Consider the following 144,179-nt stretch of genomic DNA (forward strand, 5'->3'; position numbering starts at 1 on the left):
CCTTAATCCAATAGAGAAAAGACATAGAGCTATAGACACAGAAAGGGAAAACATCCTGTGACAGTAGAGGCAGTGATTGGAGTGATCTAGCTGCAAGCCACGGAATGCTGAGCACTGGAGGCTGTTACCCGAAGCTAGGAAATGGGCAAGGATTAACCCCTATAGTTTTCAGAAGGAGGATAGCCCTGCTATCCTCTTAGGACTTCGAACCTTCAAAACTGTGAGATAATAATTTTCTGTTGGTTAAGCCATCAGTTTGCGGTACTTTGCTATGGCAGCTCTAGGAAATTTATACATGTATTATAAACAAAATGGCACAACAGAAATGAATCATTTCCAGATTAAGAATGGCTGTTGGAAGGCATGGCACTTGTGCTGAACTTTAGTAGGATGATTTTTATATACATAGATGGCAGGAAGGGAAAAGGCTTTAAGTTAGGGTTTTTGCGACTATCCAAATTCTAGCCTGAAGCCTAACCCTCCCAAGCATCCTCTCTGGAAAACAATCGGAATTTGATCCACCGTAATGCCTTTAACCTACTGTCAATGTCGCCACTCACATGACTTTGAAGACACAAAATCTGGAAGGACAAAATGTTTCATACAACCTTTATTATTTCTAACACTGGTGTGCTGTGGTTAAATATTATTTGCTTTCACTACCTTTATATCACACTATAAAAGGGGGAAATCCCCTTCATGAAGATGTTAGTGAGCAGCAGCTAATTAAAATCTCAGTCTAACCGGAAGAGACCTGAGACTGGAAATGCAGCTTGGAATTATTTGTAATGCTTCTGACTTTGTATTATGATGTCTTCACAGTGATGTTTTTAGGCTGTTATGACTACAGGCATTATTTAGCAAGATTCTCCAGTTGTAAATAAACTCGAAATTTCAGTAGTCGTTTGGGGGGCAGGGAGAGGGTTGTTGCTCCCCTTCTGGGTTTCAAATAAAACTGACAGACACTGTGCTCCCTTCGGCAGCACATACACAAACTGACAGACATCACATGGCTTCCATCCTAAATCACGGACATCTACCATTTCCATCTTTGAAAAATGATAGCCTCCTGGGTGTCCCCGGGGCGCCTCCTCCGCCTGGGGAGGAATGCTCAGAAAGGGGTTTCTTCTGTCAGTTCCGCCTGAAACACGGAGCAAATTACTGCAAAGAATAGGGGTTCTTAACCTGAGATGCACATTCGGAATCACCGGAGGAGCTTATTAACAATATACATTCCTTGCCCGCACGTTGGATGGGGCACGGTCTGGCCCTGTTTGAAAACGGGCCCCAACTGGTCAGAGGCCGAAGGACCCCAGGAGAACAAGTTCTGTACGGAGAGGCCAAGGCCCACGAATCAGAAAAGGAGTCATTTCCAGCAGCCTCCCGACGTGAGACGCTATCCGCAAAAGCCCTTCCTCTCCCTGTCAGCCATCGAGGAAGTGTCTTTCGTCTCGTAGACCACTCAGTACTCGGTTCCTCCTCTCCTCCCCCATTCTGCCACGCCCCAAGAGCAGTTCCCAACGGAAGCCCCGCCCCCACGCCCGGGCCCCGCCCCCGGAGGCGCGGCGCGGGCTGCGGCGGGCGGAGGCGGGGAGGGCGTGGGCGTGGGGGGAGGGTGGGGGGCGGTGGGATGCAGGGCCGGGGCGGGACCTGGCCCGACGCGGCGAGGGGAGGAGTCGTGAGGGGGACTCCCGTCTTCTCTTCCGCGGGCTCCGTCTCGGAGGCGGGGCACCTGGGCAAGGAGCGGCCCCGAGCGCCGGAGTCGCTGCCGCCGCCGCCGCCGCCGCCGCCGCCGCCGCCGGGCGCCTGGCGCTCCCCTCTTCAGTGGGGCGCTGGGTGCAGCAGCCGCCAGCGGAACATGGCGCCGTGGACATTCTGGCGCTGCTGCCAGCGCAGCGTGGGTTGGGTGCCGGTGCTCTTCATCACCTTCGTGGTCGTCTGGTCCTACTACGCGTACGTGGTGGAGCTGTGCGTGTGTGAGTACCAGGAGGGGGCCGGGGCCGGGCGGAAGGCCGGGCCTCTGCGCCCCGCCGGCCTGCGTCTGCCTTTGCCGGGCCGCGGGGGTCCGGCACAGGCCCGGGGGGAAGCAGGCCGCCGCGCTCGTGGCTTTGTCACGGTCGTGCGGTGCGGTGCGGCGCGGCGCGGCGCGGCCCGGCCCGGCCTTCGGGCGTACGCTACACCCGGCGCAGAGCCGCGCTGCTCGGGCCGAGGTCCCAGCAGAGCAAGGCGGTATAGCGTGCTGGGGTCTGCGGCCCCCGCGGGCATCTCGTTCTTTGAGGTGGATTGCTTTGAGACGGGTTGTCCTCGAACGGAGGAGACGAGCCTCCTAGAAGTTGTGTGTGTGTGTGTGTGCGTGTTGCATTCTTTGCTTTGTTAATGTGTTAAAGAAATCTGTTCCTCCTAGATTGCCTCAACAGCGTGAGCAGAAAAGCGTGTTACCTGAAGAGCCGGCTGGTGGGTGGGGGAAGGCAGGTGGTCTTTTCGTTGTCGCGTGCTGACGGCCTGTTAGCCATAGAAGACAGATGAGCACCCGCTTCTGATGTTTGGTGGCACTGACCCATTTTCAAGTTCATTTCTTTCAAGTCTGAATCCAGTAACTTATACAAAATGTCATGTTAACACCGAAAGAATGAGTGAGATGACCTATAGGCCGATTCTCTTTTTATCGTGGCTATTTATTATGGAGGTTTATATTTCTTTCATCCTCTGATTTTAAGGTTTTGTTTTGTTTTCGTGACTGCCAATTCAGTTTCTCACCAGGTTCCCTGGAGTAAGAAAGGAGTAACACCACAGTACACTTCAAAGAGTTAAGATACAGATTTGAATACATAACCGTTGAGATTGAAGGAAATTGGTTGTCCTCAAAACATTGTTTGAGGGCTCCTGCTTTGTTTGTGATAGTGATTGGTTGCTCTGCCTTAAGTTAATTGTTCATAGGCTTTGAGTGTGCAGCTATTTTAGGGTTATTCTAGCCTTCCACTTCTGTGTAGATCTTCCTGTCCGTTGAGAACCAAATGGTAAGTGGTGTTTGTAAAAGCAGTCCCTTGGTATCCCAGAATGATTTAGTTTTCATCTCCAGACCACTGTTCTCTAAAGGACGCTTGTTATATACACTTAAAAAATAAAAGAGCCACCAGAGGTATATGGATACTGATAATATGAAATGAAAAGTAGTTTGCCGCCCACTCCACTTGCAAGTGGCAGAATCTGGACTACTTCAGTTGTGGGTAGCTCTGGATTTGTACAACTGTCAAAGACTTGGTTAAAACAGTTCTGCACATGAAAGAGAATGCTTTGGCTCAGAACGTTTGAGGAGAGGTTTTCAAATGAAAATAATCACCTTCAAGAAAATTATATTGTACCTATAGGATATTTAATTTTAAGGAAAACTATCCCAGCAAATAGGCCCAGAATAAATTAGTTGTGGAATACATTTCCACATAATAGTGGAGTTAATCTGTTGAATGTTATTGAATAATGTTTGAATCAATGAAAATTGACTAGATTTAAGTATTTCTTGAAGTTGCTTCCAAAAAATGATAGTGATCATAGGATTCTCATCATTTCATGATGGTACTTGATTTTATTTACTCTGAAGTGGGTATTTATTACAAAAGTTGTCTCAGTCTTATTTAATTCTTATTTAATTTGGAAGACTGTTCCTACTCTATCTTAATTACACAGTGGTTTTGAAATAAAGCTTCTGAAGAAACACTAAAAATGTGTGTTCATGTTGAAATTGCACAGCCTAACCTATAGAAGGTTTTTGTAAAAAAAAAAATCAAAAGGTGAGGTTAAACCTAAGGGAAATGAATATGAATATGGAAGTGCTGTGTGCTAGTGGGGATGGAGGGGACATTTTATTCATTCTTTTCTTTAATCCTCATATCTCGGAACATAGGTATCTTCTACAGATGTAGGAAATGAGACTCTGAGCAAATAGGTCCTTGTTAGATCACACAATTATTGAGTGGCTATTGTACTGTTACCCACATCTTTACACTATACATGTAACTTTTAGTGAGTCACTGGAACTGTAATTGTTTGTTCCATGATTGGAGGTGGGTAATAGGTGGGGTTAAGTGGTTCCCCTTTTTGGAGATCATGACTTCAGTTAGGCATTAGGCCCATCCTTTAGAGATCATACCCCAGAATTTCATTAAATTAAAACATTCTGCAACAATTAAGGCCCAATGCTTGACAGAATTTTAAAATATTTAGTAGTAAAAGGTCTTAGATAGGGCCTTCACTTAATACTTCTAAGTTATCTGAGGTTAACTAGGGAAAATTGGGAAGTCTGCAGTATTACTGGACTCTATGAATCAGCATAAAGGCTCATTCACTTTCTTTTCTTCTCTTTTTTTTTTTTTAAAAGGTTTTATTTATTTATTTGACAGAGATCACAAGTAGTCAGAGAGGCAGGCAAAGAGGGGGAAGCAGGCTCCCCGCTGAGCAGAGAGCTCAATGTGGGGCTCAGATCCCAGGACCCTGGGATCATGACCCGAGCCAAAGGCAGAGGCTTTAACCCACTGAGCCACCCAGGCACCCCAAGGCTCATTCACTTTCATAATAAAAGTATCCTTTAAGCTGCTTTTATATGTTTATCTTTTCATAACACAGATTTTGATTTTCTCCCGAGATTGCTATTGAAACATACAAATTTATGGGTGGATTGACCAACTTTTACACTTTGGTCAAGATGGTTATTTTGGAGGAAAGTGCTAAATTCAGGGTTTTGTTTTTGTTTTTGTTTAAGACTTTATTTAGGGGCGCCTGGGTGGCTCAGTGGGTTAAGCCTCTGCCATCAGCCCAAGTTATGATCCCAGGGTCCTGGGATCGAGCCCCACATCAGGCTCTCTGCTCAGCCGGGAGCCTGCTTCCCCGTCTCTCTCTGCCTGCTTCTCTGCCTGCTTGTGATTTCTCTCTGTCGGATAAATAAATAAAATCTTAATATATATAAAAAAAATAAAGACTTTATTTATATATTTGACAGAAGGAGATCACAAGCAGGCAGAGAAGCAGGCAGAGAAAGAGGAGAAAGCAGGCTCCTTGCTGAGCAGAGAGCCCGATGCGGGGCTCAATCCCGGGATCCTGGGATCATGACCTGAACTGAAGGCAGAGGCTTTAACCTACTGAGCCACCCAGGCGCCCCTCAGGTTTTCATCAGGACATCTTCTTCAGGTTATTTAGAGTTGTCAATAGTAGATGTGTACCTCTTATTTGACGTGTAGAGGATCTTAGAGATGATCTAATCCATTTATTTTACTTCTGAGAAAACTGTTGTGTGAAGGAGTTATGTGGTTTGCCTATGGATGGATATGCCTCATCTCTTCAGAGAGACATATGTAGAGTGGAAGTATGACCACTGAGGCCATATAGCTAATATTTCTGTGTCTCCTTCATAATTTCTTCAAATTTAGAATGAGACAGCATAAATAGCTTAAATATCAGCATTGAGCACAGTGTCTTGCCAGAGTTGCTTCCAGTGTTTTTTATTGATTTCAAAACAACCAGCTTTTGATTTCATTGATTTTTCTTTTCTTTTCTTTTTTTTTAAGATTTTAAGATTTTATTTATTTGACAGAGACAGCTGGAGAGTGAACACAAGCAGGGGGAGTGGAAGAGGGAGATGCAGGCTTTCTGCTGAGCCGGGAGCCCAATATGGGGCTGGTATTACAGCTGGAGCCTAAGGCAGATGCTTAACAACTGAGCCACCCAGGTGTCCCTCATTGATTTTTCTCTATTATTTTGTTTTCCTTTTTACTGATTTCTTGTCTGATAATTATTGTTTCTTTCCTTTTTTTTTTTTTTAAAGATTTTATTTATTTATTTGAGAGAGAGACAGTGAGAGAGAGCATGAGCGAGGAGAAGGTCAGAGAGCGAAGCAGACTCCCCATGGAGCCGGGAGCCTGATGTGGGACTCGATCCCGGGACTCCGGGATAATGACCCGAGCCGAAGGCAGTCGTCCAACCAACTGAGCCACCCAGGCGTCCCTCTTTCCTTCTTTTACTTTGGGTTTAATTTACTCTTTTTCTAGTTTCTTAATGTGGAAACTGAAGTCACAGATTTGAGTCCTTTCTTGTGTTTAGTCCTACAAATTTACTCGTAAATACAGCTTTATTCACATCCCATCAGTATTTACATGTTTTTTAGTTTCATTCAATTAAAATTATTTTCTAAATTCATTTTGGATTTCGTCTTTGACCCGTGGGTTATTTTAGTAGTATGCTAATTTGCAGTTATCAGAGGATTTTCCAGATACCATTTTGGTACTGATTTTGAATTTAATTCTATGTGGTCAGATAATGTTGCATGACTTGAGTCCTTTAAATGAGTAAATTTTTTGTTAAAGATTTTATTTGACAGAGACACGGCAAGGGAGGGAACACAAGTAGGGAGAGGAGGAGAGGGAGAAGCAGACCTGCCAAACATGGAGCCCAATCATGATCTGAGCCAAAGGCAGACACTTAACAACTGAGCCACCCAGGCACCCCTAAATTTTAAATGAGTACATTTGAAAGGACTTGTTTGATGGCCTGAAATGTGGTCTGTAGTAGAAGCATTTCATGTGTATTTGAGAAAAATGTATTCTGTTTTGAATATATTTCACAGCGATGTATTTTGCTATTTGTTGTTGGGTAGAATTTCTGTTATGTCATAATGTGCCATAGATGTCAAGGCAAGTTGGATGACAGTGTTGTTCAAGATTCCTATGTTCTTGATGATTTTCTTTTCTTTTTTAGGATTTTATTTATTTATTTATTTATTTGGGAGAGCATGAGCAGAGGGTGGAGTGGCAGGGGGGAAGGGCAGAGAGAGAGGGAGAAGCAGTTTCCCCCAGAGCAGGGAGCCTGATGCTGGGCTCAGTCCCAGGACCCCGGGATCATGACCTGAGTCAAAGGCAGATGCTTAACTAACTTGAGCCACCCAGGCACCTTGCTGATTTTCTGTTTGTTCTATCGATCAGTTTTTGGGAGAGGTATGATTATAATTATGGAGTTGTGTCTTTCTCTTTGTAGTTCTGTCAGTTTTGCTTCATGCATTTTGTAGCTCTGCAATTAAGTACTTACAGTGTTTAGGATTATAGTGTTCTCGGTGAATTGACCCTTTGTTATTATGAAATGACTTTCTTATCCCTGGTGATATTATTTGCTTTGAAATCTAGTTTGGCAGATATTAACATGTCCACTAATCTTCCTTTTGATTACTGTTAGCATGGAAGGTCTTTCTCTGTCCTTTTATTTTAACTTGTTTATATCTTTATATTTAAAATGCATTTCTTGGGGCACCTGGGTAGCTCAATCAATTAAGCATCCAAATGTTCGTCTCAGCTCAGGTCTTGATCTCAGGGTTGTGAGTTCAGCCCTATATTAAGCTCAAGCTGGGCATGGAACCTACTTTAAAAACAAAAGCAAAAAACAACATAAAAATTATAAAATATTAATAACTCTGTACTTAATAAAGAAATTCAGTTGGTAATTCAAAAAACTTTTTTTGTTGTTGTTGTTGTTGAGGACAACAGCAGGCCCTGGTATCTTCACAGACAGATTTTTCAACATTTAATAGAAAAAACTCATAAGCAGCCTATAGTTAGGTCTTGCTTTTTAAATTCAATCTGAAAAATCTGTGGCTTTTTTTTTCCTTTTTTTGTTTTGTTTATTGAGTTATAATTGACATATAACATATTAGTTTCAAGTGTACAACACAGTAATTTAATTCATAAATATACTTGGCATAATTAAATAAAATAATCACCACATAAGTCTGGTTAACATCCATTAACCACACATAGTTTCATGATTTTTTTCCTTGTGTTGAAAACTTTGAAGATTTACTCTCAGCAACTTTCAAATATACAACTGTATTATCAATTATAGCATAATCTCTTTTAATTGAAGTGTTTGACCATTTATATTTAATGTAATAATTGATAAAGTTAGGTTTTATGATTGTTTTCTCACCTTTATTGGCTTATTAGTTGTAACTCTGTTATTTTAGTGATTTACTTTAGAGTTTATAGATTACATCTTTAATCTATCATAATCTATCTTCAAGTGATACACTACTTCGCATATAGTACCTTATAAAAGCACTTTTCCAATTCTTCCCTCCAAGTCATATATGCTGATTATTATACAATTTATATATATATATTTTTTTTTTTTTAAAGATTTTTTTATTTATTTGTTAGAGAGAGAGAGAGATACAGAGCGCAAGCACACACAGACAGAGTGGCAGGCTAGAGGCAGAGGGAGAAGCAGGCTCCCTGCCGAGCAAGGAGCCCGATGTGGGACTCGATCCCAGGACGCTGGGATCATGACCTGAGCCGAAAGCAGCCGCTTAACCAACTGAGCCACCCAGGCGTCCCCAATTTTTATATTATAAAGCTCACTTTATTGCTATTTGTTTAAACCGTTTGTTATCTTTTTAAAAGATTTAAATAATATGAAGACAAATCTTATATATTTACTTATGTTGTTACCATTTCTGGTACTTTTCTTATTTTGTAGATCCAGATTTCCTTCTCATGTCATTTCCCTCTGCCTGAGGGCTTTCTTTAACATTTATTACAAGGCATGTCAGTTGGTGATAAATTATTTCAGCTTTTGTATGTTTATAAGCATTTTTATATTATCTTTTAAAAAAAACTTTATAATGTATAATTCACATATCATAAAATTCACTCATTTGAGATACACAGTGCAGTAGTTTCCAGTGAACTTAGAAAGTTGTGCTGTTACAATACTATTCATTTTTAGAACATTTCAGTCACCTTTATCAGATCCCTCATGCCTAATAACGATTAATTCGTATTCCCGGCTCCAGGCAATGTCTAATCTGTGTTCTGTATCTGTATGCCTTTCTTGGACATCTCATGTACATGGAGTCATACAGTAAATGGTCTTTCGTGTTTGGTGTCTTTTACATGTTTTTGAGGTTTCTCTGTTTTGTAGCATGCTTTGGTATTTCTCCCCTTATTCTCTACTTCACATCTATTTTGTATTTTTATGTTTATAAAATATATTTATAGCTTTACTTAAGAATCTTATTTCTAGGGGCTCTTGGGTGGCTAGTTATTAGGCTTCTGCCTTCAGCTCAGTTCATGATCCCAGGGTCCTGGGATCCAGCCCCGCATTGGGCTCCCAGCTCAGCAGGAAGCCTGCCTCTCCCTCTCCCACTTGTATTCCCTCTCTCGCTGTCTCTCTCTGTCAAATAAATAAATAAAATCTTTTTAAAAAATCTATTATTTTTAGTAAGCCTCCACAAACCATTTGTGCACTGAATTAGAATGTAAATAATAATTATGTACTATTTTGTTATATCACATTTAAGTGTTTGAAAAATCCTGCTTCTAAGATTTCAGTATCTTTGGGTCTTGCTCATCTTTGCATCTACTAGAGAGTCTAATTCCTAAAAGCATTCAATTAATAGGTGTTGAATTGAATAGAATCATACAGTCATAAACTCACTTGTGAGTTTGAATATGTTAGAACAAACATCCACAATAACAGTATTGAATTATGATTACCAGACATATATTTCAATAGTCTTCAGGGTTAAAGACTAGATGATCTTGCTTATTGGTTATGGAGTCTTTGTTTTGGATGATGAAACAATGATTCTTTGAAATTGTACTGATACTATTTAGAAAAAAAAAAAAAAATCTGGTTCCCTATATCTCATCCCCAGTGGTTGACATAATTATAGGAAAAATTAAGATGTGAGTTAGGATATTGTTTAAAAACCTTCTTATTTTGTTATTTCCTATCTGCTTTCAGATGCTGGAGTATAGTAATTTTCTATATAACTTGCCTTTGAAAGCTGTAGTGCCCTATAAACCCTTTAATTGCATTCTATAATTATCCCAGCCTTCTTTCCTTTTTTTTTTCCCTAAAGGACAGATATTTTTTCTTTTGACTGCCGGTGAATTAACCTGTTCTTATATTATTTTCTTTTGATACCAGAAAGCAAACTGATCTGAGAGAGCTCTATAAATAAATACCCAAAAATCCAACCCAAGTGAACAAAAAGAGCTTTTATATTTTCTTCCATATAAACTGAACCCTCTTTGGGTCTTCACTATTTCTTATAATACAAAAATATATGAAGGAAAAGGGGCTGGACAAGTTAGAAACCATGGCAGACTATTTGGAAGAAGACCATTTTGTCCTAGTGATACAAATAAAGGTTTCCTTTTCCCCTGGCCTCTTCTATTTTGTGGTGAAGATATAGCAAGCTAAACTCCAGATTAAGCCTCTATTTGATATCTCTACTTGGATTTAATAGGCATCTCAGACTTACCATGTCCAAAACAAAAACTCCTGAATTATTTTTCTCTTTGCTCACTCCCCCCCACTACCTCCTACTCCAACTCAGTAAATGAGTTTCATCCTCCTAGTTTCTTGGTTGAAAAATCTTCCCATTACCAATTAATCAAGAAATCCTGGCATTAAATCCAGCTGCTCACCACCACCACAGTAACTATATTCACTCAAGCCACTATAATCTCTGTCTTGTGGCGCAGACTGAGAAACGTTAACCACAATAGTTTGTACTTCCTCCCATCAAGACAGGAAGTCTTTTTGCCCACCCAGTGAATCTGAGTTGGCCTTGTACTTCCTTTGATCAATAGAATAGAATTGCTTTGATCAATAGAATAGATGGGTGAGATCTGGAGCCTAGGCCTTAAGATATAGCATGGAGCTTTGGCCTTAACTCTTGAAACCAGTTGCTATGTAAGGGAGTCCAGATAGACATACGGAGAGAGACACCCAGTAAGACAAGCTAAGTGCCAAAGCCCCTTATATGTGAATGAGGCCATCTTAGAGTCTCCTGCCCCAGTTGTGCTGCCATTTGACTATAGTTAGTAGAAAAACAGTCCAGCTTATCGTAGTCTGAACTGCTGACCCAGACAGTTACAGGTAATAATACTTGGTGGTTGTTTAAAGTCATTGAGTTCTGGGTGGTTATCACATTATATCATTGTAGTACTATAGTCTTATATTTTGTTTCTCCTTCCCCACTCCACCCCCATCCTCACCCTGTACCCTTTCCCTAGAGCAGCCAGAATAGTTCCCTTTAAAATCAGTACCAGATTGGTCATTCCTCTTCTGAAAACCTCGGCTGGCTTCCTGTCTTCTTCAGTGGAACACCTACAGTGCTTACCATGGCCTCCTCCCCTCATTACTTCTCCGACATAATTTCCTCTCCAATCTTCCTTTGTTTCTACAGTTGTCACAATGGCCTCTTGGCTATATTTTAATACTTGTTGATTGATCTTCATAAATTATTTAATCTCTCTTAACTTGTTCCCATGCTATAAAATGAAATAATACCTGTCTTACAAAATAAAGTTTTTAGCAGAGTAGGCTTTCAAATATTACTGGAGATGGGAAGAAGATTTAAATGGCCACTAGCATATTTTTTCTTGTCTTCTTTTTTTGGTAGGAGTTTTCTTTGTTTGTTTCTTTATTTTTAATTCCTAGTTTGTTTTTAAACCTTCCCTTCCTGTCTTTAGTGAATGAAAGCATATTCTCATGCAGTCTTTTTTTTTTTAAGTATATTCTTAATTGGCTGTATTTGGAGATCATATTGCAAAAGCATGTGCCTATTCTGCATGAGCTGCTGGTTGTGTTCAGATTATGTGTGTGGGAGAGTATGTTGTTTGAGGGAGGGAGGGCTTCACATGATGTGGGATTTTAAGAAGATTAACACCTGACACTATTCTTATATGCATATAAGCTACACAGATTTAGGTATTGCTGAAATATGCAGCACATCATCTTAAGCAGATGGGCACCTACACTTAACTGAAATAGTAGGTCACAAATAATGGTGATTATAGTCTTATGGAGAATAGATTTCTCTAAAATAGAGATCCATATTCCTTGATGCTAAAGATTGTTTAAAATTGTTTTTATTTTTGCTTTTTATTTTTTAAAAGATTTTATTTGTTTGAGAGAGAGAGTGTGAGTAGGGGTGTGGGGAAGCCGGGTTGGGCAGAAGGAGAGGGAGAAGCAGACTCCCCGCTGTGCAGGGAGCCCCATATGGGGCTTGAGCCCAGGACCCTGAGACTATGACTCGACTAAAGGCAGATGACTAACCAACTGAGCCACCCAAGCAGCCCTAAAATTGTTTTTAAAACATTTCTGTTTTCTGCGTTTTCTCACTCTTTCCCATGCTTCATTATACTTATTAATGTGGACTTAGGCCCACCCAATTAAAATCATAGGAGGAGTAATTTTTTATTAACCTACTAATTGAACAACATGTAAAAATAAATATGAGCTTATTAATTGTGAAGTCTTCAGGGAAGCTTTTGAAACATTATTGTTTAAATTACATGAAAAGGATATCATCAGCACCTGATGGAAATAATAACACCAAAATGTTATTGCATATGTTGATTGGATACGTCACTAGTGTGAATTTATACTGTTTTTTTTCTTCTTCCTGTGTGGTTCTTATTTTTCTGTGGATAACTCGTATACTTTTTGCAAGTATTTAAAAAGGAGAAGTGGGGGTCATGGCTATGACAAATACCATGTGCACAAAAGCGGTAGCTTCCTAACAGTATATTGTGTCCTGAAAATGCAGCAAGAATCTTTTAAAATCCAAGACAAGATTATTACTCCTCTCTACAGCACCCTCCAGTGGCTTTCCTCTTTGCTCATAATGAAATCCATAGTTCTTTCTGCAATCTCTAAAGCCCTAAATATACTCTGATCTGCCACTAATTTTGATTCATCTCTTCCTTTGCCAACTGTGCTACAGCCCAACAGGCCACCTTGCTTTTCCTCTATCAGGCCATGCATGGTCCCACTCAAGGACCTGGTTACCTCTCAGATTCCACATGGCTAGTTCTCTCCACCTAGGTTTCTTTTAAAATACTCAACTGTCAGAGAGGCTTTTCCAGCTATGCCATGTAAATAAAATAAGTACTTCCTCTTTCACTTTTCTCCCTACCCTGCTTTGTGCTTACAATGTTCTGGGTGCTGTATTTGACACTAGGAATACAAAGATGTATAAATGTGCATGGTCAAATGCATTTAGACTTCATATAATAGTCCCTATTTTTAGTATTATAGTGTTCATTTGCATAGTACCTTTTATTTTTAAATTCTAGTGTAATCAACATATAGTGTTTTATTAGTTTCAGGTGTACAGTATAGTGATTCAACAGTTCCATGTATTACATCATCAAGATAAGTGTACTCTTAATCCCCTTTGCTGATTTCACCCATCCACCCCACCCACCTCACCTCTGGTAACTTGTCCGTTTGTTCTATGTAGTTAAGAGCCAGTTTTTCAGTTTGTCTCCCTGCCCCGCTTTGTTCATTTGTTTTGTTTCTTAAATTCCACATATGAGTAAAACCATATGGTATTTGTCTTTCTCTGGCTGGCATATTTCACTTAGCACTATAATTTGTAGATCCATTCTTGTTGTTGCAAATGGCGAGATTTCATTCTTCTTTTTGCCTGAATAATATTCTGTTGTAAATATATATCACATCTTCTTTATCTGTTCATCTGTTTACACTTGGGCTACTTCTTTACTTTGGCTATTGTAAATAATGCTGCAATAAACAAGAGTGCATATATCCCTTCAAATTAGTGTTCTCATGTTTTTTGAGTGAATACCCAGCAGTGTGATTCCTGGATCATAGAGTTCTATTTTTAATTTTTTGAGGAATCTCCATACTGTCTTCCCTGAGGGCTGCACCAGTTTGCATCCTCACCAACACTTGTTGTTTCTTGAGTTTTTTGTTTTAGCCACTCTGAAGGTGCAAGGTGATATCCATTGTGGTTTTGATTTGCATTTCCCTGATGATGAATGATGTTAAGCATATTTTTGTGTGTCTGTTGGTCTGTTCATGTCTTCTTCCCATTTTTAACTGCACTATGTGTCTTTTTGGTGTCGAGTTATAGAAGTTCTTTATATATTTTGGATACTAACTTGTTATTGGATATATCATGCATGAACATCTCCCATTCAGTAGATTGTCTTTTAGTTTTATTGGTTGTTTCCTTGCTGTGCAGAAGCTTTTTATTTTGATGAAGTCCTATTAGTTAATAGTTTATTTTTGCTTTTGTTTCCCTTGTCTCAGGAGACCTATCTAGTAAGAAGTTGCTATGGCCAATGTCAAAGAGGTTTACTGCCTGTGCTCTCTTCTAGGATTTTTATGGTTTCAGGTCTCAGCATTTATGTATTTAATTCAGTTCGAATTTATTTCTGTTTATGATGAAATAAAGTGGTCCAGTTTCATTCTTTTGCATGTGGCTGTCTAGTTTTTCCAATATCATTTGCTGGATGGATTATTTCCCATTGGATATTCTTCTCTGCTTTGTTAAAGATTAATTGGCCATATAATAATGAGTTTATTTCTGGACCCTGTATTTTTTTCCCATTTCAATGTGTCTATTTTTAGGCCAGTACTATACTGTTTTGATCACTACAGCTTTGTAATGTAACTTGAAGTCTGGAATTGTGATACCTCCAGTTTTGTTTTTCTTTTTCAAGATTATTTTGGCTATTTGAGATCTTTTGTAGTTCCTTCCATACAAATTTTAGGATTGTTTGTTCTAGCTCTGTGAAAAATGCCCTTGATACTTTGATAGGGGTTGCTTTAAATGCGTAGATTGCTTTGGGTAATATAGACTTTTTTTTTTAAAGATTTTTTATTTATTTTTTGACAGAGGGAGACACCGCGAGAGAGGGAACACAAACAGAGGGAGTGGGAGAGGGAGAAGCAGGCTTTCTGATGAGCAGGAAGCCTGACAGGGAGCAGGGAGTCTGATGTGGAGCTCGATCCCGGGACCTGGGATCATGACCTGAGCTGAAAGCAGACACTTAATGACTGAGCCACCCAGGAGTCCCTGATATAGACATCTTAACAATATTTGTTCTTTTGACCCATGAACATGGAATGTCTTTCCATTTCTCTTTGTGTCATCTTCCATTTCTTTCTTCAGTGTTTAATAGTTTTCAGAGTACAAGTCTTTAGTTAAGTGTATTCCTAAATATTTAACGCATATTACAAGTTTTAAGAAGCCCTACTGTAACTAAGTATCTAAATCTGCTTAACCTAGTACTTTTCTAAACTTTTTTTTTTGCCATGATATTCTATTTTTCATGAAATACCTATTTAAATCCTTTTAGATTTAGACAGTTGTTGATCTTTGGGAACAAAGCTCCCAGTAGTGGTGTTGGGGAGGAATGGGGAGCAGATCAGTTCTGAAGGGACTGTGCCTCTGAAAAAAGTGATGTTACCAGTAGATATGAGGGGTAATAGCTGATTTCGTCTACTAACCTTTTGTTATTTAATTCATCATTATTTCTATAAATAGAAGAAAAATCATTATTTCTATAGATGACAAAAAGGTACTTGAAAAATCCCAACATCTATTCCTAATTTTAAAAGTCTTAATAAAATAGGAATAAGTGATTTTTGAACAAAATTGCACACACACAAAATTCCTGATCAGTTTCCACTAAAACCAGAAACAAAAGATGCTTATTACCATGGCCATTGCTGTGTAACATTTGTACTGTATTAACAAAATCAATTACGATATTCAATCAAGAGAAAATAATTAGAAGCCTAGGAAGGAAAGGGGAGGAGGAAAGCCATTTCTATGTATAAATTATGTGATAGTATATCTTGAAAGCCAAGAGGATCAATAATAAACAGAATACCTAAACAAAAAGGATTGAGTAAAATTAACAGACAAAAACCAGGATACAAAATTAGCAAACAAAAACCAGTACTTTCTATATATACATAATAAAATGTTTGAAAACATGGTGGAAGAAAAGTCTCTGTTTCCAGTAACATCAAAAAGATAAAAATACTTAAAAATAAACTTAAGAAATATGCTAGATCTGTAAGAGGAAAACATTCTTGAAAAACACAAATGTAGACTTGAACAAGTAGAAAGACCTTGCACATTTCATGTTCATGGATAGAATAACTCAACATTACAAAGATTTCTCTTCTCCCCAAGTATAAAGTATAAATGAGTTCTATTCCCAATAAGTTTTCTTTTTTCTAGCACTAGAATTTGATGCTAAAAGTCATAGGGAAAAATAAACAGGAAAGAATCAGGAAACCTCTGAAAAAGAAGAGTCAGAAAGGAGGCAAACGTTATCCTACCACATTTTAAACCACAAAACCTGTGTAATTAAAACTGTTGGGGGCTTATGAGAACTGTCTACTTTCTGTTTAGTTTTGCTCCAAACCTAAAACTTCTCTGAAAAATAAAGTCTGTTACAAAAACAATAGTATGTTATGGTGTGTGGACAGACATATGGCCAATGGAACAGAACATAATGTCCAGAATTAGTAATTTTAGAAATTTAAAACTTAGTAGAAGTAGCATCTCAAATCATAGAGGAACAGATGGAAAAACTGAATAGATATTTGGTGAGAGATAAAATCAGGTCCATACCTCATATGATATTCTAAAAATAAACTACAAATTGATAAAATCTTATTTTTTCTTCTTTTCTTTTTTTTTTTTAAACTTTTAAAATAATTTCAGGGGCAACTGGGTGACTCAGTGGGTTAAGCCTCCACCTTTGGTTCAGGTCATGATCTCCGAGTCCTGGGATGGAGCCCGCATCAGGCTCTCTGCTCAGCAGGGAGCCTGCTTCTCCCTCTCCCTCTGCTGCTCTGCCTGCTTGTGCTCTCTGCGGGGAGCCTGCTTCTCCCTCTCATTCTGCCTGCTTTTCTGCCTACTTGTGACCTCTCTGTCAGATAAATAAATAAAATCTTTAAAAAATGAAATTAAATAATTTCAGACTTTTGAAAAATAATATGTAGACTTTTCATATATCCTTCACCCTGATTCCCTAATATTATTTGTATACATTCTTTGTCGTTCATTCTCTCTCTGAAACAGTTTGAGAATAAATTGCAGATATAATGTCCCTTTACCAGTAAATACCTCCGTGGTATTTCCCAAGAACAAGAATGTCTGTCAGTTTAAGCTTCTGTAAAAGAATACCACAGAGCAGGTAGCTTATAAACAATAGATACTTATTTCTCACAGTCCTGGAATCTGGGAAGTCCCACATTAGGGCACCAGCAGATTTGTTGTCTGGTAAGGGCCCGCTTCCTGGTTCTTAGATGGCCATCTTTTCACTGTAACATCATGTGGCAGAAGGGACTGGGGATCTCTCTGAGGTCTCATAAAAGGGTACTAATCCAATTTATGAAGGCTTCACCTTCATGATCTCATCAGCTCCCAAAGGCCCCATCTTCAATACCATCACATTGGGCATTAGGATTTAACATAAGAATTTTGGAAGGGGACACAAACATTCAGTCTATAACAAAGAACATTTTCTTATATGATCAAAGTACAGTTATCACAATCAAGAAATTAGCATTGGTAAAATACTACTCTAATCTGTAAGCCTTATTCAGACTTTACCAGTTGCCCCACTAATCCCTTCTGCTCCACAGTCCAGCCTGTGATCACACACTGCAGTTAGTTATCATGCCTCTTTAGTGTCCTTTAATCCGAAAGAGTTCTTCATTGTTGCCTTCTCTCTTGTGACCCTAACAATTTTGAAGAGTACAGGCTTCTTATGTAAAATGTCTCTCACATTAGGTTTGTCTGATGTTTCCTCGTGATTAGATTCAAAGTATACATTTTTAGCAAAAATACCACAAAAGTAATGCTCCATCATTGAATGTACCATTTCTAGGACTGTTAACTTCAGTCACCACTTCAGGTGGTATCCACCAAGTTTCTCCATTCTGCAAAGGTATGATTTTTTCTTTGTAATTATTAGGTATTGTGATAGACTCAGATGTATCACACAGATCCTTCATGGAAGGACTTGCTGCTCAATTGTGGCAAGTACAGTCAGTGGACAGCTTTTAGCTGTTAGCTCTTTCAACATGACTAACTTTCCCCCAAGGTCACACCCTTCCTGTGCCAGCCCGCATTCAGTGCCTGAGTGAGAAGGGGCCTGGCTGCTTTAGAGCTCTCTGCAAGTTGGCCAAGATTTTGATAAGCCTGCACTGCAATTAGATTTCCCTTTAGTACATAGCTCATACCCCAAACTCTCTCAGCATCTGATTCCAGAGAACCCAACCTGAGACAAGTGTCTTTGTGGGGAAATACTTTGAGACTCCGTAAATCTGTTCCTGATTACTTGAACTTACTCTTTTTAGCATCTATTGAGGATTCTTGCTTGAAACAGTTATTATTGTTTGGGTTGTCACATAGTAATTTTTCTAATTCTATGATTTTGTCTGCATTTTATAGTTAGAATTCCACTGTAAGGAAGAGCTTTCCCTCTTCAGTCATTTACATCTGCATGCTGTTGTGGATTCTATTTTTTATGGATTATGATCTACCATTTATTGCTCAAATTGTCCCAGATTTGGCCAGTAGGAGCCCCTTCAGTTTGGTTTCTGTATCCTTTTGACATGTTCCTATCATGTATTCCTTCCTTACTTTCTGGTACCACCAGATTTTTCAGGCTTATCTGATACTTTTCCCACGCTGCAATCTGCAATTTCAAAATGGACCACATATGCATGTAAAAAACAAAATCATTAAAATACTACAAAGAAACATGTGTGGATGATCTTATAACCAGGGAGTGAGGAAAGCCCAACAGAAAAAATGGAAAAGTGACATAAACAATTCACAAAAACAACAAGTAAGAATATCTCATAAAACACATGAAAAGATGCTTACTCTCCTGTAGAACATGCAAAGTAAAATTACCCCAAATTTGGAATTACATTCCAAACAAAATGTTTGGAAGCACTTTATTGGATAGACGATGGAGAAACAGGCAGTCTGATGCATTGCTGTAGGAGTATAAAATGGTACAACTTCTATAACAGGGATTTGGGAAAACCAGGCAAATTAACTTTTGGTCCAGTAATTTCACATTAGGAATCTACACTGAGAATAAACTTCCACAAATAAACAACACATGTATAAGGTTATTCATTGCCACATTGTTTATAGCAGTAGAGATTGGAGATGACCCAAATGTCTATCAATAGAGGCCTGATTATATAACCGGAACACCCACACAATGGAGTACTGTGCAGTGCTTTAAAACAGTGATTGTCTCTATGTACTAATGTGCAGTAATGTCTAAGGTGTGGTGAGAAAAACAAAGTGTGGAATAGGTATATAAAGGAAGAAATTAGAAATATTTTATTTAATACATTTATTTACTTTGCAGAAAGAATTAGGATAAAGCAAACTAATAAAAATGATTACCTTGGGTGAGAAGGTAAGAAAGGAAAGCTAGGCCTTTCGAGTACCTTTTTATATAGTTTTGACTTTTAAACCATTTATACTTTTTATATATTCAAAAAATATATAAAACAGAAGGAAAAGCAAATGTAAAATTTGGAATCATGAAACAAATGAACTTAATTTTATGTGAAGTTGGTACTATATATAGAGGAAAGAATTATTTCAAGTGACTTTTGAATATTGTACTCCTTAGTGGGATACAGTTTAAAGCCAAAACAAAACAAAATTTTAAAACTGCAAAGAAAACTTAAATTGGTACGCAGTGTTTAAACTATTTTAGGTATACTTTAGGATAACTAAATAAGTAAATTAATTAGGAACTAAGATTTTCATTGTATGTAAATGCAAAAAGATACAAATATAATGCCTAAGAAAGAAAAACTTTATAATGTTCTATTTTAATTTGAAGCATCAATGTGAATATAAATAGGTATACAATACTACTACTGTCATCCCGAAGGCCTTAAAAGCACTGAAACTCCAGTAGCTATGAGCACCCCTGGTATTCAGTGGTTGGTTTCTAAATATCATTAAGAGGAAGCAGATGCAGGGCATCTGTTTGCCTCAGCCCAGAGAACACATGACTCTTGATATTGGAGTCATGAGTTCAAGCCCCACACTGGAGGTAGAGCCTACTTTAAAAAAAAAAAGGGGGGGGGGCGCCTGGGTGGCTCAGCGGGTTAAAGCCTCTGCCTTCGGCCCAGGTCATGATCCCAGGGTCCTGGGGTCAAGCCCCGCATCGGGCTCTCTGCTCAGTGCAGAGCCTGCTTCTCTCTCTCTCTCTGCCTGCCTCTCTGCCTACTTGTGTTCTCTGTCAAATAAATAAATAAAATCTTAAAAAAAAAAAAAAAAAAAAACCAGTGCCCCTTGGAGAAATGGCTAATTTCAGGTCTGGAGGTGGGGAAAAATATAAAGTGAGCCTGGGATATCTTGTGCTAGACAGCAGGGAAGTGCTCCAAGACTTAATGGAGTTGATTCAGGAGGATACAAGAGTCAGTTGAAAGAGCAATGACCAAAGATGAGACATTAGGGTGCCTGGTGGCTCAGTCATTTAAGCATCTGCCTTCGGCTCAGGTCATGATCCCAGGGCCCTGGGATCGAGTCCTACATTGGGTTCCCTGTTCAGCAGCGAGTCTGCTTCTCCCTCTGACCCTCCCCGCCTCATGCTCACTCGCTCTCTGTAATAAATAAATAAAATCTTTATTAAAAAAAAGAATGAGTGTAGTTGATAATGCACATTAGATAAATAAAAATCCATAAGTTTCCCTACTGATATTCAAAAACAAACATTTAAATTTATTTGCTATGAGTGGAGTTGAATGTTATACCAGTATCCCATTCTGGAAATGGGTAATTAGATGGAAATAATTAAGTTTTTGTGCTGCCTTTTTAGGAAGCAGTTGAGAGCTCTTTACAGAAGAATGCCAGCTTGAAAATGTAGAAATAAATAATAGAGGGTTTTTCATGGTGATTTTCAAATTATACAAAATAATTGATTCAGGAGGATTATTGGTGGATGCTAAAACTGTTGGGTGAAAAGTTTTTGGGGAAGAAGATATTCACATACTGCTGACATTTTACCCCACAAAAAACTTTGATTTTTTTTTTTTTTATGATTGTTAAAGTGGAAAATGTACTTTTACGAAGGAGAGACCTGGTGGTCACCACCTTAAGTGATTGAAATAAACCTAAATAATGTATCTCCCCATATGCTGAACAGTGCCCAGAATACTTTATACCTGTTTATACGTGAGTATTCTTATCCATTCTCACCCTCTAATTACATTCAAGCCTTTAGACTTGGAGTGGAATAATAGGAAAAGGAGTTTGGGGTAGGGGTCAGAGGATGAAGTCAAGGACACCAAAAAGAAACAAGACATCTGGCCTGTTCTTTTTAAAAAGGAACGGTCCTGTGAGATTCTAAGGAGATGGTAATGGTGCATTATTTTTGAGTCTCCCCAAATCACTGCATAAAAACATTCAACAACTTGAGTATCTACAACAAAACTAGTTTGCTAGAGAATGGGAATGAGTTTTAGACAACCAGAGTGACTGCAGAGATGTCAACTTAACTCTGATATGAACATTAAATATGTATGTTCTTGTAGACCTTAGACCTATGAGTAATAGTAATAAGGAAGAGAGGCTATAGTTGGTAATGGATATATGATCTAACAAAGTAGCTATAGTATAGCTGTTACAAAATAGACAACAATGTAAAAAATTACTTAAATAATCATATTTTCAGTAATCATATTGGTCTCATTATTGAGGCTGTTGCATAGGCAAGATGGGATAAAGAAAGTGAATAAAATCTGTTACATTATACATACCCATTATTGAAGCAGTAAAAACAAAAAGAAAAAAAATGAATATGATGTTCTAATTCTTCATCCTTTCTGTCCTTGAGAATAGGATTCTCAGTGGTAAGAAAAACAAAAATACAAACAAACCAAAAAAACCATACAATTAAAAGATGAATGATAAAAACTTTGCAAATTTAAATTTGAATTAATAGTATGAACTCATAAGATGTTTTATCTTTTAAAAAAAAAGTATGTGTTATGCACATACATAGATAGTAAAGGGATTAAAACTATTAACAGATAAATAATTTATGTAGAAAATTCCAGAGAATACACAAAAATACAACTAAAAACTAATAAGTGAATTTATTAACAAGTTCACAGGATACAAGATCAGTAAAACTCAGTTATATTTCTAATAAGAATTAGAAACTGAAATTTTTTAAACACAAAAATCATCAGAAACAACTACTTTAGGAATAAATCTAACAAAATACATACACGGTTTTGTGTATTGATGAGATAAAATCTGAAATGAAGAGATACACTGTGTTTATGGAATGGAAGACTGATTATTGTAAAGATGTCAGTTCTTTCTGAATTGATCTAGGGAGTCAACACAATCCCAGATAAAATCCCAGCAGGCATTTTTTTTTTTTTAAAGGAAATCAGTAAGATAAGCTTAGAATTTAAATGGAAATATAAAAGACCTAAAACAGCCAATACACTTTGAAAAGGAGCAAATTGGAGGACTCACGCTCTCTGATTTCAAGATTTGCTAAGAACTACATGTAATCAAATCCTGTAGTATTGGGATAAGAATAGACATAAACATCAATAGGACAGAAAAGAGTTCAGAAATAAACCCTTGCACATATTAGTTTAATTTTTGTCAAAAGTTCCAAGGCAATTCAGTAGAGAAAGGAGTTTCAGCTAACAATATTGGAACTATTGGCCATCTATATACAATAAAAGTAATCTCAACCCTTTATACCATATTTTCAAAAATCAGCTTTTAAAATAGATCACATACCTAAATGTAAAACCTCTAAAACTTCTAAAAGGAAACCTGAGCAATTCTTTGTGTCTTTTGGTTGGCAGAGATTTCCCAAAAAGGACACAAAATGTGAACCATAAAAGAAAAAATTGATAAATTGGACCTCATTAAAATTAAATTTTCTCTTCCTCAAAACTCAGTGCTAAATAAATGAAAAAACAAAATATGGACTAGAAGGAAGTAGTTGCAGAATATATTTGTTAAAGGACCATATCTAGAGTATATAAAGAGCCCACAATTCAATAATAAGGAAATAATGATTAAAAAGTAGCCAACAATTTCAACACACAACTTCACAAAGAAGAGGTGTGGGGATGGCCAATAAGCATGTGAAACAATACTCAACATCATTGGTCATTAAGAAAACATAAAATCACAATGAGATATCACTATATTTTTTAGAATAGCTAAAAATTTAAAGATCGACAGTTCCAAGTGTTGATAAAGATGTGAAGCAACCTGTAACTCATACATTTTTGGTGGGAATGTAAAACAATACAACAACTTGTGAAAAAAGTTTGGCTGTTTCTGATTAAGTTAAACATAAATCCAGCAATGTTATATCTATATATTTACCCCAATAATGAAAATATATGTCCACCCAACAGCTTGTGCAGGACTGTATATAATAGGCAAAAAACGAAAGCAAATGCCTTATCAGTTGGTGGATAGCTAAATACGTTGTGGTACCTCCATACGGTAGAATACTATTCAGCAGTAAGAGAACAATTTGTTAATTAGAATTTCCAGTTCCAGGACAAGTGAATACATACTCTTCCTATTTTTTCTGGTAAGTACAACTAAAACCTTTGGATATTATGCATAAAGCAAGCATAAGACAATTTTGACACATGGAGAGAGAAAGGCAGATCATCTGGGGACCTTGGTACCTGAGAAATGGTAATGGTGGTGAATTCCCTGGGTTTTCTTTTTTGCCTCATATACCTATCCTGCATGCTAGAGAAGCTGGCAACCTGGAAGTACCAAAGAGCACAGATGAAAAGCCCCAAGAAAGGCTGGTTTTCTTTAGTCAATCAGGAAAGAAGCAACTTATAGCAAGACCAAACTAGACAGTGACTGCCCTACTTCAGCCAGAAACATTGGGAAAATGGCACTCTGTCCTCACTTTCTCCAGCAGAGGCTGAGTATGAGCTTAGACTTGCCCCTTGCTCAGCTGTAACAAGGCACTACTCTTGTATCTCCCCACTTTCCTACTGGGGTGGTGTCAGAGAAGGTGAAGGCCTAGGCAGTGGGTAGACTTCCATTACCCCCCCCCCCCAGGCAATGATAATGCATCCTTCCCCATGTGGTATCAGCGAAGGCCTTGTGCAGAGCTCTTGTGTAGATCTTGCTCAGTTCTTAAGTCTGTCTCTGGAATTTTATCTTTTTAGGTGGCTTTATAAATAAAACTTCAGTTACAATTTCTATATAGTGATTGCATGTTTACTGGAAAGCTATTGATTTCAGTACACCACTACCACCTCTTATTTATAATAGTTTTTCAGTTGGTTTTCTTTGACTATAAAGGCATATAGTCTTATAATTTGCAAATAGTGATATATTTGCTTCTTTTCCATTTTTATACCACTAATGTATTTCTCAGAATTGTGTACCTTGTATAGTGTTTCCCAATCATTTTACAGCATGGCAATATTGAAAATTATATTTTTAATGTATATTAGCATAAATGGGAAATGCTTTGTGAGGCCAGAGGGGACCTGCCTGCTGACCTGAAATAGATTGAGAAGAAGTCCTATGCCTCTCTAAAACAATGCTTTTTTAAAAAAAAATCATGAACTTGCTTATTTTATTTCTTAACCATTAGTGGGACTACTTTCTGAGTGTTTCTCATTAAATTTTGCTGGTTTGGGGATTAAAGTAGATATATTTTATTTTATTAAGGAAGCGTCTGGGTACTCCTCTGTTTTATCAACAGATTTTAGTCAAAAACGGTTATCGAATTAACAAACATTTCTGAAGCATTGCTACTGTATGCCAGGCTTTAGAACTAAAACAATGAATAAGGTGAGAGACACTATAGGAAAGAACACAAGTCCAGGTAGATTTGAGCTCAGATATCTGTCTACACTGCATGTACTAGTTCTGTGACCTTAGGCAAGTCATTTAATTATTTTGAGCCTTAGCTTACTTATCTGTCAAATAGAGCTAATAATAACTGTTAGAGTTATTATTCTTTTAAAAAAAATTTTTTTAAAGATATCTATCTATTTATTTATTTATTTATTTGACAGAGAGATCACAAGGAGGCAGAGAGAGAGGGGAAGCAGGCTCCCCACTGAGCAGAGAGCCTGATGTGGGGCTCGATCCCAGGACCCTGAGATCATGACCTGAGCTGAAGGCAGAGGCTTAACCCACTGAGCCACCCAGGCATCCCTAAGTTGTTGTTATTCTAAGACAGGATTCCACACTTTTGTAGTCCAGTAGGGTGAGACAGACATATTACCAAGTAATTGCACCAAAAAAAAAAAAAAAAAGAGGTGGCATAGTAGAGATGGAAGAATGAACAGTGGCGATATAAATGAGTACTTTGCTTAAAGAGGGACTCAGGACAGTTTTACAGAGGTGACTATTTAAACTGGGCCTTGGAGGATGAGTAGGGGAGGCATAGCACCTATAAAACTGCTTGTTGCATTAAGGATGCAACAGGATAATTGAACGACAGGTATAGGCAAATGACAGATTGGAGAGGTAGACAGATTGTAGATCATAGAGGGACTATAGTTGCTGCCCTGAAGATTTTGAACTTTATTCTGTAAGTGACTGGGAGGTGTTGAAGTGTATTTAGCCATCGGATTTGCTATAATGAGGTGTATTAAGCTTATATAGTTGAAAGTCTCTTTAAAGACCCTTAATCTCACAAAATAAACTGAGGGTTGCTGGGGGGTGGAGGGGTAGGGAGAAGGTGGTGGGGTTATGGACATTGGGGAGGGTATGTGCTATGGTGAGTGCTGTGAAATGTGTAAGCCTGATGATTCACAGACCTGTACCCCTGGGGTAAATAATACACTATATGTTAATAAAAATAATTTTAAAAAAAAGAAAGTCTCTTTAAGCTATTACGTTTGAGGAGAGCCTGAAATAAGGCAGTGAGACAAATTGAGAGTAGATGACAGATTTGAAGAGCATAGGTAGAATTAATAGGATCTAGAGGCCGTTAGGACTATCTGGAGAGAAAGGATAAATAGCAATTCCCAGGGTCTTGGGCTAGGAATAAAAAACACTCTAAAAATTACATGGATAAGTTCTGTACTTTTTTCTATAGAAAAACACAAGTTGTCTTGAGTGTAAGATCTTACAAAGTTTGGTGAGATACATCACAGACTGATGACATGAGCACCATAGATGAAAGTCCTATTCATTCTGTAGGGCAATAAGGAAAGAGCTAAAGGAAACCTAACTATAACCATATTGATAGACTTAAAATTAACAAGGGTCTGAAAAAATTTTAATGTGATTGCAGTGTTGATAAAAATTTTATGTTTGGCATTTTAGTGTTTTTAGGGTTTTTTAAGTGCAGTCCTGGATTTGCATTAGTGTTTACATTTTATAACTAAATTTTATTTTTCTGAAAGTGATATTAAGAAGAGTAGTCAATCTGAAATAAAATGTATGTACAAAATGTTCTAAAGTATATTATTTATTCACTATTTTTCTTCTATTCTAGTTACCCTCTCTGGAAATGGAGAAAATGGTAAGACACTTTAAGTCTCAATTTAAGTAGAATACTTATGAAATCCTAATTGTGATCCACATGCTTTTTATTTAGTGATGACTATATGTGTTTTTGTTTTCAGAAAGAAAATATGTTTTTAAAGTTAATTAAAAAGAGGTCTAGTATTGTATTTATTCCTATTCAATATATTTTCATTTGTGTTATTTATATCAATTAAAATAGCTGTTATTTTGTAAGGCATCTAGCACCCAAACTTCTCTAATATATTTATGTACATATGTATGCCTTGTATATTCTTCAGAATGCTTGATAGTAGTGATTCAAATATTTTTAATACCAGTTCTAGCTAGGATTGAGGAGCAGATTTTGTTTCATGATGCCTAAATTTTATCAATGGTTCTCTTCTTTATATATTTGTTAAAAATAGTACATTACTACTCACAGATATTTAACAAAATAACCAGACTGTAAATTTGTAAACTGTATTACTAGTTCATTTTGAAAGGGAATCCTACTTTTTATAAGGACTAGGTAATGAGATAATGCCTAGAGGGAAAAATTCATTGCTCAGAATTTCACCAAGCTAAAAGAAAGTATTAAGTCTGTTGAGATTAAATTTCAAAAATGAAATTTGACTTGAGATATGAAAATCCAGGGGATTTCTAAAACAGTTGAATGGTTAGAAATCATTAATTAATATTTATTCTTATTGGAAATAATTAGGCATTAAGTATGTAAATCTCAAGTTGCCTTTGAATCTGATTTCTCAATTCTAGCCAGGGTTGAGGAGGAATAAATATAGACTCATTCTTGGTAGGATTGATTTTCTCCCTTTAAATCAAAACTGTTTTCTGTATGTGAAAATACATATACAGAAAGCAGAGAATTTCTGAAGTACTTATGAAGGAACATCTAACTTTTCTCATTATTTCTTAGAGCTGTTTTCCCCATGTCTTTCAAAGAGTCTTTTGACGAAGTTGTTTGCTTTTTTGTTTGTTTTTTTAAATTCATTTACAGGTGATTTTTTAATCAGATTTTTTGATTTGTAGATTCAGATTTTTTTTTTTTGCTTTGATTTAATTTGTTTCATTAACTAAGCTTTTATCACTTCTTTTTTTGTTGTTCATAGTATTTTTATTTTGTAATCTATGTTGCACTTTTAGCTATATCCACTTTATTACTTCCTTTTTTTAAGATTTATTCACTTATTTTAGAGAGAGAGAGAGAATGCATGAGTGGGAGAGGGAGAGGAAGAACCTCAAGTAGATTCTGTGCTCAGCACAGAACCTGACACAGGCTTGATCCCAGGACTCTGAGATAACAACCCATGCTGAAACCAAGAGTCGTCCTCCCAGCTGACTGTGCCAGGCAGGCACCCCTTTATGTATTATTTCTAACCAGTGGTTTATAGCATATATATGTGATCAGAAGTTTTCTTATTAACATTATTTCAAATTCATGTAAAAGCAGTATTTCCTGTTATTCTTTACATTATAATTTGATATTTTCCATTGGTTAAGTACTTACTACATTCCAGGCATGATGCTAAGAGATTTATCAGTTTTTTTTAACTGAGGATTAAGATTTTTTTAAAGCAGACAACCATTTTGTTTTTGGACCTATGGAGAGCAGAAATACTCTAAAAATATTTTAAATGTCTTAAAAAATATTTTTTAAGTATATTGTTTAATATGCTGACCTTAGTTGTAAATAACTAAATGATTAAGAAGTTTAAAGTACCTCAAGGTTACCATTTATCTTGAAGCTCTACAATAGACTACAGATGAGGATTGACAAACTTGATTGAATATGGGGGCCAGGCAAAAATTTTAAAAAGTGAAGTGAACTAGGTGAAAATAGTATTGCAAACTCGGTAAATGACCTCAGTGTTCATATAACGGTAGGAGACTGAGCTCCAGTATACTTTTCCAAAAGAAGATCAAATGAAGGAATGATTTTGAATCCATTAAGTAGACCATGAGGTTCACCCTGGAGGGAATGGAGACAGTAGAGAATGCAGATTTTGAGAAGCCAAAATTTTCAGTGAGGATGATAATCAGCTTTAGTGGACATGAAAAGAAAGCAAATTTGAAGATAGAAGGAAGTTTTGGTAAGGATTTTGTCTTGGTATCAGATATTTGCTCTGAAATAAGATGTGACGACTAAGATGATGAGTTAAATGGAGGAAAAGATACTTCTAGGTATGACATAATGAAAAGAACCTTCGGTTTTTATCAAGCAGATATGGGTTTGAATCCTGATTTTATCATTTACTAAGTGACATTGGGCAGGATATTAAATTCTCTGCACCTCAGTTTTCACATTTGTAAACTAAAAGAATACCTTACAGGACTACAGTGAGGGTTAGAAATAAGGTCCACATCATTATATACCTTCTAATAGGCCTTCAGTAGGTGGAAGTAGTGATTTGATTAGCTGTGGTCAAATATGGTACCAGGAAGTCCCAGTGTTTTATAGTGTATTCATCAGTCATGAGTTATACCCATGGAGTTATTTCCCAGGAATATCACAGCCAAGGTGGAGTAGAAAACTATGAACAACACATTTATACTGGCCATTGAGATGGACTGGAGGGAGGAAGACCAGTTGCCTTTGCAGTGATCAAACGAGTTAAGCAACAGTTTATGAGCTGTTACACTGGCAGTGAAAATAATGAGAGAGGAACTAGAATTTGAGGAGCTTTGTGTTGATTAGCTGTGCAGTGTGAAGAGTTACTGGGCCCTGGCTTCCTGTGGGACTTGCAGTTCTGTTCTCTTAGACCATATGACCCCCAGTGTAATTGTAAAAGAAAAGGCTGGGTCCAACAAGTTGATTTTTTTAATCATTATTTTATTTAAAAAGAACATTTTTAAAAACCAAAAGTGAAAGGAGAAATAGCCTCAGATGAAAGGAAGGATAATACTTTGAATTGAATACATCTTAGCTTTATAAAAACTTCACTACCTTGTTCTTAGTGTCTCTCATTTCACTGTGGACCAGTGAAAACTTTTATGATTCCTTAAACTTGGGAAACATGGTAATACGGAACATGCAAAAAGAACCAGATTTTGAGAGGAAAGGTTCTTGGGTAGTTTTGAGAGGAAAGGTTCTTGGATATTAATAATAATAGTGGTCAGTATTGAGGTGCCTGACTGGCTCAGTCAATAGAGCGTGTGATTCTTGATCTCAGCGTTGTGAGTTTGAACCCCAGTTGGGTGTAGAGATTACTTTTTTAAAATGGCCAGTATTTTTAAGGATTAATTATGTGCCAGGCACTATTTTAAATGTTTTGCGTGTATTAGGTCATCAATATTAAGCAACTAACTTTAATAAAACAAATTAAGTACTTTATTTGAAGTCTGAGCATATTGAGGGGCAGTATAGTATAAAGAGGTAATGAATTCTAAAAGTAATGGAGAAGGGTTATGCGCAAGAAGTAATATTTGATCTGAGCTTAAAAAATGAGTAGAATTTCAAACTTTGAAGCTTGTGTCTGCTTTGTTTTCTTCAGTGGATTTGTATGTGCCTCTTTCCAAAGAAAAAATTTAAGCACCTGGTAGATAGTTCTTTCTTCCTATAGAAACCAGTCCTGCTTCTTTCCAAAAAAAAAAAAAAAAAAAACTATAGAACACAACAAAAAGCTCTAAGTTATATCAGTAATGAGTTAATATTTGGAGTTAAAGATGTTAAAATGTTTACACTAATCCACTTGTGAAACAGTTATTGCAGAAATTTTAAATGGCTAAAAATTTTTCATTAGCCTATGTTGAAAGGAAATGAAATCTAGCATAATGTTTCTGGTTAATCCAGGAACTAAGTTTTTTAGATTACTCATTATTCACAGTGGTGGGAACATCCTTTATTACTTTCAGTTTGTAGTTCCTTGAATTTAATGTTCATGGTGATGGAATCTGTCTTAAATAAATTTTTTTGGTGTTGGAAAAGGTATGGAAGCCTCGTGAATTTGCATGTCATCCTTGTGCAGGGGCCATGCTAATCTTCTCTGTATCGTTCCAGTTTTAGTATATATGCTGCTGAAGTGAGCACTGTCTTAAATAATTTTTAAGTCATTTAAAAACTGGTAGGAAGAGCTTGAAATTTAGTGAGTGAAGGAGGTGTTTCAACTTGAATGTTCAGCAGTTCAATAATATCAAATTCAGATTATAGTCTTTACTTATAAACCAGGCTGATAACCCTTAAATACAGGAACTCAGTGTTTCTTCATATCTGTAATGGTAGGTCATTCAGATAAAGGAGTTTATAAATTTGATGTCTTCGGTAGGTTTTAATTAAGGTATTTATTGGATTAAGCCTCCTGACCCTAAATATTGTGTTTTAATGTAATGCTTTTTCCTGTTTTCACCAGGATTCAATGAAATGTTATTTGTTTTTATTTACCAGGAAAGGCCGTTGTTTACCTTGTGGCTTTCCATCTGTTCTTTGTTATGTTTGTATGGTCCTATTGGATGACAATTTTCACATCTCCCGCTTCCCCTTCCAAAGAGGTAAATTTAATGTTGGTAAATTACCAAATGCTGTAGCTAATTATGGAATTATTTGCCCTGTGTTACCTTTGTTAAAACTTTACTACATAATGCATTTGTTCTGTTTCTGTTTATGAACTTGCTTGGTGACTCCACATTGTGAATGTGAGTCATCAGCCTGGTCTCAGATACAACCCACTGACTTAGCACACTAAAAGACCGATCATACTTTACTTAGTACTGGTATTTTTCTGCCATGCTATTTAGTTTTAAAGACATCCTTTTTTTACTGGACTAAAAAATCTTAAGGGACAAAATTGAGTTAGAAAAGTAGAGTGTATATTTGGACACCTTAACATATTTTCTCAGGCCTAAAGAAATATGCTGCAACTAGAGAAAGTTTTAATTGTGGGAAAGAAATTGTCGAGGCTATTGTTTGTTATACTTTAATATGACTAGTGTTTCTTCTAATTTGAGGTTCCATTGGGAAAATAATGTGAATATTTATGTAGAGTAAGTTTTAAGACCAGGATGTGTCTCTTGCCTTCACATAACTAATGAAATCTGGTATAATTAGATGGCTAAGAATGTACCCTCTGGTTGTAGGATTATCTGAGTTTAATTTTCTGCTCCAACATATTACTTAATGTCTCTGAGCTTCCATTTTCTTATTGGAAAATGGAGCTAACAATAGTGCCTGTTTCTGTAAGATGTTTGTGAGGATTAAGTGATATTCATTCACATAAAGCTTTTAACACAGTACCTGCCACATGGTTGGCAATCAAATATTAGATGATGATAATTATTTCTACTCATACAAAATTCATCAAAATTTGTTAAAAATTATAGACCATATGTTTAAAATAATATCAACTTCCATTTAACTTTTTATGAAATATATATACAGAGAAGTATATGTAAGTGTATACCTGATGGATTTTTGCAAACCTAACACCCTTGAGCAACCACCACCAAGTTGAAGAAACAGAACATTACCAGCATCTTATAAGCCTCCTCATGCTCCCTTTCAGCCACACAAACCCACTCTCCTGCCTCCTAATAGCATCAGTTTGTTTTGCCTGTTTTTGCCTTTACATAAATGGAATCATATACTCTGTGTGTTTGTGTCTCTAGCTTCTTTCATTAACATTCTGTTTGCATGTTCATCCATGTTGTTGCATGTACTTGTGGAGCACTCATTCTCTTTATTGTTTGGTATTCAGTTGTAGTAAATACTAGTTTATTTAACTGTTCTGCTGTTGATGGGCAGGGGCATTTGGGTGGCTTCTAGTGTAAGGCTGTTACAAAGAGGGCTGCTATAAACATTCTATTGCATATACCTATGTATATACTTACATATATACATCTGTACATAAATGTGTATATATATGTATAATAATTATATGTGTGTATACATATACATATGTATATATATATGCACACATATAATTATATATACAGCTACATATACATATATATGTATATAGTAGGTACCTCCGATTGGAATGCTGGATCATATTTTGTGTGTACATTCAGCATTAAGTAGAAAATGCCAAACAGTCTTTTGCCCATTTTTTTTCTATTGGGTGCTTTTGTTTTAAGGGGTAGTGAAATTATCAATCCGACTTCATGTTTCTTAAAATATATTCATCAGACATTTGGTAATAATTAGTCAACTCTTAAAGTTATGTTACAAACTGCCTTCCCTATCTTTTTTTATTTTTAAGATTGATTTATGTTTAGAGAGAGAGCACATGCATGGTAGCAGGAGAGGGCAGAGGGAGAAGGAGAGAAGCAGACTCCTTGCCAAACGCTGAGCCCAGTACAGGGCTCAATCTTATGACCATGAGATCATGACCTGAGCTGAAACCAAGAGTTGGTCGCCTAACTGACTGAGCCACCCAGGCGCCCCTCAAACTGCCATCTATGTCTTAAGCTCCAAGTTGAAAAGGAACTAATTTTATTTAATTACTTACAACTAGTGATGGCTATTGAAAACATAGCATGAATGGAAGTAAATACTTCTTGTTATGGGAAATAAAAAATAGAAAAAGAGGGGTGCCTTGGTGGCTCAGTCATAAGAGAATACAATTCTTGATCTTGGGGTCATGGATTTGAGCCCCATGTTGGGTGTAGAGATTACTTAAATAAATAAACTTTTAAAAAGTATAATAAAAACAATTGGTTAATACTTCTGAGAAGCAGTATAGTATAGAGGTGAAGAACTCAGACTCTGGCATAAGACTGCCCAGTTCAACTCCTGCCTCTGGTACTTACTAGCCATGTGGCCTTGGAGACTTGCCTTAGATGTCTGTACCTCAGCTCTCTGCTGTAGAATGAGGATGATAGTAATACATACCTTACAGGATTGTTGGAAGTATTGACTAAGTTAATATATATGGTTAAAAAATAATAATATATGTGGTTAGTAATATTTATAATAATGATATACACTTAATAATATATGTAAAGTGCCCAGAAGAATACATTGCACTTAGGAAGTGCCATTTAAATGTTATTTATTTATTTTGGTTGTTGTTTGTCATATTGCATCCATTCAGCATTCAGCTGAGGGCTTAAGCCTTTACATCCACTTCATCCTTCATGCTCCTCTCTTCCTAGAAGTTCAGCTGATTACCCAGGCCTGTGTCCAGTGGCCCTGCTATGGCATGCTCTTGCCTTCCCCATCATAGAACCTACCATATAGTTTCTTAATTGCCTCTTGACTTGTATGCACCATCTTATTGTCAGTTTTTTGTGGGCAGGGATCATTTTTATGGTATCCTGCACTACATCCCTCTCCCCACTATTTAGCACATAGTGGCTGTTCACTATTGAATGAGTTAATTATCAAATCGTCAAGGGACAGCTAAGTTAAGCTGCACTGACAAGAAAGAGCAGGATTTTATGGTTCTCTTTCTAAATAACCTTCCAGTGCTGAGATAGCTCCTTGTAGTAATTACAAAGCTGTGAAGTAGCTCCTAAAGTAACCGTAATAAAAGGACTCTGTGAGCTGAGAGGTTAGAGCAACACTTGGGAATCAGACCCAGGGAAACTGGTTGAGTCTGAATAGCAAAAACTCTACATTTTTAAGGAAGTTAAGTTATAAATATGGGTATATTTTTTATCTTTTACCAGCAAGTGCTTGGCACCTGCTGTTTGACAGACTGTGCTAGGCTCTGGGAATAAAAAGAACAAAAAAGAATGATCCTAAACATTTTAAAAGGAGAGACAGATGGTAGACAAGTAAACAAACAAAGTAATTATAAATTGTGATAAGTTTAGGTACTTTTAGAATAAATGAATATGATGATGTAGTAAAGTATAACAGTAAAAACTATTAGGGGAAAAAACTACTTTGGTAGTATGGTCAAAGACATCTCTGAGGAAGTGGCATTATTAAACCAAGACTTTTAAAAGTATCTCTTTCACTAAAGTATTAGCTTTTTGAAGGAAGCATCTTTGTTGTTTATTGCTGTATCCCCATTGCCTAGATTCCAACCTTGTATGTAAGAGGCAGATTGCTAAATCTGTGAATGAGTGAATGGTGAGAGGTAAGCAGTCTGTGAAGAGCTGGCAGGCATCTTCCATCACTGTCACTTATCACTATCAAAAAGAAATTATGGCCCCATCACTTCTCTGGTAATCCTTCAGAGGTTGCCAGTCAGCTCTAAGATAAAGGTCATGCTCACAAGACCCTTCATGAACTAAAATCTTAACTAACTTCATCTCCACTGCTTCTTCCTGGAACTTGATAGTCAAGTAATATTTTGCACTGACTATACCATTATATTCACATCTTTGTGCTTTCTGTATGCTACTTCCTTTACCAAGATTCTCTTTCCCTCCTTGTTTTCCTGGAAGATTCCTGTTTACCTCTCAAAGCCCAGCGTAGGTACCACTTTCTCCAAGAGACTTTCATTGATAGTCCCTATACCCTCATAAGGGAGCTTTTATCATACCTGGTAACACATTGTACTATTATTTGTAAGTTGTATTTCTTTATTGACATAGCTAGCATTCCTACTGGACTATAAGAAATGTGCTTTTGAAGGCAGGACTGTATTGATTCTTCTATGGATTCCTATTACCCAGAGCAGTGCCAAGTTCTTAATTGGTAGCTAATATATATTTGAATTGAACCATCTGAACACTGAATTTAAGATGATGGCATTTCATAGTTTGAATTCTGTTTTGTAGTTTTTAATGAAAACTAGATGTGTAGTAATAATTTCCTAAGTCTAATCCATTTTAAATTTTGTTCCATTCCTCATCTAAAATTCTGGTGGCTCTTAAGATTATCATTTTAAGTTTTTCATAATTTATAACATTAGTCCTTAAGGAAAAGTAATGATATGGAGGCTGGGATACTACCACAGGCTAGAAATAGGACAGCCCTATGTGAAATCTGTTCAGATTTTACAAGGAAACTGTAAAATTTGATTGAAACATCTCCTATCCATATATGTACTTATCATCATACCAAATGATTCTTATACTCTACTGTGAATGCTTCAGGGACACTTCATGTCAGGGAAGAACTTCTAATTCAAACAAGTTAAAGTTACACTTCTCTTAAAAGAGAATAGGCCATTTTGCTAAGTAGGGAAGTATTTCAGTCCTTGGAAGTATTCACGAGAGAGTGGATCTCAGAAACTTTGTATGAAGGTTCCTACCTCCCTGGGAAGTTATGTAAGTGTGTCTAAGATCTCAACTTAAGATTATGGGAAACTTTTCTGACCTCTTTCTGTTCTGTTTGCCTGTGTTACTTCTCATGCCTTAGAAGTAATTTGGGGGTTTCTTATGCCATCAAGATTTGATTGTGGGAAACAGACAAGGTAACCTAAATAGACTCTTCTACATCCTAAATTGTGGTGTTTGGTCAGGTTAGAGTAACAGTCTGTAAAAAGCCAGAACAGTTATTTTACATTAGCAATATGGAGGGAGGCATACTAGAGTAAAACTCAAACACTTGCATTTTAATATCAGCTCTGCCAATATCAGCTCTCTGTGCAATCTTAGAAAATTCTCTGAGCCTCTTGGTATGACAGTTTCCCCAGTCCAGAGCTCTTCCTACTATGCCAAACTGTTGCCTTGTTTGGCATAGGATAGGTTGCACTGATAAACTAATACTGTTATTACTGATGATGAGGCATCAAGAGTATGGAAAGCTTTGGTAGGGAGTTAGCAGGCAGGACGAAATACTTGAATATATAAACTCCATTCATGACTCTTTAGGCCTTTTCAAGCAAAACCTTGCTTTTAATTGAAAAAAATTGAGAAACAGTACAGTTAAAATATAGGACATGATCAAGAAAAATCTCAAGCCATTTTTAGTTTAAAAGGAAATTCTGTGAAGTAAAGACTAAAAGAGACTGAAAGCTTCTGTTTACATGAAATTAGAGACATAAAACTGAGGCCCCTTGAGATGCTAGGATGATGACAAGAGGAGCAACTATAAACAAGTTCTTTATAAGGAAAATGCTATTTAAGAAATGAACTGGAGGCTGGCCACAGTATGGGAATAAAAACTTAAGAAATGGAAACAAGAAATAACTCCATGAAGAAATTACTCTTTGAGAAAAGGAGACTCTGCTTGCCTTGACAATACTTTATAATTTTACAGGAAGTACTCCTATTGGTTAGCTTTTTAAAAGCTAAAACAAAGTAGTAAAAGCTCATTGATATATTTGAGTAGAACATAGCTGGATCCTGTGCCTATGGTTTAATGTCTTACTCAAACCAAGTGACTCTTGGACATCCTTCCAAAAATTAAAAATTTCTCGACTCTAATTTTCAAACATCAAAATTTTTACTAATAGAAAATATATGTATTAAGCCCTTTTTGGTTGGGGGGGTATTTAATTTTTCTGTAAAATACAAAGATGCAAAATTTTCTAGTTCATATTTTTTCCCATCATTAATATAGAGGGCAAATATTTTTCAATCTATCAAAAAAAGGTATGAAGTTTTTAAATATACTCAGTTTCACTTCTTTAATTTGAAAATAAGTTTTGCCTTCATAGAAGAAAATGTTTTAGTATTTTTTCTGTTCAGGATGAAACTGTGTTTTTCTAAACATGATAGTTTATGAGATTGAAAAGAATTAATAGTTTTCTCCTTTTATAGTTCTACTTGTCTAATTCTGAAAAGGAACGTTATGAAAAGGAATTCAGCCAAGAAAGACAACAAGAAATTTTGAGAAGAGCAGCAAGGGATTTACCTATCTACACCACATCAGCTTCAAGGAGTAAGAAAAATCAGTCTTAAGCTTTCCTTTCCAAGGAATTTTTTAAATATGGTTAATTCTTCCAAGATACATCTGCATGATTTGACAGTTAAATGGATATTGTGATTGCTACAGATAACATCTGCAAGAACAAGATTTTCCTGTGTTCTGTATCTTCTGTGGTATTTCAGATATACACACACATGTACATTTATTGATACAGATTTTTTTTAAGAGGCTCACTGTGAGCCTGTTTTCTCTGCATTTTTTTCCCAATTGAACCTCATCATTAAAAATGTCACTTGTTATTCTTAGCAAACCATCGTTTAGAAATTCTCGTCTGAATTTGAATATTGTGTGTCATCACAGAGTCATTTTTAAAAAAACAAGAATGTGCTAACTTAGAATGGAGAGGAGTAAAAGAGACAAGGGAGAAGAATCCTGTCAAGTTTTAAGACCAATACTCAGAGAGCCAAAATTTGAACTCAGGTTAATCTGGTTCCAAAGATGTGGTATTTCCACTCTCCCACTGCCTACGTGGACATAGGTGACTGCTGCAGCACTTCCCTTTTCTTAGGGAGACAGTCTTACAATAGGAATGAATTTATGAGTGGCCACTGTAGTCACTTAAGTATAGGAAATTGTTTTAAGTTATATACTATGTATCTCATAAATTTTGTTCAAATATGGGATAATATAATAGCTAATAATTATTCTGTTCTGAATGTTTTACACATACTCATTTATTTATTTGTCAGAGAGAGAGCACAAGCAGGCAGAGGGAAAGGCAGCAGGGAGCCTGATGTGGGATTTGATCCCTGGACCCTGGGATCATGACCTGAGCCAAAGGCAGAAACTTAACTCACTAAGCCACCTAGGTGTTCCACACATACTCATTTAAACTTCATAACAACCCTGTGAAGTAAATGCTACTGTCTTCATTTTACAGTTCAGGAAACTGAGACACAGAGAGGTTATAACTTGTTCGAAGTCATATGTGGAAAAATGGATTTAAATCTAGTTGCTCTGGTTCTAGAACCCAGTATGCTGCTGAACTCCAAGGGGAAATAAGAGGAGTTTTACATTTACGTGCAAGTTGTAGCTAAGGAATGTGACTACGTTTGTACAAGATTTGAGGAGGGTATTCAACTAACTTTTATATTTTCACGCACTTAATACTATTCTTTTTTGCATGACTAATACATTGGTGTACATAACAAAAACATGAATTTCAAGCCCGACCCTAGCTTTTCCATTACTAGTGTAGGGAGAGTCACTAACTTTCTAAGTTCTTGTTTCCTTATTTTGTTGGTTTTTGGGGGGGCTTTTTTTGAGAGAGTGTAAGTGGTAGAGGGCAGAGGGAGAGCAAGAGAGAGAATCTTTTTTTTTTTTTTTTTTAAGATTTTATTTATTTATTCATGAAAGAGAGAGAGGCAGAGGGAGAAGCAGTCTCCCCACTGAGCAGGGAACCCAATGTGATACTCGATCCCAAGACTCCGGGATCATGACCTGAGCCAAAGGCAGACACTTAACCATCTGAACCAACCAGGCACCCACAAGAGAGAGAATCTTAAGCAGTCTCCATGCCTGGCATGGAACCCAATATGGGCTTAATCTCACAACCCTGAGATCATGATCTGAGCCAAAATCAAGAGTCAGATGCCTAACTGACTGAGGCTCCTTTGTTTCCTTATTTTGAAATGAAGATAATATCTGCATCTTTGGGTTAGTAGAAATATTTAATTAAATGAGATGTATGCATTTAGTGTAGATCTTGGTATATAATAATAAATTATCAGTAAATGATGGCTAATATAAAATAATTCTTTTTTATATTCAACAATGAAAAGTCTGAATTATAATAATTATTTCTACTTACAGTTATTTAGATTAGGTGTTCTTAACCCAAAGTCCAAGACTTCAGAGAATTTATGAATTTGGAGATAATATGCAAAGTTGTGGGTACATATAGTTTTTAAAGTACCCCATTCATACCAAGATAATCTGATTTTCAGAGCAGTATTTGTGCCCCAAAGAGTTAATAGCCACTGATGTAAAATCTTTACTCTTAAGGCTTTATTATTTTTCATTAATTATAATGGCTTTCCTCTAATCTGAATAATACCCTTCATCTATTCAGTATTATACCAGAATTATGCTAAACACTTTACTGGTGATTATTTAATCCTCAGAAGAACTCTGAGGGAGGTGCTACATTTGTCTTCATTTGAGAGATGAAGAAATGAGGCACAAATTAAGTGTCCGAAGTCCCCAAATGATAAGATCTGAGATTTATAGCTTGCCTTCCTTTTTTTAAAAAAAATTTTCATTATTTATTTATTTATTTAAAATATAGTGTTACTAACCATAGTCCATGCTGTACATGGCATTCCTAGAACGTCTTTTTGGGGGTTTGTTTGTTTTTTTAAGATTTTATTTGTTTATTGAGAGGGAGGGAGAGGGAGAAGCAGGCTTCCTGCTAAGCAAGGAGGCTTATGGGGGCCGGATCCCAAGACCCTGAGATCATAACCCAAGCTAAAGGCATATGCTTAACCAACTGAGCCACACAGGTACCCTCTATAGCTTACCTTCTGACTATAGGCAAAGTCCCTGCTCTTGAGCACCATTTTATACTGCATTTCTATTGCTTAGAATTCCAAACTTTGGGAGTTTTATCTTTTTTCTTATTATAGAAATAATATCCATTCATTCTTCTAAAAAAATTTACAGAAATACATATTATATAAAGTAGACCTTTCACGGACCAGAGACAAATGAAAATGATGGAGCTGTCTTCACAGGGAGGAATTGGGGGCTAGGAAACAGGGATGGGGAGGCTTTTCACCTGGTTCCTTTTTGGGCTTTTTTGAACCATATGAACTAATTACTATCTATTCAGGAAACAAAATGAGTCTTTCTAGACCTTCTCCCTCCATGGTGTGGATCCAACTGATACCTCTTTCGAGCTTTGTCCCACAGTTTCCTTGCATCAGTTCTGTGCTAAAACACTCTTATCTTTCCCCATCTTTTTTATTGTCTTTTTCTCTATCTACGACAATTATTTTTTCCTCTCTAAATCCAGTTTAAAGTTTTAATTCGGGCGCCTGGGTGGCTCAGTGGGTTAAGCCGCTGCCTTCGGCTCAGGTCATGATCTCAGGGTCCTGGGATCGAGTCCCGCATCGGGTTCTCTGCTCCGCGGGGAGCCTGCTTCCTCCTCTCTCTCTCTCTGCCTGCCTTTCTACCTACTTGTGATCTCTCTGTGTCAAATGAATAAATAAAATCTTTAAAAAAAAAAAATAATAAAGTTTTAATTCAGTGTCTGCTTCTTGAGCAAGAAATGATTTTTATTTTTTTAAAGATTTTATTATTTATTTGACAGAGAGAAAGACAGCGAGAGTAAGAACACAAGCAGCAGGAGTGGGAGAGGGAAAGCAGTCTTACCACTGAGCAGGGAGCCAATGTGGGGCTCAGTCCCTGAACCCTGGGATCATGACCAGAGCTGAAGGCAGATACTTAATGGCTTGAGCCACCCAGGCGACCCTGATTTTTTTTTTTTTAAGATTTATTTATTTTAAGGAGAGAGAACAAGCGTTCATGTGTGCGCAAGGGTGGGGGTGGGGGTGGGCAAGGTGCAGAGGGACAGGAAGACAAGCAGATGTGCCACTGAGCAGGGAGCCCAACATGGGACTCCATCCCAGGATCCTGAGCTCATGACCTGAGCCCAAATCAAGAGTCAGTCACTAAGTGACTGAGCCACCCAGGTGCCCCAAGAAGTGATTTTTTTTTAAAGTCTGCTCTGAACTTCTCTAATTCTTACCTTGTAGGTCACAAATCACTGCCTCATAGTTATTTCTGTTTATCTCCCCTCCTCAACCTTATTCTAAGACTCTGGCAGTCAGGAATTTTTCCCATGGCCTCTAACAAAGTGTCTCATTAAATAGGCCCTCGGTAGGTGTTTGTTGGATGAATCTCTTCCTGGGTTTTCTCCATAATTGCTGTTTATGCGCTTTTTGCGTGTCATTCTCAAGCAAAGGCAGTGCTAATCTTATCTGTCTTGTGCTAATTTTAGTATAAGTGCTGTCAAAGCAGGCACTGTTTATGCACTTTTAAGTCTCCCTAGTTTTCTCTCCTTTACTGGTTTTCCCCATCATAGTCTGAATTTATATTTTATCGGAAATAATAATTACTATTATTATCCTAGTAACACCTGCTTTATTGAGAATCTGATATGTTTTAGGAGTTTTATATTTAATCTGCACAATAGCCCTTCACACTTGGTATTATATGCACTTACCAAAGAGAAAATTGAGGCTCATGGAAAGTAAGTTACTGCCCCAAGGTCACAAGCTAGTAAGTGGGAGAGCTAGCATCCAACCTAACTGGTGACAGAGTCCCTGCTGATTTCAGGACCATGTTGTGCCACCGAACCTTTACAGACTGGCTTTTCCAAAGCATATCAGTTTCTTCTTGGTATCTGTGTTCTTCTCCTTTCTTTTTCGTTTCTTTTCTTTCCTTGTTTTTGTTTTTTGTTTTTGTTTTTGTTTTTAAGATCTATTTATTTATTTGAGAGGGAAAGTGCAGGGCTCAGGGGGAGAGGGAAAGAGAGACCCAGCACGGGGCTCCATCCCAAAATCCTGAGGTCACCATCTTAGTTGAAGTCAAAATCGATGGCTGCACCACCCAGACACCGCTGGTCCTTTCTTATATTTACGTAAAGATTACTGACCTTTTTCTTCTCTTCTCCCCCAGTTTTCTCCTATAACGCTTGCTTCTCCACTTAATAATTCACAACCAGTTCCTTCCCTTCATTCTCAGGTATACATCAAAGTATATATCTCTTAAAAACAGCAGTTTGGTTCAGACTTTGTTCTAACCGCCATTATATTTTCTCTTCCCATTGAGTTAGATCCTCTTATAAGCCTTCTGCACCCAAGTCCTCTTTTTCCTTCCCAGCTAAGTACCAGGCAACTGGCTTCTATTCTCCCTACCCAAAGTTCAGTGGCTCTTGTCATTCTGGCTTCTTGAAAAGCTTTCTTTGTTGTGCTTTACTATTCTAGTTCTATTTCTGCATCCTTGAATGATTATTCTTTCTACTAAATTTTTTTTAATTTTTCTTTTTCTTTTTTTTTCAAGTTTTTTTAAACTATTTTTTTAAAAAGATTTTATTTATTTGTTTGACAGAGAGAGATACTGTAAGACAGGCAACACAAGCAGGGGGAGGGGGGAGAGGGAAAAACAAGCATCCTGCCAAGCAGGGAGCTCAATGTGGGACCTGATCCCAGGACGCTGGGATCATGACCTGAGCTGAAGGCAGATGCCTAACGACTGAGCCACCCATGCGCCCCTTTTTTAAAGACTTTTTAATTTATTTGACAGAGAGTGTTAAAGCTAGAGAAAGTAAACAAGTAGGGGGTGTGGGATCTCCAAAAGAATGTAAGTTCCACAAAGGCAGTGATTTAAGCCTAGTACAGTATCTGGCACAAAATAGGTGCTCATGTTTTGAATGAATGAACATATAAATTGGGCAGCAATAACATATGTTAGAATTGAGTGGGGAAAAGTTCAGGGTTTTTATTTTTTGTTTTGTTTTTAAAGATAGATTTATTTATTTATTTATTTGACAGACAGAGATCACAAATAGGCAGAGGTGGGGGGGTGGTGAAGCAGGCTCCCTGCTGAGCAGAGATCCCTATGCAGGGCTTGATCTCAGGACCCTGGGATCATGACCTGAGCCAAAGGCAGAGGCTTTAACCCACTGAGCCACCAGGTACTTCTTGGGGTTTGTGGTTTGAAACCCCTTGGGGGTTGTGTCAGTTTTGCTATTTGAGATAAGGATGGGAGATAAAAGGTTATGTTTTTGTTTTTCTTGAAAAAGCTATTCTATAATGTTAAAAACAAAATCCCACAGGGTGCCTTGAAACGTTTAGACACTTCATTTTTATATTTTATTATAGACACTGTATTATAGTAGGAAAAAGAACTTGAATTAGGACTCCATAACTCTGAGTTGTGCTACCTAACTGGTTTTTGACCTTGTTGAAGTCACTAACTTGCTATAGATTCTCTTTTTTCATCTGAAAACTGCTGGGCACTATTCTGTTTCTGAGGTTCCCTTCTACCTCTTGACATTCTGATTTCAGAAGCTTTCTAATACACTTTGGTATTATTTTAAAATTATTAGTTGTAAATTTCACAGAATTATTTGTAAAAGAAATGAAAACAAATTTTACAGTCAAATTAACTAAGCTTGCACATCCTTCAACAATTTCCTTTTAATTCTTAAATGTAGCCATCAGATACTGTGAAAGATGTCAGTTGATTAAACCTGACCGGGCACATCACTGCTCAGCATGTGACGTGTAAGTATTACTTGTTTGTTTCTATTTAACCCTAGCACCAGAAGTTGATGACAGGAGAATGGAAGGGGAAGGATTATTTTATATGCTTTATACTTAGCAAGAACATTGTATCCTTTCCCTTTATTTGCTATGTTTGCTTGGCTAACAAAAATATTTATATAAGCTAGAATATACCTTGAAGTAATCTTGGTTAAGAGTTACTATACTGGTCGATAGAATATACTTCTTACACTTACATTTAATTTAATATTGATAAGCAAATAAGTAATAACCCCCTTGAGGGAGATAACTTTATTTCTTAGATCAAAAAGACTGTCATGGAAAAAAAAGACGATCATGACACTTTTCTCATTTTTTTTTAAAGATTTTATTTATTTGACAGAGAGAGATCACAAGTAGGCAGAGAGGCAGGCAGAGAAAGGGGGAAGCAGGCTTCCCTCTGAGCAGAGAGCCCGATGCAGGGCCCAATTCCAGGACCCTGAGATCGTGACCCAAGCTGAAGGCAGGGGCTTAACCCACTGAGCCACCCAGGCACCCCACTTTTCTCATTTTTATTGTTAATATTAAAACCTAATAATCCACAAAAATACTGTTTTCAGTTACTGTCTGTGACATTGTTCCCAGAAAATTCTCTCTCTCTCTTTCTTTTTTTTTTTTTTTTTTTTTTTGTGCCCTTATCAGAGGGTAGTGTGTTGAAAGAAAGATTAATAGTTTGGGAATCTCTACTGGTCCTTGAACTTTAGTTGGACAGGCTGTTTAACATTCTGGGTATTAGTTTATTCATTTCTTATATTTCAGCAGTCACTTCTTATCTGCCTGGGGATCTATTCTAAGACCCCCAGTGGATGCCCAAAACTGGATAATACCAAACCCTACATATACTATACATACATAACTATGATACAGTTTAATTTATAAATTAGGCATAGTAAGAGATTAACAATAATAGCTAATAATAAAATAGAACAATTATAGCAATATATTGTAATAAAAGTTATGTGAATGTGGTCTTTCTCTCAAAATGCCTTCTGCTATACTCATCCTTATTGTGATGAGATGAAGGGAGGTAAATGACGTAGGCGCTGTGACACAGCATTAGGCCACCATTTACCTTCTGAAGTATGTCCGAAGGAGAATCATCTGCTGCTGGACTACGGGTGACTGTGGGTAGCTGAAACCAGGGGAAGCAACTATGGATAAGGGAAACTGCTGTATTTGAAATGTTCTGTGGTCTAACTTCATACAAATCTATTTATCAGGGAGGGGGGAGAGAGCGAGCGCAGGCAGAGGCAGAGGGAGAAGCAGGTTCCCTGCTGAGCAAGGAGCCCGATGTGGGACTCGATCCCAGGATGCTGGGATCATGACCTGAGCGGAAGGCAGCTGCTTAACCAACTGAGCCACCCAGGCGTCCCTTACTTCATACAAATCTAGATTACATGTATTGGTGAACAGGTAAATTTGGAAGGCTTTTTTTTATTATAAAAGTACAGTACTCCTTATCCAGGGAATGCAATTTTGTAAATTATGTGGAAAAAATAACCATCTATAAGCCTATCATTAATAATATTTTAACATATTTGCTCCTAAAGTTTTATTTTTATGTGTTACATATTTTTAACGTTATGTGTTTTATGTTTATGTGTTTTGTGTGGTTAGAATAGCATAGGGATTTATGTATTTCATTTTACCTTCCTCAGCTAATTTGGAAGCTGGACCTATCTAGTTTACCTAGTGCTGTGCATACTACATCATATTAAAATCTCATTTGGCGTGGTTCAAGGCATTTGGCTATGCTCAGCTGAATTGCCAGTATTAAAAATCATCTAACTATAAAAGGCCTTCTGGAAATACCAGAACTTTTCTCTAACCTACTGGGTTAGCTTTTCTTTACTTTTTTTAGAGAAGGAGGCAGGGAGAGAGAGAGGCAGAAGGGAAGGGAGAGAGACCATCTTAAGCAGGCTCCACACCCAGGATGGAGCCCAAAGTGCAGCACAGTCTTACAACCCTGAAATCGTCACCTGAACTGAAATCAAGAGTCAGATGCTTAACCCACTGAGCCACCCAGGCACCTCTGGGTTGGTTTTTCTAAGATATTATTTGTAAAGGTAAAAATTTAAGCCAAAGAAAGAGAAAATTATCAGAAACTAGAATTAGGGGAATTTTTGTGCAAGGATTTTCTTATGTTTATTTGTTTTTTAGATGTGTTCTTAAGATGGATCATCACTGTCCTTGGTATGTATAAAAAAAGAGGAAATTACATTGGGGGTGGAGAGGTGGGAAGGGGAGAATTGAGAGTAATTTATCTCAGCATTCCCAAATTTTGAGGGTCAGTTTAATCACTCGATTACTCAAGATTGATCTGGTACTATTTATATGTATATTTATATATGTACATGTTTATATTAAATGTATTCCTTTAAATATATACTCTGATGTTATTAATCCAAGTAAGTGTATATTAAGAATTAACATTAAAATTCCAAATTCCCTCATGAATTTATTAAAAACACACATCCACAATTAAGATACTGCTCCCTACTTCCCATATGACCCATTTCTAAGTAATAATATTTTTTATCTGCCATATGTATTATTGTTTTTATTTATTATAGTTTAAAAATAACATTAAAACTCACTGTCTTAACCATTTCTAAGTGGACAGTTCAGTAGTATTAAATATGTTCATATTGTATAACAATCTTCAGAAATTTTTCATCTTGCAAAATAAATTTCTATACCCATCACAGCCTCCCCAGCCCTTGGCAAACATCATTTTGTTTTCTGTTTCTGATAGTTTGTGATTTATCTTATTTTTACAGTGTAATTTTCTTTTTCTTCTAGGGTGAATAACTGTGTGGGATTTTCTAATTACAAATTCTTCCTGCTGTTTTTATTGTATTCCTTGTTATATTGCCTTTTTGTGGCTACAACAGTTTTACAGTACTTTATAAAATTTTGGACGGTAAGTCTTTTTTCTGTCTTAAAACATATATGTAAAACTTTTTAAGATGATATATTCATAAAGAAGTCATTCATTCTTTATTATAAGTAGATGTACTTTATTTCAGGTAGAATTTATGATGGATCAGAAAGCAAATGGGATTACAATTTACCTTCATATATTTATTTGTAAATAAATGGATATTAATAGGATATAGTAAACTTCTTTTAGTGAGTCAAACTATTTTCAGCAATATTCTAACAATAGACCTATCAATTTTAAGGAAGTAATTGCTTTTACTTGAGTTGAAGAGACTTACTGCAGTTTTACAATAGTAACAGTGAAATTGCAAATAGCTCAAATAACCACTAATCCGGTTCCTGCCTCTATAGATGGTAATCCTTTTTCTGTCATAAGTTGTGTTTTTTTCCACATTTTTAATTTATATCTTATAACCCTGTTTTCTTTGATTTTTATCAAATCAAAGTTTTATATTTTTAAAGCAGTGTTTTTACAGTTTCTTATTTTTAAAGATGTTATTTATTTATTCATTGTAGAGAGAGTGTGTGCATTGCATGCACTTGAACAGGGTGGGGGTTGGAGGGGGAGGAAAGGGAGAAGCAGACTCTGTGCTGAGCACCAGCCCTACAGAAGGCTCAACCTCATGACCCTGGGACCCTAAGGTCTGACCCCAGCCAAATTCAAGAGGAAGATGCTCAACCAACTGAGCCACCCAGGCACCCCTAAAGTACTGCTTTTAAATAAATAATCAGAAAATCAGAAATCAATGGGGCACCTGGGTGGCTCAGTTGGTTAAGTGTCTGCCTTTGGCTCAGGTCATGATCCCAAGGTCCTGGGATCATGCCCTATATCTGGCTCCCACCTCAGTGGGGAGCCTTCCTCTCCTCCTTCCTATGCTCCTCCCCCCGGTGTGCTCTCTCTCGCTCTGCACTCCCTCAAATTAATAAATAAAATCTTTTAAAAATGAAAAATATAAAACCAGTACTTTTCATTTATGGTTTCTGGCTTAAGTCTATTCACTGTATATTTACACAATATTCATCCAAGTTTTCCTTGGGCATTTTAGTTGTTTTTGTTTTCACATTTAAATCTTTGATTTTGAAGAAGGCATTACTGTGGTCAGAAAGTACTTTGTATTTACTCTTCCTAACAATCCTGTTAAGAAGTTTTAAAATGTAGGTTTTATAATTGAGCTGTTCAGGTGTGGTAAAGCCTGCAGATCGTGAAGTGATTACTATTGAAAAGATAGTTTGTTGCTCACAGTTTCTGAGGGAAGGGTCATACCACGCTATGAAGGACCACACAGGGAAGCACCAGACAGGGTAACCAGATTTAGGTTAGCCAGTTTGCATAGTATCTGTGGTCCCTGGGCATAATGGTTGTCCCTGTTTTCTGTATGTATCGTTGGAGTGGTTAGGGCAAGGAAATTTTGCCTCCTGGAGTGTAATAGTCAGATAGAGGAGGTGATATGGAATATGAACTCTGGATTGGTTAGTTTTTGTATGAGAGGTTTATTCCTTGCTATCACTTAAGGACTGGATAGCTGTGGAAAAGTTGGTCTCTCTCCAGTCAGCACGGCCTCAGATGCCAGAGCATCAAGAACACAGAAGATAAGGGGGACCTGGGTGGCTCAGTTAAGCATCCAAGTTTTGATTTTGGCTCAGGTCATGATCTCAACGTTGTGAGATGTTGGACTCTGCACTGGGCATGGAGTCTCCTTAAGATTCTCTCTCTCCCTTTCCCTGTGCCTCTTCCTGCCTACCCCCACTCACTAACTCACTCACTCTCTCTGTCAAAAATAAAAATTAAAAAAGAATACAAAAAATAAGAAAATATAGTTAATGCAGAAAGAGCTGTTACTACCCCAATTTCCAAAGTTGAAAACTGAGGTTAGAGAAGTTAGGAAACTAGCCAGAATTTGAACATAAATATCTCTATTTCAACATCCAACTACTTTTCACTGTAAGTTGCTATTCATAGTCATACTTGGGAATTACATAATTAAAGCTTAAGTCATCAAGCACAATTATTTTTCTGAGAAATATTTAATACTTTTTAAGGACTTTCACTAACACATTGTTGAGTTTTTAAACTTGGGTATTTAAAACCCAGGGTATGCTAGTACTTACAGTGCCTTTGTGTATATTAGAAGAGAGTACCCAGTTCTATGTGGTCTTAGCCCAGTGAATTTTGGGTTCTGCTCTTCCCCTAATTGTAAGTATCTTTGTTCAGTTTACAACCTACTTAATCCTACTCAGTGACCCTATTTAAATGAAGAGGATTCAGTGCCAGATGAATAAAGTCTAAACTATAGAATTTCACATTTCTTTACCAGAAACTTCAGCAGTGTTTGCATATAATGATTTATTAATTAAAGAATAAATATTTTGGGGGTGACTGCGTAGCTCAGTTGATTAAGCATCTAACTCTTGATTTCAACTCAGGTCGTGATCCTCAGGGTCATCACATTGAGCCCTGATTTGGGTTCCACACTGAGAATTTCCAGAACCTTCCTGGGATTCTCTCTCCCATTCTTTCTGCCCTTCCCCCACTCATGTGCATGCTCTTTCTGTCTCTAAAAAAAGAATAAATATTTTTAAAACTTTTTTCAGATTTATCATAATAAGGAAAGACTAGTAAACTTAAATCTTTTTCTTTAGTTAACAAATATGTATTTAGTACCTACTGTGTGCCAGGCAGTGTTCAAGGCACTTTGGATATATCAGTGAACAAAACAGAGTTCTGTTTTTATAGAACTTACTTTTGAGAAGAGGATGGAATATACGCATAATAAATAAGCAAATCCTATTGTGTATTAGGAAGTAAACACTGAAAAATAGTAAAAGTAGAGCGGGGTAAGGGATGTGGCAAGTGTGTAGGGGTGAGTATGACAGGGGCAGATAGAAGTGCTAAAGAGAGTGATAAGAATAGACCTGCCTCAGTAAGACGATCAGATTTGAGCATAGGCATGAAGGAAGTTAATGGACACATGGGAGCACCTAGATAAATAAAGCAAATATTAACAGACCTAAAGGGAGAAATTGAGAGCAATACAATAATAGTAGGGACTTTAATACCCCACTTTCATCAATGGATAAATCATCCAGACAGAAAATCAATAAGGTAGTTGGTATTAAAATGACAATTAGGCCAAGTGGTCTTACTAAACATATAGAATACTCCATCCAAAGAAACAGAAAACACATTTAAAACTAGAAATCAGTTACAAAAAAAGAAAACTAGAAAACTCACAAATAAGAATGATCTAAAGCAACCTAACTTCACATCTCAAGGAACTAGAAGAAGAACATACAAGCCAAAGTTAGTACAAGGAGGGAAATAACATACCAGAATGGTGGGTGCCTCGGGGGCTCAGCTGGTTGAGTCTTTGGCTCAGGTCATGATGCTGGAGTCCCAGGATCAAGCCCTGGGCTCTTTCTCAGCAGGGAAGACTGCTTCTTCCTTTGACCCTCCTCCTCCTCATGCTTTCTCTCTTGTTCTCTCTCTCTCAAATAGATAAATAAAATCTTTCAAAAAGAAAAACAAATCAGAATGGAAATAGGTAGACACTAAAGAGACAATAGAAAAGATCATTGAAAGAGCTGGTTTTCTTAAAAAGATAAACAAAACAGTCAAACCTTTACCTAGACTCACAAGAAAGAAAGAGAACTCAAAATCAGAAATGGAAGAGAAAACATATCTAATGCCACAGAAATACAAAGGATCATAAGAGACTACTATGAACAATGATACACCAGCAAAATGGACAACTTAGCAGAAATGGATACTTTCCTAGAAAATACAACCAAGACTGAATCATGATGAAGTAGAAAATCTGAAGAGATTAATTGCTAGTAAGGAGATTAAATCAGTAATCAGTAGCTTCCCAATAAACAAAAGTCCAGGACCAGATGGTTTGGTAGTGAATTCTACCAAGCATACATACATACATTTATTTATTTATTTATTTATAAATAAAGATTTTTAATTATTTATTTGACAGAGGGAGACACAGCAAGAGAGGGAACACAAGCAGGGGGAGTGGGAGAGGGAGAAGCAAGCTTCCCACAGAGCAGGGAGCCCAATTCAGGGCTCCATCCCAGGACCCTGGGGTCATGACCTGAACTGAAAGCAGATGCTTAATGACTGAGCCAGGTGCCCCTCTACCAAACATTTAAAGAACTAATGCTAGTCCTCAAAATCTTCCAAAAAAATAGAAGAGGGAATACTTCCAAATTCATTTTATGAGGCCAGTATTACCCTGATACTAAAAATGGACAGGGCACTATAAGAAAATAAAATTATAGGCTTTATATACTTGTTGGCCAAAGATGTAAAAATATTTAAAACAATATTAGCAAGCTGAATTCAGCAATTCATTGAAAGAATCATACACTGTGATCATGTGGGATTTATTCCAGGGATGCAGATATGGTTCTGCATCTTTAAATCAGTCAGCATGACATACCACATTAACAAAATGAAGGAAGAAATATGATCATCTCAATAGATACAGAAAAGCATTAGATAAAATTCAACATCTATTTTTGGTAAAAATTCTTTTTTTTTTTTTTTTTAAAGATTTTTATTTATTTATTTGACAGAGAGAAATTACAAGTACACTGAGAGGCAGGCAGAGAGAGAGAGAAGGAAGCAGGCTACCTGCTGAGCAGAGAGCCTGATGCGGGACTCGATCCCAGGACCCTGAGATCATGACCTGAGCCGAAGGCAGCGGCTTAACCCACTGAGCCACCCAGGCGCCCCATTTGGTAAAAATTCTTAACAAAGTAGGTATGGAGGAAATATATCTCAACACAGTAAAGACCTTATGTGACAATCCCACAGCTAACATCATATTCAGTGATGAAAGGCTTAAGGCTTTCCCCCTAAGATTAAGAAAAAGACCAGGATTCCCACTCTTGCTATTTATTCAACACAATATGTATTGGAAGTTCTAGCCAAAGCAATTAGACCAGAAAAAGAAAAAATTCAAGTAGGAAAAAAGTAAAGCTGTCTCTATTTGTATAATATATAATATTATATTTAGAATACCCTGAAGTCTCCACCAAAAACTGTTAGAACCAAGAAACCAATTAAGAGTAGTTGCAGAGTTCAAAATCAATTGCATTTCTATACAGTAGTAACAGACTATAAGAAGAGAAATTAAGAAATTAAGAAAGATAGGTGAGAGACCTGTACACTGAGAACTATGAGAGACTAATGAAAGCAATTAAAGGCACAAATTAATGGAAAGTTAATCTGTGCTCATGGACTGGAAGAATTAACATTGTTAAATGTGAAGAATTAATATTGTTAAAATGTCCCTATGACCAAAAGTCATTTACAGAATCAGTGTAATCCCTAACAAAGTTTTTCACAGAAAAACTTGGACATTTTTCAACACAGACATTTTTCACAGAAATAGAACAAACAGTTCTAAAATTTGTGTGGAACCACAAAAAACCCCAAATAGCCAAGGCAGTCTTGAAAAAGAAGAACAAAGCTGGAAGTATCACACTTCCTGATTACAAACCGTATTACAAAGCTGTAGTAATCAGTATTGGCATGAAAACAGACACATAGACCAATGGAACAAAAGAGATAGGCCAGAAATAAACCGATGAATCTTTGGTCAGTTCATTTACAACAAAGGAGCCAAGAGTATACCGTGGGTAAGGGTAGTCTCTGTAATAAATAATGTTGGGAAAAATGGATAGCCACGTGCAAAAGAATGAAACTGGATCTCTATCTGACATCATAACAAGAATCAATTACAAATGGATTAAACACTTAAACATTAGCCCTGAAACCATAAATGTAGATTTTAAAAACATTAGCAGTAAGCTCCTTCACATTGGTCCTGATGATGATTTTTTTTTTTAAGATTTTATTTATTTATTTGATGGAGAGAGATCACAAGTACGCAGAGAGAGAGAGGGAGAAGCAGGCTCCCCACCGAGCAGAGAGCCCGATGCGGGGCTTGATCCCAGGACTCTGAGACCATGACCTGAGCCGAAGGCAGAGGCTTAACCCACTGAGCCACCCAGGCGCCCCCTGATGATGATTTTTTAGATTTAACACCAAAAACAAAATAACAAAAGCAAAAGTAAACAAGTGGGACTACATCAGTCTAAGAAGTTTCTATACAGCAAAGGAAACAATAAGCAAAACAAAAGGCAGCATACTGAATGGGAGAAGATACTTGCAAGTCATGTTTCTGATAAGAGCTTAATAGACAAAATATATAAAGAACTCCTACAACTCAGTAGCCCCCATCCCAAAAAAAGAAATTAAAAAATTGGGCAGAGGCTCTGAACAGACAGTTTTCCAAAGACATGGATGGCCAGCAGGTATACCAAAAACTGCTCAGTGTCTAATCAGGGAAATGCAGATCAAAACCACAATGAGATACCAACTCATACCTCTTAGAATGGCTGTTATCAAAAGATAAGTAGTAGTTTTGGCGAGGATGTGGAGAAAAAGGAACCCATGTACTGTTGGTGGGAATGTAGATTGTTTTAACCACTATGGAAACAGTATGAAGATTCCTCCAAAAATTAGAGCTACCATATGATCCAAGCAATTCTACTTCTGGATATTTATCCAAAGGAAATGAAATCACTAACTTGAAAAGATACGTGCATGCCCCATGTGCATTGCAACTTATTTATAATAGCCAAGACATGAAAAAAACCTAAGTGTCCCATCAGTGGATGAATGGGTGAAGAAAAGTGTGTGTGTGTGTGTGTGTGTATGTGTGTGTGTGTGTGTACATACGTACGTGTACGTGTACACAATAGACTATTACTTGGCCATAAATACTTAGGAAATCCTGCCATTTGTGATCACATGGATGGGCCTGGAAGACATTGCACTAAGTGAAACAAGTCAGAAAGACAGCTGTTTTTGTCACTTATGCAGAATCTAAAAAAAATTTTTTTTGGACTCCTAGATAACAGATTGGTGATTGTTGGGAATGGGTAAAGTGGATGAAGGTGCTCAAAATAACATGAATAAGTTTGGGGTGTATAATGCACAATATGGTGACTATAGTTAGGTATATTTGAAAGTTGTTAAGATAGTACATCTTAAAAGATCTCATCACTAGAAAAAAATTTTTATAATTGTGGTATGGGTGTTAACTAGAGTTATTATGACTTTTGCAATTGTACATATTGTTACTTTTGCAGTGTGTACATATATTGAGTCATGTTTTACACCTGAAACTAATAGAATGTTATATGTTCAGTTGTATCTCAATTTTTTAAAAAGAGTGTGGTCAGGGTAGATTTCCAAAGGTAAGATTTGAGCAGAGACTTAAAGGGAATTAGTGGACATTTGAGAGAACATTTTTGAAGAAACATCTGGAGTTTGGAGCAAAGGCCCCAAAGTAGGAGTGTCCCCTCCATGTTTGTTTAACAGCAAGGTGGCTAGCTAGTGTGGCTGGAGTAGAATGAGCAAGAATGGAATTAATGAGAAGTCCAGGCAGTGGGCCTTGGAGAGTGTTGGAGGACTGTGTCTTTTGTGCCTCAGTGAAACAGGAGCAGAGAAGTAACATCGTCTTAATTGTAATGGATCACTCTGATTACAGAGCTGAAACTAGACTGCAGGTCGAGTGACACCTCTTAGAAGGCTTTTGCAGTCATAGTGAGTGAAGGTGATAAGACGTTTTCAGAGTTTTTAGAAAGTGCTAATCAGAAGTTTTTAAATAAAAGCTATTTGCTAAAAAAATTAATTTTCTTTCCTACATTTAAATCTCTTTTAAAAACAGAGGGAAAGTGTACCTCGAATGTGCTTGAGGAGCTAAATATTCTTTATTTTTTGTTTTGTTTGTTTGTTTTAGGAGCTAAATATTCTTGTCTGTTTTCACTTTTGTGTTTTTGGAAAAAATGTTGTCAATGACCTTTAGAAAACAACATCTCAGTGTTCCTTCAAAACAAAAGATTTATAAAACTAGTGTTCAGGATAATTTTGTATAAAATTTGGTTTCTTAATACATTATCTCTATTTGTACAAGCTTTGCCGCAGGAAATCTACAGAGAGTTGTCCAAAGGTAAAATAATATTATTGCCATGCCATTCTTGTGACAATTTGTAGTAAATATGTATAATATTCATTTACTTCACAAGATGGGAAGTTAAAAGAATTGCTTGGTATGTTTCAAAGGCACTGTGGTTACTCTGGGAAAGAAGAGTAAAAAATATATGTCAGAATAATCTAATGCTAAAAACCTTCATTTTATCCTGTAAACTATGTTTAAATCAAGCCAGGACCACCTCATGTTGTAGTAGAATCTGTAATTTTCCCATGTGGTTTTATTTTAAGAGCTAACACTTAAAGGCTTCCTCTTTCTCCTATTAATAGATACTAAGATTTTGCTTCTGTTAAAATGAATGTAGCCATAAGAAAAGGGGTAACAACAAAGCTGTTTTCATTCACTAATACCTTGTGGTAAATGTATTTACCCAAACTGCTAATTACCCAAAAAAAAAAAAAAAGTGTAGGAATTGAGTGAGGGTAAAAAAGGTAGGGATTGAACAGCTGAGGGCATGGGGATATATGCTGAGGTCTTCCAAATATAGAAATTAAAGAAATACACAAATTTATCACAATTAGTATCTGGTTAGCAGCATTTATAATTAAAATAAGCAAATACTTTAGCATAGATAAGGAAAACCCCTTGTATATCCTGGATATCAGGGAAAGTTATGAATATATGCATAAAGTACAAAGGAAAAAAATGAGTTAAAAATGCATCTTTTTTATTGAATATATTACTAAATTTTTTAAATGTTTAAGAGTAATTTTTTTAAATGACCCTTTCAGCCTTTCATACAAGCAAGCTCCTTTGATAATGCCAGTTTTCTGCTTTGGGAGATGTTGCTTTTGGATTTATTATCTAAATTTATTTTATATTCTTCATATCTGGCAAGATTTTTGGTAGATTCAGCAGTCTTTAGGAAGAATCAAATAACAATATGCTTTAAGGGCTGACTGTTCTAAAGTTAATTCTTCTTTCTTCCTTCCTCAGAATGAACTCTCTGATACACGTGCAAAGTTCCACGTACTTTTCCTTTTCTTCGTGTCTACAATGTTCTTCATCAGCGTCCTATCACTTTTCAGCTACCACTGCTGGCTAGTTGGAAAAAACAGAACAACAATAGGTAAGTAGGCTAAAAGAAATCATAATTATTTAGGAAAATGACCATAAATGATTATGAAATCATGAGGACAATAGTCAGATGATAAAGAAATAGAAAATCATTCTGTATTAAGGTTTACTGTGACTAGATAAGAACAATGGATATATAATAAATGTAGAGTTTTAACATTTTGAAGATTGAGAATGTGAGATTGGCATTTGCATCCATTTTCAGCCGTATACTGCATATAAAAGAACTATATAAATTTTATTTTTTTAAGATGTATTTATTTATGAGAACAAATAAGCAAGCAGGGGGTGGAGCAGAGGGAGAGGGAGAAGGAGAGAAGAAGGGCTCAGTCTCATGACCCTGAGGATCATGACCTGCACCAAAACCAAGAGTCAGTTGCTTAACGGACTGAGCCATTGAGGCAACCCCCTTACAGCTTATCTTTTAGCTAAAACGTATTCTTTAATTTTTCCTCACCTATGATTACACAGTGACTGGTGTGTTCCCTGATTGAGGCTAAGGAGTAGCATTTTTGACACAGTTAATCATTTCCATCTTTATGTCAACTATACCACTAATATCAGCATTTATTTCCTTATTTTCTCATTTTTTAAAAAGTGAAATAGAGGGGGAGAATTCATTAAGGTATTAAAATAATTGGACAAACATTTCCTAAGTGAAGGTGGTATGACATTGACTCAAACTAAGCTATTAGCCTATAAGTGGCCACTGTGCTATAATTGAAATATTTAGGCAAAATATTTGCCTATTTAGGCAAAATACAAAATAGGAATCTGTCACATTGTTTCATAGGAAAGTAAGAGACTCCTTGACATCTAAAGCCATGTATCTACCAAAGAAATTGGAGGCAGATAGATTATAATACAGAAAGACAAAGACATTTTAGGGAAGCTTGCAGATGTGTTTATATTTGGATTATTTTAACTTTGTGTCTTACTGAGTCATATAAAAGCATGATGGGCTCTAGGGTAAGGATTTTTGTGCCCTTTCTTCTCCAGCTCACTCTCCATTATGGAACTCTCCTCCAGTTCCATCATGCCTTCATCCCTTTTCTATGTAAATAAATTTTTTGTCTTTAGTAATTAATTTGTTATCCTCTTCACAGAGTACCCTGCCATCTCCTTACCTTTACTCGTCAATGATAAAAGGCAGCTTACACGCAAAGTCTAGCCCTTATGAACTATGCCAATTAAAAAGGAAGAGATTTCACAAATTGCTAAGTCTGGTAACAGTAGGCCCATGTTCTGGGGCGCACGGGTGACTCAGTAGGTTAAGCCCCTGCCTTCAGCTCAGGTCATGATGTCAGGGTCCTGGGATTGAGCCCCGCATCAGGCTTTCTGCACGGCAGGGAGCCTGCTTCCCCCTCTCTCTCTGCCTGCCTCTCTGCCTACTTGCGATCTCTCTCTGTCAAATAAATAAATAAAATCTTTAAAAAAATAAAAAACAACAGTAGACCCATGTTCCTATCTGGCATCCTTCATTTGGAACTGAGTAGTAGCTGACTGCTTTAGATGGGAGCCTGCACACTTTAATTTGCCATAGTTCCAAGCTTGCTTCATTTCCTGCCTAACCCCTTAGTTATGAGAGAGGCGTACTTCATGGGAAACCTAGTGTTCTCTTTAAGCGCAGTATTCTTCTCTCTAAGCAGTATTTTTCAGTCTTTTTTGCCAGTGATTACAGTAAGAAAGGCATCATTTATATTGTGACCTAGGGGATACACATGTTTATAAAATTATATAAATAATATAGGCATGTATTTTCAGAACATCATTAATCTCTACATATGCAATGTACTGTAATATTTTCTGTTTTAGTTCATTAAAAGGAAATGCTGGTCACACACACACACAAATAGATGTGAAAAACACCTTTTAAGGTGTTTTAACCCTTATTTTGAAAAAACTACCGTGGCACACCACCTTTACAGCTCACCTTCCACAACCCTGGCCCTACCTAGGCTGGTTCTCTACTGCTCCTTCCAGAGTTCTGTTCTTCTGTCCTTGGAGAATACTTTCTGTCATCTCCACCCTTCTCCGTAACTGTCATCTGCCTACCTTGAGAACATTTCCCCAGTTAAAGAGTTTCTGTATTCAAACAAATGCTATTATCCCAAACAGGCAGGCTGCGCCCTTTGATGCTCATGGCCAATCTTTTTTTTTTTTTTTTAATTTTTTATTTTTTATAAACATATATTTTTATCCCCAGGGGTACAGGTCTGTGAATCACCAGGTTTACACACTTCACAGCACTCACCAAAGCACATACCCTCCCCAATGTCCATAATCCCTCCCCCTTCTCCCAACCCCCTCCCCCCAGCACCCTCAGTTTGTTTTGTGAGATTAAGAGTCACTTATGGTTTGTCTCCCTCCCAATTCCATCTTGTTTCATTGATTCTTCTTCTACCCACTTAAGCCCCCATGTTGCATCACCACTTCCTCATATCAGGGAGATCATATGATAGTTGTCTTTCTCTGCTTGACTTATTTCGCTAAGCATGATACGCTCTAGTTCCATCCATGTTGTCGCAAATGGCAAGATTTCATTTCTTTTGATGGCTGCATAGTATTCCATTGTGTATATATACCACATCTTCTTGATCCATTCATCTGTTGATGGACATCTAGGTTCTTTCCATAGTTTGGCTATTGTGGACATTGTTGCTATAAACATTCGGGTGCACGTGCCCCTTTGGATCACTACGTTTGTATCTTTAGGGTAAATACCCAGTAGTGCAGTTGCTGGGTCATAGGGCAGTTCTATTTTCAACATTTTGAGGAACCTCCATGCTGTTTTCCAGAGTGGCTGCACCAGCTTGCATTCCCACCAACAGTGTTAGGAGGGTTCCCCTTTCTCCGCATCCTCACCAGCATCTGTCATTTCCTGACTTGTTGATTTGAGCCATTCTGACTGGCGTGAGGCGATATCTCATTGTGGTTTTGATTTGTATTTCCCTGATGCCAAGTGATATGGAGCACTTTTTCATGTGTCTGTTGGCCATCTGGATGTCTTCTTTGCAGAAATGTCTGTTCATGTCCTCTGCCCATTTCTTGATTGGATTATTTGTTCTTTGGGTTGAGTTTGCTAAGTTCTTTATAGATTCTGGACACTAGTCCTTTATCTGATATGTCGTTTGCAAATATCTTCTCCCATTCTGTCGGTTGTCTTTTGATTTTGTTAACTGTTTCCTTTGCTGTGCAAAAGCTTTTGATCTTGGTGAAATCCCAATAGTTCATTTTTGGCTCATGGCCAATCTTTACCATAAATTAAACACTGAATCTTTTAATCTCTTGGAACTGAAGAGCACCTGAAATTGTCAATTTGAACTTTCCATTCTCTGGCCACTCGTCATCCTTGCAGCCCTCTTTTTCTGTACTCCAACTAGATTTCATCTTTTACACTGCCTGCATTGTCCTGGTCTCATTTCTCACTTTTCCTGTCCTAGATCCTGTAACAAATGACAACTCTTTTTAGATTTTACTTATTTATTTGACAGAGAGGGATCACAAGTTGGCAGAGAGGTAGGCAGAGAGAGAGGGGGAAGCAGGCTCCCTGCTGAGCAGAGAGCTGGATGTGGGGCTCGATCCCAAGACCCTGAGATCATGACCTGAGCCGAAGGCAGAGGCTTAACCCACTGAGCCACCCAGGTGCCCCGACTTTAACAACTCTTGACAGCACTCTCACACGATACATGTCCTGGCTTTCTCCTATAATTCAGCTACTGATCCATGACCTGAGCTATTCCAGCTCTCTACTCTATCCACAAGTAGGTCAGGGGTATAGAAAGCTGAGGAAGGCAGTCTCACTCCCATAGCAACTGGTGCACCTACACATTTAAAGTGTCAGACCTCACTTGGGTCCTTTATTTGGCAGTCATGTCACGTGTTTCTGAAAAAATAAGAAGTTGTCTCAAATAATTTCTTATCTTCTCCCCTTTATAACCTTACACAGACATTTCTTCTTTCAAGCCCATCACTATCACTCTGCCTCTAACTTCTGAGGACAAATGTCTTTTCTGGTATCTAAGGTTAATCTTTAGAATTCTTCTAGAGGATGTCTCCTTCCCTCTAGAATTTTCTTCCATCAATTTTTATCTTACTTTTCTATATCATCGACCTTTTCCAATTCCTCTCTCCCTGGCTTTTTATCCTTAGCTTATAAACCTTGATAAAATAAATTGTATTCTTAAGTAAAGAAAAAACCTTTTTCTTGTGAAATGTGTATTTTTCTCTAGCCCCCACTCAGCATCACTTAATAGCCAAACTTGAAATAATGGTCTTTGGTCACCATCTGCTTCTTTATCTTTTATTTTTTGTTCAAGATCATGCTCACATACTACCACCCCCATTCACACATGTATATCACAGTGTCGTTTTATTAGAATTTGTTAGATTGTGGGTTCTTTAGTAAGAATTTCATCTCATTTATCTTTGGATCTCAAACACCTGGTACTGTGCCATTAGGCACATAGTAAGAATTTCATTAAGTAATAAATGAGTTGCAAGAGCTAGCATATCTTTTTAAAAAGGTGAGATATAGTGAACACATCAGTAGATTTTTAGTAATATTAGATAATTGTTTTCACATTTTCATTTTATAAAGGTGATGAAATACTCAGAGGTGGTATTTTTTCCCCAAATAAGTTTCAGAAATTTATCTTTTAATTATTATAATTATCTTTTTTAAAATTATATTTATATAATTTTGATATCAAAAATATAAAGTGGGCACCTGGGTGGCTCAGTGGGTTAAGCCTCTGCCTTCAGCTCAGGTCTTGATCCCAGGATCCTGGGATCAAGGCCCGCATCAGATTCTCTGCTCATCAGGAACCCTGCTTCCCCCCGCTCTCTCTCTGCCTGCCTCTTTGCTTACTTGTGATCTCTCTCTCACTGTCAAATAAATTTAAAAAGTCTTTTTTAAAAAAAGATATAAAGCAAGAAAATTGCTGCTTTCCATCCTCATATAATTTTTAAGTAGATTAACTCTTTTTTTTTAATATATGTACATATAACAGAATCATTCCGCTCCGCCACATTTTCATATGGACCTGATGGAAATGGTTTTTCTCTTGGATGCAGTAAAAATTGGAGACAAGTCTTTGGTGATGAAAAGAAATACTGGCTACTTCCAATATTTTCGAGGTAATGTACAAAATGCAGGTCTCAGAAATTACAGAATCTGTGATAGTCTGTCTCTCTGGTTAAATGGCTTAAGATTCAGAGAATACAGTATATAATGACATCTTATGAGCCTTGAGAATGAAAACTCAGAACGTCTTGATTATATAAAATATTTTTCATGTTTTTTATTAAACTCTCCCAAAAAGAGTTTGGGCATATATTTGAATGGAAAATAGAAAAAAAAGGTGATCCTAAAAATAACAATCATTTTTTTTCCTTCAAGATGAAAATAAGTTGTTTGAAATAGAGAATCATAAGACTTTATACTTATTAGCTATATCTTCAAAGATTCTATCACAATTATGTATTCTGTTGTGTCTTAAAAGAAGACCCAACACATAATGCAAAATGTAAATGAAAGTATATCCTTGAGATGATTCAGTTTCCTTTTCTCCCAAATTCCCAGCCATCATAGGCCATCTATATCCAAAGTCATTACAGGAAAGTAAAAAATATTTGAAATTCAAGTGACATATTTATAAATGTTACAGGATTTTTCCCTCTTGTTTAGCTGTATTTCCTGTATTTTTGTGTGAACATAACATTTTGCTTTCACTTTTGAAAGACATTTTTGCTTAGCATATAATTCTAGATACTGCTTCACTGTCTTCTGGGTTACATTTTTTCTCACAAGTTTGCAGTCATTCTTTTTTTACTCCATATGTAATGTGTCTTATTTTCACGCAGTGCTTTTAAGATGCGCTTTTTAGCACTAGTTTCATGCAGTTTGATTATGACGTGCCTTGCTATATAGTTTTCTTTATGTTTCTTATGCTTGGAATTGGTTGAGCTTCTTGGAACTGCAATTTTATAACTTTCATCAAATTTGGAAAGTATTTTAACCATTATTTCTTTAAATACTTATTCTGTCATCCCCATCCCCCTTCCCCATTACTGTAGAGACTCCAGTTACATGTATATTAGTACACTTGAAGTTCTACTACAGATCCCTGATACACTGTCCATTTTTTTGTTCAGTCTTTTTTCTGTGTTTCATTTGATAGATCCTATTGTTGTACATTTAAGCACATCAGTCTCTTTTTTTTTTTTTTAAGATTTATTTATTTATTTGACAGAGAGAGATCACAAGTAGGCAGAGAAGCAGGCAGAGAAAGAGGCAGAAGCAGGCTCCTGCTGAGCACAGAGCCAGACGTGGGGCTCGATCCCAGGACCCTGGGATCATGACCTGAGCCGAAAGCAGAGGCTTTAACCCACTGAGCCACCCAGGCGCCCCTAAGCGCATCAGTCTCTTTTGTGTACTTTATCATCTCCTGTATTACAAGGTTTTTCCGCACTGACTAGATAGACCACAGACTAGTATTTTCTAAAATTATTTTCTCTAAACCAAGATTTCAACATTGACTGGTTTGGCTTTGGTTTTTTTCCTCTTTCTTTAAAGATGTTGTTCCATTGGGCGCCTGAGTGGCTCAGTGGGTTAAGCCACTGCCTTCGGCTCAGGTCATGATCTCAGGGTCCTGGGATCGAGTTCTGCATCGGGCTCTCTGCTCAGCAGGGTGCCTGCGTCCTCCTCTCTCTCTCTGTGCATGCCTCTCTGCCTACTTGTGATCTCTGTCTGTCAAATAAATAAATAAAATCTCTAAAAAAAAGATGTTGTTCCATTAACTTCTGGCTTGCATTGTTTTTTGTTTTTTGTTTTTATTTTTTAATTTTTTATAAACCTATATTTTTATCCCCAGGGGTACAGGTCTGTGAATCGCCAGGTTTACACACTTCACAGCACTCACCAAAGCACATTGGCTTGCATTGTTTTTGACAAGACTCAGCCTCACTCTTATCTGTATTCCACTGTTTGTAAATTAATATGTCTTTTTTTTTTTTTTTTGCCCTTTGGCTACTTTTAAGATTTTATCTTTATCACCAATATTAAGCCATTAGATAATGATGGTTTTGGGTATGGTTTCTTTGTGTTTATCCTCTCTGGAGTTCATTAGGCTTCTTGGATCTGTGAATTTATAGTTTTCATCACATTTGAATAATTTTCATGCTCTCCCTCCACTGGTTTTTGGGGCATTCTTAAATATACATTTGTTTAACTGCTTGATTGTGATCCACAGGTCATTGCTGTTCTTTGCTCCCCAGGCCCCATCCTTCTTCTCTGTCTGCTAAGTTTGGATAGTTTCTGTTGCTATGTCTGTAAGTTCACTGACCCTTTCTTTTATGATGTCTGCTCTGCTGTTAAGCTCATCCAGTGAATTTTCATTTCAGATCTTGTATTTTTTAACTCTAGAAGTTCAATTTGGTTCTTTTTTATATCTTACATTTCTCTTCTCATATCCATTTTTTTCCGGTTAGTTCACAGACATATTTACAGTCACTATTTTAAAGTATTTGCTGGGGCGCCTGTGTGGTTCAGTGGGTTAAAGCCTCTCTGCATTTGGCTCAGGTCATGATCCTAGGGTCCTGGGATCGACCCCCACATCAGGCTCTCTGTTCAGCAGGGAGACTGCTTCCCTTCCTCTCTCTCTGCCTGCCTCTCTGCGTACTTGTGATCTCTATCTGTCAAATAAATAAATAAAATCTTAAAAAAAACTTTTTAAAAAGGTATTTGCTTCAAATTTTCATAGTCATTTCTAATTCTTTTCTATTATCTATTTTTTTCTTAGTTGTGAACCACATTTTCCTGCTACTTTTCATACAAGTAATTTTTTTTAAAGATTTTATTTATTTATTTGACAGAGATCACAAGTAGGCAGAGAGAGAGGAAGGGAAGCAGGCTCCCTGCTGAGCAGAGAGCCCCATGTGGGGCTCAATCCCAGGACCCTAGGATCATGACCTGAGCCGAAGGCAGCAGCTTTAACCCACTGAGTCACCCAGGCGCCTCCATACAAGTAATTTTTTATTATATGGTAGACATTTTAAATTCTGTGTATTAAATTTTGCTCTCTTGGCATCTGGGTGGCTCAGTTCTTAAGTGTCTGCCTTCAGCTCGGGTGATGGTCCCAGGGTCCTTGGATTGAGCCCCATATCAGGCATGCTGCTCAGCAGGGAGCCTCCTTCTCCCTGTCCAGATTCCCTGTGCTTATATTCCCTCTCTCGTTATCTCGCTCTGTTATAAATAAATTTTAAAAATAAATAAATAAATTTTGCTCCTTCCCTTTGGGAGTTACTTGTGTTTTAGCTTGGTCCTTTTGAGGCTGTTTTAAGCCTAGATTCACATGTGTAGCTTAGCATTCATCAAAATACTCTACTAAAATGCTGTGCACTTGTTGTGGCCCTTTCTTTGCATATCTCCCTCTTCCTCAGCTCTGTCTAGTAGATTCAAGCTGCCACAACTTCCTGAAACACCCATCTCTGTCACCTCAGTTGATTGAGACTACCTTACTCTACTTTTTTCTCCTACTGGTGCTCAAGTCCTGGCAGAAACCTGGGACTCAGTTGGTTTCTCTTTTTTCAGAGACCACAGTTCTGTGTTGTTTGTTTGGAAAACAGTTATTGTTTATACTTTTCGGTTTTCTGGTTGTTCATGACAGAAGGTCCCATTTATCAGTTAATCCATCTTGCTGGAGATGAAAGTCCCTATTATACATAATTTTAAAATGTGAAATTAAGATATGTCCATACTTTTTTTAGATTGTAACTTCTTGAGGGCAGAGGTTTTCTTCTCTTTTGTTCACTGCTATATCCCTAGTCCTGATAATAGTACCCAGGGCATCATAGGCATTTAGTAAAATATTTGTCAAATGAATAAATATTTGGAACTTACATCTTGCATTTCAATTTGAGCTTCTTTGGTGTCTTAAATGATTGTGATGAGTAGGTCAGTTACCCAAATATTTGATTACCGGTGTTTGAGATATCATAATCTTAATAGAGAATCATAATCTTAATAAGCATTATAATGTCAATTACCCAAATATTTAATTAGCCAACTTCCCAGGTATTTAAATGTCTGTGTTTGAGGTATCATAATCTTTTTTTTTTTTTTTTTAAGAGTTTTATGTATTCATTTGAGAGAGAGAGAGCAAATGAGAAAGGACAGGCAGGGACTATGGCAGAGGAAGAGTTGGAGAAGCAGTCTCCCTGATGAGCAGGGAACCCGATGTAGGGCTCAATCCCAGGACCCTGGGACCATGACATGAGCCAAAGGCAGCTGCTTAATTGACTGAGCCACTCAGGTGTACCAGGCATTATAATCTTAATAGTCATGAAAGATATATTTTTTTAAGATTTTATTTATTTATTTATTTGACAGAGATCACAAATAGGCAGAGAGGCAGGCAGAGAGAGAGGAGGAAGCAGGCTCCCCACTGAGCAGAGAGTCCCATGCGGGGCTTGATCCCAGGACCCCGGGACCACGACCCAAGCTGAAAGCAGAGGCTTTAACCCACTGAGCCATCCAGGCGCCCCGAAAGATATTTTTTTAAATATATGTAAATTATAAGAGAAGACAGCTTATTTCTTCAGCGAGGCTAGTAACCCTAGAGAATTTTAAGAATTATTCTCTGAAATGACAGATTATGATAATTTCTTTATACTGTGTTTTTGAAGAAGAATGGTTGTTGAATTTGATCACCTTGATTTAAGTTAATATGATTTAAATTTATTATTGATATTTTTTCATTTTGCAGCTTGGGTGATGGTTGCAGTTTTCCAACTCGCCTTGTGGGGATGGATCCAGAACAAGCTTCTGTTACAAATCAAAATGAATATCCTAGAAGGTGTGCTTCTTATCATTAAGTTTTTCATTATTCATTATAAAACAAACTGTGTGTATGTGCCATACATACATATCTGGTAAATACAGTAGTAATTCATAAGTCAACATAGATAAGGAAAGAGAAATTCTATGTAAAATTTTTTTTAACTGAGAGCTAATATGTGTGGGTACCTAATATGCTTAGTATAACCATACTTATTATCTTCCAAACCAGAACACTTGGAGAATAAGAAAGAGAATGCTTGCTTTTTAATAGTCGAACAAGGACAAATACATGTAACTGGAAATGTCTGGGCAAGCCAGGAAACACGGCTATCCTAACTATGCTACATCTTTCTAGAAACTAAGACATTCTTTCAAGATACAATTCTTGGTTTATATCAGCTGTATTTTTTCAAAGAAATTAGTCATACTATCTACCATTATATCTTGATAAACAAATTTAAACCGCAGTGTAAAAATAATAGGGAGGATTTAAAAAATATTAATGTAAAATTTTTTCTCATTCATTCATCTTAGAGGATACTTTTTCAGTATTTGCATGGTAAGCAAACCAATTCAAAAATTCAAAGAAATTTGAATTTTAAATGAAATTTTAAAGAAGTCAAAAAGATAAAAGTGAAATAGTCAAAATTTATTTAGGACAGAAATAAATTGTGGGGGAGGAGGGATTATAAATTCCAAGACAGTCTATTAGTATCAGAACATAGACCTTCAAACCTACAGTCTTAGGACCTTAAAACTCTTAACATTTATTGTGCATCTGAACAAGTCACTTAAACTGTGTGAGACTCGGTTTCACTCGGTTTCCAGCTCTATAAAATGAGGATAACCATGCCTACCTCCAAGGGTTATTGTGTTGACATAATGTGTTTAAAGCACTTAGCACAGTATCTGACCCATAGTAAGTACACAGGAAATACTAGTTCCCTTTTCCTTCTTGTGCTCCTCCATTCCTTCCCTCCCTGGATCTCTTAGCAAGAAAAGTAAGTCTACGCTAAATCACTAAATCATTTTTTCCCCTTAGATCTAAACTGCAGAGGTAGAAAGCAGAAAACTTGGGAAATGACAGGTAATTTTTTTGTCCTGGCCACAGATATAGATCCTCACCTTGTGCTACCTTACAGCTCTTGATTAACAAATTTAAAAGTTTCACACCGGCCTCTGAAGCTTTTTTCTTTTGTCTAATTGTTTTCATTGGCACTGCTGGAATATAGATTCTTGGGTTTAGAGAGCCATTCAGTTGGGGGTTGGGGGCATATTTTTTTTTTGAAGATAGAGTTTTTTTAGAGTGCTGAGATCTCATGAGTTGCCCTCACATATTTAGGAAAAGGAATACTAATTTGCTGCTTATTAATTAAGTATCCTTGATTGAGCATTAAACTGTTTACTAAATTATTTCTTCCTTTTTTCAGTATTGGCTCAAATCAACCCTTTCCTATCAAACCACTTAGTGAATCAAAAAACCGATTGTTGGACAGTGAATCTCAATGGATAGAGAATGGATCTGAAGAAGGCACTGTCAGATCAGGTAATACTTGTCATTTGAAAACAGTGTTTTTTCTGGTTAAAATGAAGATCAACCAGATTTAACAAGTATGTAAAAATCAAAACAGCATATTTTAAAATACTAAGATATGGGGCACCTGTGTGGCTTAGTGGGATAAAGCCTCTGCTTTCAGCTCAGGTCATGATCCCAGGGTCCTAGGATCGAGCCCCGCATCGGACTCTCTGCTCAGCGGGGAGCCTGCTTCCTCCTCTCTCTCTGCCTGCCTCTCTGCCTACTTATAATCTCTGTCTGTCAAATAAATAAATTAAATCTTTAAAAAAATAGTAAGATATGTGACAGTTTTTAAGAAAATACCTTACAAATGGGGTATCAGTGTTTATTGGTACCTTGTATGGAGAAGGAGGTTTGAATCAGGAAGTATAGTGGCTCTTGCTGTGTTTTGTTCTGTTCAGAGTTGGGATTTTCTTTTGTCACCCAGCCGCATACTTCTTTACCTCAGATATAGAAAGTTCTTTTGGCATTCTCTATTCTGAATAACATTTGAACAAGATTAATCTTTAGTGTCTTAACTTTTACTTTTTTAAAAATAATTTTTGAAATGTATTGTAGTCTTTGCTGCTTCAATATAAAAAGAGTGTACCAAATATATTTTAACCTTTTCTTGATGACTCAATCTTTTCATGAATGAATTGTGGATGCATTGTAGAACAGTTGATAAGTCAGAGATGGTCTTTCAGACCAGATTGTGTTTATAACATAGCCTGGCCACCTAACAAGCATTATAGCCTAAAATATATGCATGGTAGTTTTCAACAGTACTAATAATAACATTGTCATCATCTTGTACTGTGGGAAAATGTTTGGACATTCTGATCATTTGGTGCCAACTTGAGGAAATACTTTAAAACTTACTGTGGGAATTTCTGATTTTTTTTTCTTTTTTTGGCTTTTAGCAGCACTTAAATTATTCTCTTGAATTGGTATCATTAGAATCTTCGTTAGGATCATTAGAACCCTTGTAGGTCAAGGGAAAAATTCATTTCATGGGCCTTGTAATTATTGCTGCTGAACATCTTTAAAAGCCAATGGACATTTTTACAAATATAAGCATAAAACCAGACTTTCAGCTTTTAGCACTGCTTTACTTCTGGGTTCTCCAAGAGGATAAATGCTTGACACCATAAACCTATTTAGTGCTTACATAAAAGTTGCTTTTACTGTAATCTTCAATTTTACCAATTAGCCAGAAACTTAATACTTCTCTTTTTTTGTCCTGTCATATATAATTATGTGCTTACAGGGACAAATAACCATGTTACAGTGGCAATAGAAAATTGAGTACCACTTGTTCATAACTAACCATTTGAATAAGAGCAAGGTAAGACAGTATAAAGGTAATTTTCCTTGAACAAATGCAGTTATTTGCATATTTTGTAATCTCAGAACAATTCACAGATCATTTTTTTTTTTACTCTTTTAATTATATCAGCAAAATTAGGTAGTTCAGAAGAGATTGGAACGTAATAGCTGCTTAAATCCCATTTTTCTAACCATTCCTGGTGCAGTCTTTGTAAATACATATTGGTAGATCAATGAGGAAACCAAAAGCCGATTTGGGTTGATATGTGGACAACTATGTAGACAACTAATCTTTTCAGTAAACAGTGTCTTGTTAATTAGTTTAAAAAAGAAGAGTGATTAATTAGGCTGCAGAAAAGACTGAAGAGGTTTACCTATAGGACTTAGTTGGAAAAGACACAACAAAAGATAAGTTTACTGGACCCAGCCACACTGATGAGCTGTTCTCAATCTGGGTAGCCCTGAGACAATAGCCAGAGGAAATTAATTTAAATAGCAATCAAGGACATTCGAGACAGATTAAACATAAACTGTAGTATCTGCAGTCAGAGTAATGTAACTAAGTTGAATTCTGAGGGATGTAGTGAATTCTCTGTCTCTTCTGATGCTTAGCTCAGTGACTCAGTAGCATTTTAGGCAGCTATTAGATTTTTTGAAATCTTCTTTATAATGTGTATTGGTTACCTTTTGTTCCATAACAAATTACCACAATCTTAGCAACTTAAGACAACATCCAATTATTACCTCAGTTTCTCTGTGTTAGGAGTTCATTTTTGTCAAAGAGCCCATGTCCAAAGTAACAGCCAGAGGCTAAAACCTAGACTGAATCAGAACTCTCAGTGGGGGCTTGTGTCAGGCTGGACTCTGAAGAGGAGTGGTGATTTATCATGTGGTGTTCACGCCAGCCAAAACTGTGGCTGCGGTATAGCCCTGGTTCTAGGATTCTCCATGCAATATAGCCCTGGTCCTAGGGTAATGTCTGATGGATGCTCCACAACCTGTAAGTGTTGCTGTGGGTAATTCCCCATATCCTACAGCAGTCTTACAAAGAGGTAAATAAGGCATCTCCTCAGCTCATGTCCAAGTTAACATTAAGGGATAACTGTAAGAATCTACCTCTTTTAAAATGCTCTCTTGATTGCTTCAGAGGAAGAAAGAGATGTCACTCACTGTTCATAAAAATCTTCGTTATTATTACAATAGTAGTAGTTTTAAAATATTTATTCCATCTCGTTATGTTAGCAGCTTTGTACCTTAGTGCACAGAACTATTTAATATACCTTTATTTTCAGAAATATAAAATCAAATTTTAACCAATAACTCAACTGTTTTTGTTTTTATAGGTTTATAAAAACATACTATGGACTGATATTTTCAGTTTTATTTGCAAGAAAATGATCAATGGAATGAAATAACTGAAGTATAAGAGAAGATATATTTTTTAAAAAGGAAGCCTTTGTACAGATCGCCGGATCCACAGAAGCACTACCCCAGCGCAGAAAGATGCCTTAATCTTAAATACACCCATTTGTGCTACATCAACTTACTGCTACAAAAGTGACTTAATTTTACTCTGGAAATAACACCCACCTGTTATGAGATGCTACACTATGAGCTATCAAGTCACATGTTAACAGAGTATATGTATTTTTTTGACATCTGAGTTACATAATTAAGAGTTGTTTCTTTGTATTCATATAAAGTTTCACTCTTGAAACACAAGCTGAAAAGTTATCTTAAGTACATGTAGGGCAGTATAGTGGCTGAAGGTGAATAATAATATCTATTTACTGTTGCTTATACTGTGTAAGGAAAAGAAAATAACTTTTTTTTATTGGGTGTTGCTGATTTATAATTACTGTTTTATACTTTTCAACATTTATAATAAAGTTTTTTATTGTTGGCTATAAGATAACACTCAGAAAGATTCAGATATCTACATATAATTATTTAAAACATGGAGCACATTTGTATGATTCATTGATGGCTTAGTTCTAAGCATTAATATAACCATGTAATGTAGTGTTGTGCCCAAGGCTTAAAGGAAACTTGGCAGTATAGGAAACATTTTTGGTCCTCGCTGCATTTAAATTACTTTTCTGTTGAACTTTAATGGGTATTTTTTTTGGTCAGGGAGTCACAAAGGCACATGTGCTATAGAAATATTGGACACAGAATAGTGGCAGTGGCTAGAAGAAAAGTAAAGAGGAAGATAGGGAGGTATTGTAAGCTGTTAAAAATTATTTATGGCTCCAAGGTATTGGCCCCAACATGCTACTGACTTTCAAATGACAATTTAGGTGATTACTAGAAATTACTTTGAAACTTTTTACAGTATTCCAGTAACAGCTTAAACAGTGACTGAAAGGCAGTTTAAACTAGGGTAAAACTGCTTAATGTAATTCTGCTTTATGGAAAGAAATTCTAACCTAATCAGTCATTTAAGACTTCCAGTCTGAGCAGTGGATTCCACTCTTAACACACAAAATTTTAAATCTGACTTTCTAAACACCAGCCCCTCTCTGCCTGGTAGACCTAGATCTCCTTTTTCTTTTGAAATGTAATCTAAGTGACAGGAATTGTTGCATTAATTTTAAAGGCAAATGCTGTATTCTATAAAGGAGAAGCCAGGTAGAAATATTACTCCTCACATATCCTGTTTGGTCAAATATACACAAACTAAAATGATTGATTGCTTCCAACATCGGGTAGAGATAAATCTTAACCAGCATCTGTAAATATCAACCGTTAAAATTTCCCTATCTGTAAAATGGAATTGGGGGGAAAGCATGTTATGCATGAGTTGGACTAGATGACCTCTCACATTCTTTGATTCCTAATTTTGCAAAATTAACCTTACATTTCATTCATCCAACAAATATTTTTGGAGTATCTTCTGTATGCCAAACATATGCTAGGGATAGTGCTATGATTTCCTAATGTAGCATATATTTTATACTCAGCTATTCCAGGTATTAGTTCAGAGGATTTGTCTAATTCTGTTGGCCGTACTAATACTAGATTTTAAAAGGAAGTTAGGTGGGGTTTTTTTTCCTTTTGAACCAAAGGAATGAGTTAGCTTTGAAAATATAGTTTGGAATACTATTATTATGATTCTTCTATCTTTATTTCAACTTTGTCGTTCCAATAATCTTGACTCTAGAACTGAGAGTTAAGGGATAACAAAATATCACTTCATTTTGGCATTTTGTGTATTATAAGGAAATTTTGAATGCTTAAACCTACTTGACTACTTTCAGAATTATTCTCCTGGTACTTTTTGTGAGCATTTTTACATTTAGATCAAAGGATTTTCATGCATTTTCATGATTAACAATTGAGGAAACATAAATTTCCCCTTTAACCTATCCAGGCACTTTTGTGGTGGTGTATCTTTCTCTTTTAAGTTGTATTTCACCATCATCTTTAATAGCACAGCAAACACCTTTTCAGAAATTTTCACTTGAAGCCTTTTGCTTTAGTCACCTTTGCTTTAATTTATAGCCAACATTTTGCCACATTCTAAATATTTGGCTGATTTATTCATACATATTACTGGTCATTCAGCAAGGGCCTACAAGCTGCATGGGAGTCAGGGCAAGGCTGCCTCTTTGGTATTTGAACTGATATTGATTTGTTCTATCAACTCTTTGGAGGGGGAATGGTCAAAATGAAAGCCTTCAAAATGTATTAGTGCTATCTTTGGTCCATCAAACACTTGAATAGTTGTGGTGTGATATTTAAGGAAAATAAAGTTGAATTTCAGGTCTTGCCATTGCCATTAAAGACAAAGTTGACAGGAGTCTTGGTTTTACCTGGGTTGAGATTTACTTGCATATTCAGTACCTGGGGCATCTGACCAATATCACTTTGCCAAACCAAAGAGCAGCTGCAGTACAGTAGTTATTAAACATAAACATGTTTACAGAGTTTAATTCCATCTTTACATGTGGATGATTTTTAAAAACCTTCTTACCATATTAAATGGTTTTGATCCAATGTGTCATAGGTGAATTTAATTGTAAGGTTAGTTTAAATCAAATATGCAGTGTTTACTTGAATTTTAATTCCTTTAGAAGATTTTGACTATGTTTACAGGATTGTTCAAGTTAAAGATTATCAGACACATGAGATGTCCATTCAGTAATCTTTAAAGCAAATGTGTAGTAAGGGCTTAGTGTTAGGATCTGTGTATTTGGGGCACTGAATAGACAGTGACTTACAAATATGTTTTGCTTATGTTTTGTTCTAGGACTAGCACTGCTATCAATGGAAACTATTTTTCAAATAACTAATCTGTTATTAAGAAATTATCATATTTTTGCATTTCAGCCAAAATAAAGAACCATATCGGATAATTTGTAAGACATAGATAATATGTAAGCCTGAAATCCATGTGTTTCTTATGATCTGAACTGTATTTTCCAATATAAATTAAAAATGCAATATAGATTCAGAAAGGTCCATATTTTTCTAATGACTTCACTCTATATTATTTTGTTGAGTTGCATAAAGGCAAGGAATCGTATTTGTATTAAAAGATTAAGAAAGCTATTAGTCAAGTCTATTATATTTGTACATGACTGCAGATGAGGCTATGCCCATTTAAAAGAAAAGATGGACACTATTTTAAATTAATCTTTAATATGTTTTTATAGAAACAAATTTGAAATACAGTTTATTTTGGTTGTCTTTACTTATCAAGTACTGTAAGTCCTGTATTTGTTTCTAATAAGTATAATCCTGGACCATGACTTAATGTTAACTCTTTGCCTTTTGGATGGCCTAATCTACATTAACATGAAGGCTGAACATTTTTTAACTTTTTTTTCAAAAATCATAATAATGATTTACTTTATTAATATACAAAATAAAGTCCTGAAAGAACAGGTTTGTTGTTGTTGTTGTTGTTGCTGTTGTTGTTATAAAGTGGTATTTACCAAATGAGAGATTCTAACTATTATTTTGGTCATGTTGCAAATTTGGTAAAGTAGTGTTTAGAGAATTAGCTAATAATTTGCGAGTAACCACATCTAAGACAGGTACTATTTGAGTGCAGCGATGTTTTAGTTTACATAGGCGAGGTATAGATTGCTTTATTCAAAAGATTTTAAATTTGCTTTTACTGAAGATAAGTTGATTTTCAATTCAAAAGTCACTTTAGGATTGTAAGTACCTTTGAAACCCTATTAAGCATTGTTGAATTGTGGCTGTCAAAATGCTGAATAATGGGTTTTATCTTGTGTAGAATTCTTTTTGACATTTCTGTTATAATTCCCTTCCCAGTCAACAAAGTTTTGATATTTGAGGCTGCTGAATGAAACAGGAAGGCTCTGAGAGCTAGGATTCCCAGTTTTTAGACTAGCAAAATTTCAAAACACTCGCAGGAACCAGTATAGATGAAGCAACCTTTATGTTTTTTTGTGGGGGGGAGGGGTGGGAAACGGAGGGGAATTTAGAGCGATATGTTTGGGGTAGGAAGGAAAATAGACCATTAACTGGCCAAATGGCCATTTTGACACCCAAAGCACTAATGACATCATGCTCGCTTTACTTTTCTCACTTCTCATAAGCTAACTTCTCAGAAGCATTCTGGAAAATTGACTGATGTTGGCCTCTTTTATCTATCTTACAGTCATGCACCCCAGAATCTAGAGGGATGAGAACTAACAGTTTTTTCTGTATAACAGGTTTTAATGAATGTTTTAACACTCCTGTGAAGTTAACCTCATTTTTTTTAACCCCTCCATATCAGTGCCTTCCATCTGATACAGAGGATTTAAGTGCCATTTCCACTCCTTAATCTACCATCTGTTGTTCTTCAAGCAAGAATGTTACCTCTCAGCCCATTCACCAGTAAGGTAATTCTTTTCATCCAAGATTTCCAATCCAGTAGCGTGCTTCCATCACACTTCCCCATGACTCCAAACCAAGTTATTAGGGCTCTGTACTGCCTGAAGAACTATACTACCATTACTAATTTAGCCATATATTGGTCACACATGCTTTCAAGACAGCTCTAGATTATAAATCCTTGACTTTATTTTGGTACTACCTACCCACAAAATGAACACTGGAGTTCAGAAAAGAATTGTAAGGAATTTCATGTTCATTACTCTGTCATGTCCCAAGTTCTCAAAGAAAAGTGAGCATCATAGCCTATAAAATTATCCCAAACTTGAAAAAGATTAGTCAAACAATCCTTGACACATTTTAGTGGAAGTATAAATTTGTGCCGCATCATTGCAGAGCAGTTTGGCAATACCAAGTTTTCAAATGCCCATATTCTCTGACCTATCAGTTCTACTTTGGGGAATTTTGTAGATTTACTTCTTCATTGTGAGCAGTACCTAAGGATATTAGTTGCAGAGCTGTTTAAACCAAGGGAAGAATGGAAACAGCATGTTCCACTGCTATTTATGGTGGCAGAACGTTCACAAGAGAATTAAGGGGTCAGGAATAGGTTACATTTCAGTTTGCCCTTTCATACTATTTTTATATTGTATGCACCTGTTACTTTTAAAAAAGAAAAATGGGTTAGGCATTCTAGATCAGTGAGGGAAAAATAGGTTGTTTGAGATGTGAATCCGGACCAGCGTGCCAGCCATTTGGGAAAAAATGAAGTTGCTCTATCCTTCACATCTTACATCAGAACAAATTCCACTTGGCTCATGAACTTAATTAAACATTAGAAAATGAAAACAAATGCTACAGCAAAAGCATGCGCAACAAATTCTATAATGGGCTCGGAAAGATATTTCTAAGTGCTCATGAAGAAAAACAGATTTGAGTACATGCAAATTTAAGAGGAAAACTAGCACCAAGGGAAAAATGGAGGTAGAACAAGAAATTCACAAAAGAAATAAGGATCAATAATTGCATATGAATGCTTGGCTTCATTAAATAAGGAAATACAAGTGAAAACACTGATAAGATTATTTTTGTCTAAGACAGCCAATAGCCAGTTTTGCTGATAATATGGGCAAAGAAGAATTTTGGTGGGAATGTAAAATGAGTTAACTTCATTAAAAAAGTAATTTGGCAATATATGTCCAAGTTTCACTGTGCATAATCTTGGTACTGGGCACTGTACTCTTAGGAATTTATTTAGAGATATGCACCTAAGGCTGGGTTTTTGAGAGAATTTTGGGAAAGCAGCACATGTTCATTTATAGGGAATCAGCTAAATTATGTTACTCTTTTCCAGAGACTACAGTGAAGGCATTTGAAGAAGTTTTTGGATAGCTATATACATAAAAATTGAAGTATCTCCATGGGAAAGATCTCGAAGACATTACTCTACCTACATGGTATGATTCCTGCCTAGAGCTTTCAAAGTACATATGTGTACCTGTGTGCTCAAACTCAGCTAATTTGTTGAGCATCTGCTCCAGAGGTTGGGTGAGTGCTGGGACCAGAGAGAACGCATAGGCACAGCCTGCCCTGCCTTCCAGGGCTGACTTGGGGTGGGGGGCAGCTGCTCCTACCCTCGTGGCTACCTCCACACTGAGATGGTAAAGAAAGCTCCCAGTTCCGAATCCGCCAGGGCCCAAGCAGGCAGTGCAAGGGCCCAGGACATCAGCAGGCCTCTGGGCATTCTGGTACAGGGGATGAAAAATGGCCGCTTATGAGGTGCCTCCTTTGGCTGCTTGGAAGTGATGACCACCTGTTTGGAAGATTTACCAACTATAAACCTGTGTGTATAGTGTAGATAAGCTTCTGTAAGCCTTTCCCACGGCCTTTTAAACTTGAAGCCCTTTTCGGCGACCTGTGACCTTTCTAGATGCAGAGAAGCTATCAACATATGCTAAAAGGACAATTAGAGAAAAGACTTGTTTTGTGAACTTTTTGTTTATTCACTCAAGAGACACTTCATCTGGAAATGACTTGGAAATGCAGCCTCTACATCACGTTTTGGATTCACATCCACATATTTTGTCCAGGGTTGGAGGGAAGGAGAGAAGACAATGAATGAGAGGCAGGGAAAGGCTTCCCCAGAACTGGTGTGTTGGAGCCATTTCCCTGGATGTGTGCTATCACTCCGCACTCCTGTATGCAGTATATATAGTGATTAAACTTCAGTCCTTAATTAAAGTATGTTGCTTTTCTAGATGTTTAGAGGTGCTCATCCTATTTAACAGTAGATACAGAAAGGGTTAACATTTTGCTCTTCTTAGATTGTCTTTCTAATAGAAACACTGAACCACTTTGAAAAATAATTCATCTATACTTTTCACTGAGTAGATGGAGAAGACTGGGAAGTGAATTATACACATTTCCTATAATGTTGCTGTATACAAGGTGTATACACTAGAAAAGGGTGTGCTCTGATTCCATATGACAGAGGATTGATAAATATTTTGTATACTTTCTTGGTTAAATTTGTAAGAAGACTTTTAAACGGTACTTTTAGAAGTGAAATTCTTAACCTACCTCTGGAGTACAGCATGCCTGTATTTTGTCCTTTAGTTAGGTTGGGAAGACAAAAAATAAGGAGAGATTTTGCCAAAATGTCATATTTTGGAGACACTTTCAGATTATAACCATCCTTCCCCCTGTGCATTTTATTCCAAACAGCTATACCTAGAGTTAACATTGTAGGTCCATATTTTAACATCTAGTCTTTCTAGATACTTTGAAGTGAAGATGTTTGTTACACATAGTAAAATAATGTGCTTTTGGTACTTTTTTTTTTTTTTGGTTATTAAGTTCAAAACCTAATATCCTGTGATGGAGTTTATTTTAAAAGAAAAAAAGGACTGTCTTCTGAAACTGATGTCGTTTCCATCTCTTTGAGCTGTATCACATTTATGAACTCTTTCCTGGACAAATTACAAAAGAATGTATGAAAGGAAATGTCCTATGCCATCTGTTCATTTTTAGAAAACACTCCAAATTACACTTGATTCCATATGTGTGTGGGGGGGTTGGGGTTTTGTTTTGGTTTTGGTTGTTAAATGATCTTTTATTGAAATGTGTTTTTTTGTAGTAGTTCTTAACTAGCGGGGCATTCCACTGCACCATTATTGATGTCATCTATGATGTCATGAGGGCAGCGACCATCAGCATTGCAGCCCACAGACTGGGCAGTGCCCAGGACCTCTCTCATGGTTTCAGACAGTTCTCTGGCTAAAGATTGGTGCCACATCTGTCGGGCATTGCTGACAATCTCATCAAAAGTGCTATTTCCACTGTGCTTAATGTTTTCCTGCTTCTTTCTGTCTCTTGGCAGTTCCTTGAGGGCTTTGATAATCAGGGCAGAGGCAGAAGGTAGCCCTTCAGTCTGGGCCTACCTGTACCAAATGGTCGATCTCATAGTCATCCTCAAACCCTTCCAATCACCAGTTGCCTTAGTGATGTCATCACCAGCCATTTTTTCTAGAGACAGACCAGGGGGCTGATCGTAGGTGCCAGGGCAGATGTGGCACCAGAGCACCTCAGGTACATGAGTGTGATCTCACTGGGGTCGAACTTAGGGGTTGTGGTGGAGGTGGCTGACTGAAGAGAACACTCCTCAGAACCCCAAACCAAAAGGTCCATATGTGTTTGTAGTGGATACAGTTAAATTTCTTGGAGTGCCTGGGTGGTTCAGTCTGTTAAGCATCTGCCTTCAGCTCAGGTCACGGTTTCAAGGTCCTGGGATCAAGTCCCACATCAGGCTCCCTTCTCAGTGGGGAACCTGCTTCTCTCCCTCTGCCATTCCCCCTGCTTGTACTCTCACTCTCTCTCAAATAAATAAATAAATAAATAAATAAAAGAAATTAAGTTTCTTGTTTTGAAACAACCTAGATGTCTTGGGTGATGACGCATGATATAGAGCTAGTGGAATAACATTTTATAAATATCTTCCTGTTTAATTTTATGTAAAACTAGAGAACTATTTTAGAGGTAGAATTGCTAAACCACTTTGGGAAGTACACATTCAGTGCTTTTTTATTGGTTTGTGAGTGAGATAAAAGGCAGTACAAGGTTGAGGTTCTACAGATGTGTTTCTATGTAGATTACAGCTGCAGACTGATCTGTATCAATCAGCATTTGATACAGCTATACTCTATAGATACATTGTTAAACAGTTAAATGGAAGACATGCTTTCTTGCTAATACTCTAGTAGTATAGGTCAAGTATTGATTAGAAGCATTCAATGATATATTCTGTGCTTTATTGTTTAATGTCTTATTTTATTCTGATTATTAAAAGAGAAGACACTCTTCTAATTGAAATATTTATAGGGGCCTGATGTTCTTTCTTGCTTCTAAAATGAAACATTTTATTCTCCTACTGAGGACTAGACTACCTTTCTTTATTAACTGAGTTGGTGATGTTCACTCATACTGATTAAAAAAAAACTAGTGCTTCCAAACTTTGATACAGGACATTATTCATGACAGATGAAAAAGTGAGGTATAAAACCATGTGTATGATCCTAAGTCATATTAAAGAAATGTGTTTGCCTAGATACCATGCTCTGATATTGTGGTTTTAAGTGAATTTGTTTTGGGACTCCTGGGTGGTTCAGTCGGTTAAGTGTCTGACTCAGTTTCAGCTCAGGTCATGATCTCATGGGTGGTGGGATTGAACCCCCAGTCAGGCTCCAGGCTCAGCAGGGGGTCTGCTTTTAGATTCTCCCCACCTGGGCTCACACGTTCTTCCTCTCTTAAAAAAATAAATAAATCTTTAAAAAAATAAGTGGATTTACTATTTAATTATTTTTCAGTTTTCTGTGATAAATACATTGCTTTTAAATCTGTGGAGAAAAACATACATAGAAACATCAAAGGAGACTAGAAGGAAACACCAAAACAGTTGGGAAAAGGGGGAGGGGTCAGCAGGGCACTAGTGAAGGGATCTTCTGTGTTTTGCTTTATATGTTATATACTACAGGAATCTTTCTTTTTTAAAGATTTATTTAATTAAGAGAGAGAGAACAGGGGATGGGGGAGGGAGAGAGATGATCCCAAGCAGACTCCCCACTGAGCATGGAAGCCATCACGGGACTGGATCCCACAATCCTCAGATGATGACCTGAGCCAAGATCGAGAGTCAGATGCTTAACTGACTGAGCCACCCAGGCATCCCTTTGTAAATCTTTCAAAGTATGTATATTAAAACCAGATGAGAAAGTGAAAAAAAGGTTTTTGTGAGAAAAATTTATAACACTATCTTATTTCACTATTCTCCCAGTACCTAAAAATAGTGCCAGTCATAGTAGTCACTGAGTAGTTTCTCAGTGTAATTCCCTACAAAGAAAACAATAACTGTGCAGACATGGAGATCTGGAAGGATATTATTTTTGTAATCAGGAAAAAACGTTCAGTACTACCTTCTGACTGGAAGATTATCTTCCAGTACCAGTGCCAGGCATTGATACAGGAGTTCCACTTGGTGGGACCTGTGCCTGGGAAATGCAGCTATGTGAGTATGCCTGCACACAGAAACACATGACAGCATCATTTGAGATTGGAAAAAAATCAGAAATAATTAATTATCCATAATGAAAGATATTAAATACTTAATGGATATATCCATTCTCTACAATACTATGCATTTTTTTTTAAGCAAAAAGAAGTATCTATATAGACTGACAGGGAAGGCCCATGATACATTGTTGAGTGAAGAACAAGCAAGTTCAGACTGTCAGTAGCTGCAACAATTCCAGTGGCTCTCAAGGAATTACGCTGAGTGAAACAAGCCAACATAATCCCATTTATATAACACTCTTGAAATAAAAAACTTCTGGAAGTGAAGAATAGATGAGTGGTTGACAGGGGTTGGGAAGTGGAGACTGGAGTTATAAATGGAGAGTGTGAGAAGCCCTATGGTGATAGCACAATTCCATACCTTGATTGTGGTGGTTACACAATTCCACACGTGACAAAATTCCGTAGGAAACTATACACACTAACAAGTGAGTGCACGTAAAACTATGAAATTGTAGTAAGCCCTAGGTTGTACCAATGTCACTTTCCTGGTTTGGTACTGTAATATAGTTAAGTAAGATACTACCACTGGGGGAAACAGAGTGAAGGATACACAGGGCCCCTTAGTACTTTTTGCAACTTTCTGTGAATCTCTAGTTCCAAATAATAGGTTGGAAAAAGCAAGTTGCAGAACAAAGTATATAGTATGATTCCTTTTTTAAAGTATGTTATGGGTCAGTCGTCTTGACTCCAGCTCATGTCATGATCTCAGGGTTGTGGCTTCAAGTCCTGTGTCAAGCTCCACGCTCAGCGGGGAGTCTCCTTGAGGATCTTCTCTCCCTCTACTCCCCCCAGCTTGCCTTCTCTCTCTCAAAACTAAATAAATCTATAAAGAGATAAACATATGTTATACACACACATGCACATGTGTTAGCATATCAATTTTATATGCACAGGAAAACACCTAAAGGATAGATAGCAAATTGTTCCTACTACTTAGCCCTGGGGATGAGAAGGGCAAGCAGGAGTGGGCTGACACAGGAGGGAAGATTTCACTGCTTCCTCCACATGTTCACACTGTTTAGACTTTTTTCTCAATGGAAATATTATACTTTTATGTTATTTCAGTAACCAATAAGAAATGTTTTGAGTGGTGCCTTTAAAACAGAAGGACTGGGGCGCCTGGGTGGCTCAGTGGGTTGAAGTTTCTGCCTTCAGCTCGGGTCGTGATCCTGGGGTCCTGGGATCGAGCCCCACGTCAGGCTCTCTGCTCAGCGGGGAGCCTGCTTCCCTTCCTTTCTCTGCCTGCCTCTCTGCCTACCTGCTATCTCTGTCTGTCAAATAAATAAATAAAATCTTTAAAAAAAAAAAAAAAAGAAAAAAAAACAGGAGGACTAAGGCTGTATGAATGGCCAAGAAGCTGTCACCTCCCTTTTTAAATAATGAAATCTAAACACCATGGGAATCAGCTCAGTAAAATTCCTGCAGCATCAAAATAAATACAAAGTAATGTCTGCTTCTTAGAAATTTCAAGGAGGCAAGGGAAGCAAGGGCAAAAATGAACTATTGGGACTTCATCAAGATCAAAAGCTTTTGCACAGTAAAGGAAACAGTTAACAAAACCAAAAGACACCTGACAGAATGGGAGAAGATATTTGCAAATGACATATCAGATAAAGGGCTAGTATCCAAAATCTATGAAGAGCTTAGCAAACTCAACACCCAAAGAATAAAGAATCCAATCAAGAAATGGGCAGAGGACATGAAGAACAGACATTTCTGCAAAGAAGACATCCAGATGGCCAAAAGACACACGAAAAAGTGCTCCACATCACTCGGCATCCGGGAAATACAAATCAAAACCACAATGAGATATCGCCTCACACCAGTCAGAATGGCTCAAATCAACAAGTCAGGAAATGACAGATGCTGGTGAGGATGCAGAGAAAGGCGAACCCTCCTACACTGTTGGTGGGAATGCAAGCTGGTGCAACCACTCTGGAAAACAACATGGAGGTTCCTCAAAAAGTTGAAAATAGAGCTACCCTACGACCCAGCAATTGCACTACTGGGTATTTACCCTAAAGATAGGAATGTAGTGATTTGAAGGGGCACGTGCACCCGAATGTTTATAGCAGCAATGTCTACAATAGCCAAACTATGGAAAGAACCTAGATGTCCATCAACAGATGAGTGGATAAAGAAGATGTTGTATATGTATACAATGGAATACCATGCAGCCACCAAAAGAAATGAAATCTTGCCATTTGCAACAACATGAATGGAACTAGAGAGTATTATGCTTAGTGAAATAAGTCAATCTCACAAAACAAACTGAGGGTTGCTGGGGGGTAGGGGGGTAGGGAAAGGGTGGTTGGGTTATGGACATTGGGGAGGGTATGTGCTATAGTGAGTGAAGTGTGTAAACCTGGGGATTCACAGACCTGTACCCCTAATAATAATACATTATATGTTATACATTATAATACATTGTATGTTAATTTTTTAAAAAAGAAATTTCAATGAACCTTAGTTGTCATCATAAATAAAGAGAATAGTCAACAGAAACAACCTTGACTGTGGAGATAAAGCTACCTGGCTAGAATCAGACTAGTGTGCCCTCAGGCTTTCAGGATCTGTGCTGACACCACAAATAACTCTCTTGATTTCAGTTAGGGACAATTTATTGAACATAGTATAAGAGGAATTTAGGATTGTGGCTAGAAGTAAAGTTAATGTGAAACAATATATATGATCTTTATTGTGCTGCTCATGCAGCTTATGTGGGTAAATTATTCATGTTCAAGTTAAAGTACAAAGAAGGAAGAAAAATGGCTGGAATAGAAAGTCTTCCTTTTTAACAACACCCTTTTTAAAGAAAAACAAAAAGGGCAGCAAGTAAGAACAATAAAATGAGGAATCAATGATTTGAAGCTTCTGGCTTCTGGTATGAGAAAATGTGAATTTCCAAATAGAGAAGGCTAGTAAGAAAGTAGATGTTTTGAGGTGGAAGAGAGAGTTTGGTTTTGAACATCTTAACTTTGAGATAACATGTAGGTAAAGATATCAAATAATAGGATGTTTCAATATGGAGCTTAAAAGAGATAGTACAAATTTTGTGTATCAGATCTATAGCCTGGAAATGATCACCAGTAATGGCAAATTCATAGAGAAGTATGTAAAATTATATTTTATAATTTCTCTAAAATCTGTTCTTCTTTAAAACAAAAATTATAGGGGCACCTGGGTGGCTCAGTGGGTTAAGCCTCTGCCTTCAGCTCAGGTCATGATCCCAGGGTCCTGGAATTGAGTCCCATATCGGACTCTCTGCTTGGCAGAGAACCTGCTTCCTCTTCTCTCTCTCTCTCTCTGCCTGCTTGTGATCTCTCTCTGTCAAATAAATAAATAAAATCTAAAAAAAAAATTATAATGCTATATTGTGAGATTTGTAACATTAAAAGCACAAAAAATTGGGTTGGTAAATGAAACTATACAGTTGTAATGAAAATAGTGTAATATTAACTCTAAGTAGCTGATAAAGATGTAGTTCCTGGGCGCCTGGGTGGCTCAGTGGGTTAAGGCCTCTGCCTTCGGCTCGGGTCATGATCTCAGGGTCATGGGATCGAGCCCCGCATCGGGCTCTCTGCTCAGCGGGGAGTCTGCTTCTCCCTCTCTCTCTGCCTGCCTCTCTGCCTACTTGTGATCTCTCTCTGTCAAATAAATAAATAAAAATCTTAAAAAAAAAAAAAAAAAAAGATGTAGTTCCTAATTCCTGGAGATGCCACTAAAAATTATGGCAGAGCAATATAGCCTAAAAGTGAACAGAGGAGCTAAAATCGAATAATAAAAGATGTTAACCCAAAAGAAGTCAAGAGAGGAACTGACACAAAAACCAAATGAGAGTAGTAGAAAACAAACAGCAAAAAGCAGACCTTAATCATAAATTAAATGTAAATATACTAAATACTACAATTCAAAGATAGTAATTGTCAAAACTGGATTTTTTTTTTTGTTTTTAAGCAAGACCCTAGGGGGCAACTGGGTGGCTTAGTCGGTTGGACATCTAACTCTTGATTTCAATTCAGGTCATGATCTCAGGGTCATGAGTTCCAGCCCCGCCTCTGGCTCTGCGCTGGGCATGCAGGCTGCTTACGGTTCTCTCTCTCCCTCTCTCTCTGCCCCTGGATCCACACTTACGCATGCACTCTCTCACCCTCTCTCTCTTAAAAAAAAAAAAAAGTAAGACCCGATTATATGATTATATGCTGTCTCTAAGAAATGTATTTTAAACACACACAAAAAAACCTTGAGAGTAAAAGAATGAAATAAATATACATGTCATGCAACATTAGTCTTCAGATAAAATATGCTTTTATAATGATAAAAGATCAATACTTCAGGAAGGCATAATACAGATTTATATGTGCCTAATTACAAAGCTTCAAAATACATGAAGTAAAAACAACTAAAGGGAAAAATAGACAAAACTGGAGCATAATTGCAATATTTTAAATCACTTTCTTTATAATTGATTAAATGTCTATACCAAAAGTCAGAATATAAGAATATAAAGAGTTAAGTAGATTAAAAGGTTCTGATTTCTTTTTTTTTTTTTTTGCCTTTCTGCCTTCTTGTGATCTCTGTCTTTCAAATAAATAAATAAAATCTTAAAAAAAAAAAAAGAATATAAAGAGTTGAGTGACACTATCACCCACCTTGACCTGACATTTACAGAACAATACACCCATTATCCATAGAATGCACTGATCTTCATTAACACATGGGATGTTCACTAACACCACATGGTGAACTATAAAAATATTTCCAAATTTTGAAAGATTCGGGCACCTGGGTGGCTCAGTTGGCTAAGCGCCTACCTTCGGCTTAGGTCATGATCCCAGAGTCCTGGGATCAAGCCCCATATCAGGTTCCAGGCTCAGCAGGGAGCCTGCTTCTCCCTCCCCTCTCCACTCATGCTCTCTCTCTTGCTATCTCTGTTGCTATCTCTGTCTCTCTCAAATAAACAAAATAAAATTTAAAAAATTTTTCTGAAAAACTGAAATATTTTTCAATGTCTTATTACCATGACAGAATAAAATTAGGAATTAATAGCAATAACACCTCTACAAAAGATTGAAGTCAGACCCAAAGTCACATAATACCTAAAATGTCCAAGATACAATAAAAAATCAATCATACCAAGAACCTGAAAAGCCTCAACTTGAGAGAAAATATAAAGACACTGACACTGAGATGTTGGAGTTATCTGACAAGAATTTTAAAGCAGTCATCATAAAAATGTTTCAGTGAACAATTATAAATATTCTTGAAATAAATGAAAAATAGAAAGTCCCAGCAAATAAATAGAAGATACAAAGAAGAAACAGATGGAAGTTATAGTTGAACTGAAAAAGACAATAACAAAAAATAAATAAATACAATAAATAAATACAATTACAAAAAAATAAATACAATAACAAAAAATACAATAAATTAAATAGAAAACATAATGGATGGACTTAGCAGTAGAATGGAGGAAACAGAAGAAAAATATAGTGAAGTTGAAAATAGAATTATAGAAATTAAATCTGAACAACAGAAAATCAACTCAGGGTCAGGGAAGAAGGGGGAGAACAGAGCCTCAAGGACCTGTGGGACTATGACAAAATATCTAACATTCCTATTATTGGGGGTCAAGAAGAACAGGAAGAAGAGTGTGGGGCTGAAAAAGTATTTGTAGAAGTATGATTGACAATGCCCCCAAATTTGACCAAATACATAAATCTACAGATTTAAGAAGTTGAGTGAACCCCAAATGATTAAAAAAAAAATCCAAGCCAACACCTATAATAATCAAACTTCTGAAAACTAAAGACAAAGGAAACAATTCTTAAAAACAGCAAGAGAAATGACACCTTTACCTAGAGGGAAAAACAAGTTGAATGGCAGTGGATTTGGATTTCTTACCTGAAAATAAGAAGCAGGAAGGAAGAGACACATTTTTCAAGCACTGAAAGAACCACCAATGCGGAATCCTACATACGTCTGGTGAAAATACTGATTAGGAATAAAATTCACTTTCTAAGTGAATTCATGGTGACAGATCATAGCTACACTTGTGGTGAGTGCAGCATAACAAATAGATTAGATATTGAATCACTATGTTGTGCACCTGAAACTAACGAAATATTGTGTGTCAACTATACTTCAATTTTATTTTTTATTTTTTATTTTTTGGGGATTTTATTTATTTGACAGAGAGAGATACAGTGAGAGAGGGAGCACAAGCAGGGGAAGTCGGGGAGGAAGAAGCAGGCTCTCTCTGTTCCGATATGGGGTTCCCGATATGGGGCTCGATCCTAGGACACCTGGGAAAGCTTGGCGCTTAATGACTGAGCCACCCAGGCGCCCCTATACTTAAATTTTTAAAAAGTAAGTGAATTCATTGCCAGCAGACCTACCCCGAAAGAATGCCTAAGCAGAAAAGAAATGATAAAATAAGAATTCTCGCAACATCAGAAAGATGAAAGGAGCAACAACTTAGATTTGGCTCCATGTTACATGTGATGGAAAAACTAGCTGCAGCGGCCATAACTACTAATCTTTGGAGGTTTGTACCCAATAGGAATATGAAGGAACTTTATCCCAGTACTCCAAGAGAAAGCATCATTGCACCCCATGGATCTCCGTGGATCACATAACATTCCCTGAAACAGCCACAACTACAGGTGTACAATGTGCTCAGGGGACCCATTCTTGAGATGGAGGAAGACCCCACCTGCAGCAAAAGACTGTGAAAAGGGATAATTCCCTAGTGGAAAATCAGAGACTTGTTAGCAGGGGGGGAAAAAAGTGTTCTCAGAGGAATTAATAGACGTTTCACTGTAATGAATAAATAAAGATGAAGAGCAAATGGAAAAAAACCCAAAAAACAAAAAACCCTTCACCGCAAAGAAAACACCAAACTCAGATTGTTTCACTGGTGAACTCTATCAAACAGCTAAAGAAGTAATAATACCAATGTTACATAAATCTTTAAGAAGATAAAGAAGGAAGCTCCCAGCTTATTTTAGATATGGTGTAACCCTAATACCAAAACTAACAAAGGCATTACAAAAAATTAAGTTCCTACATAAACATAGGCAAAACAATCCTTAACCAAACAAAGCAAATCAAATCCAGCAATATATAAAAAGAATAATATATATCATAACCAAGCGAGTTTTATCTCAGAAGCCCTAGATTGTTAGACATCTCAAAATCAACCAATATAATCTAGCATATTACCTGAATAATAGAGAAAAACCAAATGATTAAATCAGTGGATTCAGGAAAAGCATTTTACAAAATTCAGCATCATTAATGATAAAAAAAAAATGCTCAGGAAAGCAGGTATACAAGGAAACAAGGCAAAATGTCCACTCTCATCACTTCTATTCACTGTAACACTGGAGGTTCCTATCCCATTCTGGAGGTTCTGTCCCATCTGGTAAGGCAAAAAGAATAAATGAAATGCATAAGCAACATAAAATAAGCAAAACTGTCCCTATTTAGGGATAACAATTCCTTTTAAAATTCCCAGAAATTGGTAACAATAAAAAAAAAAAAAAAACCTGCTATAACAAATAAGACTAGCAAGGGCTCAGGATACAAGGTCAATATCAAAAATCAATTGTATTCCTATATATATAAGTATCAAAGGCATATAATAGTTATAATAATAAATTAAGGGTAATGAAAATTTTCTACACTGAAAACTGCAAAACATTGCTGAGACAAAGAAGATGAAATAAACGGAGAGAGAATACATTTGTGGAGGGGAAGACTCAATATTTTCAAGATGTTAAAAAAATACATTTTCAAGATGTTAGTTCTCCTCCAGATCTATTTGTAGATTCAATACAATCCTAACTCGTGATCACAACAGGCATTTTTTATGTTTAAGAAACTGAGAAGCTGGGGCACCTGGGTGGTTCAGTGGGTTAAAGCCTCTGCCTTCAGCTCAGGTCATGATCCCAGGGTCCTGGGATCAAGATCTGCATCGGGCTTCTCTGCTCAGCAAGGAGCCTGCTTCCCCCGCTCTCTCTCTGCCTACTTGTGATCTCTGTCAAGTAAATAAATAAAATTAAAAAAAAGAAAGAAAGGGGCCCCTGGGTGGCTCAGGTCATGACCTCAGGATCCTGGGATCGAGTCTCAGCAGGGAGCCTGCTTCCCTCTATCTCTCTCTCTCTCTCTGCCTGCCTCTCCGTCTACTTGTGATCTCTCTCTGTCAGATAAATAAATAAAATCTTTAAAAAAAAAAAAAGAACTAAATTGAGAGGCTGATTCTAAAATGTATTTAGAGGGGCGCCTGGGTGGCTCAGTGGATTAAGCCTCTGCCTTCAGCTCGGGTCATGTTCCCGGGGTGCTGGGATCGAGCCCCGCATCGGGCTCTCTGCTCAGCAGGGAGCCTGCTTCCTCCTCTCTCTCTGCCTGCCTCTCTGCCTACTTATGATCTCTCCGTCCAATAAATAAATAAAATCTTAAAAAAAAATAAATAAAAATAAAATGTATATAGAAACACAAAGGACTTAAAAGAGCCAAGACAACTTTGAAAAAGAAGAACAATATTGTAGTAGTTACACTTCAAAGTTTACCCTGAAGTAAAAATAATTGAGCCAGTACAAAACAAATGGATAGAACAGAATGAGTCCAGAAATATATGCACATTCATACAGTTGATGTATTTTCAGTAAAAATGTAATGCAAATGTAATGGGGAAGTATTCGAACAAACGGTACTGAACCAACAGTCTCCAAATGTAAAACAAAAGTGAACTTTGATTCCTATCTGATATCATACACAAAAGAATAGGAGAGAGAGAGAGCATCAAGTTAAACATACAAGGTAAAACTAAAACTCTTTCAGAGGGAGAAATAGAAGAAAATCTTCATTATTTGGTCACAAATAAAGATTTAGAATCTAAGGGGTGCCTGGCTGGCTCAGTCAGTAGAGCCTGTGACTCTTGATCTCAGAGTCCTGAGTTCAAGCCCCACACTGGGTATAGAGCTCACTTGACAAAGAAGAAGGAGAAGGAGAAGGAGAAGGAGGACCCAAAGCAATAACCAAAAAACTGATGTTGGACTTTGAGAAAATTGCCAAATTCTAACTGGAAAACTGTTAAGAAAATAAGTTAGACAAGTCTCAGATCATGAAGTTGATGATATTTGTGAAATGTTCACAAAACATTTCTGACAAAGGACTTGTATCCAGAATATACATTAAGAAAACAACTACAAGGGGTGCCTGGGTGGTTCAGTGGGTTAAAGCCTCTGCCTTAGGCTCAGGTCATGATTCCAGGGTCCTGGGATTGAGCCCCACATGGGGCTCCCTGCTAAGCAGAGAGTCTGCTTCTCTCTCTCCCTCTGCCTGCTGCTCTGCTTATTTGTGCTCTCTATCTCTCTGCCAAATAAATAAAAAAAAATCTTAAAAAAGAAAACAACTACAATTCATTAAGAAAAATCTAAACATGTGCAAAAGACTTGAATAAGGTCTTCAGAAAAGAAGCTACACAGATAGCCAAGATGTATGTTAAAATGTGCCAATCATTATTAGTCATCAGACAAGTACAAATTAAAACCACTCTGATACATTGCTGGTAGGACTGTAAACTGCTTTAAAACCACTTTGGAAAATACTTGACAATTTTTAAAACAGCTTTATTAAATAATAGTTAACATAGAATAAAATGTACATATATAAAATGTGCACTTTGCTAATATTTTACATATATAGAGCCATAAAATCATCACCACAATTAAGATAAAAATATCCATCAAGCACAAAAGTTCCTCACACCAGGTTGTAATCCCGTTCTTTCCCTGCCTTTCCCTGCCTACCCACTCTAAACCCAGGCAAGCATTGATCTGTCACTATAGCCTAGCTTGCATTTTCTAGAATTTTATATAAATGGAATGTACTTTATGGGGTCATCTAGCTTTTTTCATTCAGCCTAATTGTTTTGAGATTCACTCATATTATTGTGTTTACCAGATCATTCATTTGTTTCATTTGTACAAGGATATACCACAAATTGTTTGCCCATTCATCAACTGAAAGTTAATTGTTTCTAGTTTTTTTTTTTTATTATTAAAACAATAGAGCAGATATGAACACTTAGGTACAGGCCTTTCTATGGACACATGCTTTCATTTGTCTTAGGTAAATACCCAGGAGTAGAGTGGCTGAGTTATGAATAATGAATGTTTAACTTTTTAAGGAACTTCCAAACTTGGCTGCAACATTTTACATTCTTACCAGTATATAAGTATTCCAGGAGCGTCATACCCTTCATGACACTTGGTATTGTCAGTGTTTTAAATCTTACACTAATAAATATGTATTCTAATGAATAGGTAGTGGTAATCATGATGGTTTTAATTTGCATTTCCCTAATGACTAGGGATATTGAGCATTTACCCATGGGGTTGGTGGTTTTTTTTGTTTGTTTGGTTGGTTGGTTGGTTGGTGGTTGGGTTTTTTTGGCAATCCATTTATTTTCTTTGATAAAGTGTTTGTCCAAATATCTTGCCTATTCAAAAAAAATTAGGTTGTTTTCTTGTTAGCAAGTTTTTTTTTTCCAGATTTTATTTATTTATTTGACAGACAGAGATCACAAGCAGGCAGAGAGGCAAGCAGAGAGGGGGTCGAGGAGTGGGAAAGCAGGCTCCCTGCTGAGCAGAGAGCCCAATGCAGGACTTGATTCCAGGACCCTGAGATCATGACCTGAGCTGAAGGCAGAGTCTTAACCCACTGAGCCACCCAGGTGCCCCTTGTTATTGAGTTTTAAGAATGATTTACATAGGGGCGCCTGGGTGGCTCAGTGGATTAAAGCCTCTGCCTTTGGCTCAGGTCATGATCTCAGGGTCCTGGGATCAAGCCCCGCATTAGGCTCTCTCTCAGCGGGAGCCTGCTTCCTCCTCTCTCTCTGACTGCCTCTCTGCCTATGTATGATCTCTGTCTGTCAAATAAATAAATAAAATCTTTTTTTTTAAAAAAAAAGAATGATTTACATATTCTGGATATGAGTCCTTCATCAGGTATTTTTCTTTGGCTTTTCTTTTCATTCTCTTAACAGAGTGTCTTTCAAAGAACAGAAGTTCTTAATTTTGATGAATTCTAGTTGATCAAATTTGGATTTTATAAATCGTGATCTTCATATACATTTAAGAAATCTTTGCCTAACCCAAGGTCACAAAAAGTTTTCCCCTATGTTTTCTGTGGGAAGATTTTTGTTTTTGTTTTTTTAAGATTTTATTTATTTATTTGACAGAGAGAGACACAGTGAGAGAGGCAACACAAGCAAGGGGAAGGGGGAGGGAGAAGCAGGCCTCCCGCAGAGCAGGGAGCCCAATGCAGGGCTCTTTCCCAGGACCTTAGGATCATGACCTGAGCCAAAGGAAGATGCTTAACAACTGAGCCACCTAGGTGCCCCATGTGGGAAGTTTTATACCAATTTTAGGTTTTATATTTAGTCCATGATCCATTTTGAAGTAATTTTTGGATATGGCACGAGAGCAATTTTTTGCATATGAATATCATTTGTTCCAGTACCATGTTTTGGAAAAGATTATCCTTTCTTCACTGAGTTTCCTGTGTGTATCTGTTAAAAATTAAGACTATACACATGTGGTCTGTTTATGGACCTTCCATTTTATTTATCTATCTATCTATCTATCTTTTTTTTTTTTTTTTTAAGTAGGCTCTACACCCAGCATGGAACGCAGTGCATGGCTTGAACTCACAGCCCTGAGATCAAGACCTGAGAGGAGATCAAGAGTCAGATGCTTAACTGACTGAGCCGCCCAGGTGCCCCTATATATCTTTATGTCAACATTATACCCTCTTAATTACTGAAGCTCTATAGTAAGACTTGAAATAATGTAGTATTAAGTCCTCCAACTTTGTTTTTCTATTTCAAAGTTGTTTGGGCTATTCTCAGTCCTTTGAATTCCCATATGAATTTTAGACTTACCTAGTCAATTTCTAAAAATAAGAAAAAAAATCCTACTGGGACTTGAAATGGGACTGTATTGATACTATAGGTTGGGCAAAATTAGTAGTTACCTTATTGGCTCTTCTGACCAATGTGCATAGAATATCTCTTCATTTCTTTAGGATTTATTTGATTTCCCTCAAACACTTTATAATTTTCACTGTGTGGTGGTGTACATTTTTTTCAGACTTATTCTAAGTTAAGTTTCTCTCTTTCTTCATAAGTGAGCTTAATAGTTTGCATCTTTAAAAGATTTGTACATTTCATCTACTAGCCCAGTTTGTTGGATAGTATTTCTGCCACGTGTCCATTAGTAATACTCTCCATAAAGTCAAAGACATCATTTCTTGTACTTTCCTGGAAATTACCCTTCCTGAGTCTTCCAACCTCCTGATCCAATCTGGACCTATTGACTTTTAGACAACTCCCAAACAGTTATGTTTGTACTTTCCTTCCCTGCTCTCCTATGTCAATTCTGTGCCTTTTTCATTCTTGCTTTACTCTCTGGTTTTCCTGGAGTTCATCATCCAGCTGCTTTTCACATGAATTTCTTGGGAGGCTCTTTGCCTCTCTCCTCAGATGTTTAGATTTCAACTTTCTTCCCTTTGTTATGTCAACATCCCAGACATCCTTATTTCTTCCAAAATATTCATTGAAATAGCTCCTATTGGTTTCTCTCCCTTTCTTCTCATGGGTTAATAATTTTAAAAATGTTTTTACTGTCACCTCACTAAAGTATTGTGAGAGAAACCTATGTGTTTGATTAATCATCATAAAATTGGAACCCTGGCATTGCGTTTGGAACAAGGGATATATCTTTGATTTTAACAAAGGAGAGAAAATTTGGTGCTGTGAAGATGAAGGGATTCACATCCATGGGCTTTAGTTTTATCAGTAAAATATAAGTCCCCAGCTGAGAGTGATGATGGAGGAAGGTCTGTAGGTAAAAGGCTTTTGGAGAGAAAAACGTCATCTCACTGAATAGGAATTACAGCAATCAGAGAAACATGATATGGGCTTATTTGTGACCCCCAAATACGTATGTTGGAGTCCTAACACCCAGTACCTCAGAATGTTATCATATTTGGAGTTAAGGTCTTTAAAGAGGTGATTAAAACGAGGCTATGAAGGTGGGCCCTAATATAATATGGCTGTCCTTATATGAAGAAGAAATTTAGACACACAGACTGGTATCAGACACATGTAAGCACAGCATGACAAATGTGAAGACACAGCAAGGTAGTCATTTGTAAGCAAAGGAGAGATGGCTGGAGCAGATCCTTCCTTTGGCCCTCAGAAAAACCAACTTGCCAACACCTTGACCTCAGACATCCAGCTTCCAAGTATTATGAAAAAATAAATGTTCAAGCCACTATGAATTTTCTTCTGGCAACTCTAGCAAACTAATTCACATGGTCAAGTTCCTGGGCAGTGTTCAGTTCCAATCTGAGGTTTGTGGTCATTTAAGAGTTTTAAACAGAAACTAATAATCCTAATTAAGTTATTTTCTCCAGCAATATTCAGCCGTTCAGTGGGTTCCCAACAAAAGGAAAATGATCCAGTCATCCAGGGGATTTTTCAGGGAATATGCTGGAGAGGGAGACACTGAAGGTGTATGGACTATCCAAATTAAATCATAAAGTACCCTCCACTGAGGGACCCAACGCAGAAAATTAGCAGTTATACAAATGGTCACAAACTTCTGTTAATTCTCTTAACCTCTTTCCCCTCCACCACCCAAATATCAATATGTAATTTGATTATTTTAATAGCTACCACGTGTTTCTATTCCTAGTCATTTCTTCTTTCAAGCCACTTTTCACAATGCTTCCCATTATTTAACTGAACTTTTTTAAAAAAGATTTTGTTTATTTATTTGACAGAGTAGGCAGAGAGGCAGGCAGAGAGAGAGAGAGAGAGAGAGAGAGAGAGCGCAAAGCAGGCTCCCTGCTGAGCAGAGAGTCCGATGTGGGGCTCCATCCCAGGACCCTGGGATCATGACCTGAGCCGAAGGCAGAGGCTTTAACCCACTAAGCCACCCAGGTGCCCCTTAACTAAACATTTTTGATGGCTCCCCATTACTTACAGGATAAAAGCCAAACCACTTGAAGTGTCATACAAGAACTTTCACAGCCTCATTGTCTATCACTTCTGTTCCCCATTCAGATACCCTATATTACAACTAAACTACTGGCAATTCCATGACTAATCATTAGACTGTTACTTCTACCTTTACTTCCTGCCAGGCAAAGGAAGAATTTGTTCAAAGATCACTTCTTCTGAAGTTTTCCTGACTCTTCAGGTAAGATTAACAAATGGTCCTTTCCCTGGACTCTTATTATACCTTATACTTATATCCATGAAGCCAATCATCATGTTTATTATTTACATTGTGCATTTTATCCAGTGAGATAGTAGAGTCCTTGAGCTTAATGATCAATAGCACCAGAATGAGTCATGATAGATCTTCCATAAATATTTGCAAAGTGAACAACTGGATGACACACAGAGCCTTAGGAGCTGTATTACAGATAGAAAGGAGTGACTGTTCCTAATGTACAGGTTGGCATAGATATATCTTATTACAATGTAATTGTAATCAGCTGTGTGGCAATGAACTCTGTTGATAAAAAAAGATTAACTTTATGATGACTGTGGAGGTAATAATTGTAGAGTTTCAAGGAGAAAATTCAGCTGTTTCAATAGTATTGCTTTGACTAAGAACAGATTAAAACAAAGCTACAATCTTTTTTTTTTTAAGATTATTTATTTATTTATTTGACAAAGATCACAAGCAGGCAGAGAAGCAGGCAGAGAGAGAGAGAGAGAGAGAGGGAGAGAGAAGCTCCCCGCTGAGCAGAGAGCCTGATTTGGGGCTCGATCCCAGGACCCTGAGATCATGACCTGAGCCGAAGGCACAGGGTTTAACTCAGTGAGCCACCTAAGCGCCCCTAAAGCTACCGTCTTTTTATTTCTAGCAGCTAGTAAATGAATATGAAAATATAAAATATAAAATAAATATGGTCTTTTGAAAAACCTTATCCTGAATTCTACCTTTATCGTTTATTAGCTGTGTGAACATGGGAATGTTGCTGACATTTCGGAGCTTCAGTTTCTAACCTGCATAATGGGGATGAAACACCTCTCTTCTAATGAACTGCTTTCTATTTCTTCAGACTCAAGATTTTAGCATCTTTTTCCTTCTCCAAGATTCAATTAACCATTACTTTTTCAAACTCCAAAGAAAGTTTCTGAGTTACATGAATATCAAAGCAATTATAATTATGGTTTTAAGCAAATCCCCTGGGCCCACTTCAACTTTCTCCTAAACAACATCAGCTGTCACCATTTCCAGGTGTGAAAATAAAAGGTCAGAGGTATTAAATTGCTCACATGAAACAGAGACATTTCTGTAAGCTATAAAAAGCATTCAAGGGGCGCCTGGGTGGCTCAGTGGGTTAAAGCCTCTGCCTTCGGCTCAGGTCATGATCCCAGAGTCCTGGGATCGAGCCCCACATTGGGCTCTCTGCACTGCCGGGGGCCTGCTTTCTCCTCTCTCTCTCTGCCTGCCTCTCTGCCTACTTGTGATCTCTGTCTGTCAAATAAATAAATTTAAAAAAAAAAAGCATTCAAAAAGTATACACCACCAAGAATATGACATATTAATAAGGGTTCAGCCTGGTTAAACATTCAGCTACCATGTGGCAGGTACTTTTTAGGCGCAATGACTTAGAAAAAAACAATTATGTGCACCAAAGCCTATACATTCCAATGGCAGACATTTAAATATAAATCACGAATCATTTATTAATGAAGATAACAGTCAATATTGGCAAATGAGATTGGCACACTTTATACATGATCTTGCTGTTCTAGTCTTTCTGGAAAGCCACTGGAAATATGCATCACGATCTTTATTTTTTTTTTTTTAAGATTTTATTTATTTATTTGACACAGAGAGAGAGATCACAAGTAGGCAGAGAGGCAGGCAGAGAGAGGGGGCAGCAGGCTCCCCACCGAGCAGAGCCCAACATGGGGCTCAATCCCAGGACCCTGAGACCATGAGCCGAGCCGAAGGCAGAGGCTCTAACCCACTGAACTACCCAGGTACCCCGCATCACGATCTTTATTTATTTTTTTTTTTAAAGATTTTATTCATTTATTTGACACAGAAAGAGAGATCACAAGTAGGCAGAGAGGCAGGCAGAGAGAGAGGGGGCAGCAGGCTCCCCACCGAGCAAAGAGCCCAACATGGGGCTCAATCCCAGGACCCTGAGACCATGAGCCCAGCCGAAGGCAGAGGCTCTAACCCACTGAACTACCCAGGTACCCTGCATCACGATCTTTAAATGTTAAGAGTTTTTAGCTCTAAATTCTGTTTATGCATGTAAATTCATTATTTCATCTCTGGGTAATGCGGCTGAGTTATTTTTCTTCTGTTTTGAAAGTGTTCTATTAAATATACACATAGCAGTTATTATTTCTAGACAACACAGAAACTGAAATCCAAGTCACACTCCTTATTGGGTATGATTTTGGACAAGTTTCTTAAATATGTCCTCACATGTGAAATAGCCCCAGGTGATAGGATTGCTATATTTGGTAACACCTCTGAAGTGCTTGACGGTTAATATTCTTTAAAAGGTAATTTGAAACAACAAACATCTTCAACTGGTGGACTGTAAGATTATTAATTACATCCCAGAAAGGTCTTTTTAAATTTTTAAAAAATTTTTAAATATTTGAGGTAGGGGGAGGGGCAGAGAGAGAGAATCTTAAAAAGCGCCTGCCCCCACACCCTTCCGCCCAGCATGAAGCCCTATGCAGGACTGGATCTCACCACCTCCGGGGAAACCACAAGTTAGAGGGGCTTAACTGACTGTGCCACTCAGGTACCTCAGACGAGGTTTTTACATTTTATTTTTTTTAAGCTTTTATTTGACAGAGAAAAGGAGAGAGCACAAGCAGGGAGCCTGACCCAGGGTTCAATCCTAGGATGCTGGTCTCATGATCTGAGCTGAAGGTAAATGCTTAAGGACTGGGCCACCCAGGCACCTCAAAATGTTTTTAAAATACTTCATGTAGCAGTTCTGATGAATACCTTCTACTTCATTTAAGTATCTTTTAGTAGCAATCCCAGAAGAAAATGCTATTTTTAGGAGTATGTTTAACCAAAAAAACTTTTTTTCCACTTATGTTTAGGCAATTATTCTTCGTAAGAAAGGTAAGGCCCCATCAAGTATCTCATACTTAAACATAGATTCCAAACCATAGTTCGTAGCTTTTTTTGAAGCTTTCATCCGGAATACATTCTATATCCTCTGTGACTTAGGAAATCTCTTGTATCTTCCCATCAGGGTGACGGAATAGGAAACACTGTCACAGAGACTTAACTATGAAGTTTTATTAAAGAGTTTGGAGGCCCAGATACTCTCTATGCAGACCACTACCCTCATGCTTGCTGTTCAGGAAGACTGGTCCGAAGGATCCTTCTTCCCCCTCCTTCGGTTCCAGAATCAGTCCAGAGGTGGCAGCCCTGTGACTGCCTCCGGGTCAGGACCACTTCTTGCTCACATTGAGATGGTCGAGCTGGTCTACCACAAATCTGTGGGGGGGGAACTTGGACATGCTGGCCGCCTTAATGGCCTCGAAGGCCGCCGCCCTGCGCTCCGCGGCGTGGCCGTACTCCTGCTCCGCGGTGAGGTAGGGCATGCTCAGCCAGTAATGGTTCTCCGCCTCTATCTCCAGGCGACGGATCATGTTCTGCTTCGCCTGGGAAGACACGGTCCGCGGCCGCCGGTGCTTCCCAGTCCACTGTCTGCCAGGAATGCGATTACGGCGGAGGAGGGCGGTCAGGAACATGGCACCTGCTGAGACCGCAGAAGTCGCACAAACACTGACGGCGCGTCTGGCCGCGGAACAAGCAAGGCGGGCGAGCGAGCGCAAAACCGGCTCTCTTGCCACTCCGCCAACCCCGACAACGCACACCGCACCCCATACAAAGCGGGGATCCCAGCCAGGCGCGACAGGGGAAAGAACCAAATATGCCAACCAACTCACCGGCTGCGGCCCTCAGGAGACCACGGGTGTCCTCCTGTCCTCTGCAAGCTGGCGGTCGCGATCCCGGAGGCGCGCTGGTCTCTCGGAACGGCCTTGCCCCTTCTCGCGACACTTCAGCTCTCGCGAGAGAGGACTTGAGCGACTCCGCGGACTCAGGGACGCTTCCGGCGCAAAGAGATTCAAACTAGTGGCGGGCGCGAGCGGAGCGGTGGGATCTTCCGGCGTCTAGTGTCCCGCGGGGGAGTCCTTACCCATGGATCTGATCCGAAGCTTCCACGCGAAGCTACGGTCGCTGGCCATCACACTAGACAGCGAGACGGCTCGGCTGCAGCGAGCACTGGACGGGGAGGAGAGCGGTGAGTGAAGTGGGCGGGCATCGGGGAGATCGCGGCTACTACGACCCACCCGGCCGCCCCAGCCAGCCACGAGTGCGGCATTTGAAAAGGACCTTAACACGTGAAAACGCACACACTTGCAGAAAGGTTATCGTCTACAGTGGTGAGGAGTGCTTCGAAAGAGATACGGAATGGGGCGTGGTACGCCTATCAAAATGCTCGATGTTTGTCGTTAGCAGAGTTCCGAGGTGACAAGTGACACCTTTTCATTATTCTTATGCGCCCCTCAAGTATGTTGTGGCTGTTTCCACTTTTATGTACGACTACATTTGCTCTCCTCAAATAATGAAATAGCGCTATTACTGTGTTGCGAAGAGAAACAGCATAGACTAAGAATGCAAATTGACAGATTGAGCTCATAATGTGTGCATGATGTGCTTTTAAGTCACATATAATGGGTATTTATCAATAAAAATACAATATAATAAAACAAAATGCATTTATTTAGCGGGGTTGTTTACATGCACAGTGACTTTGTCTCACCCAAATTGTCCACAGTTGCAGGAAATGCCCGTGTTTTTTCAGCAAACAGTATTGCCAACACAAACACTAGGACTCAGTACTGCTTTTTTTTTTTTCTCCCTCCCTTCTTCTACACCCAATGTGGAGCTCGAATTCAAGACCCAGAGACTGAGAGTCACATGCTTATGAGACTGAGCCAGCCAGGCACTCCTGAATACTGCTCTTTAAAAAAATAAATATAGCAGAATTCTTCACCACTAATCTTTATGCTAGAGTTTTTTTAATTGTTTCATTCAGATTTTGAGATTATTTTATAAATGTCATAATTGTTATTTGCCTTAAAATATTGCATCCTGTAGACACAGACTCCTTTTACTTTAGTTATATTATGAAGTGTTCCAGCTATTTAAAAATATTTATTCTTTTGACTGTAAAACAATTCGTGTACATGGCAAAATTTTGAGATATATTTGCAAAAGTAGAAAGAGGAAAATAAATATTTCTTGTAACTCAACCACTTAAAGACACCACTATTAGTATTTCATTATTTTTTGTTTTCTCTCTCTCTCTCTCTCTCTCTCTTTTTTTTTTTTTTTTTTTTTTGTTGTTGTTGTTGAGCTCTGTGCCTGATGTGGGGCTTGAAATCATGATCCTGAGATCAAGAGTCACATACTCAAGGGTCTGAGCCAGCCTGGTGCCTTTTTGGATTCTTGAGATATAGCTGAATTGCTTTCCACAAAGCTTGTGCCAATTTACCCTCTTACCAGCATATTAACTGTATACAGACATTTTGCATTTTCGTCTGGTTTTATAAGAAAAAGTTAGAATGATTTTTCTATTTGCAGCCAGTATGTATTACAGAAATTATGGAATTGTGATAGAGAAAATGATCACCAAAAAATCTCACCTATTATGATCACAGTGATGAGTCAGCATGGAGTCTACTAGAGATTCTCTCTCCCTCTGCTCCTTCCCTCTGCACATGCTCTCTCTTTCTCTAAAATAAATCTTTAAAGAAGTAAAGGATACAATTCAATGGTTTTTTATATACTCACAGAGTTGTGCAACCATTATAGTAAGTTTAGATTTTCATCACCCTCAAAAGAAACTCTTGCTTGTTAATATCCACTCCCCATAGTCCCACCTCCACCTACCACACTAGTTTTATGCAAACACTAATCTATTTTCTGTCTGTATAAATTTGCCTATTCTGGATATTTCAGATAAAACAAATCATACAATTGGTGGGCTTTTGTGATTGACTTATTTTAGCATAATGTGGTAAGGTTTATTCATGTCATAAACATATATCAGTACCTCATTTCATTTTATTGCTGAATAATATTCCATTGTATGGCTATACCAGCCCACTGTGTTTATTTATCAGTTCATGAACATTTGGGTTGTTTCCACTTTGTAGCTATTATGAATGTATGTAAACATCTATGAGTGAGTTTTTGGGTGAACATAATGTTTTCAGTTCTGTTTGCTATGTGATTCAAAGTAGAATTGCTGGGTCATATGATAACCCTATGTTTATCTTTTTGAAGAGCTGCCAAATTATTTTCCAAAGTGTATACATGATTGTACATTTGCACCAGCAATGAATGAAGGTTGCAGTTTCTCTACATCCTCATTTATTATTATTTGTCTTTTTGAATATAGTCATTCTAGTGGGTATGAAGTATCACCATTGTGTTGACTTGCCCTTCTGAAATGAAAATTAGTCTGCTTTTAGCAATGAAGGGACAGCTTCAAAGGAGGTGTGTTTTAGAAAGAAATTATTTAAAAAACTGCTTTTACATGATGTATATTATACATACTGCAACTGATTAATAAGGTGACAGTACAGTGGGTGAAGGGTGTCTTTTCAATAAATGGTGTCAGGCTAGTTGGACACTCATATGGAAAATAAGAATGGATCTTGATCCTTACTTCTTGCTATATTAAAAAAATCAATTAGATTGTATTGTAGCTTGTAGCTACAGGTAGGCTGTAGCTCTAAATGCAAAAGGCAAACAATAAAGCACTTAGAAGAAAATGTAAGTGTTGTCATTGGCAAAGATTTTAAAACTAGGAACCAGAAGTTTCTCACCATAAAAAAATTGCTAAGTCAGATTACATTTTCTCCTTCTCCCTCCCTTCTTCCCTTCTTTCCTTCTTCATCTGAGTACTGATTATGTAGGGTATGTTTGCTTTCAAAATTCATGAAGCTATATACTTATGATTTTTGTATGTTATAATTTCATAAATTTTAAAAGAAAGGCCTTAACTTTTTTTTTTTAATTGATGGATAAATTATGAGTAAATATTGACAAGGATTTTATGATTCTGGGAAACAACACTAAATTATATTTTCTATTTTGTACTTTTTCCTTTCTCTATTCGTATTGAAGACTGTGAAGATTATCCAATGAGAATTTTATATGACCTTCATTCAGAAGTCCAGACTCTAAAGGTATAGCTTCTGCAATATTAATGTATCATCTTTGTGTCATAATTTTTAAAATCTAAATAGACTTAGTCAAAAGACAGAAATTATAATGTACTTTTTTCCTTATAAAAGGATGATGTCAGTATTCTTCTTGATCAAGCAAGTTTGGAAAGTCAAGAAAGCATTGGTTTCATAAAGGCAACAAAAGTATTGATGAAAAAAAATTCAGTGGATATCATGAAAATAAGAGAGTTTTTCCAGAAGTATGGATATAATCCACGTGCCAAGAAAGATTCAGGTGTGGACAACTTGTATTTTACGGTATTTGTGTAGTATTAAAGAAGGAAGCCTGCATGATTAAATATGACTACTCTGGGCTTGGCCATGCTTTCTGGTTCTAGCTCTGCCATTATGACTGTCATGCATGATCATTATTTATTCATCACCGTGGTGGATGCAGTGCTGATTGGTGGTGTAAAACAAAGACAGTCCTTGCTCTCTTTTCCAAAGTACTAGGTAAAAGAAGAGTACAGGATATAAATCTACATGATTTCAGGATAGTTGGTTTCTAGTCAGCTTTGCCAGTAAATAGCTGAGGGACTAATCTTAAAGTATGCTATTTCCTTTTTCTTCTCAATTTTCTCTTCTGTAGAATGAGAAATTTGGGGCATTATAAATTGAAAAGGCCTTTTTAAGTTCTTCAGTTTTAATGAAGGTTAGTATAGCATGGTGGTTTAGAATTTCACCCACAATCTGAATGCAAATCTCTATTTCCATCATTTATTAGCTGTATTATCTTTGACCAGTTACTGAGCGTTGTACCTCAGTGTCTCATCTGTAAAGTGGAGATGTTTAATAGTATCTACCTCTGAGGTTGTATAAGGATTGAATGAGATAAAATTTGTTTAGAATAGTACCTGGCATGGTAATCACCCTGTGTTAAGTACTGTTAGGCCCATACCTATGAATGACTAATTTCAGTATGCTTCATTGTCTTTGTTTCTGTGAAGAGAATGATCTTTGTACATAAGTAAACCATTAATTAAATTCAGCGAATGTATATTGAGGATATGTGTGGAGAGTAAATTGAACAGTCTGCACGGTACAGTGGAAAGAATTCAGTTGACTTAATTGTAAACAAGCTATAGATTAAAGTACTGGCTCCACCAGTTACTACATGTGTGTGACCCTGGATAATTTCTTTGAATTGCTTTTTCCTCACTTGCAAAGTGGGAATGATAATATCTCCCAAGAGGCACTGATATGATGATGATTTTATTAATCTCATCAGTGATAACCTTGTGATAAATACAAGAATAGGTTTTTGGTAGCTTTTATAACATTTCTCCAAATTAACAGAAAGCACAATGCCTAAACAGAAAGTAAATCATCAGCTTTTCCAGGGGCCAAAAGTCAAGAAACCAAAGTCTGTAACTTTTTTTTTTTTTTTTTTTGGTATGGTACATACTCCATATCTAACACATCCTTGTTTATCATGCATACAAAAATAGTACCCTATCCTAGTTCATTTCCTATTACCAGTCAAAACAAAGAAAATCCTATCTTTAAAGAAAAAAATGTGCTCGTCTTCACTTCCTCCAGTCTGTTGGATCTCTTAGCTGGACCAGAAAATGTATAGCCTAAATTTATCCCTTTTCTATTCTTTTGGATCCAAAGGATTCTGGGACGGATGTGTACCAATGTCTGAAAGACCCCATTTTATTTTTATTTTTTATTTTTTTAAAGATTTTATTTATTTATTTGACAGGCAGAAATCACAAGTAGGCAGAGAGGCAGGCAGAGAGGGAGGGAGGAAGCAGGCTCCCTGCTGAGCAGAGAGCCGGATGCAGGGCTCGATCCCAGGACCCTAGGATCATGACCTGAGCCGAAGGCAGCGGCTTAACCCACTGAGCCACCCAGGTGCCCCCAAATACTTTATTCTTTTTTTTTTTCCCCCAAATACTTCATTCTTAAAAAGAATGCAACAGGGGCGCCTGGATAGCTCAGTTGGTTGAGCAGCTGCCTTTGGTTCAGATCATGATCCCAGGGTCATGGGAACGAGCCCCGTATTGGTCTCCATGCTCCAAGAGAAGCCAGCTCCTCCCTCTCCCTGCTGCTCTGCCTACTTGTGCTGTCTCTCTCTCTGTCAAATAAATAAATAAAATCTTTAAAAAAAAAAAAGTGCAACAAATTATGGAGAAACTTTTTCCCATTTCTTTCAATATGTGCAGTTGTTACAATTCATATTTCCAGTTTGGCAACCAAATGTTATCTATTCAAGGTCATCTAAAACAGATCTTTGTATGAACTCCCTCCCTCCTTATTCTTAAACAAATGGTAGTGTTTGGAATCAAAAGATGTGGGTTCAAGTCTTGCTCTTTAAATTTTAATCAGCTGAGTGTTTTCCAGAACGTTGTTTGATACCTTTACCTATAAAAGCAAAGAAAAAGATCCTAAGGTATTTCATGCTTGAAACAATTAATACAAAAATTAAATGGAGGGGCGCCTGGGTGGCTCAGTGGGTTAAAGCCTCTGCCTTTGGCTCAGGTCATGATCCCGGTTCCCACATCAGACCCTTTGCTCAGCAGGGAGCCTGCTTCCCCTCCTCTCTCTCTGCCTGCCTCTCTGCCTACTTGTGATCTCTGTCTGTCAAATAAATAAATAAAATCTTAAAAAAAAAATTAAATGGAGTGAAACATTCAAGCACTCGTCCTGGTGAGGGGGGCGGCGGGTGTCTAAACACGTTTTTATTTTGTCTTCCTTCATCTCAACTCCTCCATTTTTTCTTCCTTTCTGGTACCCTTTCTAATTACTGGTTCATTTTCTTCTCCACTGCATGCTACACATTTTACATCTGTCCTGCATTTTCTTTCACCTGTTCCGTTCTCCATACCTTGTTATCTCACTGAAGCCCTGTCCTTTCTTAAGTTAATCTCTGGCCAGATCCTGGCCAAATCCAGTTATCTTCTTCTGGTTATCCTCTTTGACTTTCTGTTGTCTTGCACTAAAACCTGTTATTTCTCTTTCTTAATCTTTCTTGGCATCATAGTGCAATCCCAGACCTTTTAACTGCCACTTGGGTCCCACACTAAATTCATTAAGCATTAATGTTTGCGGGGCACCTAGGTGGCTCAGAGGGTTAAAGCCTCTGCCTTCGGTTCAGGTCATGATCTCGGGGTCCTGGGATCGAGCCCCGCGTTAGGCTCCCTGCTCAGAGGGGAGCCTGCTTCCTCCCTCTCTCTTTGTCTGTCCCTCTGCCTACTTGTGATCTCTCTCTGTCAAGTAAATAAATAAAATCTTAAAAAAAAAACCCAAACCATTAATGTATGCAAGGAATGGCAAAGGACTGTGGCGGAAAAGTGTAGTTGTTTTTCAGTTATTTAGTCTGAAATGCTCAGTGTGGTGGTTGGGCATATGAGGTCTGGAGCCAGATATAACCTACTCAGGGTTGAGAAACTATATATGTTTCTAATGCTCTCTTGTCATTTTACTCAACCAGACTTTTGTTACATGTGTTCTAGACTGAGGATAAAAATTTATCTTGGTGTAATAGTCTTTCCTTTTTAAGTTAGGCATCTATAAATGAAAAATCTAAAATAATACTATACTTCATCTTAAATCTAGATCATCGTTAATTCCACCCTGTGCTTAATGTCATAAAATGGTAAAGTGATTCTACAATCTATTAAGAGAGATGGGTAAATCACAGTAACTGAGAAAGTAAGGATATTGGACTTTTATTTACATTGATTTTTCATCGTTTAACATTTTAGTTTACTTCTTAAATGTCCTCAAAATGGGATATGGCTACACAAGAGGTACATGTCAGAAATTTCCTAAAGGGACAATTGAAATAAAACTTTAGAGACTTGGGACGCCTGGGTGGCTCAGTTGGTTGGGCAGCTGCCTTCGGCTCAGGTCATGATCCCAGCGTCCTGGGATCGAGTCCCACATCAGGCTCCTTGCTCGGCGGGGAGCCTGCTTCTCCCTCTGCCTCTGCCTGCCATTCTGTCTGCCTGTGCTCGCTCTCTCCCCCTCTCTCTCTCTGATGGATGAATAAAATCTTTAAAAAAAAAAAAACAAAACTTTAGAGACTAATAAATAAATAAAATCTTAAAAAAAAAAAAAAACAACTTTAGAGACTAAGGAGGGAATCAGGACCTTTGCTGATTTGGGACATTTCAAATGGAGCTGTTTTATATGGTTTTAGTACATGGAATTTTGTGGTTTGATGTTTGACCAAAATATGACCTCCTTGGTTCTTCCTCACAGTGGATGAACAAGAAATCATTGATTCTGAATCAGAGTCCACTAAGCATGAAAATTTTCAAATGCCTGATGTGAAGGACAGTCTATCTGATCCTGCTATTCCGAGGACTTCTGGTTCTGAGAAGTCTCCACGGAGTCCGCAACTTTCCGATTTTGGACTTGAACGGTACATGATATCCCAAGTTCCACCAAACCCTCCACAGGCAGTAAATGACCATGAGGAAGAGCCAGAAAATTTAACTCCATCTTCTAAACAGTCACTAGTTAAAGTACTAAAAACTCCAAAATGTGCTCTGAAGATGGATGATTTTGAGTGTGTAACTCCTAAATTAGAACACTTCGGTATCTCTGACTATACTGCCTGTTTAAATGAAGATTACACAATGGGACTTAAAAATATGAAGGAGAATAAAAGGTAAGCCACTTTCAAAAAAGGCACATTTTATCTGACTTTCTAAATCTTTTGTATGATTGATTTTTCCTAGAAGAGATACGACATTTCAGACTGTAACTTTCCTTCAAATAAACTTTACATTTCAAACTTCCCTGAATCACCAATTCCGTAAGTAAAGTGTGAGTGAGCTCTTGGATTTCCAGTTAGATGTTGTAGGAATAATTGATAGGGTTTGGCATTTGGAGGGATAGAGAAGAGGTAGAGTCAGTAAGAACCTGTAAATGATTTTGCATGGAGATGTGGGGAAAGACTTGGGGATCCAGGATAAATCACAGACTTTGGTTTTGTTACCTGTGATGATGTTTGGGAAAACAATGAAGACAGGAAAACCTGCAGCCTCGGTTAAAGGTGGATGTGTTTCCATGTTGATTTAGAGGTCCTGGTAGAGGTGTTCTTGAGTGTAGGTATTTTAATATGAATTAGAAGCTCAGTGACCCATTTTTGTGGAGTGAATAGTGTGGAAGTGGTACTTAAAGAGTTACAATGAAAATGAAAATGCCCCATATTAAAGCAGCCAAGCAAGAGCTAAAGATAAATCCGTATCGTTAAGAACTGTAATTATTAAAGAAGTCAAATAAACATTCAACCTAAGGAGTCAATTAAAAACCTCAAAAATCTTTGTTGTGGGACAAAGAGAGGGAGTAAACACCAAAGATAAAATGTGATTATAAAAGATTTTTAGAAGAGTAGTGTTGATAAATCTAAGAACTGGTTCATACTTAAACGTAAATGCAAATAGCAGAATTAGGAAGGAAGGGCTATATTTATTATTTTTTAATCTATTAGAAATACTATAGGGGATAGTATTGGGAAATATGGAAAATTCAGAGAACTGAAAATTTTTTTAAATAATACACAGTTATCAAAATCATCTTGAAATAGAAAACCTGTACAGACCAAAAGAGAAGAAAACTGAAAAAGCTATCAAAGAACTAACTACAAAAAGCTCTGAGCACAGATGGTTTTCTGGATTAATCCTTTCATAATTTCATAGAATATATACATTTCATCTTACATAAAAAGTTATTTTCCTGAGGAGGAGATATACATTATATTGTGGGTCCCAGCATTTCACCTGGACTCTTCAGATTCATAAAACCTCCGTTTTCCATTTCCTCACTAGTAAAATGCATATAACCATACCCATTGCTGCTTACCACATTGAGTCAGTGGAATAGAGTGGATAACAAAGTTATAAATTGCCTTAAGAATGAGATGCTATAAAAATAATTACCTTTAAAAGGAGCTCATTATCAGGGGTCTACAAACTACTGCTGCAGGCCAAATCCAGCCTGCTGCCCATTTTTTGGTAAATAAAGTTTTACTGGAGCATAGACTAAAAAAAATTCTTTTTCTAAAAGTAGAATAAGACAGAAAAATGCTGCAGTTTAGTTTATGAGGTTGACATACCCTTGATACTAACCCTGACAAAGCACACAAAAGGAAAGTATAGCCATTCTAATTTAGAATATGGATGTAAAATCCCAATTAAAATACTCACAAATTGATTTTAGCAGAATATTAAAAGTGTAGTGAACAACTTTCAAGTTAAGCTTATCCTAGGAATGCAAAGATAGTTTAATACTTGGAAACTCATAAAATACATTATTTTAATGACTTTATAAGAGAAAGGATAATCTCAATAGATACCAATAGGAATTTGAGAAAAATCTGATACTCATTCCTCATTTAAAATGCTTGGTCAAAGTCAAAATAGAATATTTCATTAACATGATAAACTATGGGTATCTCAATAATGAAGCTATCTGTCACCATCATTTAATGTCATTCTTGATATCTGGCCAGTAAAAAGTGTGTTTAGGCCATGTTTTGTACCTGGGCTACTCAAGAAACTCATCTAAAGTTTCAAGAAAGAGACTGATATATGTTATACAGTTATAACCATGTAAAATAATGTGCTTTCCTTTATTTTATTAAAACATAATTTTGTGGGCACCTGCGTGGCTTAGTCTGTTAAGCTTCTGCTTTCAGCTCAGGTCATGATTCCCGAGTCCCTGGATTGAGCCCCACATCAGGATCCCTGCTCAGTGGGGAGTGTGTTTCTCCCTCTCCCTCTGCTTCTCTCCTGGGTCTTGCTCTCTCTCTCAAATAAATAAATAAAATCTTTAAAAAAAAAAAAATTTCTAAACAAAGTGGAAAAAAACAAAATAAAATACCAACATCGGTGATAGGTAAAAAGGTCTGTGTGATAAAAACCGTAAGACATTTCTGAATTATATAAAGGGGAAATTAGGGAATGTAATGTTTTTCTTCATCTGAAGATGGACTAAATATTGCTAAGATGTTTAATCACAACAAATTAACTTACTGATGTCATGCATTTTCAACAAAGCCTCATTAGGATTTTTTAAGGAGAAAGGGATATTTGATAAAATGATTCCAAAAGTTATTTGGAAGAATAGGGGCACCTGTGTGGCTCAGTTGTTAAGCAACTGCCTTCAGCTCAGGTCATGATCCCAGGGTCCTGGGATCAAGCCCTGCATTGGGCTGCCTACTTGGTGGGAGGCCTGCTTCTCCCTCTCCCACTCCTCCTGCTTGTGTTCCCTCTCTCTCTCTCTAGCTCTGTCAAATAAATAAAATCTTACTAAAAAAATTATTTGGAAGAAATAGAAAGTAGGAGTAGCTTAAAAAAATAATGAAAAATAAGAATAATGAGGGAATTTGACCCCCTAATATGAAAATATATAAAGCTATAATAAGTAAAACAGTATAAAACTGTCCCAGAATAGATCTGTAACTAGAATAGAATAGCCCAGGAACCAACTCTAAATTTATATAATTTATATAAGAAGGTGTTTTTGAATAAGAATGTTCTGTAAATTATGCTAGGACAGGGATGCCTGGGTGGCTCAGTTAATTGTCTACCTTTGGCTGGTGGGAGCTGTTGAGCCCTGCATTGGGCTCCTTGCTCAGTGGGGAGCCTGCTTCTCCCTCTGACTGCCGCTCCCTAGCTTATTCTCTCTTTCTCTCTCTCTCTCTGACAAATAAAATCTTAAAAAAAAAGAATTATGCTAGGACAGTTGGTTAATTGAACCAGCTTGTAATACTTGATGACACTCCTCTGTATAACTGTATTTCAGACATCTGGGTAATTGACTGGAATACGCTTAGTAACTAGATGACAGGATCAGTCTTTTTAGTCCAAAAAAATGAAAAGTTCTTAATCTATGTCTGGTTATGATTGCAAAATTCCACTTCATGATTTTGAAACCATGAGCTATATAATTCCTGTATTTGAACTAATGAGTTAAACTTGTGGCTTGCCCTTAAGTCAAGAGTTTCTTTTCTTTCTTTTTTTTTTTTTTTTTTAGATTTTGTTTATTTATTTGACAGAGAGAGAACACAAGTAGGCAGAGGAGGAAGAGAACCAGGCACCTCACTGAGCAGGGAGTCTGATGCGGGAATCAATCATGACCTGGGATTATGATCTGAGCCCCTTAACCGACTGAGCCACCCAGACATCCCAGGTCAGAGTTTCTTAACCTGCTTCTAAGTCACACCTGTCAATACAAAATGGTGTATAACCTTTTTTGACCCGTGGGTATACATTAATTTAAAAAAATTTAAAAAAAAGATTAGTTTCATAGGACTTCTGTTCCTTAAAGCAGAAGTGAATGTTTGTCCAGACTTCTTGATATATAGTAAGATTGATTTTTTTCCCAGAGGTTCAATATTAACTTTTTTAAACTTATAATTTCCCTATGATTCTCACCAGGGAAGAGGCCACAGAACCAGAACCAATGACCAGTGATAATTTCTTTGTCACTCCTGGCCTCCAGCAGTTGAAAAAAAATGGTAAGTATAACAATCAAATTACTTCTCAGCTATCCTCTTTCTAGATTATCTTTGTACAGAAATGGTTCTGTATCTGCATCTTGTCAGTTCATAACACTGAATTATATTAAGTATCATCCCATCAGGTGCAACATGATTTCATACTGTAGAAAGATATAATTCTCTGGTATGTTTTTCATATTTTTCCTGATTATTGTCAGTATCTCGGCTTGTTGTTTTTAACAAGTTTACTAAAAACGTGTGTGTGTGTGTGTGTGTATTTAGTTACCAAACTTTTGATACAGAGCCAATAGTACCTTTTTAAAAAGATTTATTTATTTATTTTAGAGGGGAGGGGCAATGGGAGAGGGAGAGAAATTTAAGTAACTCCACGCAGAGTTCAAAGCTGGTTTCGGGGCTTGATCTCACAACCCTGAGATCACAACCCAGTTATTACGACCTGAGCCAAAACCAAGAGTCAGATGCTTAAGTGACTGTGCCATCCAGCTGCCGTCAGTAGTACCTTTTTAAAATTTAGCATCAGCCTAATGATTAGAATTCTACATTATTTTTCTTATATAAACCACACTCAGAATACATTAGCTACCATTTCAAATTCTGTTTTTTTAAAATACTACAAGATCTGAAAGAAAATTTTCATGTAGTGTTTTCATATTTGTCCCACGAAACATGAAAACATTCGTTTTCACAAAAATGTAAAAAATTCTAGCGTTTGTGATTTTTTAAATTTACAATTGTCCATATAAATTTATTGGCATATTTTTTGACGTAACTTGTCTTCATCAGGTCTTTCCAAATTTATAAACATATTTTCAGAAAAATTCTCTTTTCGTACTAATTTCACTGACATGTTATTAAGTTAAATGTTATTAAATTATTTAATATGAAATGTGTTATTACATATGTTATTAAATTATCAGGTACTTCTGGCATACACAGAAGTGAAAAAATACAAATGACTTCTAGTAAACTTAGACCTCGGCTTGTTGGAAAGAGCTTGCCTGTACCAAAGAGAGGGAGAGAGTCGACCACCACCTCATACAGACCCAGAATTAATTCCCAGTGGAGGCAAACTTTTAGAAAATGATGAAGGAGGGGAATATCTGTGTAACTTCTGAAGTGGGATGGATTTTTAAAGAATAGCTTCCTGACTGAAAGTCTTCAGTAACCACAGGCAGTGTATTTTGTGAAAGGAATGGCAAGCTCAGGTTTATCCACTAGTACTTTGGTTAAGTGGAGCCTTGTTAAGAGAGTTTCTGTTGTATTTTTTCTTGACCCTATTCTTAGGCCACAAAAGTACCATTATTGCAGTCCATACCTGAGAAAGTTTAGTAACTTGTTTACCATTTTCTTTACTTACTCTTGCTTCTTATATCCCACTCATTCCTTCTGGGTTTAGTTTTCTTCTTGTTAAAGTACATCCATCAGCACTTCTTTCAGAGATGTTATTTCTAGTCTGCGAGAAGTCATCTCTGGTTTTGTGTCTGAAGACGTTTTTTAATTTTTCTTTCTCATTCATTCATTTTTAACAATAATTTAACTGGTTATAGACAATAGGTTGACAGCTGACTTTCTTCAATATTTTATAAAGAAATTATTTCATTGTCATCTGGTGTCCATTGCTGATAAGCAGAATGCTGTGGGTCTGATTCGCTTTTCTTTGTAGATTGTTGGTCTTTTCTTCCTGGTAGTAAGATTTTTGTCAATATCTTTGACATTCTACATTTCTCTATAATTTTAAAATACATATTTTTTAAATCTATTATGCTTAGAATTTGGTATGATTTTTGAACTAAGGACTCATGTCATTAATTTTTGAAAATTTTTGAAAATACTCTGAGATTCTCTAACAAAATTACCTCTCCCCTAATTCCTCCCCTAATTTTTTCCTGGGTTTCCTGTACACTGTATTTTAGAATGTTACTCTTCAGTATTTTAGAATGTTATTCTTCAGGATAACTTCCCTTTGATATTTTCCTTCCTTTTGTCTCTGCTACCTTGTGCTTTAGTTAGAACTTTCTTCCATTTTGCTATTTTTCTCTTACCCTGAGTCTAAATTATTATTTTAATCTATTGAATTTTTACTCTGGTGATATTTTCTGTTTTATACGTTTTTCTTTCAAATGTGACTGTTCTTTTTCCGTTCCATAATACTGTTCTCTTGCCTCGTAATTTCTGTGCCTTCCATTATCTCTTTGAATATTTTCTTTTTTTTTTTCTTTTTTAAATGAGAACCACTGGCTTCCTTCTTTCTTTCTTTTTTTTTTTTAAAGATTTTATTTATTTATTTGACAGAGAGAGATCACAAGCAGGCAGAGAGGCAAGCAGAGAGAGAGGAGGAAGCAGGCTCCCTGCTGAGCAGAGAGCCCAATGCGGGCCTTGATCCCAGGACCCCAAGATCATGACCTGAGCCGAAGGCAGCAGCTTAACCACTGAGCCACCCAGGCGCCCCTCTTTGAATATTTTAAATATATGTATCTGGAAGACTGTTTAAAGTGTTGATACTTCTCTTTATTTTGCTCTGTTCTTTCCTGGAGGTGCCTTTCCTCACAAGCCTTTAATTTTTAACTGTGAACTCCTCTTCTGGTGACACTGTTTTCAGTGAAGTTCTGGGAGTCACAGGTTGTCCTGTGGAGCTGTTTCATGCTCACCCCAGCTAAGGCCCCACAGTTTACCAGTTGCACACAGGTTTTTAGGTGAACTGCTGGACTCAGGATGCCTGCACTGGACTCCTAGGGTGAACTTAGACCCCCACAACACTGCACTGGGTAGAGTTGATATTCTGATTTTCAGTCTTTTCTGAAGACTTAACCCTTAGCCTGGCTGACTTCATCCTGTTCCGCTGGAGCTGGCGCTGGTGGGCAAGTATTTTCCAGTCTCTGCTTCACATACCTCACTGCTCTTCCAGGCTCTTGGCTTGATACACCATGCTCTGTTTCAGTGCCTTCTACGTTGGAGACTGTGCCCTTAACTTCTCTCTGTGCTGGTCTTAGAATCCCAGGTGTTTGGATGTGTACTTGGAAATTTTGGATTAGGTATATGTTAGCATCTTACTGAATTTGCTCCAGATCTTCATGTTATACCTAAAGCTAAATCCTCACTCTGTTATTCTCCTTCCCTTCCTATCCTAAAGTGATGATGATTCTAGAGTTGTGTTTGAAAATTTCATTTAAGTTGCAACATCCAATTTGTGTTCTTCTGCCACTTGCTTTTTTCACTCAATTCGTGTAAATCCAGTTCATCCATTTTAATTGTTGAGTGTTGTATGAATAAGCCGTATTTTATTTATTTACTTGCTTATTAAGGAGTAGTTGTTTTTTGCTATTACAGGCAGTGCTCTGACAAAATTGTGCCCTGATGAAATTGTTCCTTGTACACATGAGTTACTCACGTTAGAAGTGGAGCCTCTAGGGCGCCTGGGTGGCTCAGTGGGTTAAGCCGCTGCCTTCAGCTCGGGTCATGATCTCAGGGTCCTGGGATAGAGTCCCGCATCGGGCTCTCTGCTCAGCAGGGAGCCTGCTTCCCTCTATCTCTCTGCCTGCTTCTCCGTCTACTTGTGATCTCTCTCTGTCAAATAAATAAATAAAATCTTTAAAAAAAAAAAAAAAGAAGTGGAGCCTCTAAATCAGATGGGATGCACATCTTCCCCTATTCTAGAAAATGCTAACTTGCCACTTGAGAGTGGCTGTTCTGATTCTCACCAGCAGTGTTTACATTTCTATTTCTCCATCTTTTCCAGCACTGGATGATTTTTAGACTTCATAAATTTTTGCCAGTCTTGTCATTTTTCTAACATTTAATTTTTCTTTTTGGTTTTTTTTTAAAGGTTTGTTCATTTATTTGAGAGAGAGAGACTGCATGTGTGTGCAGGGGGAGGGGCAAAGGCAGAGAATATTCAAGTAGACTCCCCACTGAGTGCAGAGTCCTGTATGGCTTGATCTCACAACCCATGGATCATGACTTGAGTCAAACCAAGGGTTAACCAGCTGAGCCACTCAGGTGCCCCTCATTGTTATTTTTCTTCTTTTTAAGATTTCTTTCATGATACTATATATGGTAGAGGTATAAATGTCTCTATACCCATAATTCTGTTCCTGGGATCTCTTTCTAAAAGTTCTGATAGTCAATTACTGCTTCAATTACTGCTTTAGAAAAACCCAGTTGAAGTCTTAGAAGGCAGATCTCCTTGCCCTCTTTCTCCTCCTTTTTCTTCTTCAGAAATTTTATTTTCTCCATAAAGATCATAGATTTTAATAGAGTCACATGTAGGTGTCATGTCTTCTTTGTTGTTGTAAAAAAAATCTTTTTTAAGATTTTATTTATTTTTATTTGAGAGAAAGAGGGAGAGTGAGAGTGAGCACACAAGCAGTGGGAGAGAGAGAAGCAAGCTCTCCACTGAGCAGGGACCCCAATGCAGAGCCTGATGCCAGGACCATGGGATCATGACCTGACCTGAAGGCAGACATTTAACTGACTGAGCCACCCAGATGTTGGCTTTTCTCAAATTATGTTTTTAATAGTTTGTTGCTCTTTTGCTAGAACTATTCATTTTTATGTATTGTTCTTATATCTTGCAGCCTTGCTGAGGTTTTATTAGTGCCAATGATAACTAGATAGGCAAATATGAAGTTTTATTTCTTCCTGTCAAGCACACACTATAGCTATTTCTTAAGTTATTAAGAAAGTGCACAAATTATCTTGACTACATTTATAACCTAAAGTTGAAATAAACATTTCAACTTTATTTTCAAATATATCTTTTCATGCCATTGTTTTTGTCTTTTAGATGCTGACTGTGCAGATTCTCCCTTAGCACCTACATTCTGCACTCCTGGTTTGAAAATTCCTCCTACAAAGAACAATATAGCTCTGGTATGGTTCCGTAACATTGAAAGCTCTAATCTATTTCTTTTTTTTTTTTTTTTTTTTTTTAAAGATTTTATTTATTTATCAGTGGGAGAGAGGGGGAGAGAGCGAGCACAGGCAGACAGAATGGCAGGCAGAGGCAGAGGGAGGAGCAGGCTCCCCGCCGAGCAAGGAGCCCGATGCGGGACTCGATCCCAGGACGCAGGGATCATGACCTGAGCCGAAGGCAGCTGCTTAACCAACTGAGCCACCCAGGCGTCCCTCTAATCTATTTCTTGATGACTCCTATATACTACTGTTTCTAGACTCCAACAGTCTGTTTTAAAAACTTAGATTATTGTATGTCAACTATATTTCACTTTAAAAAAAAACACACTTAGATTAATGCAGGCTTTACGAGTATTTTTACTCATTTCTGGAAGGGAGTTTATTTTTTATTTTTTTATTATTTTTTAAAGATTTTATTTATTTGACAGTGAGAGACACAGTAAGGGAGGGAACACAAGCAGGGGGAGTGGGTGAGGGAGAAGCAGGCTTCCTGCTGAGCAGGGAGCCTGATGCAGGGCTCGATCCCAGAACCCTGGGATCATGACCTGAGCTGAAGGCAAACACTTAATGACTGAGCCACCCAGGTGCCCTGTCTGGAGGGGAATTTAGCAGTGTATAGCAAAAGCTTTAAATTTTTTCATACACTTTGACCATATCTCAGAATTTATTCTAAGGCACATTGGCACAAAGAATTATAATAATGAAGTTATAGAAGAAAGATCAGCATTATTTATAAGAGCAAAGAATGGGAAAAATCTGGATGTCAAGTGGTAATGGAGAAGCGAAATACACTGTATGTTTTAAAGAATAGATAAGAACATATAAAGAATATTTTCAAGAAATATTTAATGATGGAAAATGACATGCATACATATGGATATACAAACACACACAATATACTTTATTTCAAGGAAAAAGAATAAAAGAATGAAAACTATCAAAATGTGATTATTTACAGGTGATAGATTTACAGGTGATTTTTTAGGCTTTTTCCAAATATTTCTCAATGAACAAATTTACTTTAAGCATATCTCAACCCTTTTTTAAAGTTGCTGTGAATACTTAAAAGACAACCAGTGCAGAAGACTGCACTGTCCAGAAAACTGTAGTGCTGTCCATAAAATGTGACCATATATCTGTGGAGCTAAGTTTTTATTTTTAAAAATTTGATGAATTTAAAATTAAATAGCCCCGTGTGGCTTGTTGCTATTGTATTGAACAGTGTTGCTCTAGACCAACCAAATGCTATTTGTATTAGTCTAAGTACCTCTCGGGTTATTGCCTGCTAGTACTTGCCTTTTACAGTTAATCCACTACTTGTGTTCCAGTGTGGAAGGCACTATACTGATGTGACTCACCCTCTTTATTAACTCTGACCCTAGGGAAATGAGGGGATCTACTGGATTGGTGAGTTTAGTGTGAACTTCATGCTAAGCTACGTCAGATGGGCTTTCTTAGTCTTGAGAGTGAGGGTGTGTGGAACACTTGTGCTCATCCGTGCTGTTACTCTCACCTGGCCCAGCTGGTTGCCTGAAACTGGTGGGTGAATCGATCTAAATCTAGATCAGTCAAGCCCGTTTAGTTTTCATATTAAGCTGTAACTCAGCCATTATTAGTGACAGAGGATGGTATTTTGTCCTCCCTATGCCATTTCTTTGTTTTCTCAATTTTCTTTAGTTGAGGAAGAACAGGTCATTTTTGTGCTTACTTCTATGTCACTTTCGTGCAACAGAACTAAAACTGACTCAATTTTTGTTCACTGTATTTTATACCATCATAATTTAATGATTTATTTTTGTTCAATAGGGGGGCACAGATTATCCATTACCAAAAACAAATATTTCATCAAATGATTTGGAAATGAAAGACTGTACATCATTAGTTTTAAATTCAGACAAGTGTTTTGAGAGTTTTGCGGATCCCTCTTCTCCTGTAATTTCTTCTTATGAGAATCTGCTGAGAACACCTACACCTCCAGAAGTAACTACCATTCCAGAAGATATTCTTCAGGTTGTTTTTCCATGCTCTTTCTTTCTCTGACACATTCTTTTCAAAATTAGATATTTGAAGACCTGAAACTGTATATAAACGGTCTTATTTCTCAGTGGGCTAATGTGCTGTTTTGTGAACTAAGAAAATCTAAATTCTGTGCCCTTCTGAGAGCACCTGGCTGAAGCTCTTCTGAGCTGAGTACAAGCTCATGACTTCATCATACTTTTATGTCCTCACACTGTATTTTCTGTCTAACTTCATGTTCTGAAATGTATTCTTACAATATTTTGTAATAATTGTTCAACCACAGTTGCCATGCTGGCCATTGTTTCCACTGGAGGTATGGCTGGCAAAAAGCACAAATGTCGTTTACCCTCCCGTTCTCTAGGGTAGAGTATCCTGAACCACTTAAATCAGCGTTTCTTGAACCCAAGACATCTTGGACCTCAGTTTGAGAAACACTGATTTAAATGTTAGAATATCATCTAACATGAATATCATCATGTATATCACCATTTACCTCTAGTCTACTCCTGGTCTGTACACCAGCTGCCAGCTCTGTTAAATAACCACCAGTCATTCCCCCTCCTTAATGGAAGTACAGTGCTTGGTGGAATGGCTTAGGCAAGTCGAATTGTTAAGAACCATTCTAGCAACTGACCTAGTTTGGGAGAGCTGTGAGAAGGATGAAAGTACTTGGAAGAATACCTAAATGCCATTAGAGCAGACTCATCCTGTGACAATCAACAAAGTATTTGTTACCCTTTTTTCTTTGTCTTCTGTTTTCCTGGGCATTATAAGAAGTAGGGTGGGCATTTTCTGTCCTTAAGGAGTTTTCTTGAGTTTCCACTTTACTGTGGTTGATCCTTCTCTTTTTATTTCTACATGGAAGAGGGGAAACCTTGTATTTAATGAAAAAAATCATAGGTGATATTTCAGACTCTTTATAATCTTTAAGAGCTGATGATCTTTTGAGCATGTATCTTGCCTTTTTCCTACATACATTTTCCCTAACAACTTTGTAGAGGCTTAATTTGCTCTGAGGGATGATTTGCTGCTTACTCCTATTAATCTTAGAGTACATTATAAAAGGCTTTAGAAATCAAGCCTCCAAATTCAATTTCTCATAACTCCATCTTTTCTTTGCTGTTTAACGTCTGTCTGTGCTGCTGAAAAATTATTAGTTTCAAAAACTCGTATCTTTCAATTTTCCTTGGCTTTTCTTGAATGTTTTAAAAGACCTTACAAATTTGTTGTGTTGTTTTAATGACTTGGTAAAAAGGAGTATGTTTTGTTTCAGATTTTATCAAAATACAACTCAAACCTAACAACTCCAGTAGCAGTGAAAGCCATGCCACCCAGCAAAGGGCTCCCCACTAAACATGAAGGACCAAACATCCGAGGTGTTGGCAACAAAGAAAACTGGTGAAGGTATGTTACCGTTCTAAAGAAATTACCTGTGTTATTTGAGAACATTTAAAAATTAACATTCATATGGGGGGGTAAAAATGTTTTATTTGACATTTCGCAGCTTAGGTTAACAGCCTTCTCTCTTTTGATACAGAGCTTGTTAACCCTGGAATTCAGACTTCACAAGCAGGTTGGATGACATCATTGGGAATCTATACCCAGTTATTTTATTATTTTTAAAGTATATAGCCACAATATTCTAACATTTTATTGGTGTCTATAAATTATGCTTGATTTTTTAAAAAAATTGCATCTTTTTGCAAAAGTTCTAATGGACCCACCCACAATAGAAACTGAACAGAAAATTGGAAGCAGATCGGGACTTTGTTGCTCACATCGCCTTACATTTTCCCCTTCTTAAAAACCAACCCATATTAAAGATGATCATGGACACTGGTGTGATAACATGGTTTGTTTTGTTTTTGTTTTTTAAGTAGGCTCCATGCCCGGTGTGGGGCTTGAACTCACAACCCTGAGAACAAGAGCAGCATACTCTACTGCCTGAGCCAGTCAGGCGCCCCTGTCATAATGTTTTTTATTGAGATCTGCTTTAGTTTAACCTTGGTCTTAATCAGTTATTCACTTTTCAAAGATCATTAGTATTTCACTGATTTCACATTTACACTGCCTAATCTGACAGAATGGCTGAGTAATATCAGGAAGCAGGGCAAATAATTGAAAAATTTAAAATGTTTGTTACTTGAGCGGGGCCACCCTGATCTTATGGTGAGGTGGTGTTGCTGTTGGCTGGAGCTGGGCTTCCTCCCTGATTCTGGCTCAGCCCTTGTCCTGTCTCCTCTCACAACTGCCCCCAGAGCCTTTCACACCATTTATTTCAGCAGTGCTTTTAAGACTCTCTGTCCACAAACGACAGCTCAAATAACTTGAGGAAAAGGGAGGAATTTGCAGGTCTGGACAACTGTATAGCAGGTCTCAGAGAGTTGGAAACAGACTCACCCGTCAGGATGTGTTTTTTTTTGTTTTTACTCCCAGCTATTTACTTCGGGTCAGTTTTATCCTCTCTGATCAGCTCTTCCCGTCACGTCTGCTGACCTCTCCAAGCGCCCTCTCGTTTGGCTACCCAGCAGCCTTAAGCCTCTATCTGGAAGGTTCTGATGACTCTTCCTGGGCTGGGTGCCCTCCTGTGGCTTGTTACCTGAGAGCCCAGGAGGCGGGAGACCTTTGCCTCTCGAGCTCTTTGATAGCTTCAGGCTGCCCTGTCCATTGAGCCCAGGATCCTTCCCATTTAAGTATAAGCAGGAAGTAGTTCAAAGTTCATGCAAGTATTATTGGCAAACTCCAGATTACAGCCAAAGAGAAAATAAGGACCTGGTCTATTGCAGAGAGCAGTTAAAATGTTGAAAAGAAACAGTTTGCAAGTATTGTGACAAGGTGCTTCAAAGGCTTAGGTTTGGGAAATCTATTGCAGTGAAGACTACCCTCTTTTGGGATGCCTGGATGGCTTTTGGTTAGGGGTCGGCCTTCAGCTCAGGTCATGATCCCAGAGTCCTGGGATCAAGTCCCATTTTGGGCTCCTCACCAGCAGGGAGCCTGTGTCCCCCTCTGCCTGCTCCTCCCCCTGTTTGTGCTCTGACAAATGAATACATAAAATCCTAAAAATAAATAAAGACTACCCTCTGTTATGATGGTATCTTGGAAGTTCATTGTGAAAACCTGTCACATTGTGCTTTTCATCTTCTCAGAAAATCATCACTAAAACAAAACTTTGCTCTTTGTTTTAGGAATTCCTTTGTGGTTAGAATATTTATTAAGTATAGTGTAAAACAAATTATTTTCAAGGTAAAGCTCTGGTCAACTTTATATATGACAGAGTCCAAATTGCTGTCAAACTCTTGTTCGCTGTTTTCCATAGCTACATGCACGGAGATCCACAGAGCAGACGAGACAGCTTGAGGAGGGAGGGGCAGATTCAAAGCAAACTCAGGACTGAACCCTGGAGTTTTCCTAACTTTGGAAGATGGAAAGAGGCAGAGCAGTCTAGCAAAGGGGGTTGAGAAGAGGCCAGTGAAGGAGGAAGAAAGTATTTCAGAGAGTAATCAATTCTGTCAATATTGCTGAGAATCTAAGTGGAAAAACAGAACTGACCACTGGACGTGGTGAAACTGACTGACGGCACTAAAGTCACTAGGTCCACTAAGGACCCTAGGACCAGAGGTCTGCAGTGGGCTGAAAAAAAGGGGGGTGGGATGAAGAGCAAAAGGTATTTAAAAATGAGAAATAAATAATGCTGTAGTAAACATTTCTGGCTGTCCGCTAGTATCCCCAAATTGTTTTGTGATGGCCCCCCAAGTTCCATTTGTCTAAAACTTTTCTTTCCCTGACACTTCCCGCTTTTCTGCTATGATCCTAGTTTCTGTTGTAACTGATGCTTCCAGGTTATCAAGTTAGGATCTTGCAAGCCTGTTCCTTGCTTAAAACCCTTGGAGTGTCTCCACATTGCTCTCAAAATGAAATCCAAGATCCTATGTAATCTGACCTTGAGGTTACTTCTCCATGTTCTCTTGCACCTTGTGCTCAGCCCCGCAGGCCAACTTTCCTTTCCTTTCCTTCTTTTCTGCTTCAGGGCTTCAGGCACACTGCTACTTTTCCCTACCTGCTCTGCTTAGCTAACACCCTCTCATCCATCTGCCCCCAGATGCCTGAGGTTTGTCTGCCCACCACTACTAGCCATTTAAAGGAAAAAAATATTATTTTCCTTGAAGAACTGACAGCCCTCCTCCAGGCTCCACCAAGCAATATCACCATCCCTGACTGGTGTGATCAGTGATGAGCATATGACCCATTAAGTCAGTGAGAGCCAATTCTTGGGACTTTGGGAACTGCTGGGAAACACCACTTCTTTTCTGGGGGCACAGAGACGCACACCTGGAGCTCTTGGCCACCACCTTCTCACCATGATGGGAATGGACCCCGAGCAGAAAAGAGCAAGAGTGAGCTGAGGTGTGACAACTTGGGAGTCTCATCATCTAGCTGGGCCCACAGCCAGCTCTCGCTAGCTGGAGACTTCGCAGTTAAATGCTTCCTAAACTGTACTATGCTAGCTGGAGTTTCTTTGTTAACTTTCCCTGGCCCAAAGGTCCTCCTGCTTAGTTCTGAGCTCCCTATTATCCTTCACAGTACCTAGTAGAATTTGTTAGAAAATATCTTGTTATTTTAATTTTTTTCTCTACTACTGGACCAAAAACTCAGTAAGGGCAAGGATCTTGTTTGCTTTTGTTCATTATGCAGATACTTAGCAACTTAAGCTCCTGAATGATTTCATGGTAACATCAAACACTGAGAGCATACTATGCAGATTTACCAATTCTTAGATCAACTCTTATGAAGTAGGTACTATGGTCCCAACTTTTCGGATGAGTACACTGTGGCTTTAATGACTGACTTAACTTTTCTGTGCCCCATTTCCCACCCCAGATCTTGGCCACAGATCTTTTTGACGGCCTAAGATCTCTGGGACTTGTTCCCTCCCCCATTCCCTCTACCACCATTGCAATTCTCACCTAGATTATTGCAGTAGCATCAGACATTCCTTTTTATCCTCAACTCCAGTCAAAACAGTACTTCAGTGCTCTAGGGACTGTTCCTTTTTCACATTCCTGCCTTTATTCATGCTAGATCTGTATCTGGAGTATAAATCCAACCCAACTTCTCTAAGGAGTTCAGCAAGCTCAAATGCCACCTTCAGTAGCAACTGTCTTTGGCATGACCCTTTCCCCTCCACCTTTTATCATATTTATACGTCCATGACTAGACTGTAAGACTTTCCGAGGAGGACCTGTATCTGGGTCAGATTTATCTGTGTACCACACCAAGCCCAAAGTACTACCAGGAGGCACTTTCTAAATATATTTTATCCCCTGGTACAGTACTGGAAAGCGAAAAGGGTTAATCAGGAATCCTACAAATTCTGACGGTTCCCAATAGTCATGCTGCAGATTTTGAAAATGCCTCAGGAGGTTCAATTCATTCAGTGGAAACTGCTTTAATCTCATCAACTCCTATCTGAAATTTTCTTAGGAGCTGCTAGCCTGGACAGGAAATTCTGACAGCTGAAAGCACAAAACAAGGAAGCACCAAATGCCTTTTTTCTTCTTTGTAAATTGCTCTTCACTGAATATTCACCATCAGGCACACTCAACACCATTTCATCGGCTCCTCCCAACAAGCCTTTGTGGCTGGTACTAATGAGAACACCTTTCTACAGTAAATTATGCATAACATTCCCGGGTTCATTTTTGCTTAGGAAGATTATTTTTTAGTATTAAAATTGCTTTTTAGACGTTAGCTTATTTGCTTGGTATAGGGGGGATGAAAATCCATAAATAAACATACTTCCTTCAAGCTTGTTCCACTGCAGGCTCCCAAGAAATTACAGCTGTTGGTAAAACAACCTGTATGCAAGCAAAAGAACACAATTTGAACACAGACCTCTTTCGGCAGCTCTGGCCCTCCAACTGGAAGCAGAGACCGTATCATTTAAGACACATGTTCTGGTTTGTATAAAAACTGAAACCAGTCCATACTCAGGACAATGCACCTTGGCAGAAATCAGTTACAGAGGATAACTTCCCTAAACAAACAGTAACCTGGGGGGTGCGGGTGGAAGCCAGGGTGCAGAGTTGAGGATCAAGTAAACCGTCAAAGAACACCACTTTTGGAAATGTATTATTTCAACATCTGTTCAGTACCTAGGTTCATGTGACCTACTTGTGACCTGTTAAAGAAGGCTTCAATCTCACCTCTAAATGGGAACTAGTCTTTGCAGCTTGGTTGGGAAGGTTCATTGAGGGGAAACACTGTCAAGTTCCTCATGCCCAGCAGAGCACTCCACTGACTGTAATTCTGATGAACTGTTTCAGGGTGTGACCCTCTTGGGAGTCTGAGAAGTACTCAAGTCTGGAATTTGACTGAATAGAAAGAGGCAAGCTGAATTCAGCTCTTTATTGAAGAAGGGCAGTTTTAAGTTTTTAGAATTCTAAACCTAACCTAACAGTGTAATAGCTCCTTCCCCCTCACATGCATGTGTGCACTCACACACATGTGCACATGCCACCATCTCAAACATCACCTGAGCCAGCGATTACTGTGGGTGTAATGGTCCCACAGCCACATTTTGTAAAATCCAAATATAAATTTAACAGCGAGACTCCCTACTGAAGATCTGGTAAATAACTCAAAACACCAAGTTCACGTATACTATGAGGAAACTCAAAAGATAGGCAAATTATAGGCAACACATGAGCTAGAACACATACTCCGAAGGGAAAATTTCAACTCCAGAAATACCTTCTGAGCAAACAAGGCAGTCAGGACACTAAGCACTGAGCATGGTACTGTCACGGTGACCATTTATTTCTATTTTATATTTGAGGAAACAGCTCAGTTACTTACCTATAAGCCATACTTACCAAAGCCAGAGGTAAATAAGGACTAAGTACAAGTCATCTGATTCTTAGCATTATGGTCAATAATAAATCCATCAGGTAGTCTTTAACTGTACTTTTCGTAGAAGACTGAAATCTTTAAAGGAAAAATTCCATATTGGAACCAGGCAAATAAACCACTTTAAAATTACTGGGAGAATAACCTGGAATTACAGGAGAGCCCTCATTGTAGTTCACGCCATATAAAAAACTGGCTTACAAAAGTCCTGTATTTCATTCCTACCTTCTTCTCTGCATAGTAAATCAGTTTCTTCCCCACAAACAGGAAGATAACCATGGTTCCTCTTCTCAAAAAAAAAAAAAAAAAAAAATTGGTTTAAATTACTTTTATGACTGACAGAACTCAAGTCTATCTAATCTGAAAGCAAAAAATCTAAGGGTTTGTGGTGAACTTCAGAGAAGAGGCACTACATCTAGGTTCTGGGCTGGTTCTCTGCCGCCTGGTGATGGGCTTTGCTGAAGGGACATCGATTCCACAGAACCATTACATTTAAAAGGCTGCTTCTGTATGTACAGACATACATACAGACAAAATGACTGGAATCTGACTGAAAATCACTGCTAGCACCTATTTGTTCATTTTGGAATGTAAGTTTTCCATTTCCTACTGTAACAGACTATGGTAATTTAAGCTACTACACTCTGGCCACACTCTAGAAACTTCAAGAGGCGAATGTAATAGAGCCACAGAAGATTCAGATCCAGCTTTGACTACTTTATGGCTACTAGCTAATATTTACTGTTTCTTACAGGTCAAGCCCTAGAAATATTTAATCGCCACAATCCCATGGGCTGTCCTCTCCATTTTACAAATAAATACCAAGAGATTCATGTAACTGGTCCAAGGCTGCCAAGCTGCTGGTGCAAAAATGTTTAGCCCAGCTTGTCTTCAGCCCGACGCACGCTGACTCGCCAGACACTGATACAAGCCAATCCCCGGCACTGGTAACTCCAAGTGTCGATAGCTTCTATTTACTCAACTTCGCCAAATCCCTGGCTCTGCTCCCAGGTCTTGGGATTCCTCTTTTGTCCCTCCATTTTCAGACCTTCGAAGTAAACCTTCCCAACTTATCCTAAGTGCTAACCCTTGTTTCCTCTATACTGGTTCGTCTTCAAAATGCCCTATTCTCCCCATTTTTTAAACATAAAGAGCCCTCACCATGGCACCCACTTTCCTCTTTTTACATCACTGTACCTTGTTTTAGGCAGGTCCATCTCTTTGAGCAGACACAGCTTCTTCAACTTGCCTCAGCTCATGCTATTCCAAAATGCCACCTCATCCTTATTCTAACTGCAGTCAACAGTCCAGGCCACAAACTCGCCCTCTAATTCATCCCAAGGCTCTCTTAGTCAGCCCCATTTGGGCTTAAACATACCATCCTCCATTACTCAGCATAAACCCCAAATACTACATTAAACCCTGTTCCCATGCCTTCATGAATTTTCACACTCTGGTTGATTGCACACATATATTTAACAATACAGTTTTACAAAGAATGCTAAGAGCACTTTTCTTTGTATTCTATGGAAGGACCAGAAACATACAGACTTTCTATTAATATCCATACCAAAGCACAGCCAAATCTAATTCCTAAATAGACGCATTACAATTTGTTTAGACTTTAAAGGCTTAATGGCAATGACGAGGGGAGGAAAAAGAATTTATTTTACATAACTGAATGAAAAATAATTCAAGAAATAGTAAATAAAATTTAATATGGTCTCATGCGCCCCGAAGGTGGTGGTGCCCGATTTGGAGGTGTGATTGCTATGTCCAGATAGTCTCCTATTTGGAACTTCTGCGACTGCAGGGTCATCGAGTCATCAGTCCCCTTCCTCCCAGACATGGTGCTGCCAATCTCCTTTACTCTGCGGAAAAGGAGACCCAACTGTTAATGGATCACAAGTCAATGAAACTAAATATGCACTGCAAAGTAAACACGGGACTGGATTTGCTCCATATCTTATGGCACAATTAAAAATTAATTACTGCATTAAGCTAAGCCAGAGTAATAGAATTTATATCCCCCCCCAAACCAGAGAGTTATTTAAAGGTGAGGGCTTATCCCTATCTATTAACCAAAGAGATTATAGGAATTAAAAATTAAAAGTTACCTACCGATAGCCAGGCCTTTTAGGATCTGTAAAAACAATTGCAAAATTGAAGTGTGTGCCCTTCTTTCTAGCTTCTGGGTAGACTTCTTTTACTAAACTAGTCAGTTCTTTCAAAGTTGCATCCATCCTGAGTTTTTAAAAGAAAACATTATATTTGATTAATCAATAATATAACAATAACATAACAAGAATATTGATATCAGTGAGTTAATTATGTGTGAATTGTGACCTGTTAGAATTACAGCTGTCAAAGTCTTATACTTTATTTTTTTTCTTTATTTTTTTTAAAGATTTCATTTATTTACCTGACAGAGATCACAAGTAGGCAGAAAAGCAGGCAGAGAGAGAGGAGGAAGCAGGCTCCCCACTGAGCAGAGAGCCTGATGCGGGGCCCAATCCCAGAACCCTGGGACCATGACCGAGCCGAAGGCAGAGGCCCTACCCACTGAGCCACCCAGGCGCCCCTTTAACTTTATTTTTTAAGAGTTTAAGTAATCCGACATATAACATGAGGCTCATATCACAATAGTGAGGTCGAGTCACATGCTCTACCTGAGCCAGCCCGGTGCACCATGCTGGATTATAAAGCAGCTAATAATCCTATCTGCCCCCATAAACTCCCCGTACCAGCCCCAATGATCGAAATGGTAATACATTAAAGTCAGACTATTAGTGCTAAAAGGGAATGCAAGCTGGTGCAGCCACTATGGGAAACAGTATGAACATTCCTCAAAAAAGTTGAAAATAGAGCTAGCGTTGACCAACAAGTGCCCTGTTAACCGCAAAGATACAAATGTAGTGATCCAAAGAGGCACCTGCACCCCAATGTTTTTTGTTTTTTTTCCTAAAGATTTATTTGACACAGAGAGATCAAAAGTAGGCAGGGAGGCAGCTGGAGACAGGGGGAAGCAGGCTCCCTGCTGAGCACACAGCCCAATGCAGAGCTCAATCCTAAGACCCTGAGATCATGACCTGAGCCGAAGGCAGAGGCTTAACCCACTGACCCACCCAGGCACCTCGCACCCCAATGTTTACAGCAACAAGGACCACAATAGCCAAACTATGGAAAGAGCTCAGATGTCCATCGACAGGTGAATGGATAAAGATCATGTGATATATATACACAGCCATCAAAAGGGGGAAATCTTGCTATGTGTAATGACATGGATGGAACTTATGCTAAGCAAAATACGTCAGAGAAAGACAATTATCATATCTCACAGATATGTGGAATTTAAGAAACAAGATCATAGGGGAAGAGAGGAAAAAAATGAAACAAGATAAAACCAGAGAGACAAACCATAAGAGACTCTTAATCTCAGGAAAGGTTGCTTGAGTGTAGGGGGCTGGGACGGGGCTGCTGAGTGATGGGTCACTGGGGAGGGGAATGTACTGTGGTGAGTCCTGTGTGTTGTGTAACACTGATGGAATCACAGACCTGTACCCCTGAAACAAATACTACATTATATATTAATAATAAAAAAAGAAAAAGAAAAAAATAAATATACCTATCAAAAAAAGGGGGGGGCACTTTAGGGATTATATTTGCTATCTTTCGTTGCTATATAACATCTTACTGGCATAGTGATTTACTTTTTTAAGAGTAACTACTCCAAAGTAATCCAATTAAATTATATTTCCTTATCTCTAAAGCATGTACTTTTCCACCTTTCATGTCTGAAGTTGGAAAGCATCTGAGAATCAATGACAAGAAAGCATTTTCATTAAGATGTAGTATTTTTTCTTTCTAAGATGGAATCTAAGAGTTTTACATTAGATAGAGCCATAAAATCAATGAAACATGAAATTTTCTTTAGGACTAAGCATAGTTTCCTTTCACAGTACATATTCTTGCCCTGCAACTATTTTTTTGAACTCAGAACTTAAAACAGTCCTTTGAGCTAATATAGCACAACCTGAAAAAAATCTTTCTAAACATGAGCATCTTGGAAAAAGTTAACAAACTATAATAGTGTATATTTTTATAGTTTTCTTTCATGACAAGTGAAAGAATGAAATGGATGATGTGAAACTGAAACAACTTTGCCTACAGGGGGCCATAAAATGAAAACAAGGGACACTAGATACTCTCCAAGAGTGTTCTCCCCAAAACATGCTCTGACTCTCCCCTAGTACCATCAAAACTACCATCACTGGGGCATCTGAATGGCTCAGTTGGTTGAGCATCTGACTCTTGACCTCAGCTAGGGTCTTGAGTTTGAGCCCCATGTTGCGTTCCACAACGGGTATGGAGCCTACTTAAAGAAAAATAACAAAAAAACCTCTTATTATCACTCACGTCATTGCTCAGGCCATAAATCTGAAAGTTTTCCCCATCTCTATCCCGTTATTTCTTACCTCCTAAATACAGAGCATATAATTTTCTCCATTTTTCATCATCACAGATTTCTACACCTCATTATTTAACTGCCTTTGATTCATCTTCATCTCAGTTTTTTAAAGTTTCTGTGTAAAGCTGTTGTCACATAAGTGACACCTGTTACCACCACCCAGGGAGGAGACCAACCACCTGGAGGATAGCAAAGAGCCCAAAAATGCCTTCCACTAGGAGCAGCAATCCCAGAATATCAACCTACTGCCTTAGCTTGCAGGTGCTGGGGTTGCCAAGACAGACACAACTCAGAGACAACAGAGGGAACAATGTTCTACTTGCACTGAGAAAAGATAGCAGAAGATATGCTTCATGAAGTGTGGGTCCCCCATGACCAGCAGGTCTCCCCCTGTAGCTGTTGCCCAGACAGTCTGCATGTACCCTTCTTGAGCTGCAGGTAAAGACCCCTGAGAACAGATACTGCAGGTCAGGTCCCATGCAATGGCACACAGGCAGAACAAAGATCACATCAAACCCAGAATAGGGAAAGATACTCCCAAAGACATTTACCCAGCACAGTTGTGAGAGCTCTTTAACTATTTGCAAAAAACAAAACAAACAAACAAACAAAAAAAACCAGGGGCGCCTGGGTGGCTCAGTGGACTGAGCCTCTGCCTTTGGCTCAGGTCATGATCTCAGGGTCCTGGGATTTAGTCCAGCACTGGGCTCTCTGCTCAGCAGGGAGCCTGCTTTCCCGCCCCCCCCCACCTCTCTACCTACTTGTGATCTCTATCAAATAAATAAATAAAATCTTTGAAAACAAAAACAAGAACAAAAAAACCAAATGAAAAGACCCTTCTGGGCCCCAGGTCACTCTTAGTGGCCATGCAAGGAAGGGGTGAGAAGCTATGCATGACTGCCTTTCTCCACTTGACGGATCTTCATGTTTCTTAAAGAGGCAGGAAAACCATATGCAAAAAGGTAGTAAATTATATCCCAAATTTCACCAATCAGAAATAACCAGTGAGGGGCACCTGGGTGGCTCAGTGGGTTAATGCCTCTGCCTTCAGCTCAGGTCATGATCCCAGGGTCTTGGGATCGAGCCCCGCATCGGGCTCTCTGCTCAGCAGGAAGCCTGCTTCCTCCTCTCTCTCTGCCTACTTGTGATCTCTGTCAAATAAATAAATAAAATCTTTAAAAAAAATAAATAAATAAAATAACCAGTGATATTTAACATCACTTGTAGGCATCTTTTTTTACATATACACAATACTACAGAAAAAAAATCTTAAGATTATCAAGCATATTATACATACTAAGATTATAATTGTAATTATTTATTATTAATAATGAATAATGCAATTATTAAGGTAATTATTTTATATAATTATAAGTGTTATTCATGCTTCAAATATTACATGTATTTTTAATAAAACACACATTTACTTGAGTTTAACAGAATAAAAAACAAGTAAAATTGAAGGAATTATAAAATTTCAATAAAGATTCAGTTACCCCTATCACCACCTAATTTTGTAAATTCTTATTTACTCTGTCAGAGTTCTACTCTGTTCTGCAACAATTCCTGGCTATTTTAACTCTGTCCCCATTAAGTCTGAGGCAAGACTGATTTTTTTAAACCCAATCTTCTGATGCTAATTACTCTGCATCAGCTATTCCCTGGTACACCTTACATGATATGTGCAAGAAAGGGTCCTTTCTACCTTTCTAAAAACACTTCCCATATTGTTATCTTGTTCCTAGTGAACATGTGGAATTTGGTTTACATCTGTTATCAGTTCTGACAGTGAATCTCCTACAAGCTTCCAACCTGACGACCACCTCCCTAGATCAGTAGTTGGGAGTGCCAAGTATTGCTTTCTGACCACTGGTCCAAAGCTTGAGTACACAATGAGGAATGCAAGAGCTCTCTTGGGGCTGAAGTCTTTGTGTTGCCAATGTGAGACTCAGTTTTGTGTTAGTTTGGCAAAGCTACAACCTCAGTTATTCAATCACAATAACAAAGTGTTACTAGATGGTATTTTGTGTATATGGTCAAAGTCTATAACCAGTTGTCTTTAAATTTAAATCACCCCAGTTAATCTGAGTAAGCCTCACTCAATCAATCAGAGTAAGCCTGATTTTATTAGTTGAAAAGGGCTTACGAGGAAAGCAGAGGCTTCCGTGCAGAAGAAATTCAAGCTGCTATGGGGAGCCTTAGCTCTTAAGAGTTCCTGCCTGGGGAAGAAAAAAAAAAAGAGTTCCTGCCTGGAGGTGCCTGGGTGGCTCAGCCGTTAAGCACCCGTGTTAAACCTCTGCCTTCAGTTCAGGTCATGATCCCAGGGTCCGGGGATCAAGCCCGGCATCAGGCTCCCTGCTCGGCAGTAAGCCTATTTCTCCCTCTCACACTCTCCTTGCTTGTGTTCCCTCTCATCAACTAAATAAAATCTTAAAAAAAAAAAAAAGAAAAAAGTTCCTGCCTGGCCCTTCCTTAGAGCTCACCTCACAGACTGGGGACTTAAGAGTTATTTGAGGTAGCCCTCGGAATCATGTATGCCAATTCTCTGCAATAAATCACTTCATAGAGATCTCCTACTGGTTCCATTTTTCAAGCTGAACCCTGATAGAGCTACCTAGGTAATTCTCTTTCTATATAACATGTTTAATGATCACCCAAGCACAGGAGATTGACCACTCCTGTGGTGTCTGGCTTGTTCCCCCAACTCCAACTCCACACAGTGCCTTGAACTTTGGCAAACTCAACTTGCTTCTGTTAGGCTCCTCTGGACTTCACTCCTTTTTCTCTGATTATCTTAGGATTGCCTATTTAGTCTCTCAGTCTACTTCTACAAACAGAGAACTCCCAAGATTTGTTGACTAATCTTCCTTCAGTACTCCTTCTGGAAAAGGGGGCAGGGCTCTGTGCTGTCACACCAACCACTCAATCTTTTAGAATCTTTGTCTCTGGCCATCACTTTGAGATATAACACAAGGTTGCCTTTCCTTATTTGGTTGCAGTTTAGGGATAGGGCAATTTAGGGCAGAATTTCTTCTGCATTTTTTTTTTTCCTGGATTAGGAATAGAGGACTTCTAGAACAATCTCACTCTGCCATCTTCACCCTAAAGTTTTACCTAATTATTATTTATTATTATTTATTATTTACCTAATTATTATTTATTGCTTTCTCCGTCAGACTGAACTTACTGCAGGGAGGGGCCGTACCTTCTTTCCTTCATACCCTCAGAATCTAACCACAGCACCTAGCAAACAGAACTCTTACTGCTGGAAGAAGTATACACTTTAATCTCCAAACAGAGGTTTTCATCAATACATTAGTAACAGTTCTTCCTCCTAAGTTAAATCAACCTTTCTGGAACTTTATCCTGGAATGATGCTGAACTAAAATCATACTACATAAATTTAACAAGTACCTACAAAAGACAAATAGGGTCCCAATCTTTAAAAGAATCAAGTTTTACTATGCTGGGCTCACAGTTTAAAATTACACACCTTTCTGGGGCTGTAAAATGGTGCAGCTCCTGTGAAAAGCAGTTTGGCAGTTCCTCAGAAAGTTAAACATATAATAACAGTATGATCCAGCAATCCCATTTCTAGGTCTAGACCCAAAATAACTGAAATCAAGGACTCAGAACAGATACTTGTATACCCAGTTCATAGCAGCGTTATTCACAAAGCCAAAAAATGGAAACTCAGGTACCTATCAACAAAAAAGTGGATAGACAAAATGTGGTACGTTGATACACACTGAATATTCATCCATAAAAAAGAATGAAGTTGTGTTACATGCTACAACACAGATGAACCCTGTAAATATTATACTAAGTGAAATAAGCCAGACACAACAAATACTGTATGAGTCCACTACACAAGTGGACACAAATATCTAGAACAGGCAAATTCATATAGATATAAACTAAATTAGAGTCTAACAGGGGCAAGAAAGAAATGGGGAGTTATTGCTTACTGGGCACAAAACTTCTGCCAGGGGGTAAAAGAAAAAGTTTTGGTAGTAAGTAACGGTTACACAAATGTGAATGCAATTCTACCACAAGACATATTTTTAAACCTTATTAACCTTTCACTGCTACTAACAGCTATTATGATGTCAAACTCAGGAAATATATGCAGCTCTAAAGATACGCCTGTAATATGTAATGGCCCTAGACAGACTTGGGGGTATAGAAGGTACAGGTAAGAGATAAACTTTAAGGGGCAGGTCTTCAGGAAACACACATCAAAAGCTTTTCCATAAAGCACCAGATCAGAAACCAATTGGTTATTTTTTTTTTTTTAATGCACCCAAGGCCTAGTATTACACAGAAATGCTCTTGATGATAAATATCCCATGATTCCTCCTTACCATGTTATTCCAGTACCACTTATTTATGAGCCCCTTAACGGCAGCTACTGCATTTTATTTATCTACATATTGTATTTGTACCAGGCAGCCACAACAGTGATAGCCATCTTGGGGGTATCAATTGTTCACAACCCACAACTTTTGAACATTAAACCTAACAGTATTACCAGATGGCGTGAATCGCCTTTTACCTACCAGCTAAAATCTCTAACTTTCCGGGAGCTGGGCCCAAAGACCCCGCGTGACAGAAAGCAAAGTCCAGAGGCTATTTCTCCACTAGCACAGGGAATTATTTAATGTTACTGCCGGACCCTCCCAACCCCCAACGGCCGCGCCCCCCACCACCCCCGCGCCCTCACCAGGTGTAGATCTGCAGCTCGCTGGACGGTACATTTCCGCGGGAAAACTCGTCCATTCGGTGGTGGCGGCCGTTATTGGTGGTGAAAACACGCAGCAGCAGCGGGCACGTCTGAGAGCAAGAGGAGGAAAAGGAAGGGCAGAAGTTAAAGAAAACGACTGTGAGTTCGGAGCTCCCTTTCCTTCCGGAGATGCCAGGGCCTCCGAACTGCCCGGGGAGCAAAACACCGCCGCCTTCCGCACACAGGCCGCGCTCTCCGCCCCGCCGGGCCCACCTCCACCTCTTTCCGGACCCCATACTTTCTCCCGATCGATCGGTTTCTCCGGCTCCTTCTTAATTTCCTCCTGGGTAACGCGCGACTCCACCGCCATCTTCCTCCTACGGCCCGCGAGACGCTCCGTCTGACCTCCGACCCCTGCAGCGAGCATGAGAACGAACTTTCTCGCGAGGAGAAAGTCGAGGCTTTATAGAAGACCGGGGGAGGAGGGGAGGGGCGTTCGCTGGCGCAGGCGCAGTTCATTGTGCGGCGCCTGGGCCCGGGCCCGGCAGCGCTTGCGGGTTGCGTCCTCAGAAAAAGGCGGGCGCTGGCGTCCGCGGGGCGGAGCTTCTGAGGGATGCTCGACTTGGTGGGTCTTTGGTGGTCTGGGAAGTGATCACCAGGGATGAGCACAAGCCACACGAGCTTGCGGAGGCATTTTGCCTACGCAATGAATAAGTTAACCACTCTTAAGGAGGTAACTGAGTAAGCAAAAGCATATCTTTATTAGCAAAGTATCCTACTTTTTATAAAGAAAAAACAAGCTCTGAAATGCACCCGTGTATGTGGACCCTTGAGTGAAGACAGAAGACGCTCTGCAAAGCTGAGGGGAAGACAAAATGCCCTGCAGTAAGTGCTCACGAAATAATTAGTGATCTGAACGGGGAAAAAGTGAATTGGACTCTTCCCGCACCACAGTGGAGCAAAGACCGAAATGTGAACAGCAAAACTAGAACTTTGTGGATGTAACATCATAAACTATCTTCATGATCAATGGATTGGAGCACCAAGAAAAAAAAAATCAATAAATAAAAAGCAAATCCCAAGATTAAAAAAGTAAATAAATAAAGGAACACATGCTATAAAAAGCACTAACCAGGAAAGATTGATAAATTTGACTAGATTTAAATTGAAAATACACACATACACACACACACACACACACACACACACACAACCTGACCTTCAAAATACACCTTAAAGAAAGAAAGACAAAAACCACAGAGTGGGAAAAAATATCTATGATGCATGTGATTGACAAAAGCTAGTATCCAGGATATATAAGGAAAAGGATAGACATCCCAATAGAAAATGGGTAAAATAATTGAATAAATACTTCTAAAATGAAAGAATCCAAATGACCAATAAACATATAAGGTGCTCAAACTCATTACCAACCAGGGAATGCATTAAAGCCATAGTGATTGGCTTTAATTGATTGGTTTGTAACAAACTATACTCACTAGCTTGGCAAAAATTAGAAACTGATATTTGTTGGTAGACTAAAGGGAATTCTCTAATACTTGTGGTGAATGCAGAAACTGGTATACCCACTTTGGAATGTAGTTTAGGATTATTTAATAAAGTTGAAGATATGTATACATTAGATCCAATAATCTCACTGCTTGGTATATACCCTAGAGATAGGAGATCTTGATCAAGGGTATCCAGAGACATTATAAGAATGTTCTTAGCCATTTTGTAAGAACAAAAAGCTCAAAACAACCCCAGTTCCATCATGAAGACAATAATTCCAAGAATCGTGCTGTACTATACAGAAACAAAAGTACCAAACAGCAATGGAATACCATACAGCAACAAAAATGAACAAACTACAGCTACATGAAACTGCAACTATGTGAAACAGCATGAATTGACTCTGGGAATCCATTTTTATAACGTTCAAAAGCAGGCAATACTAAACTATACTGTTCAGGAGACATTCCCAGGTGATAAGTCTATAAAAAGAAAAGTAATGAAGTAATTGCCACAAAAGTCAGAATGGCAATTACCTCTGAGAAAAGATGGTGATGAGGATAGGGGAGCGCAAAGGAGGTGTTGCTCGAGTGTTGGCAACATTCTTTTACCTCTGTGGTGGTTGCACAGTTTTTAAATCATTCATTAAGCAGTGTGTTTATGTTTTACACTCTCTGTATGAAAGCTGTATCTTGCTATTTAAAAAAAGCCCCCCACAAGAATGCCTATCAGTTCATAAAAAACATACACTCCAATAGAAAAGTGAACACAAGTTGTGATAGGTATTTCATAGAAGAAAAAACACAAATTACATATAAACATATAAACATGAAAAATGCCCAATCTCATAAATAATCATAGAAATGCACATTTAATCCACAACAAGGTAACATTTCACTCAGATTGGTCAAAATGTAAAAACCTAACAAGTATGGGCAAGGATATGGAGAAAATGGAATTGCCGTAGACCACTCTCATCCACTGTAGAAACACTGGTGTTATCTAGAGAGACTGGATGTGTGCATACCTGAGGACCCACTATTCCACTCCTACTTGAACACCCAGAGAAACTGTTACACATGAGCCCCAGGCAACAGGTTCAAACACTTATTCTTAATAACTAGAAAAAGCTGAATGTCTACCAAGAATATATTCATAAAATGAAATTCCATAAAGATTTGAAAATATGAATCAATATGCTTTTTTAAAAGGTAGACTTAAAAAAAGCAAGTCACAGAACAGTACGTACAATAGGATTCAATTTATGGAAAGTTTAAAAATAGGAATTTTCTCTCTCTCTCTTCCCCCAAATACTGTTTAGGGAAACAAACACTAAGTGGTAAAGCTTAGAGAAACAAGGCAATGATTAACACTATATTCAGGATAGTGTTACCTCTGACAGTAAGCTAGGGCAATATAATTTATGAAGGGCATCCTGGGAGCTTATTAGGGACTAATAAGTACTCTTTTTCACTAGAGGAGGTATGGTTTTTAACTGGCTACATTGTAGCTATACATTATAAATACTGGTGTGTATGATTTAGAGCTCTGTTAAAAAAGATTTTTTTTAACTGCTTAGAAATGGGTCCTTGTATGTAGACAATATTCAGCTTTTTAAAAGGTATTTAAATTTCTTCTCCAGTTCTATGATTCTATTTTTTAAATTAAATTTTATTTTTTTATTTAAGTTTTTCTTCTAATTCCAGTTGACATACAATGAAATATTAGTTTTAGGTGTACAATATAGTGATTCAACACTTTCATACATCACCCTGTGCTCATCCCAAGTGCATGCCTTACTCCTTATCATCTACTTCTCCCATCCTCCCACCCTCTATGATTCTAATACCAAATCTTTTTCAAAACTTTCATAGCACAAAAATACAGACACATGAGGGCACTCTAACCAATCAGTTAAAGGGACAACATTGAAACTGGGAAAATGAAGAACTTCACAGTGTGTTATTGCTATTATTGGGGAGGTTTCGTTTCTTACACATAAGCTGTCCTTTGGAGCTTTACAAATGACAAGCTTTCATCAAAACAGAGTTTTCCAATACCCTGAGGCAGTGGAACTGCATAGTTAAGGTAGATCTTCAGCATCCCTCAGTCCATGTACCTGGGCTTCTAGGTCCAGCCCTGAACACAAACTATAATATTTAAGTATATGCATCCTTTAGAATTTACACACATGAATATTACACTTGTAGGTATATTCCCCAGAGAATTGAAAGCAGGGACTCCAACAGGTATTTGCTTTTTGTTTTTTGTTTTTTGTTTTTTTTCATTTATTTATTTTCAGCATAACAGTATCATTATTTTTTCACCACACCCAGTGCTCCGTGCAATCCGTGCCCTCTATAATACCCACCACCTGGTATCCCGACCTCCCACCCTACCCCCCGCCACTTCAAAACCCTCAGATTGTTTTTCAGAGTCCATAGTCTCTCATGATTCACCTCCCCTTCCAATTTCTCCCAACCCCATTCTCCTCTCTAACACCCCCTGTCCTCCATGCTATTTGTTATGCTCCACAAATCAGTGAAACCATATGATAATTGACTCTCTCTGCTTGACTTATTTCACTCAGCATAATCTCTTCCAGTCCCATCCATGTTGCTACAAAAGTTGGGTATTCATCCTTTCTGATGGAGGCATAATACTCCATAGTGTATATGGACCACATCTTCCTTATCCATTCATCCGTCCAACAGGTATTTGAACACCAATGTTCATATCAGCATTAGTCATAGTAGTCAAAAAGCGAAAACTACCAACTGTCTCTCAACTAGTGAATTGATATACCTATAATGAAATTTTATTCAGACTTAAAAAATAATGAAGTACCTATACACGCCAACAAGGACAAACCTTGAAAACATTCTGCCAAATGAAATAAGCCAGACACAACAGAGCAAACATCGTATGATTCCACTCATATGAGGCACTTATAATAGGCAAATTCAGAGAGACAGAAAGTAGAAAAGAGGTTACCTGGGGGGGTGTGGGGGGGTTGCTGGGTAGTTCAGTGGGTTAAACCTCTGCCTGCAGCTCAGGCTGTGGTCTCAGGGTCCTGGGATCAAGCCCTGCATCCCTGCATCAGGCTCTCTGCTCGGCAGGGAGCCTACTTCTCCCTCTTTCTCTGCCTGTCTCTCTGCCTACTTGCAATCTCTCTGTCTCTGTCAAATAATAAATAAATTCTTAAAAAAAAAAAAATAAAAGAGGTTACCTGGGCCTGGGGACAGAGAAAGGAATGCGGAATTATTGTTTCATGATACGGAGTTCCTATCTGTGCCAATGAAAAAATTCTGGAGATGAACAATGGTAATGATTGCACAAATTGTGAATATACTTAATGTCCCTGAATTTTAAACCTAAGAATGGTTGAAATGATAAATTTCATGTTATATATATTTTACCACAATAAATATTTTTATTTATTTTTATTTTTTATTTTTCAAAGATTTTATTTATTTATTTGACAGAGAGAGAGAGATCACAAGCAGGCAGAGCAGCAGGCAGAAAGAGAGGGGCAGGGATGCAGACTCCCCGCTGAGCAGAAAGCCTGATGCGGGGCTCTATCCCAGAACCCTAAGATCATGACCTGAGCTGAAGACAGAGGCTTAACCCACTGAGCCAAGCAGGTACCCCTATTTTTTATTTTTTAAGGATATTTTAAATTTATTTATTGGAGAGAGAGTACAAGAGAGACCACAAGTGGGGGGCAGGGAGGGGAAGAAGCAGGCTCCCCGCTGAGCAGGGAACCTGATGTGGGGCTGGATCTCAGGATCCTGGGATCATGACCTGTGCTGAAGACAGAGGCTTAACCGACTGAGCCACCCAAGTGCCCCCACAATAAACATTTTTAAAATGAATGAACATTTGAAGTATGTGAACTCTGAAAATATCTCATCAAACTCTCTCTACCTGCTATTTTCTCTCTCTTTAAGATGTTCTGGCATTCTGAATCATTTGAATCATCTGGCATTTTGAATTGGGGAAAGTAGATTGCCCTAATTAAAAAATCAGAAATATGTAATGTGAAGTTTTACAAAATATGCCTCAGTCAGTCACTGCAAGTGCATGTTTTTTGTTTTTTTCTGCTGAGGTTCAGAAAGACAGCTTTCTCATGGCAAGAAAACATATTCATAAACATGTACAAACTGTGTTTCTGGAAAAGGTTTAATAGAATGTATTATTTGTAGAATTTTGTGATTCCTTTTACAAAAGTTGTGGGTTGTAAATTTGGATATTTTGGGAGGTTTTTAAACCTTTTCAAATTCTTTCAGATGTATCTGTGGGAGACTAGGTGTACAGCATTTATAAGCACAATATTTATGGGTTCTTTTTTCAAAAAGAAGTGTATGTAAATACTCTCATTTAAGCATCTGCTTATTACCAAGAGTAGAAAAATGTGTATTTCCATAATCATTCCTAGAAAAGTTAAGCCTAGAGACAATATAATTACTACTTAGAAGATACATTGCTTTATATTACCGTAAGAACTGTATTTTTACAAGTGAGCATACATGCCTGTTCGGCATTAGCACTGAAAGCAATGCTGCTGTGAGCCAATCCTGATGCTCCCAACTGGTCTCTTTGTGTTACCCCTTCCTCACACTATAGCCAGAGAAGCAGTGTTTTTAAAGGCTGCTCCCACTAAAATGTTCTCTAAGGTATGGTTCTGGGAATCAACTTTTTTTTTTTAATTAAAGGTTTTTTAAGTAATCTCTACACCCAGGGTGGGGTTTGAACCCTGAGATCAATAGTCACATGCTCCACTGACTGAGCCAGCCCGGTACCCCAGGAATCCACTTTTTAACCAGCTTCTCGGGTTGTTCTGAGAACATCTCATTTACAGTACATTTTAAGCCATTGGAACAGAATGAGGACACACTGGTTTTTCAGAGAATGGAAATATCTCTCACTTTCGACCCCTATTTTATGCATTTAAATAATTAGATTGATAATGGTTTTTAAAGACATCCTCTTCTTCAAGAGTCTGCAGTGCCACCAACATATTCCCCAGAAGCAAGCTGTAGAGGGCAACCAAAAAGTTTAATTAATGGTTGAAAAATCTTGGGCTTTGAATTTAGATGGATTTTAAATTTAAACTTTACCTTAGTCACTTGCTAGCTGGTTAATCTTGAATCACTTAATTGTTCTGAACTACAGAGTCCCGATCCATAAATTAGGATAATAAAATATCAAACATCCCCTTATAAGGAATAAATGCAACTAAAACTGTTGGCACAGTGTCTGCTCAATGAATGTGAGCCACTTAAAATCATCATCTCGTAGACTGCATCTCCTTTTGCAAGGAGGCAAGGGGGCAGATTAAGAGGCTAATTCCCTGTCAATTTCCCTCAATTTTGAAGGGTAGCAGATTCCATGAAAATTTCAATGAAAAAAACAGCATTGCTGTCATGATTCTTTAATTATAAATCTTCGCCAACTCATTATCATGTACATTCAAATAGTTATGTGCTAATCACTGCAAAAAACTGAGAGTGTGTTTATTCACCTGAAAATAAAAAAGCAGCTAAGAAAGTTATTTGGCTTAGGTATTTAACTATCAAATCTGGAATGATTGGTATTTTGGGAGACTCAGGGTGGCTCTTCTGGCCCTGATTCCAAGGTGGTACATGAAGAAGGATCTTTGATAACTTACTAGTTCTTTGAAATTAGGAAATGCATTTAATAGATGTTCTTGTGGTACTGAGACCATCATAGCATAAATAAAATTTAACATCCTCCTTTCTGTATGTCTAAGACTAAAATATGTATGATTAAATACATTGTAAAGTGCTTAGGTAACATCTCATTATCATATTATCACCTTTTAGATTCATAAGGTAATAATATCAGTTTATATCTGTTGCTCACTGTGTCAGTTACCTTTTTAGTGCTGTGTAACAACCACCTGAAAACTAAGAAGCTTAAGACAACATGCCTTTTATTAGGGCTGAACTCAACTGGGCAGTGTCTTGGGTCTCACCTGGCTTCCCTCAAGCAACTGTAGTTATCTGATCACTCAACTTGGAGGTAAGGGGTTAAGATGCTCTAAGATGACTTTGCCCCCTCTGTAGGTGATGATGCTGGCTGTTGGCTGGGTCATGTGTTTTTACCAGGCTAATCCAGGCTAATTATAGCCTCAAGATTCCAAAAGAGTGAGAGCAGAAGCTTCCAGCCATCTCGAAGAGTTGGCTTATGAGCTACACTACTTCACTTTGGCCACATTCTCTTGGTCAAAGCAAGTCACAAGGCTATGCCAAGAATGAAGAAAGTAGAGAAATAGACTTCACTTCTTGGTCAGAGTTGTGGCCAAGACACCCTACAAAGGGGCATGCACATTAGTAAGGAATTTGTGGCTGTTTGTTTTTGTTTTTTACAATCTACATTGCTAGGCACTTTGCTATATATTTTGCATGCATTTTTAAATTTCACAACATTCTTTGAAATGAATGAACCCATCTTACAAATGAGAAAACTGAACAGATATGTAATTTAACATTTATAATGAAGGAATTAGTGAGTAAAGTCATGCTAATAATGGAATGTTATGTTTAAAAGAATGACAGAATATTATAAAATAATTCCATTATATTTTTAAAAAACATGTACACACATGCAAGCATCCTGGAGGGCAATACTAACAAATATTAATAACATTCTCTGAGTTAGAAGATAATGAATAACTGTGATTCCTATTTCTTGTATTTTCTACATTTTTCATAGTAAGTATATATTTACTTTCAGAAATTAAAAGTAATGTTTTAAAAAGTAAATCTCTGGGGCGCCTGGGTGGCTCAGTTGGTTGGGCATCGGATTCTTGATTTTGGTCATGATTGCAGGGTTGTAAGATCGAGCCCCACTTTGGGCTCCATACTCAGTGGGGAGTGTGCTTGAGATTCTCTCTCTTTCCTTCTGCCCCTCTCACACCTCTTTCTCTCTCTCAAATAAATAAATCATTTAAAAAACTAAAAAATGAAAAAGGTAAATCTAGCAAACCTCACACAAGAAGATATAGATTATCTGAATAGCCCTATATCTATCAAAGGAGTGGAGCCAGTAATAAATAACTTCTCAGAACACAAGCAACAGACCCACATGAGTTTACTGGTGAATTCTACCAAAGATTTAGGGAAGAAATCATAACAAATCTCTACAACCTCTTCAAGAAAGTAGAAGCAGGGAGAATACTTCTTAACTCACTCTCTGAGCCCAGCATTTCTCTAATATACAAACCAGCCAAAGAAATTTCAAGAATTGTAAACTACAAACTGATATTTTTCATGCATTGGATGTCAAAATTCTCAACAAATATTAGCAAATCAAATCCAACAATGTATAAAAAGAGTCATAAACTATGATCAAGTGGGGTTTGTCCCAGGCAAACAAGGCTGGTTCAACATTTAAAAATTAACATTTAAAATTTTAATTAATGTAATCCATCACATCATCAGGCTAAAGAAGAAAGATCATATGATCATATCAATAGATGCAGTAAAAGCATTTATCAAGATCCAATACCCATTTATGGTAATGACCCTTAAAAAGCTAGATTAGAGGGGAACTTCTGAATCTGATAAAGAACATCTACAAAAAACTTACAGCTACTACTATACTGGTGAGAAATATTATAAATATTATATATAAATATTATATTATAAATATTATATTAGATATATTATAATGGTGAGAAAATCGAAGCTTTACTAAGATCAGGAAAAAACCACGATTGTTCCCTCTCACCACTCTTACTCAGCTTCATACTGGAAGTCCTAACTAATGCAACAAGACAAGAAAAGGAAGTTATAGACATACAGATTGGGATGGAAGAAATAGAACTGTTCTAGTTCATAGATGACATAATTGGTTATGTAGATAAATCCAAAATACTGACAACACCAAATGCTGACAAGGGTGTGGAGCAATGAGAATGGTCATTCACTGCTGGTGGGAATGCAAAACAGTACAGTTACTTTGAAACACAGTTTGGAAGTCTCTCACAAAATGAAACATATTCTTTACAGAGGATCCAGTAATAATGCTCATAGGACTTAAAAACTTATGTCCACACAAAAACCTACTCATGGATATTTATAGCAGTTCTATTCATAATTGCCAAAACTTGGGGAAAAACATGATGTCCTTCAGTAGATGGATGGGTAAATTCAGGCAATGAACTATTACTTATTGCGAGCTATCAAACCATGAAAAGCCATGGAGAAAACTTAAATACATATTGCAAAGTGCAAGAAGCCAATTTGGAAAAGCTACATATCATATGATTTCACCTATATGAAATTCTAGAAAAGGCAAAACTAAGGAGGCAAGAAAAGGTCAATGGTTGTCAGGGATTGGGAGAAGGAAGTAATGAGAAGGCACATCACAAAGGATATTTAGGATAGTGAGACTATTCTGTATGATGCTATAGGGTGGATATATTCTATTATAAATTTGTCTGAACCCATAGAATGTACAACACCCAAGAGTGAACCCCCATGAAACCCATAGACTTTGGGTGATTATGTTATGTCAATGTAGGTTCATCAGTTGTAACAAATGTACCACTATGGTGGGGGATGTTGGCAATGGAGGAGGTTATGCATAGTTGGGGATGGGGGAAATAAGGATACTTTGTATTTTCTGCTCAATTGTGAAGTGAACCTAAAACTACTCTAAAAAATGAAGTCTATTAAAAAATGTTTAGTGAGATTTTCAAAGTTGTGACTCTCATCTTTGGATGAAAAGTTAGTCTTTACATTATTCCCTTCAGGTTGTATTTTCATTTATATGTTCATCATCGTGTATATCTGATAATTTTCTTATCTCACTATTTTCCCCATTTTTCACCATTCTGATGTGGAACATCTCGGATCTTACCCTGATAATTTCACTAATGGTAAACATCCTGCAAACTGGTAAGGGCCCCTTGTAGAAAATTTTATATTTGGTCACTTATTGTTTCTTTAACTAATATAGTTATTATTCAGATCAAGAGTCCTCAACTCCCTGGAAAAAAAACCAAAAGTGATTAATAAAAATTATAACTACATTTTAAAAAGTAAATCTCTAATTTTTATTCTAGTTTTATTTTGTTCTACTTTCACAAAACCCTAAACTGACTAAGTTCTACTTGATGTCTGATCTAGATCCTGGTAATTAATTAGATGTCTAGGCAAAACATCTCAATGTTTTAGCTTTATACAGTTTACTAAATGGTTCCTAAATAGTCTCCAATAGCTCAAAGCAGTCATAGCACTAATTGCCTAATTCTCTCACGGAGAACCTCATGCTGGACCTCAAAGTCCACAAAAGGCAGATTCAATATCATACCTTAAAATCACATGATCAGGCAAACTACTGAATGCTTTTTCCTGGTAGGCTGACAAACCAAGAATTACAAAGTTATAAAATTAAGACTTGTGGCCAGAATTTGCAACTGGAATTCACTGATGTGGATTGTCATTCTCTCTATAAAACACACTTGTTTAAGTGTTGCAGCTGTTTTTAGGTATTCCACAGACAACTCCAAGATCAAGAGTTGCATGCTGTACTGACTGAGCCTGCCAGGTTCCCCAAGGGCAGAAAATTTCTAAAGAAATTTTTTATGAAACTTATACAAAATACTGAAACAGAAACGGCTCATTTTATATCTTTCAAAGCAGTTCAATCTTATAAGGGGGAAGAAATCATAAACATTCAGGTTATTCACCAGTATATGTGCTGAATCAAATTTCTTTGCTAAATATTACACAAAGTATAATTTGTATTGTGAATTTCACTAAATTGTGAACGTTGGGGCACCTGGGTGGCTCAGGTGATTAAGTGGCTGCCTTCGGCTCAGGTCATGATCCCAGGGTTCTGGGACCTTGCAGCATCAGGCTCTCTGCTAAGTGGGGAGCCTCCTTCTCCCTCTCCCTCTGCTGCTCTGCCTGCTTGTGCTCTCTCTCTCTCTGCCAAATAAATAAATAAAATCTTTAATAATTAATTAATTGTGAACT

At 37.7% G+C, this 144,179-nt stretch overlaps 4 protein-coding genes, 2 non-coding genes and 1 pseudogene across 13 annotated transcripts; 2 read left to right on the forward strand and 5 right to left on the reverse strand.

The window, feature by feature from the left end:
• The first annotated feature begins 1,630 nt into the window (after window positions 1–1,630).
• Window positions 1,631–95,213, forward strand: ZDHHC20 (zinc finger DHHC-type palmitoyltransferase 20). 4 transcript variants are annotated; one of them, XM_032315354.1, is made up of 13 exons: window positions 1,634–1,976; window positions 26,346–26,372; window positions 30,756–30,859; window positions 36,968–37,088; window positions 43,357–43,426; window positions 45,626–45,658; window positions 46,268–46,388; window positions 55,420–55,552; window positions 60,573–60,699; window positions 65,328–65,417; window positions 66,832–66,947; window positions 68,227–68,304; window positions 69,629–71,951. In XM_032315354.1, exons 1-12 carry the CDS (start codon window positions 1,859–1,861, stop codon window positions 68,262–68,264), a joined length of 1,098 nt encoding a protein of 365 aa, XP_032171245.1. In that variant the 5' UTR covers window positions 1,634–1,858; the 3' UTR covers window positions 68,265–68,304; window positions 69,629–71,951. The 4 variants fall into 4 exon arrangements, with proteins under 4 accessions (XP_032171247.1, XP_032171244.1, XP_032171246.1 ...); XM_032315356.1 differs by lacking the exons at window positions 68,227–68,304; window positions 69,629–71,951 and adding an exon at window positions 66,444–66,488 and having other exon boundaries at window positions 1,631–1,976; window positions 66,832–66,942; XM_032315353.1 differs by lacking the exons at window positions 68,227–68,304; window positions 69,629–71,951 and adding an exon at window positions 95,173–95,213 and having other exon boundaries at window positions 1,632–1,976; window positions 66,832–67,003.
• LOC116574694 lies at window positions 30,295–30,401 on the reverse strand. The gene has a single exon (XR_004279443.1). It is a non-coding gene; the product is annotated as a U6 spliceosomal RNA (small nuclear RNA).
• On the reverse strand, window positions 41,054–41,160 carry LOC116574644. The gene has a single exon (XR_004279416.1). It is a non-coding gene; the product is annotated as a U6 spliceosomal RNA (small nuclear RNA).
• On the reverse strand, window positions 77,103–77,860 carry LOC116574559 (annotated as a pseudogene).
• A 1,908-nt stretch (window positions 95,214–97,121) lies between the features above and the next one.
• On the reverse strand, window positions 97,122–97,915 carry MRPL57 (mitochondrial ribosomal protein L57). Of its 2 annotated transcripts, none has more exons than XM_032315362.1 (2): window positions 97,798–97,915; window positions 97,122–97,607 (listed from the first exon to the last, which is right to left on the reverse strand). In XM_032315362.1, the coding sequence occupies exon 2, from the start codon at window positions 97,597–97,599 to the stop codon at window positions 97,291–97,293; it is 309 nt and encodes a 102-aa protein (XP_032171253.1). In that variant the 5' UTR covers window positions 97,600–97,607; window positions 97,798–97,915; the 3' UTR covers window positions 97,122–97,290. The 2 variants fall into 2 exon arrangements, with proteins under 2 accessions (XP_032171253.1, XP_032171254.1); XM_032315363.1 differs by having other exon boundaries at window positions 97,122–97,604; window positions 97,798–97,910.
• A 43-nt stretch (window positions 97,916–97,958) lies between these two features.
• On the forward strand, window positions 97,959–119,518 carry SKA3 (spindle and kinetochore associated complex subunit 3). 2 transcript variants are annotated; one of them, XM_032315357.1, is made up of 9 exons: window positions 97,959–98,153; window positions 101,051–101,112; window positions 101,221–101,386; window positions 105,361–105,772; window positions 109,548–109,627; window positions 114,414–114,499; window positions 116,348–116,551; window positions 117,834–117,964; window positions 118,098–119,516. In XM_032315357.1, exons 1-8 carry the CDS (start codon window positions 98,051–98,053, stop codon window positions 117,960–117,962), a joined length of 1,242 nt encoding a protein of 413 aa, XP_032171248.1. In that variant the 5' UTR covers window positions 97,959–98,050; the 3' UTR covers window positions 117,963–117,964; window positions 118,098–119,516. The 2 variants fall into 2 exon arrangements, with proteins under 2 accessions (XP_032171248.1, XP_032171249.1); XM_032315358.1 differs by lacking the exon at window positions 116,348–116,551 and having other exon boundaries at window positions 118,098–119,518.
• Window positions 119,519–122,951: 3,433 nt separating this feature from the next.
• On the reverse strand, window positions 122,952–133,191 carry SAP18 (Sin3A associated protein 18). Of its 3 annotated transcripts, none has more exons than XM_032315360.1 (4): window positions 132,949–133,191; window positions 132,658–132,767; window positions 125,588–125,710; window positions 122,952–125,337 (listed from the first exon to the last, which is right to left on the reverse strand). In XM_032315360.1, exons 1-4 carry the CDS (start codon window positions 133,174–133,176, stop codon window positions 125,181–125,183), a joined length of 618 nt encoding a protein of 205 aa, XP_032171251.1. In that variant the 5' UTR covers window positions 133,177–133,191; the 3' UTR covers window positions 122,952–125,180. The 3 variants fall into 3 exon arrangements, with proteins under 3 accessions (XP_032171251.1, XP_032171250.1, XP_032171252.1); XM_032315359.1 differs by having other exon boundaries at window positions 132,937–133,191; XM_032315361.1 differs by having other exon boundaries at window positions 132,956–133,112.
• Between the last annotated feature and the right edge of the window lie 10,988 nt (window positions 133,192–144,179).

This window comes from Mustela erminea, chromosome 15 (genome assembly GCF_009829155.1).
Source record: "Mustela erminea isolate mMusErm1 chromosome 15, mMusErm1.Pri, whole genome shotgun sequence".
Classification (NCBI taxonomy): domain Eukaryota; kingdom Metazoa; phylum Chordata; class Mammalia; order Carnivora; family Mustelidae; genus Mustela; species Mustela erminea.

What these genes read in the sequence shown, in the direction of transcription:
- MRPL57 (XM_032315362.1), bottom strand. Translation starts at nt 97,599, where the DNA reads ATGTTCCTGACCGCCCTCCTCCGCCGTAATCGCATTCCTGGCAGACAG.
- SKA3 (XM_032315357.1), top strand. Translation starts at nt 98,051, where the DNA reads ATGGATCTGATCCGAAGCTTCCACGCGAAGCTACGGTCGCTGGCCATC. An exon ending in ACTGGACGGGGAGGAGAGCG is followed by an intron (nt 98,154 to 101,050) that starts GTGAGTGAAGTG and finishes TTCGTATTGAAG; the next exon opens with ACTGTGAAGATTATCCAATG. An exon ending in TTCCAGAAGATATTCTTCAG is followed by an intron (nt 116,552 to 117,833) that starts GTTGTTTTTCCA and finishes GTTTTGTTTCAG; the next exon opens with ATTTTATCAAAATACAACTC.
- ZDHHC20 (XM_032315356.1), top strand. Translation starts at nt 1,631, where the DNA reads ATGCAGGGCCGGGGCGGGACCTGGCCCGACGCGGCGAGGGGAGGAGTC. An exon ending in CCGCTTCCCCTTCCAAAGAG is followed by an intron (nt 30,860 to 36,967) that starts GTAAATTTAATG and finishes CTCCTTTTATAG; the next exon opens with TTCTACTTGTCTAATTCTGA. An exon ending in CACCACATCAGCTTCAAGGA is followed by an intron (nt 37,089 to 43,356) that starts GTAAGAAAAATC and finishes TCTTAAATGTAG; the next exon opens with CCATCAGATACTGTGAAAGA.
- SAP18 (XM_032315359.1), bottom strand. Translation starts at nt 133,176, where the DNA reads ATGAACTGCGCCTGCGCCAGCGAACGCCCCTCCCCTCCTCCCCCGGTC. An exon ending in GAGCTGCAGATCTACACCTG is followed by an intron (nt 125,711 to 132,657) that starts GTGAGGGCGCGG and finishes TTAAAAACTCAG; the next exon opens with GATGGATGCAACTTTGAAAG. An exon ending in CCTAAAAGGCCTGGCTATCG is followed by an intron (nt 125,338 to 125,587) that starts GTAGGTAACTTT and finishes CCTTTTCCGCAG; the next exon opens with AGTAAAGGAGATTGGCAGCA.